This window comes from Polyodon spathula, chromosome 8 (genome assembly GCF_017654505.1).
Source record: "Polyodon spathula isolate WHYD16114869_AA chromosome 8, ASM1765450v1, whole genome shotgun sequence".
NCBI lineage: Eukaryota > Metazoa > Chordata > Actinopteri > Acipenseriformes > Polyodontidae > Polyodon > Polyodon spathula.
In genome coordinates, this window is record NC_054541.1 from 20,197,330 (window position 1) to 20,303,499 (window position 106,170).

A 106,170-nucleotide genomic window follows, 5' to 3' on the forward strand; every position below is an offset into this window, starting at 1 on the left:
CTCAATTATTTAAAGAACAACTTTTAAACTAACAATAACATTTATGTGTTAAGATATTTGTTATCTAGTCACATGCACGCATAGATGTCAACTGTATCATGACTTGTGTAATACTTGGGTGAAATTTCCGTTGTATAGTCAGCATCTTCTTTGGTAAGGATTTCTTCCTCTGTGGAGCAGTTTTAAGGCCATGATACACCAAAACATCTTGGAAGCCATTTTGAAGACATGGAGTAGTGGTTGAGGCACTTATTTATGTGGTTTTGGAATGAAGCAGGTTAGAGGAAGTTTCTGATTGGCTAGTTCATATCAGAGTTAAAACATCCTAGTGTTAAAGATGTTAAGCACTGTCTACCATGTGTCTGTATGAATTTTAGAATGATTTTCTTAAAATCATTGCTTGTAACTTTTTAAGGAAATAAAAATCACCCTTAGTTTATATCAGGTCCTAGTTATATGTTCCTATAAAATGATGTACCCTCCCTTTGGTATGAAACATGCAAGAAGATCAGAGCTTTAATTTAGTTATTAACGATAGTACCCGTCAATGAAGACTCTACCATGTGGAAATATCCGTCGATGAAGACTCTTCATTGTCTAGATGAAAACGTTTCTGAGTCAACATTAATTCCTAGGTCTTTTTCATATATTCCTTTTTCAATCTCCCATATGGTATTTATAATGAACATTTATATTGCCTGCATGTAGTACTTCACACCTTTCTCTATTAAATGTCATTTGCCCTGTGTCTGCCCAGTTCTGAATGCTGTCTAGATCATCTTGGATGACCTTTACTGCTGCATCAATGTTTGCCACTCCTCCTGTTTTTGTGTTTTTTGCAAGTTTGCTTACTATACCAGAATCTAAGTCATTAATGTGGATTAGGAATAGCAGAGGACCTAATACTGATCCCTGTGGTACTCCACTGGTTACCTCGCTCCATTTTGAGTAATCAGTACTAATTAGTACTTTCTGTTTTCTACATGTTAACCACTCCCTAATCCATGTGCCTGCATTTCCTTGAATCCCTACTGCATTCTGTTTGAGAGTTAATCTTTTATGCAGGACTTTGTCAAAAACTTTCTGGAACTCTAAATAAACCATGTCATATGCTTTGCAATTATTCATTGTCGATGTTGCATCCTCAAAAAAATCAAACAGGTTAGTTAGACACGATCTCCCTTTCATAAAACCATGCCGACTGTCTCCCAGTATACTGTTACCACATAGGTAATTTTCCATTTTGGATCTTACTATAGTTTCCATAAGTTTACATATAATTAATAGAAGTCAGGCGTATTTGTCTGTAGTTACCTGGTTCAGTTTTGCTTCCCTTTTTGTGGATTGGAATTACGTTTGCAATTCCCCAGTCTATCGGTACAACCCTTCTGTCAAGAGACTGTTGCATGATCTTGGTTAGAGGTTTGTAAATAACTTCTTTCATTTCTTTGAGTACTATTGGGAGGATCTCATCCGGCCCAGGGGATTTATTTATTTTAAGAGCTCCTAGTCCCTTTAACACTTCTGCCTCGGTTATACCAAAGTTATTTAAAACTGGATAGGAATGGTTGACATGTGGTGCATGTTGTCCATATCCTCCATTGTAAAAACTTTTAATATATTTGCTATCATTTCCACCATTTCAATTTCGTCCGTCGTGCTCACCACTTGGTTCTCCCCATTTTATATGGGGGAAGTTCAAATCCACCATTAGTATGGCTTCTCCTTTGCTACACACATTTCTAATATCATTGTATTACAAATTATTTCGCTTGGCATCTGAATTTGGCGGTCTATAGCATAGTCCTATTATTATGCCCTTTGAATTTTTGTCCATTATTTTGACATTAGTTGAAAATGTAAGTGTGACATATGTGACACTACAACTATGGCCAAAAGTTTTGCATCACCCTATACTCTAATTTTGCTGAATGAAACCTGTTGAATAATGTTACAACATATTTTGCCATATATTTAACAAAAAACTGATAAAATTGAAAGATTCTAACATCTAATTATGTAGCCTAATTATATTATTGCTTCTGGTAAACTTTTGCAATATAATGTTTTTGTAGTTTCTGTGATTACATGATATAACAAAATTTTAATTATGTTCATAGTTTTTTAATTTTTTAATTATGTCTCAATTGTTTGTAAAAAGATGTTTTTGGAACAACTGCGTACAGATACAGTATATAAATACTATATTAATATAAATTAGTGGCCATCATTTTAAAACGTTTACATGGATAAGATAAAAATCAAATCGCTGACATGTAAAAAACGACAACTCCCATAAAACACAGTAAAACAAAATGGCATGTAGTACAACAGTGATCCACTGGGTATGGCATTTAATTAATACATGGCAGGTGAAGAAAGCGCCGGGAAACAGCAAAATGCAGCCTTAGGTGAGACGACTCGGCAATATCATTGTGTAAGTTCTTCTTTAATTAAATACAGTAATTGTGTAGTGTGGTCAGAGTTTCTAAAACAGTTTGTCTGTGTTGCTCTATTTCTGGTTGTATGGGTTTCAGTGCAACAGTGCACTGGTACATTTATTTATTTATTTATTTATTTATTTATTTGGTAATACTGTAATATTATTATTTTTATTTTATCGTAGCTTTTACTTCACGCTGCTTTTTCTCTTTTCTTGGCCCGTGCCCGCATGTCACTTTATGCAGCTATCTCCCGATGAAGGTAAATAAAAACCATTGTGTTTGGATTGATGTCTCCGAATCCACGTCTCAACTCCAGTGTTTTATAATCTCAGACTACAGCCTAGGCCGGGAATGGTTAAACTTCCCGACCCTGGGAGCCGCATATAACCACCAATATTTCCACATAGTCGTAAGCCACAATACACATACTGTAAAACATGCGAGTAAGAGATTTTAAATACGATCATTGTTGTGTAGTACAGTAGTTGGACTGTCTTGATCGCAGCAAAACACACAGGAACAAGGGACAGAGCATTGCAGAGTGTACTACGCTTTAACACACTGGAGTTTTTTCATTATTTCTGTTTATACTGTATATGTTACGCACTTTAAAATATATTCTGTTATTATGAAGAAAATACAATAATGACCCAGGGTCGCAATTAACGTTGTAGCGGCGGGCCAAGCACAGAAGAACCGCTGAGCGAAGTGAAGGGAATTTTTTTACGCGAAGGAGCTCTGGTAAACCTCATTTTTACTATTCGATATTTTTCAAGTTACTGTTTTTGTAATAGTAAACGCACAAAATTGGCCTGATGTTTCAACATAAAATCTAGAATATTTACTAACTGATCATTTATTAAGTACAAACACGTAGCACCAAATGGCAGATCTGCACAATGCTGTACAGTAGCTGGAATTCCAACATGCAGTTTATTAAAGGGAAGTGCTAAACAAACACAAACAACACCATGTTATAATATGTTATAATATAGCGTGTTTACTGATAGATGCCTTGACAAATGTGTGTTAACAGTTAAAATATTCCTTGCTCGGCTTTGTATTAAATGTAGTGCTGGATGCTAGAGATTGTTTTTCACGTTTTGTCATCAGACATTGCTGAGCTCAGTTATTACAGCGAAACCAGCTGCTAGGAGACTCTGAAAGTGAACACTCCCTGTAGTAGCGCAATACTTGTTGCTGATAGGTTGAAACAATAAGCCCCCCCCCCCACTGACATTGCAATGCTTAGTGCTAATTGGTTGAAACACTAAATCTCAGCTCAAGAGGCAGAAGTTTGCAACCATAAGTGTCTGTCAGGCAGCAGCCTAGCCTCACCCACAGATAACAACAAAATAAGTTTATAATAGCAACACTACTTAATATGTCAGGTGTCTAGTTAAAACAGCCACTTCCCCTTCATTTCCAGGCGCTGGGCACACTCAAGACCCACTCCTGACAAAGCTAAAGATTGTGCATGCGTGAAAGTGGGGTGCAATGTAATGTAGACACACTGGGGGTACAGAAAATAGTACAGTTCTTGAATCAGTTCATAAATAAAGTTCAGAAAACGAGCATATTTAAAGTTAGATTTGTATTTGTTTTTTTTATATAATAACCTTTAGCACTGTCCATATAGTAAATTAAACCAATATTGTTGAAATGCATTTTGTTTAGACCAAAACGTAAAAAATGGCAATTTTCGTGAAATGCACGTTCGCTGTTTTTGTAGTTACAGGGTTAAGGCTAAGCAAATTGCATATAAGATTTAAGCAAATTGTATAGCAGTCGGTCAGTGCAGGCTTCAGGGCAGGTGTCAGTCAGTGCAGTCTATAGCTGCCTGGAATGTACTTGATTGTGCTGTGCAAATTCAGGATATGCCAGTATGCCTATTCATTAATTATGTGACTGTCTGATAAACATATGTTGTTTCAGAGCCTATTAATGGATCGCTACTGGATACAGTCTGTAGAAGATTCACTGAAGAAATAGTTTAATCCAAATGTACAAAGAACACTTTGCCTGCTTAACAGCACATCAGAGGAAGATTTTATTCATGAACATTTGCAAACTAGTATTAGTTGCAGTGGGGAAGGGTTCTTCTCAGCAAAATGTGAGGCTAAAAGCTGTGTTTATTATCGATGTCAGAGATCAAACAAAGCAAAAGTAAAAGCGCATGGTGACCCATGCAGAACAAGAGCTAATGATTGCAAGGCATATGTTAGTTTTACATTCATTTGTGAAACCTCTTTCAATGGATGTGTGGTGAAAATTCAGCCTATTCATAATGGCCATAATCTGAAAGATCCTAGTCAGCAAAATATATACGGCTATTTCTTGGCAGTGCCTGGGTGGTGTGATGCAGCTTCCACTTCCTGATTATTGATCCAACTGTGCTCACTGGGATATCCAAACACTTGGATATTATTTTGTACTCTTTCCCTAATCTATGCATTTGTATTACTTTATCTCTAACTTCTGTAGAATGCTCTTTGGTCTTCATTTTCCTTCAGATTCACAGCCTTACCAATGATCCTTCAACAGTGGGGTTTTTATCCAGAAAATGTGACAGCAACTTTAATGGTTTACAGGTGGAGGCCAATGGTAAGGTAATTGCGTCCTCTTTAGGGCAATTTCTTTCATTGGTGCAAACTGGGAGCTTCCACAGCACAGCAAGATATTTCAGTTTTTTATTTTTCTTAAAAATATTTCCCAACATAAAACCAATGTCACCTTACAATAATCTGATTCTGAGTTTCATTGTTTTAAAAAAAAATATTGAACAGAACAAAATTTCAATGTACCATTTGTAATTCAGTAATATGAGAGAATTGTTCAGGGGTCTGAATACTTTTGCAAGGCACTGTATATATATAAATATATATATATATATATATATATATACACACACACACACACACACACACACACACACACACACACACACACACACAGTGGCTCTCAAAAGTATTCACCCCCTTGGACTTTTCCACATTTTATTGTGTTAAAGCATGGAATCAAAATGGATTTAATTAGGAGTTTTTGCCACTGATCAATACAAAAAAGTCCGTAATGTCAAAGTGAAAAATAAAATCTACAAATTCTTCTAAATTACAAATACAAAACAGAAATAATTGATTGCATAAGTATTCACCCCCTTTAGTCAATATTTGGTAGAGGCACCTTTGGCAGCAATTACAGCCATGAGTCTATTTGGATAAATCGCTACCAGCTTTTCACATCTGGATACTGCAATTTTTGCCCATTCTTCTTTGCAAAATTACTCCAGCTCCATCAAGTTGCATGGGGACCTTGGATGGTGAACAGCAATTTTCAACTCTTTCCACATATTCTCAATTGGATTGAGGTCAGGGCTTTGACATTGACCTTTTTGTTTTTAAGCCACTCCAGTGTGGCTTTGGCTGTATGTTTGGGGTCATTGTCCTGCTGGAAGATGAATCTTCTCCAAAGTCCCAGGTCTCTTGCAGACTTCAGCAGGTTTTTCTCCAGGATTTCTCTGTAGTTTGCTGCATCCATTTAGCCCTCTATCTTCATGTGCTTTCCAGGCCCTGACGCAGAGAAGCATCCCCATAGCATGATGCTGCCACCACCATGCTTCACGGTAGGGATGGTGTTCTCAGGATGATGTGCGGTGTTAGGCTTGCGCCAAACATAGCGCTTAACATTGAGGCCAAAAAGCTCTATTTTGGTCTCATCAGACCATAGAACCTTCTTCTACTTGGTCTCAGTCTTCCACATGTCTTCTGCCAAACTCTAGCCGAGATTTGATGTGAGGTTGTTTTAACAATGGCTTTCTTTTTGCCACTCTCCCATAAAGGCCAGTTTTGTGAAGCACCCGGGCTATTGTTGCCATATGCAGTGTCTCCCAGCTCAGCTGTTTAAGACTGTAACTCCTTTAGAGTTGCCATAGGCCTCTTGGTGGCCTCCCTGACTAGTGTCCTTCTCACCTTCTTTTGAGGACGGCCTGTTCTAGACAGATTCACAGTTGTGCCATATTCTCTCCATTTCTTAATAGTTGACTTTACTGTGCTCGGGAGGGATATTAAATGCCTTGGAAATGTTCTTATAACCTACCCCTGATTGGTGCTTTTGAAGAACCTTATTCCAATTTTTTTTAATGTTCCTGTGGCAGAGCAGAGCTCTGCCCTATATAGATTGGCAGGGATGGGGTTAAATTCCCCTACCTGCCTTGGTTTATTGTGTTCAGGTGGCTGGGGTTGATTTGAGTAATTAACGATCAATCAGCACCCAGCCACCTGACATAAAAAGAGGCCTAAGCTTCCCATTAGGGAGGAGAAGGGAGCTGAGGAAGCAAGCTGATGGTTGTGCTTGCTGTTTTTGGTTTTGCGATTTTTTTAAATTTTCTAATCCAGTGAAGGCATCGCCCAGCCTGGAAATCTTTATTTTTGTAGTTTTGCTTTTGTGTTTTGTTATTTGTGTTTAAATATCTTTGTTTTTGCCCTTGTGCTCTTTTATTTTGTGTTTGTTTATAATAAAAGTATTATTTTTTTTAACTGCAGTCTGTCACTGGGCCTCTATCCACTCGCCAGCCTGTCACGGTTCCTTTGTCTTCATGAAGTTGTTTTTGTTATTAAATATACTAACCAACTGTGGGACCTCCTAGACACAGGTGTATTTAACCTGAAATCATGGTAAACACCTTAATTGCGCACAGGTGGTAACTAATTATGTGACTTCTAAAGACAATTGGTTGCACCAGAGCTTATTTAGGTGTGTCATAGCAAAGGGGCTGAATGCTTATGCATTCAATTAATTTCTCTATTATATTTGTAATTAATTTAGAACAATGTGTAGATTTTATTTTCCACTTTGACATTATGGACATTTTTTGTGTTGATCAGTGGCAAAAACTCCTGAATACTTTTGAGAGCCACTGTATAGGTGTCTGATGAGCCAAGTTGATTTTGTAATATTGATGAATAGTAAATGAATAGTAAATTCATAACAATCATAAAGTTCATACATAAAATATACTGTGACAAGCCAGCCGGCTCAGTCACGCATTGATTGAAACATTGGCAACCTTAATTAGACTGAGCATTGCGATATAACCTATTTTTTTAAACATAATATTAGTTGTTGCTGATATGCACTGAATAGTTTATGAATTATTGATATTATTGTTTTTGTGAACTGATTACTAAAACACTAAACTAAAATATCCTTTTTGATTCTAGCTGTTTCCTGGTGCTTCACTCTGTTCCCTAGCTACCGTAACTATATAACATTTTGCTTCTGGGGTTATTTATCCGGACCGTCCCGGTTAACTGAAGGTGGTGACAGCTACACACTACTCCAGTTAGAACACAGCCTAGCCAGGACAGGTTTCGTTACAATACTTTCTTTTATTTAATCACAGTACAGTTGTATAATATTTTGTTGTAAGAAAAAAAATGTATTTTTGCTTTTGCAACTTAAATAAAACAATATGGGACAATTAGTATCTTCAAACTCCACAGTGCGACCGTAACTAATTTTTCCACCGATACCGAACGTCTCATCTGTGTGTTTTGGCCCTACAGGAAATGTCTCAGTAAATGACAAAGACACATATACGACTCCTTAGGACATGTGTACATTTTTAATCCAGATATTTGGAAACCACTTGAGTCGTTCGCAACAGCCTTCTGGTCGGAAGATCACCCAAATATTTTGATCTACTGTCTTGGTACTGCAGATCCTCAGCACTGTATTTAGCTGTATTTAACCCTCGACTAGTTTATTAACTCAATTCCATGATGTTACACTTAAAGATGACATGGGTATGTGCATGATTGCTTTACTGGTCCTTTGGCATACTTTTTTGTTTGAGTGCTATAAATTACATTGAACTGACTAGCAGTAGTAGCTATGCTGACAGCTATCTAAACAACAGGATATACATTATTTATAATATGTAAGTATAGTATATGCTGGCTTCATGTACTACAGGTACACAAAGGAACGTGGCACTGTTCTTGTCTAATATAAAACTATAAGGGCGTGGCAAAATATTGACTACTTTCTTTTTTACAGGCTGTCCATACAGTCCAAACTTAAATCAGATAGAAATGAAGTGATCCGATCTATGATTAGATTAAAACAATGTGGCACTATAAGTGGGTATATTATATACTGTAACGTGTGGTGGTGCATATTTTACCCCTAGTGGATCCTAGCAATCTCTTTACGCCAGTAGCTTAGTCCTAGTCTGTTCATAGTTGTACAAATCCACTTCCGTTTTTACCCCTCACCACTACCAATCTACCAGTCTAACATTATTGTAGGGTTTCTTCATGGCCAAATCCTTACACTATTCTTTATGGACGACATACATGTAACTGAGAATGATAATGTTGGTTTGTTTGCTGTTGCAATCATCAAATTACTCAGTTCTCTGTTGTTATACATTGTTACTCAGGGTAATGAATACAAAATATTTCTAAGGTTATTACCTGAATGAGTAAACCCTTTTTTTTATTGAATGACTAGATTAAAAGGTTGACTGAGGATTACAATTTTTAGATTGATTGCTGCTACACCGTGTAAAATAAAAAAAATATCTAAAAGTATCCAACAATATAAAAACTGCTGTTATTGCTATCACTGTTTTAAAGTGCCTTAAATAACTTGTTTATCACTGTTTTATGTATTTGAAACTTGGGGGGGGGGGGGCATAAACTCACTAATAAGATAAAGGATGGCACATTTAGAATTACAATTTCATTTTAACATGTAATTTTATTCTCCAGTTATATGTGTACTATAACGAGAAACATGAATACAGCAACTGCCTGAAGGAAAATTGGTTTCCTATTGCAAATATGTGTTCACAGTTTGGTTGACAGGTGTACCATGGCAACAGTGAAACTAACAATCAAAGGTAAGTATTTATTGTTTTGTTTATTGAGGCATATGATACGAATGATTCTTGGTGTTAGATCTCCTTCCCGACCTGTGAGGGCACTATGTAAAAGGAACGGAGTACCCTTAACTAAATGGCACGACAATTTATTCCTTAGGGTAGGTGGAAGTCGGTCATTTAGGAAGGGGGCTGAACTATGGCACCCAAGTTCAATGACTCGGACAGAAGACGGCGTGGCATCCAAGGAGCGGATGTGCTCATTAACCTACAGGTCATGAGCGAGGGTATAAATAGGGGGCGTAGTGAAAGTGATCTTTTCCTTTGTATATGGTTAGCAACAACCTAAAAGGAGTCCCAGTTATTTGTGAAAGAAACCGTGAGTGTTTGTTAGTTTTGTCTTGTAACGCTCTTTGTTATTTACCCAGCAAAGAGCTGAAGTAATAATCACATCCTCAGCGAAAGTACTGCAAACCACAACCAGACCTCTATTCAGAATAAATACAAGCCATAAGATTCATACAATAATTGTCAGCTGTAGTATGGAAACCTAAAGGCTGTCTTCATGTTTGAACTTCACATGTAGACTAAATGTTGTTTCTGCATCAGTTGCAGTTTTATCATGCGTCTTTTTGAAATATCAATTCATAGGTTCCATCGCAAACAGGCCGTCAGTCCAGATGCTTTTCCTTCTCTGAAACAAGGTTGATAAATGTGCATCTAATATAATGTAATCATAATATAGTGCATTAGGTCTTTAAAAACTTACAAAGCTGTGTACAGTTCTAGGAGCGATACGTAACAAAAACCAGTTAAATGTTTATATAGAACTGTTTATTTCTTATTTAGTATAAGACGTAGCATTAATTTATATTGTTACGGTTCATAAAAGAATGAAAACCATTGTATATTGTATAAAAGGTGTGTGCTTCAGCTATTTGACTAAATAGCTGGTTAATGATTTCATAAATATACTCTCTCACTTTAACAGGATAAATCCGTGGGAAGTAGGTGATCTGGTTTTTTTTTTGGTGGTTTTTATTCTTCAGGTACATAGATGAATTGCGCCAAGCTGGAAGAATTCCAGTTGGCAATCCTGCATTTGACATTGACTCCTCTGCCAAAAAAAAATGAACAAGGGATTGGCATAGCTTTGCAGTATAAAAGACAATGGTGAATGTTTTGTTCTTTCAAAACACAGTGAGGGCAGGTTCTGCCTTGTCAATCTCACTTTCTTTATTTGTGACTCTTGCTTTGCTTGGAAATGTTTGTAAACACATTGTCTTTGCTAAGAAAGTTGGTGCACAGAAAGGTGTCGATGTATTAGATAGCCGTAAAACACAGTCAGTTAATAATTGAAAACGGGAATTATGCTCAAGAACAAGGCTATTTGGCTGTAATAATTGACAACAGACAAGTTAATATTGTACACAGTGGGCAATGCAGCTGTAGGGCAAATGGTTTTGGTGAAATGTGTGTATGTTTGTGTGTTAGTTCAGTTGCTCCTCAAGAAGTGAAAGACGCAAAAATGAAATTATTGGGTCACAGGCTATGAACCGCTGCATGTAATGACACATGACAACCAGCTCTCCATGTCTCGGATGATTGCAGACTTGAATGGCTTGGTGAACAGTCCCAATTTTAAGGATACAGTAGAACTGCATGTTGCTGTAAAACAAATAAAACAAGTTCTTCATTTGTTTTAAAGGTCACAAACAGGAAGATTTTTGCATTGCATAGATATCTTTCCAAAAAAGAAAACCTGAAAAATGAACAAGATCATTTATATGCTATTTATATCTTCTCAAAGACAAAAGAAAATACTTAATTTTAAGTGTTCTGACAAGAGGTTTGTTCCAGTGTTTAAAAGGTTTGTGCGTAGAGCAAAATCAAGAACACAAACCATGAAATGCCATTTAAAAAAGTAAAAAGCTTTGTAAGAGCAACTGAAGTCATAGTATGAAGTCATAGTAAGAATTATTTATCATAATGTATTTATGAAATTAAAAAAATAAAAATAAAACTTCACTTCAGAAATGGCTACTTGTTTTAAACTTGACAACAGTGATGCTTATGAATGATGTAAAATACAAGATACAATTTAAGATGTTTTATTTATTTTTCAATCAAGTTTTCATTCAAACAGTTATTCTTCATTAAGTTGTTCTATCTGTGCTGACACACTTTGTTCAATTACAGTTTAAGCATCTGAAATCCCAGTCCCTGGGCTGCTTTATCCAAATTTTTAGAGTGCTCCTTTATGTTCTCAGTTGCAGCTCTGAGGGTTTCTCTGTAAATATTTTATGAGTCTTAAATAGATGTTTGGAAGGTTTAAGTAGACCAAATTATTAGCTTAAGCACATAGCACCTTGGTGTATGGGAATATAAATCTGAACTACAGCATATGTAAGATGGGGTCAGTCCAGCATCTCTCATGATAGTTAAGTTTCTATTACATCAAGTATTACCTGACCAAACTACTGGTATATATCCAAAACCAATTAGGCTGTTTACTTTTTTATTTATGGTATTGAATCCAGTGATTCCCATTGATGTTGTGACTGGAATATCAAATAATATCACCGTTATTTTAAAAAAGCAGGCAATTCAAAACTTGCATGAAGATAATGGGTGAGTGTGCACCCAAATGTGAGGAGGATCAGCTATAAAACGATGTAGATGTAGCTGAAAAAAATACTAACTAAATGTTTGTCATGCCATGTTATTAACAAAGTAATAATACATGCCTACATTCCTGGAGTTTCCCAGCAGCAGCGTGCACACTGGTCTTGGGCCTGTCCGCTGTGGGATTTTGTCAAATGGACTCATTCATGCTGCCAACCCAAGATTTTTCCCTAAATCACAGGCTTTCCCTGCAGGCAACAAAAAAAAAAAATGTTAAAGGCAAGATTTCCCATCAAAATGTCCTGCATACTCTTACTTTTATCCTCAGCTTTATTCTTATTTTCCTTAGGAAGTCAAAATAAAAAAATATTCCAGTCCTCCACATTAAAAAACAAAAAATTATGTTTACCTAAAGAAACACTCTGGATTGACCTGTCCGATGATATACACAAGCAACACATCTGAAATATAGTACAATAGTAAGGTGGCACTGAATGTAATAATAATAATAATAATAATAATAATAATAATAATAATAATAATAATAACAATAATTAATTTGATTTATATATCACCTTAACAACAGAGGAAGAAAAAAAAATTAAAAATAGAAAAATACAAGTAAAACAATAAGCACAGCTATAAAAAAGCCAATTGATAAAAATATGTCTGGAGTCCAGATTTAAAAGCCTCAATCATCTCACAGTCCTTCAAGTGTCCAGGTAGATTGTTCCAAAGGTTGCAAAAAGCCAGTCACCCACAGTGTGCAGCCTCGTCTTTGGCTCAAGTAGATTAGAGTCATTAGCAGACCGCAGGTTCCGCTGTGGCAAATAAAGGTTAAGCATTCTGAATTTTAATGGTAGCTAATGTAATGATGCCAGGATTGGCAATATATGCTCATGCTTCCTAGATCTTGTGGGAGGGGGGGGTGATGCTGGGATGCCAGTCGATGAAACACCAAGAATGGAAGGTGCCCACTTGAAGACCTCAGAGATGTACCCTGCTCAGCTCAATCCAGACAGTTGTCATGCTGAGGTGCTGGGGAGACCACACTGTGGTTGATCCCTGGAGCCAGCATCACAGCTGTTGTATGTGCTGATGCACCAGGGAGGCAAAATAAGCTGATCCTTGAGCCAGCATTATACTTTGGCCATTAACACCAGGCAGAAGGATATCTACATCATCAGACGGAAGGAATCGCAAATGGACGCAGACACAGATGGATCACATTAGTTTACTATAAAGCTACGTCTTAGTTGGTGCTTATCTTGGCGAGAACCGAGTTCAAATCAGCTTGAAGTTTTAACATCTACTCTCATGTAAAGGAAATCACATACTGCAACCGATTAATTGATTTTAAAGAAACACCAGCAAGCAAGGCATTACAATAATCCAACCTTGAGGTAATAAAGGCATGAATTAGTTTCTCCACATCCGGCAAAGACAAGGTTGACTTAAGGCAGGCAATATTCAGTAAGTGTAAAAAGGACACTACTAAAGGTATTAAGTCCTTGTACTCATTTAAAGATTTACCGTCACTCAGTTTGGAACAAAGGGATGTAAGTGTTGTTGGACCCAGTGTAATGCCAGCTGCCTCCTCTACCTTCTTATTAAGGTCAACCGTTTTGTTTTTATCTACTCTTAAATAGGAAAGCAGGCTATTTGTTGACGTATTTTCTGGGGGCCCTACCCTTCTCCTCACTTCCTCTTTTGTTACTTTATACCTTAAGAAAAATGTTTTAATTATAATTAACATTTATAATACGTGGAAAAGGGCAGCGTTAAGGCACTGGACACATCTCTGAAAGAGTTCGAATTGTTACAGCCAAAGGACAGAGCCTCTTTTATATAGAATATAAATATATCAGTTATGGGGTGCACAGTTTAGCAAAAAAAAAAACAATAAAGTAAACTGAACCAAAATCGTATTCATTGAATTACTATGTGTGTTACTTTCCCTCCTACTATTGCCATGTTCACATTAGGTCAGTGTTGCTTCTCAGGCCCATAGAGCTTGTTAAAATGTCCTACTTCACCCGTCATGGTAAAAGCCATAATTCAATTTTCCAGATGTATATTTTCAAGACACTATTCTATTATTGTATAAAGACTTTGATTAATGGTGTCAATTGTTTTGTCATGAACTCGTCTTCTATTAAGTGGTCCCAATTTAAAAAATGGATTCTGAATTGACATAACATTACCATGAATACACACGATTTCTACATGTAACTTACATTTTTAGAATGGCGGTGAATTAAACAGCTTCAACTGTTTCCAAGAACAAAAAGGATGTTATTTCATACCCTTTCATATTTCATTATGAAAATAAAACTTAAACACCAGTTATCTAAATGTGCATGCTTCTCTTATTGCATTGGTTTGTAAACTTTTTAGGGCGAGGGGGGCCCTTTTTGTAAACCAACACAAAACAAATGACACCACAGTGAAACCTAATCATTACGCAGCATGTGAACAGTCAGGTAAAGCCTGGCATCGTATTGCCAAGGAAAAGAAGACTGCTTCTAAAACATTTACAGAAAGCAAATTTAAATGACTTAATATTAAGTTTTTGAACCAAATATAAACACTTATTTTAGGAACTGTACATCTTGTGATTACAGAGCAAGGATTTTAATTCTAATAAACAATTTTTCCTGGATGAAAATAAACTTTAAGGACCCCATGGCCTGTGTCGTTTGACCCCAATTTGAGAGCCATTGTCTAAGCGAGCAAGTACACATTACTACAATAACAGCACAATTCAAAATCATACTACTTAATTAGAGGTCCAAGCGATGAAGTTGCTGGAGCTCTATTGTAATTGTTAGGATTTTTATTAGGCTTCCCAGCCAGAATGGCTGGGAAGCCTATTGTTTCTGTTAGGATATTTTTTTTCTTCTGCTCTTTTTTCAGAAAATCTCTAAAATCAACACCGTTGCATGGAAACTCACAAAATCTGGTAGGGTGGTAGGCAGCTAAGGGAAGCTTTGTCAGAATGAAAATGAAGGTCAAATGTGGCAGCCATATTGGATTTTTTGAGAATTTTAGACAATTTTAAAAAATCTTCTCTGAACCGGTTTACAGCAGAGATCTGAAACATGGTGCACATACTCCCCTCATGACCTAGATTTACGGATGTTCAAGAGAAGTCAGTCGGTCACATTGTTTGACGGCCATATTGGATTTATCAGAAATATTCAAACGTCTTCTTCTCTGAAACGATTATGCCGATTAAATTAAAACTTTGCATACATGAACTTGGCAAGGTTGTCTATCAAGTTAGTTCAAAGCAAATTACTACATAAAAAAACATGGCCGCTGCAAACCAATCAAATTTCAGATATGGTCAATTTACATATATTGCAGTGTTTCTCTACAGAACAATGTGGTAGAGTAATGAAACTTCATACAGTAATAGAGGACTATGGGAAATGAATGTCAATGAAAGAATGAAGTTGATTGGTCAGATGAATATGCAGCCATATTGGATTTTCCAAGCCAAATTTTCATATGCCCATAAAATCAACACCGTTGCATGAAAACTCAAGAAACTTGGTAGGGTGGTAAGCTAAGGCAGGTTGTGTCAGAGCAAAAATGAAGACCATAGGTCACATGGTGTGGCGGGCATACTGGATTTCTCAAGAATTTTGGACAATTTAAAAAAAATCTTCTCCAAAACTGCTTATCGCAGAGATGTGAAACAATAGACTACCCTAAAGGCCTAGATTTACGGTTATTAAAGAGAAGTCGATTGGTCACATGGTCTGGCGGCCATATTGTATTTTTCAAAAACATTCAAACGTCTTCTTATCTGAAAAGGTTATGCCGATTGAAGTGAATCTTTGCCTACATAACCATGGCATGGTTGGCTATTAACTTTGTTAAAAGCAAGTTGCTACATAAAAAAAAAAAAACATGGCTGCCATGAGCCAATCAAATTTCAGATATGAAATGCAAAACTAGCTTAACTCCTTACAAAGTGTAGCTAGGGTAATGGTTACTATGGAACTTATATACAAAACTATAAGGGTTCTATCCAACTGCATTGGTGGCCATATTGGATTTATCAAATATTGAAACATCGTCTCTGAAATCATTTTGTCAACTGAAGTGAAACTGCATTCTTAACCTTCATAACCTTCATACCCTTCATAAAGAAGTTTGAACGTTGACTTCAGCAAGCAGATCATTGTATTATATACCGGTAGCTTACATGTAGGTTACAGTCAGTGCTCTCTGTAGCTGCCTGGAAGGCAGGTGTCAGTCAGTGCAGTACACAGCTGCCTGACAGGCTGATTAGAGATCAGGCATGTTAGATTTTTTTTTCTAATGTGTGGGGATTCATAAGCTGCTTGGAATGTCATAGCATTAATGCCTGGCTTATTGCCACCCAGAGAAACGAAGAACCGTGTCACGTCAAGTGGTAAGTAGAGATAATAGTTAATTCACCTAACGGCTTTTTTTGTCTTGCAGGAATGTACAGACTACTTCATAGAACTACTGTGGTAAATCATTTCAACTAAATGTATCTTAATTATATTATGTATATAATTTCAGTTAAAAATAACTGTTTTCTCTTCTCACATTGTCATTACAGTAGGTCATGAAAATGCTGCTGTTTCTACTGTAGCAGGAGCATCATCTTTTGAAAACTCATATCCTAATATTGCAGAACCAGCATCATCACTAAATTTCTAAAAATATACTTATCGGTAGAACCGATAAAACGTCACCTAGTAGTTGGGGTGGTTGAAAGGCTACCACACCCAGTTATTCTGGGCTGAGACTGGCGAAACTATGAAGAACTGGTGAAATGAATGGCAGTCTCGACTACACACATAAACATGGCAGAAAGGGAAATAATTGGTGATATTTTTCCATTTCAAACTGAAATGTTTTCCCCCTTTTTTCATCTAAGAAAAACAAATAAAGAGAAAAGGATAAGAAAATGGGAGGGATCATTAATGAGACAAGGCTGGGGTTTGGTGGGAGACTGCACCAATGGTAACAAACACCAGTCAAAGGGGGTCGGAACGCAGTCTGACCAAGAGGGAGAGGTTACTGGGCCATCTAGGGCAGATGCTACTCCCTTCCCTCTCAATATACCGGCCATAGGGCACTCAAGCACAGACAAAGTGTGGGGCCAACACAGCAACCCCTCACTAGTGCACACTTGGGGACAGGTCTGGTCTGTTGAAGGTAAGGATGTTGAAGGCGCTGGGTGCTAGTATATCCACATCCATTGTCAAGGGGCAATTACTGTATAGGGTAAATCTCGCCACAGGCACAGGACAGCCTGTAACACAATTATTAGTTCCCCTGTCTTGTCTGCCTATGGTTATGAGGCTGGCGCATGATATCCCTTTTGCGGGGCACCTCAGAGCTGACAAAACAAGGGAATGAATATTGGCTGGATTTTATTGAGTAGGCCTTCATAATGATGTGTCGAAATATGTAGCCACATGCCCAGACTGCCACCGAGTAGCGCCGGGTTGAGTGCGCCCCAACCCTTTGATCCCATTGCTGATTACTTCCACCCCCTTTGAATGCATTGCAATGGACATAGTCGAGCCCTTTGCTATCTTCTGAGTCTGGGTATATGCATATATTAGTGGTGGTAGATTACGCAACATGATACCTGGAAGCAGTTCCATTGAGGTCCAATAGTGCCGCTGCGATAGCCAAATATTGCAGATTATAAAGGAAATCCTGACGGATCATGGAACTAGCTTTCTGTCTAACACGTTACAGCAAGTTTATAAAATACAAAAAATATGTCCTATCAGGACATCTGTTTATCATCCACAGACGGATAGTTTGGTGGAACGTTTCAATCAGACCCTGAAGCAGATGCTGAGACGATTTGTAACTCAAAAGCAAAAAACACTGGGCATGTCTTCTTTCCCACCTCCTTTTTGCAGTGAGAGGTGCCTCAGAGTTCGACAGGGTTCTCCCCCTTCAAGCTCTTGTACAGCTGACAGCCTCGCGGCATCCTCGATCTGTTGAGAGAGGGGTAGGAGGAGCACAAGGGCTTGTCCAAAAATGAGGTGAAGCATGTGCTCCTACTAAGAGATTGCCTAGATTTGGTCGGTCGTTTGGTCCAGGACAACCTCAATGCATGCTTGCACTGCAAATGTGCATTATAAATACCATATGGGAGATACTGAAATTGAAGAAGGAATCTATGAAAAAGACCAGGAGTTTTTGACTCAGAAATGTCTTCATCTGGACAATGTGGGGAAGCTACAAAAAAGGCCAACAAAATGCTCAGATATATAGTGAAAAGTGTTGAATTTAAATCAAGGGAAGTAATGTTAAAACTTTACAATGCAACAGTAAGACCTCAACTAGAATACTGTGTTCAGTTCTGGTCACCTCGATAAAAAAGGATATTGCTGCTCTAGAAAGAGTGCAAAGAAGAGCAATCAGAATTATCCCAGGTTTAAAAGGCATGTCATATGCAGACAGGCTAAAATAATAGAATAGTCTTGAACAAGGATGACTACTCTCTGATTCAAGCATTCAAGATTTTAAGAGGTATTGACAATGTTGGCCCAAGCGATTTTTTGGACCTGAAAAAAGAAACAAGGATCAGGGGTCACAAGTTGAGATTAGGTAAAGGGGCAGTCAGAACAGAAAATAGGAGGCACTTTTTTACACAGAGAATCATGGGAAACCTCCCCAGTAATGTTGTTGAAGGTGACACCCTGGGATCCTTCAAGAAACTGCTTTGATGAGATTCTGGAATCAATAAGCTACTAACAACCAAATGAGCAAGGTGGGCCAAATGGCCTCCTCTCATTTGTAAACTTTCTTATGTTCTTATGTGTAAGCATGGAAAGGTACAGCTATTTCAGTGGTGTTGATAACTGTCTTGCTTATGTTGCAAAACACAGACTTTCCCTACAAAATATAAAATCAAGAAATATCTGTCAAGATGGAAACTCTTCAACACATTTTTAGCATCCCTGGTGTGAAGTAAGGGGACAAAACCCCCCCTCTCCCCCAGCGCCTTTGAATAAAAAAAGTGAAGCCCCCTGCGCTCCGTAATTCGAGCACTGCTTTTAAGATGGTTTAAAGGCACCTAATACGTTTTAATGGCATGGTGTGGACAGGGCCATAGGGCGTATAACAACCTGATCAATTGGTGGTGTCATGCTGAAATTTGCACCTTGTTGAATTTGGTATTATGTTGAGATATGCATATGTGTCAGCGTTTCATTGAATTTTATCTTTGTGATTAAGCTTTTCAAATATTTCAAGACCAATGGACATAAAAATATTTTGTAATTAAGAAGAAGGGCAAACCTCTCTGTATTCTGTGCAAACAGTCCATTAGAGTCATGAAAGACTGTAATGTTAAACAGCACTATGAAACAAAACATGCAGCATGTGAGCAGAGGAAAAGGTGGGGAGTTTTTGCAAGGAATTAACAATGCAGCAATCATTTTTTTTCAAAAATAATTACATAATTTACCCTGCTTTAAAGTTTAAGATACAATCGATTACTGTTGAGGAGGTAGATATAGCATTGTTTATTTTAACTCAACCCTAGCCAGAGAAACATACTTGAATGGAAAAGTAGACTACCCATGGCCTCAATAGTAATCGATTCTAGATCCACCCCACATACAGTGCGGCGCAGATGATAATGAGATTCTTCAGAATTTATTGAATAGATAGTTATAACATGAATAAATGCTAATGATTCAATTGTTACTGTCATTGGCGTTGCCAAGAATTATTATTATTATTTTTTTAATGTACCAGCATAGTGTTATTTTCAGGTACGTGGGTAAAAAGCGGTATGCAGTGCACTGCCCTTGCTCGTGCATGCCTAAGAAACTTCTGAACAACTTTCGCTTATAAAGCACCAAAGTCCCCATTTAAATCTGGTAAATTATGCTGATTTCTGTCTTTTTCCTATTTTTTTGCTGAAAGTATCATATTCTTTCACTAATGAGAAAAAAAGTATGCAAATATTTATCATATGCAACACACTGGGTCTTGTACATTTTATTACTGCAACTGTGGACTTATCGTTGTGAATAGGTTTTTTTTTTTCTTTTTACTGAAATTTAAGTTTGCAAAAAAAGTATAATTAAGAACCATAATCGATATATTATATATATTATAATATATTATATATTAGATATATATATATATCTATTATATATATGTTTACATGGAGCGTTTGACAATAGGAAGACACATCACATCGCAACTGACTGCACATGTACCAGAATCTCACTGCATACCACATAAAACCATTCTACATACACGGGTCACGTTTTGGTACGCCTAGCACATTGTTACGACATACCACTTTATAACACTATACCGGTATAAAATTTACTTATCAACAAAAATAATATTGTACATTATTTAATAGTTTTCATTTATTTAATTGAATTGTCAATGGCAACAGTAATAAATAATAATGCCTTGGGTTAATGTTTTTACAGACAGAGGAAGTAAATACTAAATGTATTAAATTTGTAATGTACTAATCTGAAAAATTTGAATTGCTACAGCAACACAAATAAACGCACCTGAAAATGTGCAATTTATCCAGTTTGATCACATTGCGACCACGGTCCCTGACTAACCTTGCTATGCGGCCCTCTGCTCTGTAAACTGTAAATAAATACATTAATACCAGTGTAAACGGACAAAACACAATGAAAAACTGACGCATGTGCATATCTCAGAATAATGCAAAATTCAGCAGGGTGCACAATTCAATGTTCGTTAATCCCCTCTTCCTTTCTTCCGTCCCGTGTAGATTCGGTATGTGCCTCGGTCCTTTCCGTCACTGAACGACTTTCTCCGGAATCTCCGCCCCGCTAGGTTCCCTGCGTTGTTAGGGGACTGTAGGAAGATGGCGGCGGCCCCGCTGTACTGTGTCTGCCGGCAGCCCTACGATGTAAGCCGGTTTATGATCGAATGTGATATTTGTAAGGATTGGTTCCACGGCAGGTAAGAACACAACATTCTTCTTCACCACATTTCTGAAAACGGTTGAAAACGATCAAGAAATTTCGTACTAAATACTCTTAGAAAACAGGGTGGTTAATTTGGTGTCAATCCCAATGTTTGCTGTAGGGGGGTCTTCGTGTGTTTTATTGTTGTTATTTACACTTAAATAGATTTCTTTTTTTTAATTGTTGTATTTCAAAGTATTCCTACAAATATTATGCAGTTCTTATTCTCGTTTCTAAAATTAATTGGTATATTTTTTTTTGGGGGGGGGGGGTTTAAATGATTTTGCCAGCTTGGAAAAACAGTGCTGTATATTAAGCAGACAGACAGAAAGAAAGAAGTGTGTGTTACCAGAGGAAGAAACGTTGTTTTGATACTTTGTTTCCGTTGTTTGAAGCAATACGTGAGATACTGTAGTAGGCTTGTCTCCGGTCACAGCGTTTATATATAAAAAATCAGTCATACAACACGTGTGTGTGTGTGTGTGTGTAGATATGTATATATATATTATATATATATATATACATATATATATATATATATATATATATGTATGTATATGCGTATATAATGGTTATATACCTAACCATAGATATAATATAGATATATATATAATGTATACATATATATATATATATATATATATATATATATATATATATATATATAATATATATATGCATGTTGTGTGACTGCATTTTTGTGAACTTGTTTGTGTGGTTTCTGTCGACGAAGTTGAAAATCAAGACAAATTAGTAAAATAAGTAAAATAGACCATATTAAAAAGTAGAAACGTGCTACGTTTAAAATGTAAGACATACAATATTACATATGTAATTCCGTCCTTGTTTATGTTGGACGTAAGCAAACGTCAGAATAATACGAAAAGTACATACAGTGGTTAAACGGACCAGGTTGATTTTTTGTCAGTAACATCCGTTTCCGTGATTATTCTGCTGTGTAACAACGTGTTTGGCATTGTTTTTTGACGTTTTAAAATGTCTTTATCCAAGGATTACATATACATTGAAGTGTTGGATTTTATTATTACAGCGGTTTGTAACAACGTGCTGCGCTGTTTTGTGTTACAGTAAACTTTCCAAATATCCGTTCTCTAATAATCTAAAGCCCGCAAGAAACATCCATTATGGCTGCATACAACTTTCAAAAAAGACACTGCGTATCTTTGTGTAAGGATTAGTGTCATAAAACAAAGACTGACATTTATTGCAAACAAGTTGGCATGAACACCATTTTGTGGCACGTTCAGGTAGTATGTCGATGTTTTTATTTTTTTGTGTAGGTTTGTTGAATTATAAAAAGAAAAGGAAAAAAAAAAAAGCCTTGTTGTGATTTTTGGGCTTTGATTGACAGTAGTGGTTGGACATTTAAATACCCCCTTTAACAAAAAATACACATAAGCAGACAGGCAGGCAGGCTCCCTCTAGTGGATTCAAGAGGAATGCGAATTGTGTTTAAAAAGACGCACCATTTTCTTTAACCAGGTCTGGCAAAATAGCAGGTTTGTTACAACTGAAAACTGAGTACCAGTAGTTCCTTGTTAGCATAGTGTCCATCATTCTGAACGTGTCTGTAGGTTGATTGGAAGAAAGCCTGTGTTCATTAATTATGTTAGAAGCATTGCAGACAGGTCATACCAGTTCATTATGAAAAACTACATATAAGGCCAGTATAATCAGTTTGCCACCTACTTAATCAGCCTTCATAAGATTAATTCGTAATCGAATAATGCGTCACTTAAATTTATCTCGCAACATTCTTTACCAACAGTGAAAATTGTGTTCAGTGATTTGATTTTCATTTAGAAGTCGTCTGTAAACCTACATAGAACTGGGACAGAGCTTGTCAGCGGGCAGGAATCGCACAGTGCAAGAGAGATACCATGGCCAGCCATTTAAAAAAAAAAAAAAAAAAAAAAACCTAAAGTTTTAATAACGGAACAAAAAAGAGATGAGGACATTATTAGATGTTCATTTAAATACAAAAGGTTAGTTAACACTGTTACTAGTTACTGAATAAGATACTATTATACAATTGAGTACCTGAGGTTCTAATTGTGCAGGACCTTTGGTTTTGTACAGAGCACATAAGTGGCTTTTTATTTCCAACATTCAAATTCAATATAAAAGAAAATAACAAATGTAGGAATTCCAGAATATTTGTTTTAGACACTATACTTAGTTTGAAATCCAAATCTATCAAACTTGAATTTTAACAGTGATGTCATTATCCAATACAGAGAAGACAAGAGTGCCTGCAGGCATAGTTTTGTTTGATATTAATTATAAAATCACATTAAGCAATGAATGAGTTTAAACAGGTTGACAAGACAGAGAGAGTTTAGCTGCGTGAGTTGTCAGCACATCATAACCAATGTGGAGTTCAGAGGGTTGCAGCTCAAGCTTTTTGGCTGACCCATCAATTCGATAGGCGGTTCAGCTGTGTTCTGACTTATACTTGTGAATATGCATTTGACTCCTGCGAGGCGTCTTGCAAACCACAGCCTTATGAACTTGACACAACCCTCAACTCAACTACCAGTGCCAATCACAAACTGTCTAAAATAAACCTTGAATTATCCCACTTACTTCAAATGCTTCTAAATCACCAGAACAGATATTTGCTGTAGGGTTTCTGATTTTCAGGTGCTATTTCTGAGTGCTCTGCCTGCTTTTAATGTTGTAATTAGTGCCATTAAACCATCTCAGTTTCTTAATTTAATCGTGGAAAGATGATAATGACCAAATAAGATCAACTTTTTCTGCCTATACATTCCTAAAACCACAGTGATGATTGCTTTACCTTCACTGCTTGGAGGTTGTAGCTACAACAGTAATTGTTTCATGAAACAAAGACTTCACCCTTTCTAAACTTGTCAAATAAAATTAGTAATTGCGTGGGGGCGATGTTTAATTTTTCACTATCGATATATCATTCTCCAAAAAAGCTGATTCAGCGATACATCAACGTTGTGAAAGGGTAAAAGAACCCCCAAAAACGCAGGAATACATGTGGAGCTGTGGATTACTGTGCAACAAGTAACACTTTAAAAACTGTTATGCATATTAAATTGATTACATCAGTTTATGCATGCAGTAGTAATTGTGTGTGTTGTCGTGCATATTTACGTGGTATATCTAGGATTTATGTTACAACTGTGTCCTCGCCAATAACCATCAAAGAAAATACTCATTATAGCTCATAATGTAATTAACCATAATAAACACAATACCTCAGTAAGAACTAGCGATTTTGGCTTAATTATCCCAAGATTCATGATAAAAAGATTAACAGTTTATATTGTGTATGTTTTAAATATTCAAATCAATCGTAAATGTGTATTTGTTAAGACAAAAAGAAACCTAACAATCCAAATTATTATTACATTGATTCATATTCTCAAAGGAAGAATAAAGGTTAGGCTTCATAGTTAAAAACATACATATAAAGAAACAAAATAAAACATTCAAGGAAAATGTTTCCCAAATCCTTCATGTGCTCTCTGGTCATAGAGTTCTGCAATAGTGAAGTCTTTTTAATAGTTCATCATTGTTTGGTTCAGTCACGGGTTACACATACATGCGCTAGCTTCCAAATGGTTAAGTACGCATGTACAATGTTCAGCATCTAGTTGAATAGACGCACATTACGTATTGTGACAATTTCAGTAGCATGGCTTCAGTTCAGTTATCTGTAAAGCACAATATAAGTTTAATATTCTGGGCACGCTTCAAAGAGTTAACACAGTTTGTGGCCTGTGCCTTGGTTTAATCAACAAGCTTTGAAGTAGATCTGGTTAAGAATGTTCTGGAATCGGTGTTAACAATCCAGTCACCACAGCATGTCACACAAAGGGTCTGAATTAAATATCTGAGAAATGTTTACATTAAAATGAATTTAACCATGAAATTCCATGACTCTGTGTGTGTATGTATGTATGTATGTTTGTGTATATATATATATGTGTGTGTATTTATTCTTACATGATGTAATGGTGTTCTATATGTGACATCACTTTTACTTATATCTTTAAATCTATATTAATTCTAACTAACATTAGTTTATATAAACTTATATTTATATTGTCATGCAGTGCTGGCTCTGAGGATCAGCCTTGATATGGTCTTCCCCAGCGCATCAGCATGCACAACTTTTGAGTTAATTTTGTTTATTTAATTATTTTTAACTTGTATATATTTATTGGAATTAATTAGTTCATTCTTTTCTGTTGAGTCCCGCTGGCATAATTGTGTTCAGTCTATTTATCCATTTACTTTCTTTTATTCTTCTATATGTCGCATTATCTAATTTTAGCTGTTCAATACTACAAACTTTACATCATTTATGTCATGTCCTTGACTGGTGAGGTGCTGTACTATTGGTTCATTATTTTTTTTTATTTCTAATTAAATCCATAACCAGTCAGAGTAACAATTAATCAAGAGAAAAACTATGCAGGACATTTTAATAAAACACAAACAATAACAGCAGTGTGTTTCTAAAACGCAGATGTAAAACACCACGTTTCACCTTTTCATCCGTAGCCAATAATTTCATTTATATTATAAAATAGTTCTATGCAATGAAACATGCAAAAATGGTTCCACTGCTCCCTGCATCCTCTTTTTAAAATAATAATAAAAAAAAATTAAAAAAACCTGAGGAGGTCTCAGTATCCCATGTAGCACTGCGCACGTCCTGGTAGTGACTCGCTAATCTGTATCGGAGAATCTTACCTGTTGACTTTCGACCAAGAATTTAGATAAGACACATGGCACATGGTAACACATGCTAAAAAATCATGGTTTTAATACCATGTTTGAGGCCTGCAGGGTTTTTATTGAGAACTCTTCTGACATCTTTCCTGCTTTCGCAAAACTTGCAGCAATTACAATTATGATACATGTATCTAGTGTACCAACAGAACAGTATCAGAACAGAGGGCAGACCAGCAAACACTCTTGTTTACATGAGGATCATCTAAAACATTACAATTTCAATGGAAGCTCCTGAGAATTATTAAGACTTTGGTTTGGAAAAAGCACAAGTCATGTTTTGACTGGGTGCTGAAAGGAACAATTAAAGAACTTTTAAACAACAAAACTGTAAATAGTTATGATGTTGACAGCTACCCGCAGAGACACTATTACATGTTCTACAACACTTACGTTGTGAATGTGGGATTTTCAAAAGAAAACATTTAACGGTAAACTTGGCTTTATGTCTGTTTCTTTTACCATTATTTATACTGTGAACTGTTTTGCATGTTAACTTCAAAATAGTTAATAAAATCTGAAATAGTTATACTGGAAAATAATATAACTATTTTGGTGCAATACGTGAAAACTCAGATGTTATGGTTGAAAATGCAGATTTTGAGATATGTTTATAAAAATGCACATTTGTAAAGGCTAGTGTAATCTCTGCATCTCATTAAATGGTCACACAGATTAGTTGAGTTACTGGAGTATTGTATTTCTTTACTTTTCTTTCTTGCTGTCTGTCTTTAGAAAACAATTGCCAAACATTAGTAGGCATTGTAGCTCGGTCAGTAAAGTATTTGTAATTCTAGCACAATGCTCTTAACTTGCTCTGTTTCTTTGAGACATATCCAATCCCATCAGTAAACACTCGCAGGGGGTGGGGTAGGGGGGAGAAGGTGAGCTCAATCACATGCAGATTCAGTGAGTCAGACCGGAGGGGAGCAGAGAAGCTCTGCGCTTGATGCAGTTGCAGAATCCAAATTTAATAAAAAATAAGATTTCCTTTGTTTAAACCCTTTACACAAAAAAGATGCACAATAATGTGATCCAAGTCATTATTTTATTACTATAACATCTCCAAAAAGCTCTGCAAATGTCTGTGATATTCTTTGAATGCTAGAGCCGTTATCTCCTTTATGTCTGTGTTATCTCCGTAGTGGATGGGGCTATGAGATATGGCTTTTTTTTTTTTTTTTTTTGGGGGGGGGGGGGGGGGGGGGATTCGGTTTCATTCGGCCATTGAAAGGTTTTCTCAGCTTTTTCCGGAGAAAAAACAGCTAGAGACCTGTGCTTCACGTCTTTTTGATGATGTTGTCCAACATAGGACTGGAAAGGGTTAAATAGTCTCACAAAGCATGAAATGCGGGAGTGCAGAAAGAAAGGAGATATATTCCATTATACCTAAAAGCCCAGGGAGCAGTCACATTGACTGCCACAGAGAAAGCAATTGCATTTTGATTATACAGAACAGTATTCTACTTTTATAATTTTTATTTACCAGTCTGCAGTGCGTTTAGCTGTAATTAGTCTCTACTCTCTGCATGAGTGAATGACTATTGTTTTTCAAACAGCCTTTTGAAAGGCTGGTGCCTGCTTGCCAACTGCATTGCTTTGGTCAGTAAATTAGCATCGGGACTAGTGAAAATAAATAGGAAAGACCGTGGAGTTTTACAACGCAACAAAATATGGAGTTGATGTTTTGGATCAGATGGCATGGAAGTATTCTATGAAAGCTGGATCCTGATGGTGGCCTGTTCAGGTGTTTTACAATGTGTTTGACCTAGCAGCCATCAACTCCTGGGTACTTCACAATAAATGTATGGAGAAGAATTTACCAAGGAGAGAATGTATTTTACAGTTAGCACAGGAACTTTGCAAGAAGCATTTGGAACAGAGAGAGACTGCCAAGCGTGTACCCACAGCTGAAGCTGGCAACCCCGTTGAGAGCAGCAAGAGATTCCAATGCCAGGTTGGCAAGTGCAGTAAAAATACAATTTCGGACAGCTGTGCCCTTTGCATAAAGGCGGCGTGGAGAAGAACATTATCTGTTGATTGTGAGCAGCCTTAGACTCAAGGTAAAGGAATACCCTTTTGTCAAAAAAATAAATTGGATTTTTTTATAACTTCTTGTGCTGTGCTCTTCTGTAAAATGTTTTCTTTTAAGTTTATTTATCTACGTTGTTCAGTTGCTTTTGCTCATCTGATAATAAACCGATTGCTGTTAAAGTAAATTTATTGCTATTGTTTCAGGTTTATTAATTTGTATGTTGTAAACCAATGTCTGTTATGTTTATTTATTTGCATTTTCTTGTTTTGATTTGTAAAATAAATGTTTGTGTGTGTGTGGGGGTATGTCTATATCTTTTAAGTATTGAAGGAGTGTGCAATTGGCCTGGTGACTGCAGGAATGTCCACCAGAGCTGTTGCCACAGAATTGAATGTTCATTTCTCTACCATAAGCTGCTTCCAACGTAGTTTTAAAGAATTTGGCAATACGTCCAACCGGCCTCACAACCGCAGACCACGTGTAACCACGCCAGCCCAGGACCTCCACATCCGGCTTCTTCATCTGCGGGATCGTCTGAGACTAGCCACTTGAACAGCTGATGAAACGGTTTCCACAACCGAAGAATTTCTGCACAAACTATCAGAAACCGTCTCAGGGAAGCTCATCTGCGTGCTCGTCGTCCTCACCAGGGTCTTGACCTGACTGCAGTTCGGTGTCGTAACCGACCTCGGTGGGCAAATGCTCACCTTCAATGGCCACTGGCACGCTGGAGAAGTGTGCTTTTCACGGATGATTCCCAGTTTCAACCGTACCGGGCAGGTGGCAGACAGCATGTATGGCGTCGTGTGGGCGAGCGGTTTGGTGGTGTCAACGTTGTGAACAGAGTGCCCCATGTTGGTGGTGGGGTTGTGGTATGGGCAGGCATAAGCTACGGACAATGAATACAGTTGCATTTTATCGATGGCAATTTGAATGAACAGAGATACCGTGATGAGATCCTGAGGCCAATTGTCGTGCCATTCATCCGCTGCCATCACCTCATGTTTCAGCATGATAATGCACGGCCCCATGTCGCAAGGATCTGCACACACACAATTCCTGGAAGCTGAAAATGTCCCAGTTCTTCCATGGCCTGTATACTCACCCGATATGTCACCCATTGAGCATGTTTGGGATGCTCTGGATCGACGTATACGACAGCGTGTTCCAGTTCCTGTCTATATCCAGCAACTTCGCACAGCCATTGAAGAGGAGTGGGACAGCATTCCACAGGCCACAATCAACAGCCTGATCAACTCTATGCGAAGGAGATGTGTTGCGCTGCATGAGGCAAATGGTGGTCACACCAGATACTGACTGGTTTTCTGATCCAATCCCTTACCTTTTTTTTTTTTTTTTTTTTTTTTAAAGTTATCTGTGACCAGCAGATGTATATCTGTATTCCCAGTCATGTGAAATCCTGATTTCCTTATATGAACTGTAACTCAGTAAAATCTTTGAAATTGTTGCATGTTACGTTTGTATTTTTGTTCAGTGTATATATATACATATGCATACATGCGTCGGTTGTTCAGATGTTTGTGACGTACTCAATAAAAAAATTTTAAAAAACGAATTACATCTGACTGTTTCTCCTTTTGTTGTACTATTTACAGTGTTTTGAATACAGCAGACAGAAAGACTGCTGCGGGGCTTCTAGGAACATTATAATACCAAAATAGTTGAATGCTTTATAAAAAGTATTTAGAAGTCAGTCACCAGACATAAAAGAGCAGGGAGAGAGAAATGAGAGATTTGAGACATGGGCTTAAAAAACTTTGGCTACTTTGGCTACAAGATATCGAATTATATTTATGTGGCTAATACATTTTAAGAGGTAGTACTACATTCAGTCAGTTAGGGTCTACTGAATGTATGAGCCTTAGATAACATGTGCTCGTTTAACCCCGAAATAAGATAAAGAAAATGACCCGTATGTATGGTGCGCTCGTTTAACCCCAGTGTAAACAAAACAGTTCTCCCAGTCAAAGTAATCCAGCAGAAAAGTGAAAAAAAAAGAAAAAAAAGTGAGATCTCACTCAGCGTCCTGGACCTGTTTCCAGTACCCCTTGCAAGTCCTGATAATGTATTGAGAATTATGGAAGTATACATGTAACTCAGTTAAATAGAACAAAATAATAATGCAATGGCAAAGCACTTTCTGTTTAACACAGAGAATGTCTTCTTTCACTGAGTTTTATTCCACACGATAGCTCAGAAGGTTGCTTCCTCCTAACAAACCTGACCCCTTAAGTGCAGAACAAACACAACAATTTAAACACACCTAACCTTTTTTTTTCCTCAATTCAGGGAACTGTTTGAGTGTTAATGCATCGATTGGAGCTCAAATTGATTTTAATAGTCTCTTTTATAGAACCCAGACAATAGCAAACTAGTACAGAGATTGAGTAACTTTAGAACGTGAGGGCGGCATGACTGTGAGGCTTTATTTTTAGCTTTTTTACCAACAAACCCTGTTAAGTTAATTTATCTTAAATTATTAACTGAATATGAAATTAGTCTTATCCATACAGAACATGATCACCTGGCCAGGTTTCTGCCACACAAGCAATGCTGTGATGTAGTCAGTGCTACAGTGTAGGGACCACATCCTTTACACAGTAAAGAATTCCCATTTCTTGTAAGGAATTTATAGCTAAAAAACATAGCTTTGAGCTTGTTTCTTCAGCATGAGATATTGTCATTTAATTAAGAAACTGTCATGGTTTAACATTGCTAATTATAGATTTATTAAACAGGGATATAGTTGAAAGAAATAAAGTAAACAATAAGCAGTGCATTTAAGTTGCTTACTTTGGGAAAGCCTTGCCTGAAGTGCAGTTAAATGCAGAACTTTGGTTTGAAGTTTGGAAGAATGCAGTGCTTTGCCGTTTTTTGTTGCCGTCTTTTTTTATTTCTTGTTCTATGTGTTTTTGACTGGCAATGTGATCTTTTAATGGTACTGACTCATACATTATCAATCAAAAGGCAGCAAAATTAGCAGAATAGTATCCCACCATCCTCATATAGAAATGTTTTAACTGTCTCTTTCTGAATTTTTTTTTTTTTCTTCGTTGGTGCATGTTGAGTTTCAGCAGCAACACGTGAGCGGATTGGAACGTTGAACACCTTACCTAATTTGCGTAATTTACTCTAGTTTTACATTGGGAGTAGTAACTCATATGCAAGTACTCTCTTGTACAACCCAGTTTTACTCATGGAATAACTACTTCTGGAGTAGCATTACTCCTGAAGTAACTAATGTAATTTTATGCAAGCTGTCCTATGGGTTTCTAGCATATTATTTTGATTACTCTGTGGCACAGTATGGGATAGAAAGGTATGTGCTGTGGGAATAGTTATTTTATTATTTTCCTGTTGGTGGTAGGGTATTATTTAACCCGGAGAACAACTGGCACTAAGTGAAGCAAGAAATAAATGGAAACCTGTTAAGAGTGTAATCTTTGTATTTCTTGGCAGGATGATGCTCCAGAATGACCTCATTGTGTTCATGACGATCGTCCTCTGATCTTTCTGCAGAAGTCCTTAAGACAAACTGATATCTTAATTTTAATGTTTTGTTTTTGCCACCAGCTGTGTGCAAGTAGAAGAGCATCATGCTGTTGACATTGACCAGTATCACTGTCCCAACTGTGATATTTTACACGGACCTTCCCTGAGTAAGTCTCTTATCTTTTTTTTTTTATTGTGTACATTCTTTTATTTTATTATGTACTAAACAAGTTGCTTGTTGTCTACATGTCTGCATCAGCAAGCAAAATGTATAATAGAGATTGTTAATAATGCATTTATTCAGGGGTGGGATAAAAACCTTTTAAGTCTAATACAACTCCACAGAATTAGTTTATCCTTTAGGTCCTAGAACATCACTATTCTTCCTGGAATGGTCGCTGATGGCCAGGCCTGTTGTCCGAGTAGAAATATTACAGTGCAGCTGTAGCATGACATATATGAACACATAAAGACGATTTCCACGTATTGTATGTGTTAGTAACTGTGGCATGCCACAAAAGAAAAACAAATATGATTCAAGAGATCATCTTTTGGAAGGTGATGATAACAATATTGATTATTTAAAAAGGAGAAATATGAAAATATGCTATAAAAATATTTTTCTTAATCCAGTGAAGAAACGGAATAACTGGCATCGACATGACTATACTGAGGCTGAGGACGGCAGCAAACCAGTACAAGCTGGGACTTCTGTGTTTGTGCGGGAACTCCAGGCTCGATCCTTTCCTAGGTATGGATTAAAATGTACTTCAGATTTAGCAAGAGGTTGTGCAGTAGCATTGATATCTTTTTTTGAACTAATAGTAAGATTAGTTTAAGAATGATTACAATCTAATCTTAAATAATGTGCATAGGCATATATGAAATTTCCACTCTTCTTTTTGTATTGGTGTAGTCTTGATAACTTGCTAACTGAAGCAGATTGGAATAAAATACAGAAAACCCACAGAGAAAGGATGGCTTTTTTTTTTTAAATGTATTACTAGAGGCACAAAACAAATACATCCCAAAAGTAGACAAATCAAAACCTAAAATAAAATGGCCAAAATAGTTTTTAGATCAATTAAAAAAAAAAAAAAAAAAATATATATATATATATATATATATATTATATATATATATATATATATATATATATATATATATATATGTGTGTGTGTGTGTGTATATAAATAAATATAATTTCAGAGAAAAAAATGCACTTTACAGAGCGTTTTAAGAGACCAGCAACAAAGTACATAGAAAGAGTACTTGAAACTGCAAACACAAGTCAAAAAGGAAGTTAGAAAGGCCAAGAGAGAGATAGAAATGAACATTGCCAAGGAGGCTAAAACCAGTTCCAAAAAGTTGTACCAATATTATAACAACTAAAAAAACATTCAAGGAGGAAGTAAAATGTCTAAGATACAAATAGCAACATCATAGATGAAGAACAAATATAGTAAATGATTACTTTTCACAAGTTTTTACAAAGGAGGATATGGTCAACATGCCCCACATGTCAACCTGTTCCTATCCAGTTTTAAATAACTTTAGCATAACAGAGGCAGAAGTGTTAAAGGGACTAGGAGCTCATGAAGAAAACAGATCCCCTTGGCCGGATGAGATCCTCCCAGTAGAACTCAAAGAAATGAAAGAAGTTATTTACAAACTGTTAACCAAGATCATGCAACAGTCTCAACACAGGAGTTGTACCAACAGACTGGAGAAATGCAAACATAATACCGATCCATAAAGGGAAACAAAACCGATCCATGTATTTACAGACCAATAAGCCTGACTTCTATTAAATTTAAATGTATGGAAACTATAAGATCCAAGATTACTTTTAAGTATAAGGTACTGCACACAGGCAGTTCAAATGTCCATTATAAGTACCATATGGGAGACAGTGAAATTGAAGAAGGAATCTATGAAAAAAACTCTAGGAGTTTATGTTGACTCAGCAATGTCTTCATCTAGACCAGGGGTCTCCAACCCTGGTCCTAGAGAGCCCCTATCCAGCAGGTTTTATAGATATCTTTACATCATCAGTGGCTAAAGATCTGGAACATCTGATAATTGTGACTAATTAAGCCAAGAATTGGTTTAGTTAAGTAACAGAGATGGGTTGAAATGCAGCCACAGTAGCTCTCCAGTACCAGGGTTGGAGACCTCTGATGTAGACAATGTTTGGAAGCTATGAAAAATGCCAACAAAATGCTCAGATATAGAAAGTCTACACCCCCTTTCAAAATTTTCACTTTGTTGCCTTATAGCCTAGAATTAAACTACATTGTTTTTTTTTTGTTTTTTTTTCATTTATCTACACATCCTACCCCACAAATTCCAAGTGAAAAAAATATTCTAGAAATTTGTAGAACATTAATTCAAAATAAAAACTGAAATAGCTTGGTTGGCTAAGTGTGCACCCCCCTTGTAATAGCAATCCTGTATTAGCTCAGGTGTAACCAATTGCCTTCAAAATCACACACCAAGTTAAGTGGCCTCCACCTGTGTTAAATTGTAGTGATTCACATGATTTCAGGATAAATTCAGCAGTTCCTGTAGGTTTCCTCTGCTGGGTAGTGCATTTCAAAGCAAAGACTCAACCATGAGCACCAAGGCGCTTTCAAAAGAACTCCGGGACAAAGTTGTTGAAAGGCACAGATCAGGGGATGGGTATAAAAAAATATCAAAGGCCTTGAATATCCCTTGGAGCACGGTCAAGTCGATTATGGCGTGCCAGTTCAGCTAATACCGGTTCCTGTATTTTAAAGTATATATATATATATTACTATATATATATATATATATATATATATATATACTATTACACAAAAAACTTTTGTTCCCTTTAATAGTGTGGAGTATGGTGTGCAGAAAAGAGGGGTGAAAAAATCCTCATTTAAATGCATGAAACTCTGAGGCACTGACACAACAGAATATGAAAAAAGTTGGGGGTGTAGACTTTATATAGGCACTGTATAGTAAAACGTGTTGAATTTAAATCAAGGGAAGTACTGTTAACACTTTACAATGCATTAGTAAGACCTCATCTAGAATGTTTTGTTGTTCTGGTCACTTCGCTACAAAAAGGATATTGCTGATGTAGAAAGAGTGCAAAGAAGAGTGACCCAGAATTATTCCTAATTTTAAAAGGCATGTCTTATGCAGCCAGGCTAAAAGAATTGAATCTATTCAGTCTTGAACAAAGAAGACTACGCGGTGACCTAATTCAAGTATTCAAAATTCTAAAAGGTATTCACAGTGTTGACCCAAGAGACTTTTTTGACCTGAAAAAAGAAACAAAGACCAGGGGTCACAAGTGTTAGATAAAGGGACATTCAGAACAGAAAATAGGAGGACCTTTTTTACACAGAATTGTAGGAGTCTGGAACTAACTGTGCAGTAATGTTGTTGAAGCTGACACCCTGGGATACTTCAAGAAGCTGATTGACAAGGTTCTGGAATCAATAAGCTACTAACAACCAAACGAGCATGATGAGCTGAATGGCCTCCTCATTTGTAACCTTTCTTATGGTCTAATATTCATTCTTTGTGTGTTTTGTATTTAATTTGTATGCTTTATTTTCTATTCTAGTGCCGATGAAATCATTGTGAAGATGCAGGGGAGCCAGGTGACACAGAAATATCTGGAGCAGCAGGGTTTCGATTTCCCTATCATGGTGCCTACGTTGGATGGGATAGGGCTTAAACTACCCCCTCCTTCCTTCTCTGTTAAAGATGTGGAACACTATGTGGGTAAGGCTCTTGCTGCTTGCCCCAGTTGTCTCAAATGTTTTGTGACGGGTTTTATCAAGATTTTTTACTTGTGTGCAGTTCAAGTGTGGTCACGTTGATATTCTGCTTAATCCTTAGAAGCAGTATGGTCTGGAAGAATTCAAGTTTTCATTTAATTTCATGTATAAACAAGCAAGTTTTGCACTTCAGGCCTTCCTGGCGCTGCCCTGGTTGAATGTTGTTAAACCCTCACCAATCCTTTTCTTTAGCATGTTAAAAATGAGTGTAACTGAAAAATATGTCCCTCATAGCAGCATATTATATTACCTTTTCAGTGTGTTGTCAGTGGGCCAGTTTAACATCATATACAGATGTGTGTTAACAAAACATTGGACAAAGACTGTAGGGGTTTATCTTAAGCCTTTGAATAAAAACACTAAGCATACAGTGGCCAGTCCAGTTATTTTAATTTAAATTCAAGATATAATAAACATGTTAAATGTAATAGTCCCATATTAACTGTACCATGCTTGGACTAAGACTGACATCTCTCTCTCTCTCTAAAAATTCCCCTGCATAAGCAGGTTTCAGACACCGTGTTTACTTGCCAAGGCTAGTGTTTTAATATGGAACTGTAAGCGCTTTTTCAAATTCAATGCATTAAGTCATTTTTGGTTCACAAACATCATCCCAATTAAAGTCGCTACTTTTGCCCGGTTTGGAAAAGTGGTATTTATTTTTGTATCCAGGTCTCGTGACCAACAATAGTGGGTTTGCAGACCCTAACAATAACTCACATGTATCCGCCCCACAATTATACATACACAGTCACCAGTCCTGGGTGAGTGCAGTAGTGCTCGTGGTGGGTGATAGAGATTATGTTTGTGACAGTAGTGCAGTGATGTTTCGGCTTTAGCGCTTGCCCTCGGCAGCAACTCTGGAATCATGTCCTTCGTCTAGTGTAGTGTTACAAAGAAGATGATTACACACAGACAAACAAACAAAAAACTCATGATGCTGCTTTCTTTGTTAATGGGTCTCTCAAAGTCCTTCTCAGTTTCAATACAAAACCATATGTGAAGGAACAGATTACGATTCTCCATCCCCTTTTATGCTTTCACACATGACCCCTTGTTAAATGAGTGCAACCGCCTCTCCAATCTGCGAATGCCATGTCGTTTCCCTTCCGGCTCAATGCGTTATTGCAGTGGAGTCTCACCCCCTTCCTGGCTGCCTGATAATATATAAAAAAATCCTACAATATTCCCAAAGTATACTTAACATCTCAAATGTGTCTTAACAATTTGTTTACAACATTGTCAACAAATCAACTTTTCTGTTTATAATAAACTTTTAATATGCTGATTCAATTGTTTAACTTTTAATTGATTTTATAACATGTATTTCTAGTTCAGATACTTCAATATAGCAGTCTCCTAGAAATGGTAATTTTTATTTTACTCAGAAGTAATACAAAAATGACTACAAAAAATTTAGAAGTGAGTAGTTTTTTGAGATTTACTATTATACAGTATAATTGTAAATCTCGAAAAACTACTCGCTTCTAAATCTTTTGTAGTCATTTTTGTATTACTTTAGTATAAATACATGTTAATTTGGATTCATGTTGTTTTTTTCTGACTTTATGTGAACGAAAAGACACACATTTGCCCGTTTTCCCATTGGAAATAGTGATATTTTGAAATATCACTGTCCTGGTCACAAAAGCAAAATTTGTGGGGAATAGCAGCCATTTTCTATACTTTTGATGCATAAGCAATTAGGAAATAATACTTACTACCCAGGAACAAAAAAAAAAAAAATTGTTACACGGTGTTATCAACAGGAAACTCAGTACTGCATCTCCAGCCCCGCCCCACCCCTTATTTGCTGTATTTAACACATACATCTTCATAGTAATGCATATTGATAAATCCTCTCCTGATCACTCATTTTATCACCAAACTCCTCAATGTGATCCAAGTCATTATTTTATTACTGTAACATCTCAAAAAGCTCTGCAAAGCACTGGATGCGGAAGCATCTATCTCTTGTTTATGTCCGTGTTATCTCTGTGGTGCAGGGGATATGTGTATTGCTCAGATCCGGACCTTTAATTAATTACTTAATTAATTTTTCCCGGGCTCCTATCGGACTCACTCGCCCTTTGAAAGGTTTTCTTTGCTTTTTCCGGCGAAAAAACAACTAGAGAACATTGCTTGACGTCTTTTTGTTGATGTCGAACTGGAAAGGGAAAATTGTAATGTTGGACCTGGTCCGACATAGGACCTCAAAGGGTCATTAAAAAATGTTGCCTGATAAGGGAGGTTTGGAACTTTTGAGCAGGTTGGCCTGACCTTCAATGCAATGAACTTATTCGCACAGGCCTTACACAGATCTGCTATTACTGTTTTCTACTGGTTTTATATTATTTAAAGCTGTTGCAGTTTCACAGATATCCAATTTGTATCCCAAAGATCGTCCTACTTCCAGTAGCGGTGACAGTCTTTAAAGAATAATACCTGTAAAATCTGTAATCTTGTTAGCTGGGCTCCCATCTCTGCATTCTCATTCCCATCGTCAGTGGGCAAACACATTTTAACTCGGTGTGGGTCCATCAAATAACCGCACACTCTTGCAACCGAGGCCTTCCATGCAAAAGGATTTATTGACTTATAGCACAAAAGGGACAAGCCAGGGCTACCAGTGACAGTATTAAATAATTTCAGACTACTTCTGTGTTTTAGCATACTTTTAGATTTAGTAGCAACAAAGTATTTTTTATTTATCATTTGAATTAAGATCTTTTCTTCAAGAAGACGTTTTCCAGCAGCTGTGTTTTGTTCCTTGAAGTTTGATTGTTGAGGGTATTGTTGTCCAGCGTGGGTGCAAGTGGCAACACCCCCACCAAAAACACATTTTAGGGTTTTGTAGTTATAAACCCTGCATATCATCAGCCTAAACATGTGCCTTAACACTAGAACTGCCATGTGGGTCAGTATGACACATTTTGCATTTAAAATATTAATTTTGTTGTCAGACCAGCCCATTAATTACTCTTCCTTTGTAAGTTGTATGTGTGTGTCTGTTTGTTCGCAATTCCTTGGAACCAATAATTGGGTTACAGGCTGCCCTGTGCCCTGGGCTTGGGATACTCTTATAGCATCAGAGTGGGTCATAATATCATTATATGTATGAAAGTAACAGAATTAAAATATACAGAGGGTGATTTTAAGCCATTCTCTGTGTCTACTTGGTTTCTGGTCACAAACTCCCCCACTGACAAAGAATGCTTTTAAAAAGAGTCGTAAGTACTGGACACATGGCTTATCTTCACGATTGCTGAATGACTCCTTTGGTGTTGCAAGCCAGACAGTTCCCAGGGTGTCAGCTTCAACAATATTACTGGGGAGTTGGTTCCAGACTCCAACAATTCTCTGTGTAAAAAAAGTGCCTCCTGTTTTCTGTTCTGAATGCCCTTTTATCTAATCTCCACTTGTGACCCCTAGTCCTTGTTTCTTTTTTTGGGTCAAAAGAGTCCCTTGGGTCGACATTGTCAATACCTCTTAAAATTTTGAATGCTTTAATCAGATCAGAGTAGTCGTCTTTGTTAAAGACTGAATAGATTCAATTCTTTTAGCCTGTCTGCATATGACATGCCTTTTAAACCTGGAATAATTCTGTTCGCTCTTCTTTGTACTGTTTCTACAGCAGCAGTATCCATTTTGTAGCGAGGTGACCAGAACTGAACACAGTATTCTAGATGAGGTCTTACTAATGCATTGTAAAGTTTTAACATTACTTCCCTTGGTTTCAATTTAACACTTTTTTTCTATATATCAGGGCATCTTTTTGGCCTTTTTATAGCTTCCCGACATTGTCTACAGGAAGACATTTCGAAGTCAAAATAAACTCCTAGGTCTTTTACACAGATTCCTCCTTCAATTTCAGTATCTCCCATATGGTACTTGCAATACCCATTTGTATTGCCTGCGTGTAGTACCTTAAACTTTTCTCTATTAAATGTCATTTGTCGTATGTCTGCCCAGTTCTGAATGCTGTCTAGATCATTTTGGATGACTTTGCTGCTGCAACAGTTTTTGTCACTCCTCGTATATGTGTCATCTGCAGATTTAACAACTTTGCTTATTGTACCAGAATCTAAGTCATTAATGTAGATTAGGAATAGCAGAGGGCCTAATACGGATCCCTGTGGTACTCCCCTGGTTACCTCGCTCCATTTTGAGGTTTCTCCTCTAATCAGTACTTTCTGTTTTCTACATGTTAACCACTGCCTAATCCATGTGCATGCATTTCCTTGAATCCCGACTGCGTTCAGTTTGAGAATTAATCTTTTAAGCGGGACTTTGTCAAAACTTTCTGGAAATTGAAATAAACCATGTCATAGCAGGTTACTTAGACATGATCTTCCTTTCCTAAAACCATGCTGACTGTCTCCCAGGATGCTGTTACCATATAGGTAATTTTCCATTTTGGATCTTATTATAGTTTCCATAAGTTTACATATAATAGAAGTCAGACTTATTGGTCTGTAATTACATGGTTCAGTTTTGTTTCCTTTTTTATGGATTGGTGTATGTTTGCATTTCTCCAGTCTGTTGGTACAACCCCTGTGTCGAGACTGTTGCATGATCTTGGTTAACAGTTTGTAAATAACTTCTTTCATTTCTTTGAGTACTATTGGGAGGATCTCATCTGGCCCAGGAGATTTGTTTATTTTAAGAGCTCCTATTCCCTTTAACACTTCTGCCTCTGTTATGCTAAAGTTACTTAAAACAGGATGGGAACAGGTTGACACATGGGGCATGTTGTTCTTATCCTCCTTTGTAAACCTTGTGCAAAGTAATCATATCATATGTTTGCTATTTTTTTTTCTCTTCATCTATGATTTTGGCATTTGTATCTCTTAGACATTAAACCTTCTCTTTTGAATGTTCTCTTGCTGTTATAATATTGTGGGAAAAAAAATTGGAATTGGTTTTGGCCCCCTTAGCAATGTTCATTTCTAGGTCTCTTGGCCTTTCTAACTTCCTTTTTGACTTGTGTTTGCAGTTCCAAGTACTCTTTCTGTGTACTTTGTTTTTGGTCCCTTTTAAGTGCTCTGCAAAGTCCCTTTTTTCTCTGAATATCTTTAATTGATCGATTTAAGCCATTTTGGCGATTTTGTTTTTAGGTTTAGATTTGTCTACTTTTGGGATATAATTGTTTTGCGCCTCTAGTACTACATTTAAAAAAAAAAACAAAAAAAAAAAAACAGCCATACATTTTCCGTGGATGTTCTCTATTTTACTCCAGTCTACTTCTGTTAGTCTCTGTTTCATACCTTCATAGTTTGTCTTTCTAAAATTGTAAACTTTAGCTTTAGTTTAATGTCCCAATGTACAGTGTTTTCTGATTTAAAGCAATTAAAGATTGAATTTTTCCTTACTGCTTCTAACTGCTCTGTACTTTTTCACCACTGTACTTCTCCATGCTGTCGCTTCCACAAATTCAGCTTTGCTCTGAAGGCTCTCCCCTCTTCATCCATTAGTGTTACAATCTGCTTTGGCCCTTGGAGTGTCTTGTTGAAAATGTTATTTTTCTCAGTGAGGTCAACAAGGAACTCTGTATCTAGTAACCATTGGGGATTACTGAGCTGCACAAGATTTTTTCGTTGTTTCGACATGAAGTCCTGTATTTGTTGCAAGTGAAAAAACTGCTTCAGCACTGCTCCACCGTACATTGGTAAAATACAGCAAATCAAACTGCAATTCCAACTCATTTAACAAGGCATGAAACTGTCAATGTTGCAAACCACTGCTGCGGATAAAATTGGCAGACTTGATAACAATGCTCATTACGTGTTCTAATTCTGCAACTTTTCCACATAATGCCTTTTTGATGAAGAATGCAGTGTAAGAACATTTTGGCCAAAGAGCTTGCCAGGGCTGCTACTAGCAGATCTCAAATAATAAAGGATTGCTTGGTACAACAATAGTAGAAATTTGCTTGAGGTTACGTCACAAACAAACAGGATTTTCACTGCTGTATTCTTGTAAGCATAAGGTATGGCGTCCATGCATGTTTCCATGCAAAAAAGCCTGTGATTTTGGTCAATTGTGTGGCTTTTTGGTATGAAAAGGCTATTTACCCATCTTTTTAAAGTTGTTAGTGTTTGAAGCACACTTCCTGTAGCGTGTGAAATGTGCACGGTATGTGCTGCTGTCTCATAAATCATGATGGTGGAGAGAGAGTATTAACTTGTGCCAGTGTTCATTGGCCTTATTGGCTTATAAAGAAGAAAGTTAAGCGAGCTGTGTAACTGTTGAAATTGTTGCAGTCCCAGTTTCTGCTCTTCATATCTTTAAAAGTAGGCAGAAAGTTACGTGTGAGGTTAATTCACTTCATTGTTAATGTTGGCTTCATAACTTTGAGTTATTTTATCTACTTACCAATTTGCTTATCTACCTTTTTATCTGTATGTTTTCCGTTTTCTCCCCTCTAGGTGGTAATAAAGTGATCGACGTCATTGACGTGGCCCGACAGGCAGACAGCAAAATTAAACTCTGTGACTTTGTGGAGTATTACTACAAACCCTATCGGCCAAAAGTGTTAAATGTCATCAGCCTGGAGTTCTCAGACACCAAGTAAGCTTAATATACTAATAATGCCATTAATTGTTGTTGATCCATTTAAAGAGTAAGTAGCAGGGTTCGAAAACATATAATAACCCGTGACAGGGTATGCGGTAAGAAAATTCCATAGTAACCATGGCCCATCTGTACTCTACAAGGAGTTATTAGCCAGTTTTGTAAGTTGATGATGTTATCCAACGTGGCCACCATGTTTTTTTTATTGTAGCAACTTCCCTTGAACAACATTTACAACAACCAATTTTTGGTTAATCAGACCTAGTGGTATCAAAGACAAATGTTTTTGTAAGCCATTTTTGTATGTTGAAGTCATTCAACGTGGCCGCCATTTTTTGTACCGTAGCAACTTCCCTTGAACAAACGTAAAAGCCAACCCTACTTAGATCATGTATATCAATTTTTGTTTCAACCGAATAAGCGGTTTCCAAGAAGATCGGTGTGTGTGTTTTTTTTAAATGATTTTACGTTTTTACTGTATTTGACGTTATCCAGTGTGGCCACCATACCACAAAACCAGTCAGCTTCTTATGAACAACAGTCAATGTTGGACTAAACATGTATAGCAAGTTTCAAAACTCTGCAGTAAGTGGTTTTTGATATGTAAACATTTTAACAATCTCTGCAAAATCCAATATGGCTGACCTACGACATTTGCTTTTGTTTCTGATACTCTGTCCCATAGGCAGGTACCAACCTACCCATTTTTTTTTTGTTGTTTTTGACCAACTTTGGGCAGGAAGGAAAAAATTATAATAATAACTGGTGTTGCCAGCAACTTTTACATCTTCTAGTACCAGTACCAAACTCTTAAGCAAATAGAACAGAATGCCAGTAATAGTACCAAACACTTAGCAAATAGTGCAGAATGCATACATGGGTTACTATGTGTTCCATAGTTACCATGACCATATCTGCACACACTCAGGAGTTAAAGGCCAGTTTTACATTTGACCTTTAGGGGAGGTCAAAGGTCATGGGCAATTACTTTTTTTGATGGAGCATATGTGGGTTACAATATGTGTTCCATAGTAACCATGGCCCTTTTTGCACTCTACAAGGAGTCATTTATCAGTTTAAGTTGATGTCATCCAGAGTGGTCACCATGTATTTTCTTTGTTGGTTAAAACTTTGCCAACTTCCCTTCCCTTGAACAACGTTTAAAGACAACCACAACAGGATGTGTGCCAGTTTTTGGTTCCGTTGGAAACAAAGGTTTTTGTAAGCCAGATATGTATGTTGATGATGTCATCCGGCGTGGCAGCCATGTTTTTTTTTTTTATTGTAGCAACTTCCCTTGACCAAATTTTAAATCCTAGACCGCCATACATGTGTGCCTATTTTTGGTTCAGTAAGACTAGCGGTTTGGGAGAAGATCTTTGTAGTTCGTGAGTTATGACATCTGTACCGTGTGAGCGTGGCCGCCATACCACACAACCTATCCGCTTCTTACGAGTACCAGTTAATCTTGGACGATCCCTCAACAAGTATATTCAGCACTGTGCAATAAGTGGTTTTCGAAAGTCAAATTTGTACATTTAGGCAAAATAGTTTTTTTTTCAATTCAATTTGGCGGCCCAACCATGTGACCTACGACACATGTTCAATTAACATTTACCAACTGTTTAAACAAGTCTACCCATAATTATCTACCATCCTACCCAATTTCGTGAGTTTGAGCAACTTTTGGCGGAAAGAATAACTAGAAGTTGCAAGCAACTTGACTGCTTATTGTTGTTCCTATTTGTGTTCCATAGTACCCATGACCGTATCTGCATTCTGTAAGGAGTTATAGGCTAGTTTTGCATTTTCCCTTATGGAGAGGTCAAAGGTCGTGGTCGTTAATTTGAGTAAAGCATATATAGGTTCCTATATGTGTTCCATAGTAACGATTACCATACCTGTACTCTAAGGTGTTGTAAGCTAGTTTTACATTTGATCTTAAGGACAGGTCAAAGGTCACAGTCAAGTTCATTTTTGTATTCTATAGTAACTATGACTGTCTAAACTGTCAAAGGAGTTCTAAACAAGTTTTGCATTTGAGCTTTAGCAAGGTAATAGGTGCAAATGTGTGCAATTTGACCATAGCTGAAATTTGGTTGGCTCATGGTGGCCATGTTTTTTTTTATGTCGTTAGTTGCTTTGCACAGACATGATAGACGGCTATGCTTGCAAAGTTTTGCTTAAATCTTTTTTTTTTTTTTAAAAAAGAGCAGAAGAAAGAAAAAATCCTAACAGCAACAATAAGCTTCCCAGCCATTTTGGCTTGGAAGCCTAATAATAACTAGAAGTTGCAGGCAACTTTAAGGCTTCCAGGCATTTACAGCAGAACACGATATGTTTTGAGACTTGTGAAAATGAAAATCATACAAACATTAATTGGAAAGCATCATTTTATAGTGTGCATTTTTTGTAGGATAAGAGTTAGTATTAATTGCGATAACTACTTGTGATTAGTTGTGAGTGCATTGTGCACTGTGGAACTTTCAGCTGCATATTTTAAATACCCCAGCTGTCAAATTTCTGTACAGCCTGAGATCACAGTAATGTTTTGAAAAAATGGCAAATAATGGCAATGGAACGTGAAACAAGCAATGTGACTGTTCGAGCAAGGTTCCAGCTGTACATATATTGGATGGATATGGACAGTTGGAGCTTTGTCACATATTTGAAATCACTGCACCGCCTCACAGAATTTAAAGTACTGGTAGCCATCTTGTTTACAGTTAGATGTCCAGTAAATATAAAACTGAGTGACCAATTACCAGTAAAATAAAAATACCAAAAATAGTAAGCAGACATGCCGGTTTGGATGAAAAACTATGAAATTACATGGAAGATGGCAAAATGGAAAAAAAAATACAAAAATAAGAAATAATCTGTCTTTCATGACTGGCTTAAACAAACAAAGTCTCAACTGTGGAAAATGCACATCATCTTAAGAAAATCTGTATAAAATATTAAGGGATTTGTGTGGAAAAGTAAGAAATGCCCATGGAGAAGAATATTACATTTCAAGCCATGTACACTGGAGTAAACCGCTGTCTAAATGAAAAGAAAACAGAGGAATCTGTCAGATACTCATTCAGCACGACTTTGTCACTTCAAATAATGTATTTTTAGCAGTTTGTAAAGGCTACCGAAAAACACAAAAAGACAAGTCTGCATATTATCCAACCCTTTCCGACCCAGACCTTTGAAAAAGTCGACATTTAATTTATTTTTACCCCTCCACCTCCGTTCTGCTCAAACAGCATCTTGCACAGATGAAAAAAAAAGATGTCTCAACTCCGTCTCCTGGTGGATCTCTACAATTTAATGCATATCAAAAATAAACATTTACTTACCTGTGCATGTGCAATTAAATTAATTTACTCAGCTTAACGTGTGTGTAGTTCAAAGTTTTATAAATGGGACTACATTAGTTGCATAAGGATATTAAAAAAAAAAAAAAAAAAATTGCTCAAAACTTGATTTATGGTGGATTTTTTTTTATCTACTGTTTTACCTGGATTATAAATGCAATTGGATTATAAATTCTCAGGGGTTGGAGGCATTCCACTTTTGTCTCGCACAAAGGCCTGAGGTGCCCATATATTCAACATATACGGACACCCTGGAAGGCCTTATTGCATACAAATATGTTATACGCACACACCACAGAAAAATATATATATATATGCGATATATAAATTATCTTATATTTATATATATATATATATATATATATATATATATATATATATATATATATATATATATATATATATATATATATATAAATATACCCAGGACATTTTAATAAAACGCAAACAGTAACAGCAGTGCGTTTCTAAAACGCAGATGTAAAACACATTTCCCCTTTTCATCCCTATCCAATAATTTCATTTACATTACAAAGTAGTTCTATGCAATAAAATGTGTAAAAATGGTACCACTGCTCCCTGCATCCTCTTTTTAAAATAAATAAATAAAAAAAAAAATCACACCTGTGGAGGTCTCAGTATCCCATGTAGCACTACGCACATCCCTGGTAGCGACTCGCAAATCTGTATCAGAGCATCTTATCTGTTGACTTTCGACCAAGAATTTAGATAAGTAAAACACATGCTAAAAAGTAATTGTTTTAAGGCCATGTTTGAGGCCTGCAGGGTTTTTATTGAGAACTCTTCTGATATCTTTCCTGCTTTCGCAAAACTTGCAGCAATTACGATACCTGTACCTAGTATACCAACAGAACAGGGTTTTAGCTGAGTGTCAGAACAGAGGGCAAACCAGCAAACACACTCGTTAAATTACTTTTTAATTTTCTAGGATGGCTGAGTTGGTGGTGGTTCCAGACATTGCCCAGAAAATGTCTTGGGTTGAAAACTACTGGCCAGACGACTCTTTATTCCCAAAGCCTTTTGTACAAAAATACTGCCTGATGGGGGTGAAGGACAGTTACACAGACTTCCACATAGACTTTGGGGGAACATCTGTCTGGTACCATGTACTCTGGGTAAGCATCTTTCAGTATTTGTCATCTTCTTTTCCTCATACATACCAACTCAATCTCTTTACCGTCAACGGCTGTCAAAGTTTTTCAAATGTACTACTAAGTGTAATAAATAATAGATTCAGATTCCTGTGGGAATTTTGAAAACAAATTATGTGGTCATCTCCTTAAATCAGTGGTTCCCAACGTTTTTCAATGTAGGGACCACCTTGGTGTTTTGATTTTTGCCACGGACCACTTGCTCACATTGTTTCATCAGCATTTTGAAATAAATGTTTATGTATATTTAGGTAATTTATGTAACATACCTGACAATGAGATTCCTGAACTTGAATCTTTGCTACCAGGTCAGCAAGGAATGTTGGCATTTAGAGCAATTTAACTGTTTCAGTTAATGGCAGCTTTTAAGGCAATGCCTGTGATTTATAAACACACCCGTAATGAAAGGAAACAGAGAAAGGAGAAAAATGCAGACACATACATATCTTATAATTTATATCTCACATGGTTAAAGAAGCGTTGTGTTGCTTAGTTATACATATTGTAGTAGCACAACATAACCGATCTTTGGAAGTCTACTCATGGATCACAAGTGGTCCGTAGAACACAGTTTGGGAACCACTGCCTTAAATTTATCCAGTTATCCTGAATCGAGTCCACTGAGTGCTTCTGGGACAGAAATTATGCTTTCTACACAGGTATTTTTGCTTAAAGCATGTTGCCTTAATGAAATCATTTCTAAACCCAGAAAGACAACGTGTTTATTCCTGAATGCCTTTTAAACAATGCATATTGTAGACATTGCCTCACGGTGTTAGTCCAAAATGAAGAACTTTTCTATAAAACTGTCCTGTTCTTAATGAACTGTTCATCAGATGTATGTGTGTGTGTGTTATATATATATATATATATATATATATATATATATATATAATATATATATATATATATATATATATATATATTTATTTTTTTTTTTTGTGTGAACCAGCTTGCATACTTTATCAATGGATTACATTCTTCAAGAAACCAATTCTGAATGACCAACAATTAAATGCCTATGCCTGAAAAGTGTTTCATTTTGTTATTCTGTCTCCCCCCCCTCCCCCTCTCTCAACAAGGGTGAAAAGATTTTTTACTTGATAAAGCCAACCAAGGCAAACCTTGCACTATACGAGGCATGGAGCTCGTCCCCCAATCAGAGCGAGGTGTTTTTTGGAGAGAAGGTGGATAAGTGTTACAAGTGTGTTGTGCAGCAGGGAACAACTCTCTTCATTCCCACGGGTAAGGAGTTCACAATGAGTCTCTCAAATCCAAATATTTTCAGCATTTGTCTGTTAATGTGTGGGCTTTGTCCTGTATTATAAATTAATTTCTTATGGCAATTTATTACTCTTACTCACATTCACACCAGCAAGATTATTTAAATGTTTAGAATCATGTTTATTTTATATATATGATTATGGAGGCCAATACAAAAATTGCATAGGCTACCATTTGTCATGTTAATTATTTTTCTGAATTGCTGTCAGAATTCGGTCAATCACTGAAAAAAATAACCATTTTGTGATTTGAGAATTTACTAATTATCAAAGAATGAAATTAAAGGTTATTTCATCTTTGGGTAAATTTATTTTAAATTATTTTTGAATAAACATAAAATCAGTCAATTATATTTATAAGATTCCTTACATTGATTCCTTATTTATGCAGGAAGTTAACCAATTGAGACCATGGCCTCATTTGCAAGGGGGTCGTGGTAAGCAGTTTAGGAGAATAGTGATCTCAAATATTAACCTCCAAGCGAGTTTGAAACAGTGTTGTAATGTTCGCCTTTTTATTTAGAACATACAGTTTGGGAGGAAAAAATTAACACAAAAATATATTGTTTTATTCATTTTATAAGACTATTGTATACGTAGTATTTAAACTGCAAAATTAAATGTCAGTCCACATTTGTCTAATCAAAAAAGAAAGAAAGAAAGAAAAAGAAAAGTATGCTTCTGAAATGTTTAATATTCTCATAAATCATAGTAAGGAGTGAACTACCACGTTTTAGAAAGCAGGTTTTGTAGACCCCGATCATCATCAGACAGCGCAGCGCCTGTGGAATACAGATGGAGATTGCTTTTTGACAGCAAGAAACCCTTCTTAAAAAGGTTTATTTGAGATGACAACATTTTCAAAAGAAACAATATTGAGAGATCCACTGGGCTACTGAGTCATTTTAAAACACCGTTTTGATTGTTTAGATAATAACATAAAATTAAAGTAGCTCAATCAAATTTTTTGCAAGGATTGCTGCTGTGGCATTTAGAATTGCACTGAATGCCCTTACGCACACAGAAGCACTTATTTATTTGACAAGAATAAAGCCTTGCATAGCCCCAGAAGCAGCTGCAACTAAACCCCCTACAAGAAAATATCTTCAGCCAGCTTTTTCAGATAGCTTTTAGAGTGACTGGCAAAGCTCAATGTTCCACTGAGTTTAAGTTTTCACCATCCAAGCTGAGGATGAGGTAAACAGGCAGCCCATGTTTTATCCACAGCTGTTTTGGTACTGAACTCTGGGGGTGGGAAAAAATAAAAGAGGATGTGAAGGACTGCTGTGCTGAAATTAGTTCATCTTGACTTGTCTGTCGGGGCTGAACCATAAAATACAATGTGCTTACTAAGGTGTGTGTACATTAGTTTGTATTACATGGTTGATTGAGGCTGCAGTCTCTTCAGGGGTGTCACATTTTCATAGCTACAGTTGCGCGTTTGTTTATTTTTTGAGCAGGGGTAGAAAGAAAATACGTTTACGTTTCTTTATTGAGAGTGCCGCTTATTCGAAGGCGGCATCTATTAAAAAGCTGATAGCTGATATCAGATTTCTGCAATAGGGTCTGGAGACACTTTAGCACCCTTCCCTTCCTTGGGGCTGGAGACAGTGAAAGGGTTCAGAATTCCTGAATACACATATATTCTTTAAACCTTAGTGGTCCATTTATTCAGCGCTCGTCAGGCACGTCAGGTCCAATTTATTTTCACACATGCTGTTTATTTTACACACGCTATTTAAAACAGATTCAAAAGGCATTGAATCGCAAAAAAACACTCAGTACTGTATCTACAGCCAAGCTCCTCTGACCGCTGGGTAGGACGTAGGGGACTTAGGTGGCTTTCTTTTTTTTTTTTTTGGTTTTGTTTGTGATTTATTTTTTAATTCCCCTTCTTCCAAACCTGATGATTCCCACTGGAGGCAATGATTTTGGTAATTTGAAGTGTGGAATTAGTTAGAAAAATGAAAAAAAAGATTTAACGAATTTGCATGAGCTATTTCCAAATACATTTTTTTTTCTCGTGCATCCCCAGCGACATCTTTGGAAAGATATAAAGGCATCTCCAAAAATAAACAAAGTACGTAACTAGGTGAACAGTGTAATTTCAGATTTTGTAAGGGGTTTAGGGGAGGATTCAATCTGGCACCACGAAATTATGATCAGGTTGGCCTTTCATAGAGGGGTGGTGTTCATATGAATGACACTGGTAATGATATTCCTAAAAAACCTCCGGCATGGAATTAAACCACACCATCTGTAAATATATCCTTCCCTTCCCATACCCACCCTTACATGTTTGTTTTTATTGTATATATTGTTTTGTATTGTATATTTTGAATTGTGTACATGTGTTGTTTTATTTTATTTTAAGTGTATTTTTAAAATCTTTTTTATTGAAAAATGTATATAGACATAAGTATTACTGTATGGTATGCAATGAATGCTGTATAATATCTTTACATTATATTCATGATATCTTTATATTTGAATCATGAGATCTGGTGTAAAACATAATTAAAACAGATCAGATAACGTTAAGAGCAAGTTCTCATCACATAATCTACAAGTAAAAAGTATAACCTGTGATATGATATTTTATCTTTCCTGAAATACGACTGGCGAGTGGGGACTTGTATTACATTAAATTGGAGAGCTGTCTGAATTAGTAAAGTATTTGGTGCTGTGCGATTACATCCTATGTCAACTAGGATTACAGATGTTCATATAAAAAATTTAACTGCACTTTAGGACGGTATGTATGGGAAGCCAATCGTTTTGTGTGTTTCTTAAATTATATATACACCTTAAAACACCATCTTCCACTAAAAAATATGTACTTTTTCTATATTAAAACAGGTTTAGATAGCCCACGTAGACTTGATTACAACATCAAAAACAGTATTCTCTACATGAAGTGTGTGTACCCACTTTCCCACTCAGTTTATTGAAAAGGTTCAAAGTCAACAAGCAATTTACCGTGAAAATAATATAACTGTTAGTGAGCATACATAAACACTTATTTGCTTACGCCACTTACATCCGCGAACAACGTTTTTAAAAGGAAATACACATTTGGCAAGAAGTGATGGTAACTATGCATCGACATAAATTACACCGACAAACCAATGTTTAAAATGTTTACTCATGTTAAAAAAAACTAAAATACATAGAGCAATTTCCTGTAGATAAAATGTATTTATAATAAAAATTAAAGGTAAATATATATTACGATAAATGTCACCTTTTTAAACAAAAAAATACTGCCTGCAATACACTTCAATACATAAGATGACAACACATTTTAAACAAAATTACTGGATCCAATGCAATACCTGTTTTTGTTTCTCGAAAAAATACAAATGGCGTCCTATAATTTTGGATGAATCTCCACAAAGAACCTTGCCTTTAAGTTCTAAGATTCGCGCATGCGTAGAAAGGCTCAAAAAGGCAAACGCTAACTTATTTCCCAACTATCATTTCCTGTGACAACAGCATCCTGTGCTATGGGGAAGAGAACAGGACCTGGCTTTTACTCATTCTCGCTAATATACAGTACTTGAATCCATTGGTGGGGTTTAGAATAACAAACTTTCTCACCCCCCCCCCCTTTCCAAGTATTCAGGACAAGGTCCCACAATGGGAATGGTCCATTCAAAGTCATAAAACGACTCGTCCACTACCATGTCTTTGTCCGTGTACGAGGGAAGCCATATTTCCCTAGCGCTTCGATTCTGCATCAGCAAGTAAGTCACTCTCTACCCTCTATTTCCAAATAAGGGTACCCTCTGACTACTAACTCCATTTCTTTAAGCTCTAAGGACAGCTGGAAAAAACCTCTTATCCATTAACTCTTGTCCTGTTTTCAAGTTTAGTCGAATAACTACAGTGCCGAGAAAGTTTGTGAACCCCAATGATAATTCTGGAAATTCCATAGTTTTACCATAATAGCCGCTTTCAGTCAAAACCAGTCTTTTCTTAATAGGGTTTATATTAACCAATTCCATGTCTTTTGAAACATTAAGATATATGAATTAGACAAACAATGACTAATTAAGATTCAGGGTATGTGAAAGTAAGTGAACCCCTGGATTTAAACTTTAAACTTGTCCAAATGCAAATATACCTTGAACACTACAAGAGTTAATGCTGGACTACCCCTAAAATAAATAAATATATATATATATATATATATATATATATATATATATATATATATATATACACACACACACACACACACACACACACACATACAGTACCAGTCAAAAGTTTGAGTACACCTGCTTGAAACCAAGTTTTTCATGATTATCTATGCTTTTAACTGAATAAACTTGTCTATTAACACTTAATATTTCATTATATGATACGTGTACTTATATAAGTTGAGATATATAGTATTGATACTATATATGGATACATTCCATCAGGATTATGGCTAGTTGGGCAGTCCTTCGTTCTTCAGCAAGATAATGATCTGAAACACACCTAAAAGCTGTGCGAGAACTATCTGGTGAAGAAGGAAAGTGAAGGACAACTCAATGGAATGACCTGGCCTGCCCAGTCTCCAGACCTCAATCCCATAGAACTTGTATGGGACGAACTAGACAGAAGAGCCAAAGCAAAGCTACCCATAAGTGCCCTACATCTCTGGGAATTGCTGCAGAAGAGCTGGGAAGACATGTCGGGTGATTTCCTGCTTAAACTTGTTAACCAAATGCCTTGTGTTTGTGAGACTGTTATTAAGGCAAAGAGAGGCTATTTTGAGGAATCCAAGATTTAGAGACAAATTTCAATTTTCTTGTTCATTGCTTTGATACTCCTTATGTTTTGTTTTGTATATTGTAACGTGTTTTCATTTTCAAGTATTTACATTTACACGTAGTTACTGTAAAGTATTTACAGAAACGGTGTACTGCAAACGTTGGGACTGGTACTTGTATACTGTAAAGTATTTACAGAAAAGTGTACTCAAACTTTTGACTGGTACTTTGTGTGTGTGTGTGTGTGTGTGTATATATATATATATATATATATATATATATATATATATATATATATATATATATATATACACACACACACCAAAAAATACCCAATGAATAAATTAAAAAAAAAAAAATCAGTCTTTATACACACCCCGACTTTGTCACTTCAAATAATGCATTTTTAGCAGTTTGTAGATGCTACAGAAAAACAGACACTTTTGCACATTATCCACCCCTCTCCATCACAGACCTTGAAAAATTATTGAAATCTGAGATGTTATTGTTATATATTGCCATCTTAACTCCTCCTCGTGGTGGATCTTTTTAATGGCAATGTAAAATTCAACACATCAAAAATATATTTACTTTTTCATGTTTCAATTAAATCAATTTAATCAAAGTTATAAATGGGACTGCTTTTGTGGTCCCTTTATTGGCATAAGGATATAGGATATGTTTGACCTGGATTATACATGCAATAAGGCCCTTCGGGGCGTCTGTATAAATCGAATATACTGACTTCTCGGGGGTTGTAAGCCTTATTGCATACATATACCTATGTCTTCGTACATTTTGCCATTTTTGTAAAATGTTACCATGTTTTATTCTTCATTGCATTTTTATATTATATAATGTATATCTGTAGGCATATCATTGAAATCTGTGTCTGTATATGATAGGATGGATCCATGCTGTTCTCACCTCTCAGGATTGCATGGCTTTTGGGGGGAACTTCCTTCATAACCTTAATATAGGCATGCAGCTCAGGTGAGTTGTTTTTACCTATTTACATTAAATATTTCATCTGAGCCCCTCACTCTTTATATACTCCATGAGTGAAATGGTAATGCATAGTTGTATCCCTGTGAATTAAAAGTTCTACTTTGGTATAGAATTTGCTGTGCTTTGCCTGTGGTATCTTTCAAAAATGTAATTATTTACAATTCTTTATTAGAAAACTCTTGTGTGATCATTGCAATCTGTGACCTCCCTGTTTGCACTCTACCCCCTTCCCCCTGCAGGTGTTATGAGATGGAGAGACGGCTTAAGACTCCTGATCTCTTTAAATTTCCCTATTTCGAGGCTATCTGCTGGTATGTGGCCAAGAATCTGCTGGAAACCCTTAAAGGTAAAATTGTTCCCCCTGTATTTAAGTTATTAATCAACACTGTTAGTTCTATCATCTTTGTTGCCTTTCACTTACACAGTGTACTTCAATGTAACTATACTAAGTAACCCTAATTAAATAAGAGAGTCTTAAGTAGCACAAATGTAATCACCTGGCCTGCAGTATTGAAAGAGATAAAGTTATGAGTGATACCAAGGTTTTTAACATTGTTTTACCTACAGGGACTTCTGTATTGTGTAGCTTTTTGGTTTCTGGAGGACACATTTTTTGAGTAGATATGTATATGGTGAGAAATGCGAAGGAAAGATACAGCGGCAATGCTGACAGTTTTCTATATCCACTGCAAATGACCCATTAATGTTCTCAAATAAATTTGCATGCCCACAAATGTTCTGTTGGATGAGAAAACAGTTAAACTGTTGCAGAATATTGACCCACTGTTCTTGTTCTTTCTTTTTATTAACCTGCAGAATTGAGGGAAGACAGCTGCCAGCCCCCATACTTTTTGTTGGAGGGAGTGAAAGCTTTAACTACTGCACTGAAATCTTGGCTAAAGAGAGAGGTATATAACTACTGCTTATAAGCTAATAGACCTCCATGTTTGAGTTGAGCTGTCCACAAATATATATATATTTTTTTTCTTGTTTGCAGGTAACAGAACCTGCTACTGAGATTCCAGACCATATCAGGCCGGGCAATCTCATTAAGGAACTGTCTAAGGAAATCCGCTACCAGGAGGTAAGGGACAGCTTGGGACTTACAGTGGGGCGAGAGGAAAACATGGTCAGGCAAAATCTGTGTATAAAAAGGGACATAAAACCAAAACTGGCATGATGCAGAGTTTTCTTATCCTCTGTTTTGTGTGTTAACTTTATCTGTTGGAATAACAAGGTAAGTTATAGTGCTATGTATATGTGTTTTCAATTACAAAATTAAGCCATTGCATATTAGATGTGTTATTTTTGTCCAAAAAAAATAAAAATAAAACCACAAACTTTACCAGAACTTATGATTCTTGGCACTGTAGTTCTAAACAATATTGAGGAGGTGAATGTTTTCTCCAGATGTGAGCTATCAACCAAAATTTGTCTTTTCCCAATATCTTTACGAAAAAACATCAGTGAAATGGTTTGTGAAAACCTAAAGAGGAGAGGGTCACGTGACCTACACACACAGTGCTCGAAGAGAACTAGAGCTCCTACCCCAACCCCTTCTTTTTGATGAATTTCAAGGTTATACTTTTTTTTTTTTTAAATATTTTTGTATTTTCCTCGCCGTCAAAATGTTGGCGCATAAAAAAGACATAACTTTGCCAGCTTAAACCCCCACTTCTTCGTAAAATCCCTCAGAGGCCTGCATCGTGGACACCATTTCCCAAGTGTTGACCAAGCAACACTAATCACTCGGCAGTGATCTCTAAGGTCATGAATGGTGCGATGGAAGGAGTGAAAGTTTTGCTTTGGGAAACCAGAGAAACTCTACAATCTTCAAGAACAGACATATGACAGTAGTTTGAGGGCTGATTGCTAAGGTGGATGGTCTACAATCAGAGATGAGAGTAATGAAGCATGATATTCGGCACTGTACTTCTGAGATAGACAAACTATCTCAAAATAGCTGATTTCGAAGATAGATCCAGAACCGAACCGGGAAGGAGGCGATCCTCTCGGCTTTATGCAAAAGATTCTCCCCTCGCAGGAGACCCAGTACTGACCAGGCCTCTGAGTTGTTGAAGCAGACACATTCCCCCAGAACTGTTGTTGTTGTTGTTTTGGGACATACTCGGCCCAGTCTGGTTTTACACACTACACTTGGCAGCCGAGAGGTGCATTTCGTCATGATCTTAATACTGCTGTAATTTCTCTGACCCCTAGAATAGGGGAAAATCCCATTGAGTGCAAATTATCGTCCTCTTTGATTAACTGAGACATTCATCTGTATTCTAGAATTTTAGCTTCACATCTAGAAATAATATGTAGTGAAACTTTTTCACCCTGATCAGTCTGGCTTTATGAAGGGGCGCCTTGCAGCAGACAACATTCGCCACTTACGGCATGTAGTACATGAAGCCAAAGAACACTCCCTGTGCGGTCATGTCGTTCGATGCAGAGAAAGTGCTTGACAGACTTTTGTGGAACTTTCTATGTCTGGTATTAATGATTTGGTTTAGGTGACAATGTTATTAATTTGATGTGCATGATGAATGCCAATCCATCTTCTATGGTCTCGACTGGTGGTTTACACTCAGAACTTTTCAATATTCTCAGGGGAAGCCGACAAGGCTGCCATTTATCACCTATGTTATTTGCTCTTTCTCCTGAGCCTCTAACGCAGAATGCAGTAATGCTTCCCATTAAATTTAAAGCATCAAACCACGCTATGTCTTCCCTCAGCAGTAAATTCAATGGGCTATTAAAATTAACTGGACAAAATCTGCCTTGATGCCTCTCATCCTGCTTTCCATCATTCCGGTCAGAAAACAATTTACCTATCTGGGCATTGATATACAGCCCTCCCTTCAATTCATTGTTAAAATAACTACCTTAAAATACTAAAAGAGGTGGAGGGAGACATGGAGAGGTGGACAGTGATGCCTGCCTCTCTACAAACCGAAATCGCTATGGTTGAAATGAATGTCCTGCCTCAAATTCATTTTATTAGTGCTATAATTCCTTTGATCCCCCTATAGGCTACTGGACTAAGATTGATTCTTTAATTCAGGATTTCTGTGGAATGGCAAGAATCCACAAATCAAACTGAATACACTACAATATTGTGTCTTTTTCGTTGAAGACATTTTAAAGAAATCCTGCAGCTCTATGCAGTGTATTCAGTCAATTACCGGAAATTGTCTGCCAGGTTAATTAATTCAGTGTAACTGGTCGTGCGTCTAAAAACTGTGCATAGTTACACTTCTTTCAGAAATGGGAATTTTCACAGGGAACTACATATTATATGGCAATGGTAAGTTGCCATATAATATGTATGTTTTCAGCTGGCATAGTCATGAAAAGTTGCACTTCGCAGTAGTATTAGACATCGGGATAGTAAAGTAGATTCTTATATGATCCATGCCTCGTTTTTATGTAGGACTGTGGCAAAGTGGTTGATAGTGTGCAGATGCAGTCGATCAATGAACAGATAGACAATTATAATCCAGATACAAAGTTTGTTTAATGATATTTTTGTGTCCAGTGCATGACGGCAAAACAAACAGTAAACAATAATGAAGGTAAGTAATACAGCAGCGTGTATTACTTAATTTATAATCCCCGGGTTTGCCCCGCAAATAATCCTATTTTATTATAAACCCACACAAAACACATACACAAGTCCGTTAGTGCGTGAATTAGTGCTAGTGGTGCAAATACAGTTATTCGTGATACAAGTGCAGTGCTGTTCCGGGTTTGTGTTGGCATTTGGCGACAGCTACGGAATGTGTTAACTGTCTAGTGATAACAAGCAACAAATAGAACAATAAACACTCATGATACGAATACACAAAACACAGGTCCTTCCATGTCACTTTTCATAAACCAAATGAAGGAACAGATAGCATTGCTTCAACCCCTATTTATACTGTCTCCCATGACCTCTTGGTAAATGATTGCAGCCACTCCTCCATCCATGGCTGCCACATCATTTCCCTCAGGGTCAATGAGTTAGTGTACCGAAGCACTCTCTTTTTTTTCTACATGACCGATTTCCTTTTAACCCTTGGAACGAAGTGTCAGGTCAAGTAGTCCAGGGTACTCTGTTCCCGTTACTTGGCGCCCTCGCAGGTCGGGAGGGAGAATTACCTCCAAGAGTCATTCAGTACATTTACATGACAAAGCGTTTTCTGAAAACTAAATCAGAAAACTGATTTTGTTAAAACGTCACTTTTCTGTGTTTACACGATTTAACGATAGAAAATCTAATTAGAATTCAACGTTATACATGGATTGAACTTTTCAGAAAACGAAGGATATTTTCGCCTGCAAAGTACTGCTGTAGTCTATACTATTTGAACAGATCGGACATTTCTGCAACAGAACGGAGACCAGTCCAGTAACTCAAGTGCTTTATCGAAGTGTCAGGTCTTCAATTCAAAGATTACTATACCTCTATTCAGATTCCCCACAATGTGCAATCAGCCTTTCCAACAGCTCATCTTGGTCTATATTACCAGATTCTTTTGCATACATTATTTCAAATTATCACGTCATTTTAAAACTGGAAAATGTTTACTGCTTCACTGTGGGCTATTAACAAATACATACGAACTTTAACAAATGTATTACTTTATTCCTAACTAGAGAAATGGATGCATGCAGACTGATGCAGATTATTATTTTCTCCATTTTCTAAAACCAAATGCAGGAGAAAAGGGTCAAAGTGTGCACATGCACAGTGTGCTATTTCAATAAGTTTTCCGAAAAGTGTGTTTGCATGATATACATTTTATTAGTTTTTGGAATTTAATCAGAAATTTGTAGGTACTGTTTTCCGAAAATTGACTTTCGGAATATTCCAGTACATTTTCCAAAAACTGTGTTTTTACATGACTTTTGATATCGGAATTAGTTTTCCGAAAAATATCAGAATTCTTATGCTCATGTAAACTTGTCTTTCTGTCACAAGGGTGCAGAGTATAACTGCAACTAAACATTGTGTGCTGTACAAGTGCCGTTTTTCTGATCGTGCGATCCTGGTGCTGTAAGAAACATGGATTTCATGTACAATGCCCAGTAACCCACAAATTTTACAGTTTGTACAGTAGAATGTATTTTTTTGTCATTTTTCTTTACTTTTATTTCAAACCTAATTTTTCACACATATCTGGCATTATTGATAACTTTCCACTATCCAGAAATGTAATGAAAGGCATTGTATTAATATAAAGATGTAGATGCTTACTAAACAACTCTGCATGTTTCTAACCATTCTTTGTTACTTTCTGTAGGAGGAGCATGGTGGTAGCAGGCCAATGAAAACTCAGGGAATGGGAAGCTCATGCCCGGTGACGCGGTCGACGCTGGAGAGAAGCTTCCAAGCAAGGAGGAACGCTAGGCGACTCAGAGATCAGGGGAGCAAGGCGCCCTCAAACCTTGATATCCTAGAACTGCACACCAGGGAGGTGCTGCGCAGGCTGGAGATGGCTCCTTGGGAAGAGGTAGAATATAGTCCACAACAGCCCACATCTATTCTGTGCAAATACTATGCATTTGAGCCTCTGCTTTTTCATGTCCATAGTCAGTTTGATTGTTTATGAAACACTCAATTTTGTGATTTGTCCAGATTGGACCCAATTATGTGTACTACAACAACCATGTGTTACTAAAATGTTCAGGAGTTCTCCAACCAGTAACAAGTCCCTAGATCTTTATTTACCTGCAGTAAGAGATTCAAGCAGAATAAGGTGTTAACAGTGCAGGGGCCAGACAGAATTTGCACACCCCTCATGTAACTGGCAGTGGATTAAAAGATTTTGACTCCTTGTTCTCTTCGATTTATGTTCTACAGGATGTTGTTTACAGCGCCAAGCTGAACAGCAGATTTAGCAAGATCTTCCAACCCTTGTCCACAGTGCCTGAAAGGAGGAACAATGACAATAATATTCGCTTGGTGCTTTCTAAGGGGCAGATCATCATGTAAGCAAGGGTGGTTTCATTTCTAGCTAGCAGGGAGAAATTCTAGTTTGCAAAAAAGTGTGGGGGGGAGAATAAAAAAAAAAAGGGAAGACATGTTTTCAGTCTATGTGCAAAAGAGTAACTTGTGGCTTTTTATTATATTTTTAAATTATTTCTTTCCCTATGGTTTTTATAGTTCTCTTCAGTTTCACAAAACCAGTAGTTTTGTTTTATGTTAATTCTCTTATGCACATTTTGGCTAATATCTTCACTAAAGTAAAAATAAAAAAAAAAAAAAAACTCAAGTAATGCATTTCAACTCCTAATTTTTTAATGGAGAAAATTGTGTTGAAGTTCGAGCAAGAAAGAGCCTGGCAGTGCTTGAGACCTTGAATAATATTACTATTTTGGTTGTGAAGTTTATCATTTGTTTTGTTGAAGTACATGTAGCTAACAAAATAATTCACTAAATCCAATATGTAGATCTCACATATTCCTATTTGATAAATAATTTATTAACATTATAATTGGTGAAAGTATCTACTCTGACACACTTAAGTTGCTTCTGGGAGTTCTTGTACAATTATAACGACTTCTGAAAAAAATCTAATTGTCCTTTATCAAAATTTGTGCTTTTTCGTATAGGAAAATCTGAGACCAACAAAATATATAACTGTGTTAGGCAAGATATACTGGAATTATGTTGTTTGCACCATGTACTTCAAGTTTGCTGTGTATGAGGACAAGGTTGGTTTTTAGTGAATTTAAGAACAGCTATAACCTTAATCACTATCTTCCCCTGTAGAGACAAAAGGCAGCCGGTTAAAGAGAAGAGTCTGTTTACTGGTAACAGTGATGACGACAGAGAAATTTCAGAGAAAACCAAGAAGGTGAAGAGCGAGGAGGAGCACTGGGGGGAGGAATCGGAGCAGGAGAGGACCAGCGAGAGTGATACAGATCAGAAGCCACTCAACAGTAAGTTTTACAGCAAACTTGAGGTTAGGCATGAAACGACAGTAAATTTCCACGATATGAATAGTTGAGAGCCCACTCTTTCACGATACACCGATTTATCACGATAGTAGCCGTTGTTTTTCAATTTATTTTTCTCTGGGATATGGTCTGCAACACAAAGCTACAGACTTTAAAAAAGAGCTGGATTCTAGCAAGAATGAAAAAAACTTACAAGCACACAGGCAGAAGAAAAATCTTATTGAAATTGTCCTTATTACCATCATTAATAAAAAAAAAGATACCTTTAAGTCTGTCAAAATGAGACTGCAAGGTTTTTTCCTGCTCCTGCTTTATTTACACATTTATTTAAATGTACTTAGAAACGGTATGTAATTACAAAATATGATGCATCTGTATTTCTTTCAATACATTTAAAGTACTTGCTTTACACACATACTGCTAACTGTTCTCAATTTTTGTTCAAATAGTCTGGAAAATGAACTAATTATTTTATAGTATACAACCTGTAAGTATGGAATAGAGCAGTGTGGGCATGATGATGCAAAAAAAAAAGTACCTTATTAAAGAGACCTTGCTTGTTGACTGCTGACGTTTAACTCCACCGGGTGCTGGAAGGGCATGTTCCTGCTTTCGTTGTTGTGCTTTTGCGACATTCTGTGGATTGGATGTACATCCTATGATACTGTACTGTCACCGCTATATATTTTTTTGTAGTGAGAGTACACACTAGGGCTGTCAGTTAAGCCTCAAAATAGCGACCGATTAATTGGGCACCCAAAATATAATCGTTCTGGTAAATATCGATGATTGCACCATACATTTTCGGTGCATTCCTCTCAACGTGATGTTATTTTAATATCATTGCAGTTAAGCAAAACTCGTCCACAACAATTGAATGCGAGGGGTAATTAGGCCTTGGTAGCGTCAAGAGAAAAAAAACAAACAAACAAAAAAAAAAACGCACATCATTCGCAACAAGCCTAGCAAGTAACATACTACAGGAGTGTTACTAAAATATTTATTCCAAACAGATTACAGTACTTTGGAATGTGAGCTATATAAACTAGACACGTGTTTATGAAAAACTTTTTTTTTTTTTTTTTTTTTTTTTTAATTCAGCGACAGCTGCAGGATCACGCATTGCATCTTGTTAATACTGTACCACCTAACCTTCACTATATGTGAAACACAGATCAGAAATCCTGGCCTAAAAAATTTAATAGTATTATTATCATTACTTTATTATTATTATTATTATTATTAATAGATTTACATACCACAAATTGCATACCTACTGATCCTTACTCTGATCAAAATTGCATTTAACATCACTAGTCATTTATTTGTTTACTTTGAACGTTATTGAATATTGTTATATTGATTATATAACAGTTCATTTTGAAACTCCAAAACAGTGCAAACTATATACAGTATTTTTTTTTTTCAATGTGGACAATTTATTTACAGGCTGTTTGCCAGTAATATAAGCTTGTCATCCTTCTCTGGATACATTTTTTGCACAGAGAATACACAGAGGGGCGTACTAACAAAGAATTTTCAAACCTGATTCGCTGGTAGGATGGGACCAGTAAATCAGATGCTAGTTAACACGAGCAGGAAAAGAAGCGCATGCCCACTGCTTGTCTGTGGCAGAAATACTGTAAATAGTAAGGCAGGGCGTTCAGTGCAGTTTCGTTGACAAACTTAAATACTCTTGTTAACTATGCGCTTTACAAAAATGTAATTATTGAATCGATTATGCAGTATTTATATCCATGTATATCATGAGGAATGGAATCGATCAAAAAATAGATTTAATCGTAGCAACCCTGGTACACACCAATGATTGTACCCATATTTGGAGAGAAAAGCATCTGTTCTACTTCCAGCCACATTTAGCGAGTATGTGACTGTTGTTTTCTACGATTATCGAATAATTTAAAAATGTGAACGATACGATTATCACGAATATTCGTAATCACGATATCGTACTATTGAAAAATCATTTCATCCCTACTTGAGGTTAAGCTTGCTTAACAGAAACAGTTCTACATGACTGTTGCTTTTGATCGTGATATGTTTCTGAATCTATTTAGACTAAAACAAATAAGAACTAGGGGGGACATGATCTGAAGTCTTTAAAATCTTAAAAGGAGTTGACACAGTTAACCAGGACCTGAGGACACAGTTGGAAATTAAGTGGTGATAGACAGGACAGAAGGAAGGAGACATTTCTGCATACACAGTGGAGAGGATGGATGGGCTACCTAGTCATGTTGTTGAGGAAGAATCACTTGGATCTGTTAAAACCCAACTTGAAAGTTCTTGGATCAACCAGCTACTGGGAACTGGACGAGCTTAGATAACACTATGTAACACAATTTTTGTTCCTGGGTAGTAAGTGTTATTTCCTAATTGCTTATGCCTCAAAAGTATAGAAAATGGCTATTATTCCCCACAAACTTTGCTTTTGTGACCAGGACAGTGATATTTCAAAATATCACTATTTCCAATGGGAAAACGGGCAAATGTGTGTCTTTTCGTTCACATAGTCAGAAAAAACAACATATGAATCCAAATTAACGTGTATTTATACTAAAGTAATACAAAAATGACTACAAAAGATTTAGAAGTGAGTAGTTTTTCGAGATTTACGATTATAGTGTAAATAACTATTTAAATGTTTTTGTAAAAAATTATATGCATATTGATGCAGTCCTTTTCTAAATTCTACAAATGCTTTTCTGTAATCTAACTGCAAAAGCAGGTGGTATCAGGCTTTGAAGAGCTAATTTACTTTTACTGACCAAAAAGTTTTTTGCATTAATTTTCCTTCCTTGCTTTCTAGCAAGTCATTCTGCTGTTAGAGGTAATGAAAAAACTAGATCAGATTGGCCCTGTAAAGGAATATTACAGCATCACTACTGATGTTAGGTCAACTGTCTTTGTTTTTGTTTCTCCAGTGTTTTTTGAAAGTGTGAAATATGAACTCAGAAATGGAGCATCAGGGCACTCGGACATGTCAGATTCTGAAACGGAATCTGAAGACAGTTGTGCTACAAAGGTATTGTCAGCTTATGATACTAATACAATGTACAGTGCTGTTCAGAAGTCCTACCCAGCAATTAAAGTACTATAGTCTGTAGAAAACTCTTCTGAGATGTAATTGGTGTATTCATTGTGCAGCCCAGCGCATCAGTTTTATAGTCTTATTGAAAGCAGCTTGGTACTATAATTATAGAAACATGTCAATTATAAAATGAAACTAGAGCCCAGGTAAACATAATGTAGGACTAAAAAAGCTATAACAAAAGGTTAGTTCAGTTGTAAAAAGCACTGATTAAGCCCAATTTCTTGACCATATGAATATCAAAATTAATATCATTTGAAACTTGACAGAAGAGCTGTATAGCAAGAAATTGTTTAGCTTGTCATGCATAACCAACAAGAAACGCATTCATATGAAAAGCAGATAATCATTGTATTACTTTGTCTAAATATTTCATTCTATGATCGACAGTCATATCCAAACCTTGTTTTACACCTTGCTTTCTCAGAAGACAATGTGTGTTCTGATAGCATTTTGTTTTAAAGCAGAAATATTCTTCCGAGGAAGAATCGGGTAGCTTGGAAGAAGATAGTGAAAAGGAGATCTCCAAGAGGGACATCCAGAGAGGCTCTGGGGGCATCATGGACCTGTACCAGGCCAGCCAAAGACTTGGGGACCAAGAGAAACCACGGTGAGAGAGCCCTGTATTCCACACTGTGCATTCCCATGCAGTGTGGAAGATGCTACCTTTTACATTGTTTTCTCTCATTCTGTGCTTCCTTTTCTATTTTATTAATAATTAACAGTTAAAACATTTAAAAATGGTCTTGGCAACATGCTTAAATGTTTTGCAAAAGCTAAAATGTTTTTCTCAAATAGCCAGCTTCCCAACGTTTTGGTATCTTTAACATATCTTTGTTAAGGGAAAGTGTGTTTGAAAACAAACTTTGGAGGTATTTATGGGCTTTTGATGCCATGGTAACCACATATTTTTTTCTCTTTAAATGTAATGTCTTTGTGATGTAATTCAATATATAACTAACGATGTAACAATCTACTGTTCCTTTCTATTTAAACCTTCAGGCATCATGGTATCTAATCTATTTATCCATTTATTTTATTTTAATCTTTTATACTGTACATAATTTTTTTCTAAGACCACAAACATTAAGTCATCCATGGTGTGTCTGTTCCTTGCAAGTGCTGAACTAGTGGTTCATTTACTTTATTTCTTATTTGATAGATAGTTCTGTATTCTTTTATGTAATGTACCTGTCTCTCCTATATCATTTATTTTATTACATTCATGCAAAATATGCCATTTACAATATATCGTAAGTTCTGATAATTGCATTGATTAAGGAGTTGACCCTGTGACCACAAACCACTTGACTTGCCGTTATGGTGACTTCTAAGAGGAGGTATACCACATTTACTTTAGCTCAATGAGATGAAATTTTAAAAAAAGTTAGAAATAAACAAAGTCAATTGCAGCTGAGTTTAATGTTAATCAAAGCGCAATTTCCCGAATTCAAAAGAACAGAGAGAATTTTAGATGAATGGCAGAACAGCAATCCAAGCAAAACATCCCACAAATTTAGGAAAGCAGATGATGTGGAGGCAGCTCTGCTTTGATGGTCGACAAGTTCCCATCAGCTGACCTTTTCTGATGGGGGGTGGGGTAAACAGCCTTGCAACTTAGCTTGGTGTTGAATTTAAAGCAACAAGAAAAACTAAACTGTAATTGTAATTACAGAGAATTTCCTACCTTACCAAGTACAGAAGAAGATGCTATTCAGGGCATGCTGTCTATGGCAGGATTGCTGTATCCTCAGTGTTTTCCCAGCCAGACAGAGGGGGCATTGAGCTCCCAGGAGCCTTGGGATTCTACGGAGCAGTGGTGGTCGAACCCCAGTACCAGAATTTCAGACTCTAGTAAGTAACTTAATATGTGGTGGTGGGGTGGTGTACAGTGGTAGCCACAGCCAGCTCTATAAATGTTGAAATATGACGTGTAACTCTCTGCGGTAAAACTGAAGTCAGTGTGATATGCAGTTTTGTTAACCGCTTTATGATGTTACCTGACTAGAAACCTGGTTTGTTACAGATTATTATTATTGAAACAGTGTTTCGCCAATGGGTGCCACACACTAAAGCTCTTGAATACCAAAAGCGTAAAACACGATAATAGGCAGTCCTCCAAAAATGTACGCACCCCTCATTATTTTGTTGAAATACCAAATTGCACAATATGTCACTCAAAACCACTTGACAAATGTGGGGGACACCAGCTGAACAGCTGACATTTTGACTTAGGTTTCACTCAATATATATCAGAAAGTTAAAGTAAACTAATTGGTCTCTTAATAGATGCAACACAGATGCTGTATTATTTTTACTGATGTGTATTTGGAGTTTACAAGGACACACTATCACAATTGTTACTTTGTTCCTTTTTGATTTATTTTCAACCGGCCACAGTTTTTTTATTTATTTATTTATTTTATTGATGAGGTGGTTGCCGATGAAACCAATTAAGCTGCCATTTTTTTTTTTCATTATGGAACAGATATCGATACATTGGATCATATATGCAGGTAAAGATTATTGATGCAGCAGTTAAAGCTCATATAGTCCAGGGTGCATGGCACATCTTAATGTACGTGCATCAAAAACACAGCAACAGCCATACATAGGTTGTTAAAATATGCCATGCACCCTGGACTATGATATGAATGATGGGTCGAAATACATTGAAATTGTTCAGTATCAGTGGTGTAGTCCTAAATCCAAAAGTACAGGAACTCCAACACAATATAGCTTTTTTTAAACAAATATTATACAAATAATTACTGACAAAGACCATATAAATACAGGTTAGTTTAAATTATCGCATAACTCAGCACGTTCCATCCGGATTTGAACTCTGTGTCGGGCTCAGCATGGACTGGTTCTGCGAACACCAGGACAGGCCTGTGCATCCAGTGTTTTACATCAGAGGTGTGGGCAACCAGGGCCTTTACTTAATACCTGCAAAAACGTTAAATCTTGTAAGCTGGGCTCCCATCTGTACATTCCCATTCCCATCATTAGTGGGAAGACTTCAAGTAAATTAAACTGTTTCTACCAATGAATCAGACATCTCAGCCGCATACACCTTTCACTCAAGAAAAGGTGCTCGCACCTAGTACAAGGGAAGATGGGTTTTATTGTCACTCCATGACAGACTGTTTTTTTTTTTTTTTTTTTTTTTTTTTTAAAGCAATTTGGCTAATTCATCAGCATTTTTACTAAAAAAAACAGTTAACATTATTAAACTTTAGTATTGTAGTTTGTAATAGAAGTTCCTAATGGTCTCTTCATTTAAATGACAAGAATGATGGACTGAATCGTACAATTGTGCAGGAATCAGGAGATGTGTGTGACTTGACTGCAAACATTTAAAATATGTGCTGGTTATCGGAGACGGAGGCTCCGATTTGTGTACCATCAGTAGTGGCATGCAGGGAGTCTGGTTCCTAATGCCTATTCAATGGCATGGTACAGAAAGACTATTTTGATTTCCACATGGTAAAGAGATTGATTCATCGGTGCACATGCATCGAAATTATTCTTAAATTGATTCTTAAGTTAACAACTGCTGTTCAGTATGTGTTCTCTATGACATGCGCCATGCAGCAATGCATTTGTTGAGCTAATTTATGCAGCCGGTGGTGGTGGCGGGGGGGGAGATGCTCATCTGGCCCACTTTGAAATTTAATTGCTGACCCATGACCTACTGTATTTTCACAGAACACAAGTTATAACATATGTACATAACATATACAGTATGACTGATTTTCCACATCACGAATACATAGCACTGTGCCACTGCCATCTTAAGACTATATAAACTGGCTGTGCTTTCAACTATCGTTGGACTTCAGTGCATTATTAAGTTCAACGCTCTTGAGTTTAAGTTTTTCCACCTTTCATGCATGTACAGTGCCTTGCAAAAGTATTCAGACCCTTCCTATGGCGTCCCATTTTGTGAAATTACAAAATGATGCGTACACATTTTTGTAAACCTAATATTTTATTCAAAACTTGAAAGCTCAAACTGAAGACTTCTAAGGGTAAGATAAGTTACAGTAAATGTCAGCAAAATCTATAGAGGCCCGGCTGCTCAGTTTGTACAATCGTTTGGTATAGAGTAGTGAATCATTATAGTTGGAAGTGTACAAGTACTGCACAGGCAGTATTGGCATCCTTCTTCTTAAGGTCGCCCATAATATATTGCCCATCAACGCTACCTCAGTTTATTGGTGTTTCTGCTGGGCCCTAGTGGCGACTCCATACCAATTTTATACATTATTGTGGCAAAGTGGTTGATTGTGTACAGGTGCAGGAGTGATGCAGTGCACAATGAACAGACAGAGAATTGTAATCCAGTTGGAAAAGGGGATTTATTAATTATAATCCTGGTCTTATGACCAAACAATAACTCTAGGCAATATACAACAATGTCTAATGTACTGGAAACAAACAAACGGGTTGCAGTCCCAAATAATAAACACACGTATCTTTCCCACAATGTACAAACACGGTCACCAGTCCTGGGTGCATGCTGCAGTGCTCGTGGTGGGTGATACAAGTTTATTCGTGACAAAAGTGAAGTGCTGTTCTGGGTTTTGTGCTGGCCCTTCACAACAACTCTGGAACTTGTTAGCTGTTTAATAATAACAAGCAAACAACTAAAGAGGTACAAAACACTAACAATACCTTTTATTACCGGGTCTCTCGTGGGTCCTTACAGATTTAAATGCTCAAACCAAATAATCATAATAATAATATTGCTGGCACAATGCACTTATTAAAAAAAAAAAAAAAAAAATGCAAAAAAGGGGGAAAAAGAGGTCTTGCTACTGCCTAATTGTATAATGTCCATATCTATAAGTATTGACATTTTCATTCTAATAATAACTGCACTAAGTATCACTGCAGACAAGCTGCGTACTTGGAGTTTTGCATATTGAAAAAATGAATTGCGTATTAAAATTTGAATGCATAAAGAATACAGAAAGCAATTTTGGTGCATAGCTTGAGTTGACATGTTCTCAAGCTTCTTTTACTGCGTTGGTTCCAGAAACCTATTGTTTCTGTAATATTTCTTGAGCCACAGGAGGTAAAGCACCAGTCAGGACACACACCTTCAGGTCATAGTAGTCAGGTTTTATTAATACAAGTAAGTGGTTATACAGAGAAATTCACTACTACTAGAGTATATGAACTATCCCTAATAAAGTAACAGATAATAGGTTAATACTTTCCAATAGCTACTAGCTCCGGACAGTTGGCGATCTCAGCTCTCCTCCTCCCTTTTCCAACTGTGCTGAGTCCTAAACCCCGACCTTCTACTTGCAATATCATCCCATACATTCCTTGATAAGTAGAGGCCCTCAACTCCCCCCCCCCCCCCCCCCCATAGCAACCCTATTTTCTAGATGAGGCCCACATTCCTAGCTAATTGCCCTTGTATTTGGGACCATTCACAAGATATGTCTTTACAGCCTATAAATTCTTTCACCGTTGCCTCAATGGTCAATTGTTAATGTGTGGATCATAGAAATGCCAGACAGCTAATTGTAGCCTGCCTGGTAATTGCCAGAAACATGTGCCCAAAAGAAAAATGTCCGGTTGAATCCCATCGCTTGCAATGCATGTTTGTGACAGGTGACAATAAACTACTGGTTTCTGAATCCTTCGGATTTCTCTGCGCCATTTTTGTCCCTCTCAACCAAACATACTAATTTACATGTACCTATCTGTCAACTAATTTTTGGAAGATATTATATAGTTGCTTTATATTGCTATTGCAAGGCAGTCAGTAAGGAGTACAGTATTATCACTTCTTTATTTGCATTACTGCAGTATCTGTACTGTTTTTAAAAAATATTTGTGGACATTTTTTTGGCTTCTTTTTACATTGTCTGTCTGTCAACTTGAACTTGAAAAAGGAGAGCACAAGAGACAGGAAAGGAACATTTATAGAAAACAACTATAATAACTGTAAACGCCTATCACTAGTTGAGGAGACTCGGTGAAGACAGTAGCTAACTACATCGAGTAGCAATTTCCCGGACTATAATATTATTAAGGCAGGAACAAATGGCTGCGAAAAAGATACTTTTTATTTTTTAAAATAAAAGGGAAAGGAAAGTTGTTATTGTAAGACCCATGTTTTTGTACAGTAGTTCAAAGTAACATTACAATTAAAATGTGATGCTGTAGTTAATGCATAAGTTAGCATCAACGTATCTACAGTATGTACTGAAAGTACTCATGACTTCAAGGTAATGTTGCATTTTACTCACCCAAAATACATTTTACCCACATAGTGTCTAGATTGAAGAGTATATTCCTCAATGATCCAAAACCTTATCTGGAGCACTGACCCTAAAGATGGAATTGCCTAGAGACTTCTGTATGTGATTTTTTTTCTGCTCATATCCTGCAGGTTTTCGCAGTAGAGAGGAGCCGGTTGATAAGGATGAGAGTCAGGGGAACTCTTTAGGAGCTGGACTGTCAGCTGCAGCTCCTAGACTCGATCATCAGGTATGTCTGAATCCAGAATGAAGATAAAACAATGTTTTAAGCCCCTTTCACACTGGCACGCCTATGCGGGTCCAGATCTGGGTTCTGGCTACCCGGGCCATAATTCCTGTGGATGTGGGTCGAGGCACTTTGACCCGGGTTGAGCGATACAAAATGCATGATGGCGGATGAAATAACAAACACCCACGTCTGTGTGAAGATTTCACTTCTACAAGGAATGTTTTTGTTTATTCTGTTTAGCCATATTTTTGTTGCTTGAGATACACCATGAGCCAGATTGCAGCAGGGATGAACAAATGTCTGCTCTAATAACATTTGGGTCAATGGTTCAGTCCAAAGAAATATGGATGTAACTGTACCAACATGATTCCGGAGCATTGATATGCACATTGTTAACTTGCGTCTGTCACCCAGGTCATCCATGCTTTATCAAAAGCAGTGTGAAATCGCATAGCCAACTTGCATGACACCAGATCCTGACCAGAGGCCAGTGTGAAAGGGGCTTTAGATTGATCCAAAACTCAGTTGCAATTGAAGTAAAGGCCCTTTATAAAGCAAAGGTCAGATGTGGCCTGTTGCATCCAGCCCGTCTCCGTGTTTCTTTCAATGGAGCGGATAAGATCTTTTGATATGCCACAAGTAGCAAAGGACTTTTATTTGAGAGAGATTCGCCCAAAACTATCTGGCATGGACTAAATTATATGGGTACGGAAATGTGGACTCATTAGATCAATTTTGTGTGTAAAATTAATGTTCCTATGTATTGAATTGTTAGGCTTCCAAGCCAGAATGACTAGGAAGCCTATTGTTATTGTTAGGATTTTTAGGCTCCCTAGCCAAAGGCTGGGAAGCCTGTTGTTAAAGTTTTTTTTTTTTTTTTAAGTTAACTATAAACTGCTAATGCTTCGAAGCTGTGTGACTGATCAGGTTCTGACTTAGCAGGTAACAAGCTGGATACATTGGCTGTCAGATGCTGAAAAAAAAAATTTGCTGCTGCGTCCCTGCAATTGGCGCCGAGACGCATATTTTGATAAAACCTTTCGGGAGTCATCTCGGGAACCGGTGAAGCGATTGATCTGTCACTTGGCATATATCGTCAGCATCCAAACCCACATCAAGTTTGCGAAGCAGAAGTTTCTGCAATAAATTTTAATGTCAAAATGGCTGCCACAAATCTTATCGAAACGCACCCTTAACAGCAAACTGCTGCTATTTGAACACAGTTTGACCAATAAACTCCAAACTTGGTAGATATTGTCCCAGTAACAATGGAATACAAATATGTCTGGTTATGTTTTATAAAACAAGATGGCCGCCAGGTGCAGGTTTAAATCTGAAATTTAAAACTGCCTCAGTTGACAAACGGTTTACTTGACTAACTCCAAACTTCACAAGCATCATCCTTGACACTGTAGCAATACAACTGACTTTTAAGAAACTGGAGTTAAACTGAAATGGCCGTGTGACGCATTTCTTCTTGAAACCTCACAAAATCTTCTTAGGAACAGTTTAAGTGTTTGCAAAGCAGAAGTTGCTGTGATACAATTCAATAGTAAAATGGCTGCCACAAATTTCACCGAAACACGCCCTTAACAGCAGACTGCTTTTATTTGAAAACCATCTGACCAACAGACTCCAAACTTGGTAATCATTGTTTCGGTGACAGTGGAATACAAATATGATGGTTATATTTCATGAAACAATATGGCTGCCACTTCTACATTTTCTTCTTGTATTTAAAATGGCTTCAGTTTAAAAACGGTTTACTTGATTAACTCCAAACCAGAAAACCATCATACTTGTGTCAGTACAATTTACTTTTTCAAAAATTGTGTTTGTGTGTGAACCAAGATGGCCGCCTGATGCATTTTTTGGGAAAAAAAAAATATATATATATTTTTCTGGAGAACTGGTTACTGATTTCAGACTTGGCAAATATCAATAACTAAACCTGTTTCTTCCAGTAACTGCTTAAGTGTTTGGTACAGGTACTGGGGCTTGGGAGCCTAGCAGTTATAGGTGTTATTTTTCTTTCTTCCCAAAACTTTAAACTGCTCCTGTTCTCATGCAGTGTAACCAATCAACATGAAACTTGGCAGGTATCATCCCATGTAGATTACAGTTCAGATGCAAAAAAATAAAGTGATCCTGTGTCAACCAAGATGGCGGCCTGACGCAAGTTTTGGAAAAACCTTTCAGAATCTTCTTTGGAACCACTGAACCAGTTGATCTGTAACTTCTCATATGTCATCAGCAACCAAACCTGCTTCAGGTTTGCGAAGCACAACTTGCTGCGATAAATTTTACTATCAAAATGGCTGCCACCAAATTTGCCTAAACACGCCCAAACATCAAACTGCTTTCTTTTACAAACGGTTTAACCAGCTAACTCCTAACTTGGTAGGTTCTTTTGTAAAACAAGATGATGGCCACTCATGTTTTGTTCTTAAATTTTAAAACTGGGTTAAATTAAAACTGAAGTTTTCAACTCTTTTTTTAAAAGGAGAAAATCATGTTTGTTATGCAGTGAAACAAACTGTTCATTGTGTAAGAGATGTTGAATTGTATTACTTAGATGTTTGGTTCTAGTTTATAAAACCAGGTGTTTTTCTCCTTTCATAATTGAGTGCTCGAATTTCAAAGTATTCCCCAAGGTGTCATTCGGAGAGTGTGTGCATTTTGTTGTGATGAGTTTGGCGGTCCCCTGGCTGGGGACCTACATGGAGGTAACACTCTCACTCTCTCTCTGTCTGATCGCAGGATGAAATGAAAGTGCAGAAACACATCAGGAAGGAGTGCACAGCAGAGCTGAGTCAGAGAATCCAGGAGAACAAAAACTTCATGGACAGTCAGAGCAGCAGCAGCAGCAGCAGCAGCAGCAGTGATGGTTGGGCTAATCACAGGCTCTCACTCAGCAAGTTCCCGCCCACCTTTAGTCCTCTCCGTGATGACGACAGTCCAGAGTTCCAGTACAGGGAGACTTACCTGTCCCCACCTCTCCACCCGTCCAAGAGACCAGCTTCAAACCCCCCACCCATCAGCAACCAGGCCACCAAAGGTCAGTCCTTTTCCCAGCTGACCACTAGATGGCAATCTTCATTGTTTAGGTCTGGACCCTTATGTGTTGATCCTGTCTGCGACACTTTACACGGGTAACATAACTGCATTGATTTTGCAACAGTTCATACCAAACTTGGATAATGTGCCCCTATCCTCATATACAGTGGTAGCCATGGCCAGATGTATAAATGGCTGTAAGTGGGGTATTCTCCAAGATAAAACTGAGGCCAGTGTGGTGTGCAGTTTTGTTCCTGTGTCCTACATCTTGTGCACACTAGAGTACGTTAGCTGACTAGAAACTAGTTTGTCACGGATTACAACTGAAATACAATTTTCCACCAGCAGGTGTCACACGCTCAAGAGCAGGTCACGATCGAAGGTCATCTCTGAAATGAAGTACTACACTGTGGTGTAACTGGCTTCAGAAGTGGGAGGGACAGTTTTTGTAGCTGGGGCATTTATAAAGAGTATTCCATCTGAAATAATAGAAATAGAAATAATAGAATTACAAAGCCATGACTTTACTCTTTGAAGAGTACTGAAGCACCGCTCAGACCGGAGACTGGATCCACGATCAGATTCCTTTAGTACATCCCCTGCCCCTGAGGTAGCGTTGAGCACTAGAGCAAGTGTAGCATAATTTAGATTTAATGACAGGGATGAGAATTGCCCTTGAAATATATTGATAGAAAAGTTGAGGTTTCCCCACAATTCAAATACTTAAATACAGTTTTGCTATTACATGATTCTAGTACTGTATTTTCAGCTTCCATCCACTTAAAATATGCACATGTAGCATGAACCTCAAACCACAGTATATTAACAATAATATAAATAACACCCAGCTCCAATGAGTTGCAAACTTTAAACGTTTTCATGTTTGCAGGTGAGAACTCAACTTTACTATGCTGAGTACGGTAATGTTCATTATGGTAATTGTTTGTTTATTAGTTTTAAAATGTAAAATGAGATTTTGGAACATTGAGAAATAGACATCCATGACCGAGAGTCTGTGCAATGTATTTAATCACGCAAAATAATTGATAATTGGTAATATTGTGATTAATTTGGCATAATTGTGTACAACGTTCTTGGTAGTGTATTTAGTTTGTATTGATCTATATTTATTTGCATAAGGCACAAAGGTCATTTTGCTGTTTTAAGTTTACCGTTTCAACTAAAAATGAAACGTTAAACTGTAAGTAGCCAGAAACCTCATAAACATTAGTAAATAACACAAGCTATGGTGAATTACGAACTTAAACCATTTTCCTGTGTTTTGGATACAGCAACGTAGTGTATCCACCTTTCTTTGTCCACTCGTTTTTCCCCAACATTACTGTGATCTCCAGGCTATATACATATTTGTCAGCTGGGGTCTTTACGCGCCACGGATGTTCACTTCTCACTGGTCAGTTTCTAGTGAGAAGTTTCTAGTGATTATACCAATAAGTTATCATGAAATAAGTTTTAGTACTCCTGCAATGTGAGGGGGGACATTTCCCCATCACTGAAAAAATCAGGGGGACATGTCCCCCGTGTAAATTACATCTGTGGTACTACACATTATAATTTGATCATATAGGAATTAAACTAAAGCCAACAAAATACAGTACAGGCAGTGTTAACCATTCGAGTAGTACCGGCACGTTTGCTGCTTTATGATCCCCAGGGAGTATGAAAGTACCGGTACGTTCTGCAATTTTAACCCTTTGCGGTCCTGTGTCGGACATGGTCCAACATCGCGAAAATCCCTTTCCGATCCATTGTCAGACTGTGTTCTACATTGCTGAAAACCATGATCTAACAAAACATGTGTTGCATTTAAGCCAAAAAAAGCCAAGGTGAGGCGTTCTCTAATCGTCTCTGATTGGAAAGAATGCAGAGACAACCGAATAGACCATATTCAGGCTGAGCAAAGCCGAATTGAACAGACTGAGACGCACAGAGTGAGAATGGTGCAAAGAAAGTGAAGGCATCCTAAAGAACTTGCTCAGATGATGGATGAGGCAGAAAGTACAGACGAAAGCAGTTTGGATGATGATTTTGATCAATCTAGTGACAAGGAAGTAAATATTTCTCTTGCGGACGACTGAGGAAAGTGACCATGAACCAGACGCGCAGAGGAAGGGTGAATGGAGTCACGCATCAGTAAGTGCAGATGGTTTCACAAAACTCCCATTTAGTGTGGTAACTAGGGGATATCAAGGGAGTACTACTTTGATGACTGCACTGGAGTTTTTTCAACTTTTTTTCACACTTTTTGTTTACTGAAATTGTAAATTAAACCAATAGACATGCAAGGTATAAAACTAACAGGACCGCTGCGTCATAATTCTATTTGGAACTCCTGGAAACAATTTACCAGAGATGAAGGCATTTTTTGGGTTCTGCTGAATATGGGACTGAATGTAAAAATGGACATAAGAATATTTCTCAAAGGAATGGGCCAACAGAATGCAGTTTTTCAAAGATGTATTCAAGAGATCAGGTTTTTCTTGCAGATCTTTTGGATGCTACACCTTTGCCCTCCCCCCACCCAGCTGCCTCAGGCTGCTTTTAGCAGAGGACAAAAGGTCAGGAATGTGGTCAGCTACATTGACACAAAATGCTGTGAGCTATTTATCCCAGGTAGAGTACACCGTTGGCTTCTAAGGAAGGATTATCTTCAAGTGCTACAATCCTCAGAAGCCTACCAAATTGGGAATGCGTGTGTTTGTTTTAGCTGACTGTGAAACTGGTTATGTCTCTGCTATTGTTCCTTACTTTGGTAGCCCAACAATGGACTCCCTGTTGAGACCTGACATGCCATTTTCATCAAGAATTGTTCTTCACCTGTGTGAAACATTGCTGCAGACAACAAATGGACTTGGCTTTCATTTGTTTACAGACAGATTTTACACAGGTTACGACCTGGCCATGGAACTGCTAAAAAATAAAAATCTGCCTTACTGAAACAGTAATGGCAAACAGAAGAGGATTGCCAGTACCAGTGGAGCAAGGCCTCAAACTTAAAAAAAAAAAAAAAAAAAAAAAAAAAAAAAAAAAAAAAAGACTGTCTCATTCAGCAAGGACAACAAGGTCATGGTGCTAAAGACTCATGGGCACCTTCCATGGCAGTGACTGAGAAGGTACAGCGCACTATCAAGAGAGGAGCAAAACCTGCTCAAGCCTTCAGTTATCAGCCAGGGTTACTCCTGGGTGACTGTTTTGAAAGATACCATACCATGGAAACATGCAGATAATTTCTATCAGTAAATGCCTTTTTTGTTTGTAAATATTGTAACATTATAATATTGATGAAAAATAGTTTTTAGTTAGTTTTTTTTTTTTGGGGGGGTGGGGTGTTGTTTGTAGTAGTGTGTAATTGATATGTAAAAAGTGTTGTAATTGTCTGATTATTTTAAAGGTAATATAATCAAGCAAAAACTCTAATTTTGTGACATTTTGTTACTTTTTTCAATGTTCATATGATATTATATATATATATATATATATATATATATATATATATAAAAATGTATATGTGTGTGTATATATATACACACACACACACACACACACACACACACACACACACACACACATATATATATATAATGTTTTTTGTTCAAAATTTTGGTACAGTTGTCTTTGTATAGGGTACCCTTTTGACTTGCGCTGCTTTGTTACTTGTTTTAAGCAAACAGTCACTTTATTTCAATTTGAAAAGCATGTGGTCTGAAATTTTATTTTGTTCACAAAAATTAATTGGACCTGGCCTGCCTGACAGCCACAGAATAAATGGACTGCAAAGAGTTAAACTTGACTTATTGAGCCTACAAAACCCCTGATTGCATAATATTTTAACACTTGATTTCTGTAACACCTTTTATTGGTCTCTTGCGCCCTCTTCTAAATATTGACTGAATTACATATAATTATCCCATTCACAAAAATGTCAACGGTGTTTGTAAACCGGCGAAAATTCAGATTCCGATTTAAATTCAAATGCATGCAATTCTTCTACTGAATTGGATATCAGCAAGTGTGTCAGTGAAGACATAAGCGAAGAATATTTACCATCAACATCAAGTGACAGCGAAGAAGCGGCGCCAAGCTCTGTGCCTTGCGCCATGCTTCAAGGAGTATCATACACTGAAGCATTAAACACTCTTGCTCCCTCCGCCTCCACAACCTGGTTACCCGGATATGATTTATTCATTCTCTCTCTTGCCCTTTTTTTGTTAGGATTGTTGTTGTGGTTGTTCCACCCTGTTGTTTATTGACTACATGTTATTTTTTAGTAAAAGCCTTTCCCTATGACTAAATAAAAATATATATTGTTTCATTTATTTACGGTAAAAATGATTTGTCTGTATTTCGTCAGTATTTATTACATATATACAAACATACAGCTTTCAGCTTGTTTGTACACTATACTCATAACAGTCAAGTGCATGCGTAAGAAAAAAAAAAAAAAACTCACTCCCTTAGGACCGGTAGTGCATTTTAGAACTCGCTACTCAAAGGGTTAAGTAGACCCCTAATAATTATCTAACGTTTTCTGCTTTCTTTTGCCATCTGTTGGCAACACTGAAGTGCAGCTGATTCAAACTGGTCAGAAAAAACAGAATTGCAAAGCTGTGGAATTTTTTTCGTTCTCAAACTGTGATAGTCGTGTGATAGGTAATAGCTGGCCGTGACTACCACTGTAGATGTTTGGATTGCTTTTAGCTATATTGCAATTAGGCTCCATCTTCCAAGTTATAAGTTCTGTGTAATTTAATTGAGCATGGAAAAATAACTTTTTTCATTCTCCCCTCTGTTGCTGAGAGCAGTGACTGACAAGCAGTGAAAAATAAATAGGGGATGTGAGAAGAATAACTATTACCAAGTGAGAATTACAATTAATGGGAGTTAAAAGATTAAGATAATCATAATTCTTTTAGTTGATTTCTAACTGTTTTATTTACTACTCATTTATTTTCTTTTTAATGCATAGTGTAGATGTTGACCTGCATAGAGAAGTTCTGAATGTTTAAGTATTGCCACTTACTGCATTGCCTTATGTAACCAATAAATCTCTTTTTGTCTGTTTACAGGCAAACGCCCGAAGAAAGGCATGGCAACAGCAAAACAGAGACTGGGGAAGATCCTGAAGTTGAACAGGCACAGGAGCTTTTTTGTTTAGTAAAACTTTCACCACGAGCACGAAGAAGTGTTTGAGAGAGACGCATGTACTGTAGAATTACTGCCTGAGGAACAAAGAGTAAATTACCTTAACTACATGTTCACAATTTAGGTGACAGATTATTGAATTTGTGCAAGCAAAGGCAAAGCCACTTAAATTAAAATAGCCAGTGTGTTTGGAGATTCCAGTACAGCAGAAAGCCAAGGAATAGGATTGACTGCACAGATCACAAAGCTGGTCCAGCAAAGGAGATGTGATTACCGGAGATGTACCATGAAAAGAGAGGAGGGGAGGGGTGCAGCTAGGCTATGCAGGCATGGGCTGCCTATAGCTTACCCTATAAAAACTGCAGCCATGAGAAGTGCTCCCTATTAAAAGCTATTTATTCAAATTGTAAAACAGCAAAGAGCCATTACAAGCCAATCTTTGCGAGATCCTTAGTCGAGCCACCAGGTGTACTAAAGGAAGGTGCATTTGTAGGTTGGATTGGATATCATGATGGGTCCCTGCCTGGTGGAATCCAAACTCTCTGATGTGGGACTAAAGTCAAATGACTGAATGAAGCACAGCCTCTGAAGAAGGTGCTGTTCCCTTCCCTCTCACATTCACACCAGCAATAATGAAGTTGGAGAAGTGGATCTGTTAGTGTCTTCCATAATGCTTACATTTGTACAAAATGCAATGAAAAGGGGTGAGGAGGGTTCCTGTTTCTAATGGCATTTTGGATCCCCATTAAAAAAAAAAAAAAAGAAATAATAATTCCATGCTGCTACATCAGGTTTGAAATATACTGGTAGTTAAATTCAATGATGTTTTAGTGATTTATTAGCATTCATAGGAAATAATTTAAGTGTAGTGCCTCGTGTTTTGTTTTATTGTTTAACTTTTGTTTTACTTCTAGGGCTATAACAAGCCTCAAGATGTCCTTTTTACCTCCCATTGTTGCAGGTAGTAAATATGAGCCAAATAGTGTTCCACAAACAAACTGTGGAATATAAACAAACTGGACGATGATAGAGACCAAGGATTGTTTTATAGTGGGACACTGCACAGATGTAATTTTAAATACAAATATGTAGTGACAATTCGCCCCTAGTGTGGTAAGAGTTGATCAGGAGGTTTATGCTGGGATGGAAGGAGAAAATAATGTTACCTACAAATAATGTAACTTCTGAGAGATAGTACATACATACATCTGGCAGTGCTGTTAATGATTTTAAAAACAAACGAGAAAAAAATGAAATAGTTTACTTTTGCCTAAATAGATATGTGCAGATTTATATAGTGAGAAATGAAAGAAATAATTTTCCAGTTTATTTATTTGTCAATTTTACACCTTTTTTGAATTAGCTATTTATTAAATAAGTTGTGATGTTTTTTTGTTTTATTTTAATTGAATGTGCAGGCTTTTCTATAATTTTCTGTTTAGTAATAAAAAAAAAAAACACCTTTATCTGTTCCCATCCAGACGGAAACCTGGCTGAAGTTAAACGTACTGTTTATTAACCAAAAATTAAAAAATACAAGTGTTCTTTAATTTGAATGAAAAACATGAATCTGCCTAATGTCACCAGTATTTTGCTGTTCTTATATTTATACACAATACCTATTGTTGATTAGGTTGCTGTACCATGCAAGCTGGTACCTTATGCAAGAGGTCAGAGCAGCTTGTACTGTTGGTTAGTAAAATCAGAATATCTCATTTTAATGTGATGTCATTTCCATCTGATGCAAGCCAGTTCAGATGGCTGTATCACATCGGGGTCTACTGTATATTATAATTTAATCTCAAATATTTTGTTTTAAGGCTTCAGCGAGGTTTTCTCATGGAACACACACTGCTATGTCTCAAGGATGCGCAAGGATTACATTGCTAATTAAATTTATTTATTTAATCTTATTTCTAAATCGGCATCGTGCATTAATGTGCCTCAGGCATCAATACGCTTCCCTCAACTTGTATCTTTGTTATAATACGTATTAGACCAGGCATGCCGTGTTGAGTAATAATCAGGACCTTTTATAAGCTTTTTTGTTTGGCTTATGTCTATGCTGTAACTGATTTAATAATTTTACTAGGTTTTACCCGTGCTCAATATTACACAGAGTAAACATTTCTCAAGTCAAAAGATCCTAACTTTGAACTACTGACAACATGAGGGAGCATGGGCTATAATGTTAGTGGATCTCACCCTGGCTGCCCAATCTGTCTTCCATCATGGATGATTGTTAATAAAAATACGGAAAGTGCCGTCAGTGGAAGTGACCTAAACATAGCTGTTGCTCTTCTTTTACAATAGAAGAGCTGCCATCAAAGATCATTTATTTGACTTGAGGGCTGTCCATCAGATAATTTGAACACTCAATAGTGCTAAATTTAATAATAATAATAATAATAATAATAATAATAATAATAATAATAATAATAATAAAAATTCAATGACACAAGCACAAAAAAATTGTCAAATATGGAAAATGTATATACGTATATTTTTCAGAAGGTAAACAAAAGTACAGATTTGTTCATATCTAAATATTTTCTAGTATAGTGGTGTTATTTTGTTCCTTTCAAATGAGCTATCTGTTACTAGTTGTGCTATGAAGTGTCACTCCCTTGTCTTTCGTTTTGGTAACAAGTAGGGCTTCTGATTTTCTATTTTAACCGATACACAGAAAACACCAGATACACCAATTTCACATATTTATATTTTTTTGTATCTCCAATAGACACAGGAAAACACTGGAAATGGTCACTCAATTCCATTTCCATAATCGCATAAATAAATAAATAACTCCAACTATTGAGTGGCAGCAAATTCCTACATTTCTATTACAGGATTGTACACAATTGAGAAATTTATAATGAGATTACAATTAGAAACTGAGGGTTCTTGTTCAAGAGATTTAAAGCTCTATTTGTCCGCAAGTTGCGGTGAAATGTAAAAAAAATTCCTAAACACACAAAAACTCCAAAAGAATATCAAAGTGACCATAAGAATTTTGTTGTGGAAGAAAGCAAAGGTACAAGTGTGCAAGTACTGTTGAGTTACTATACATATTGTGACAAAGAAACGCCCAAGAATTTTGGGAAATAATTTCATACAGTATATAAAAAGTGAAAATAACAGATTTCAGGGTATCACATAAAACTTGAAAATAGCTCAAAATAAACACAGAAAAACAGAAGCCCTATATATGACTGCTATAAATGTGCATTTAAAAACTTTGAAAAATAGTTCTCCAAACATTTGTCATATAATTTAATAACTCACTATAGTCATGTCAAGAAAAGTTATTATTATTATTTTATTATTGTACTAATTTTATAAATCTGAAGAAAATCCGTACTTGCTTTTATATTTGACCCAATTTTGTCAACAAAAACATTTTTGGATGAAGTTTTGTATGTATACTTTTTTATAGTGTGATGAAGAAAAAGTGCTTCAGTTAAGTCCTCATGATGCCATGTGAACTGTGATAGAAGCACAACTATTCTAAGAAATGAGGGCTACATTTTTACTTGTGCTAAGAGCCAAATAAGTTCTGTGTGGAGTGAGAATTGTCTAGAAATGGAAGGAGAATTGCCTGCATTACCAGAGCAAAATAAATTAAGCCCAGTGAAAAATACAATGTTAATACATTAAACCCCAGTTATGTATTATAAAAAAGCCAATGCCATGAACTTTTACTTCAGGGGATATATTACTAGAGCAAATGCTTTAGGCTTCCCAGATTCAAATATATGTCATACTGTCTGTTGTGTGTGTTGTTTTAGGTGGTGGTGGTGGTAGTAATTTTATATTGTTTTATATCTTATGCTCCCATGTTTCTAGACTCAGAAGACATAGGTAAAGTAGTTCCACCTAGAGATACAGTGCTCCCCCTTTATAATGATCTGTTTAAGAGACAGTGCTGTTTGTGTTCCACCTTATAATGAGAATACCAGTATTAATGTAATGGCATTATGGGACAAATGGGAGCCGTGACCGTACCGCATTATAACCTGTTCTGCAGTATAAAGGGTTGCTGATAAACAGGGAATACTATATTATGTGCATGAAGTACATATAGCAACAAACCACATTTAACATTTTCCTCACCTATTTATGATTGCTAACGGTTTTGGTTGGTTCATCTAAAAGGCTACTGTAGATTGCTTCCATACTTTACCATGTTTTATCAACACAGAAATGACAGTTTTCAAGCCATGCAATGGTTTTTGGCACTACATGTACTTTAATGTTCCAGTTGGTGACCCTGTGTAATAACCGTGCAACACATCAATTAACTGGTTCTGCACTGAAAGCATTGATCTGCATTTGCCCATGTCCAGTGACTTAATACACCCTATACTGTGTGCATGCACATATTATATGTGTAATAAAAGCTAAAAGTAAGCACAATTTAGTTGAAGATAAGGCCATCTCAGCAGGGCTTTTAAAGAAAACCCTGGAGCATTTAACCTGAAAACAAAGATTTATAAACTACCTATGCAACGTTCTACCACTACAAGGGAGGGCGGGTTAAAACAGCATAACAATATGAATTTCTGTCCATTGTTGTACTTTGGGTACTTCAGTACTACTACTAAAGGCAACAAAATTAGATTTTTTTTAAAAGAAAAACATTTTATATATGTGTTAACTAAACCCATCTATGTTGAGACTTGCTACAAGTTCACACACATATACATCAATCCAGCACTAATTGGTATAAACAATAATTGTTAAAATATGGGCAATATTACGTTACTATGGTCGAGAAAAGTACTTTTTCTGTAAAGCCTAATTACTTATTTTGACAAACTGTAACCACATTAAGTAATATTTAAACTAAAAGTAAAAATTCTGTTATTGGCATTACTATACATGTTTCTGTGCACTGAAAATGGCGGTTGACAAAGATGACTCCCATGGCTGGACACTTTGCTGTTAGTGCCTGGAAAGCAGTTGCCCATTGTCTAGGTGCAGAGAGACCTGTAATAATTCTACAGTGCCTTCCATGTGTTTACTAATAATTGTTTCCTGGATTGTTCCACTCCCAAGTGAAATTGGAACCCCCTTGATGGGCACAAATGGGAGAAATGGCTGGGATTAAATTGAGAGTTGACCTCACTGCATGTCTGTCTTGACCTCTGTTCCCTAGCTCAGTTATAACTTGCGTATTTTGATTGCTAAGCATTAAAACTGCGTTGAAACCTGCATTGAAGTGTTGAAGCACCCTGCCAGCTTTGTCTGTCTGGCCTTGAATTTCCTTTGTGGTCACAAACACTAATTGATTTTTCTCTTACCACATTAAGCTATTTTCCTATACACCTTGGTCACATGTTCACATATTTTGGTGAAATAAATGTACACCAATATTTGGCCTGCAGGCAGGGTATGTATGCAGTAGTGTACATTGTACAGTATTTATTTGGCTTTTTATTTTCCTTTTTTTTTAACAAATGAATTGTGGTTTGTGTTAAGCATTCTGTATCTAACATTTTGCAGGAAAAAAAATCTGAATGCTTTTCTGAAATGTGATTTGATGTTTTAAGGGTATTTTGATATCTTGCTATGATTTGAGAAAACTGATGTCTTCTAGATCTTGTGTCTTTGTTATTCATTGCAATGCAGCTCTGTATTTTTTTTTTCTCTTTTTGAAAATCGCCATGTAAATATTAAAAAAAAAGAAAGAAAAAATTCTTAGATTTAAATGTTTCTTTGCAATTTGTCCCACACAAAGTATTATCTTCACAAAACAGATTGATGGGGAACATTGATTTTTGTGCCTTTTGGTATGTAAAGCTGTGTGACAAATGTGCTGTGTGGATACAGGTGCAGGAGTGATGCATGTGTTAATCAAGCAGACAGAGATAATTGCAATCCGGTTTGGAAAGGTTTTTATTTTGCTTTCCAGGTCTGGTGACCAAAACAATAATCCCTCTGGCAGTGCACAACAGTGTGTACTGCACGGGGTAAATAACAACGGGGTTGCAATCCCAAATAATAAACAATATTTCCCCACAATAATACATACATGGTCACCAGTCCTGGGTGTGTGCAGTTGTGCTCGTGGTGGGCGATACAAGTTTATTTTGTGAAGTGTTGTTCCAGATTTGTGCTGGCCCATGGCGACAGCTCCAGAAACGTGTTAGCCGTCTAGTAATTCACAAGCAAGACAAATTACGAACAAACACAACACTGTCATAACACAAACCAAAGCGAAGGGACAGATTGCATTTCTCCATCCCCTTGGTAAACGAGTGCAACAGTCTCTCCAATCTGTGGCTGCTACGTCGTTTCCCTTCCTGGTTAATACAACTGAGTCTCGCCCCTTTCCAGGCTGGCTGACTTCCCTTGAATCCTGGTAAAGAACTGTCAGACCAGCCGGTCTAGGGAACTCTGTTCTCACTGCTTAGCGCCCTCACAGGTCAGGAGGGAGATTTACAATCAAGAATCATTGTATTTGTCACATATTCCACTGGTCAGAGTGAAGCCAAAGGAACACTAACGCTGAATCTATCTTTACAATTACTCCCCCCTCCTGGGGAAAAAATAACCTACATTTTGGTGGTCTTTCCTCACATGGTGTACCATGTGGTACATGAAGGGTTGCAATGCCAGATACCGTGAGTTATCCAGGCATTACTATCCTTCATTGTGCACTTGAGTGTGGTGTGGTCTGTGACAATATCAAATGAATGTTTCAGCAGGTAATATCGTAAAGAGTGAGTGGCCCATTTAATGGCCAAACACTCCTTTTCAACCATAGAGTAGTTGTACTCCCGAGGTAGCATCTTTTTACTGAGATGCAGTATCGGATGTTCTACTCAGTCTACCTTTTGGGACAAGACTGCACCCACACCCACATCCGATGCGTCGGTGTGGAGGATGAATCGCTTGGTGACATCAGGTGTGCTAAGAGTGGGGGGCCTGGCAAAGTCTACGCTTAATAGTATCAAATGCCCCATGACACTCAGCTGACCACTTAATTAAATTTGGGGCACTCTTTTTGGTGAGGTCTACTAAAGGGCTAACCACTGTGACACACTCTGCGATAAAGAGGTGGTAATAACTGGCTAATCCCAGTAGCGACCTCACCTGAGTCTTGGTTTTGGGGATCGCCACGTCAACCAAAGCCTGGATTTTGCTGACAACGGGTCTCATCTTTCCATTTCCCATTAAAAATCCCAAATATTGTGTTTCTGTCTTGACAAATGCACAATTTCTCAAGTTAGCTGTCAGCCGGTCTGCCCTTAAAGACTGAAGGACAGCTTTAATCCTAGCCAAATGCTTTCGCCAAGTGGAGCTGTAAATTACCACAACATCAATATACGCTGCTGCGTATTCATGATGTGGGTGTATGATCTGGTCCATCAGTCTCTGAAAGGCAGCGGGCACACCATGTAGCCCAATCGGCATAGTTTTAAAGTGAAAATGCGGTTTTCTCTCTAGATCTGTGGGTTAAGGGGATCTGCCAGTATCCCTTTGTCAGATCCAGAGTAGAGATAAACTATACCTTTCCCAGTTTATCTAGAAGTTTGTCGACCCGAGGCATGGGGTACGCATCGAACTTGGCAATAGCGTTTACCTTCCGGAAATCCATACAGAGCGGTTGGTGCCATCTTTCTTGGCTACTATGACAAATGGACTGCACCACTCGCTCCTGGAAGACTCAAGCACCCTAAGTTCGGGCATGTCCCATACCTCTTTGTACCGTGACACCCGAGGGAGAGATAATATCATATTCAATCAACGTAGTCCTGCCAGGCAGGTCAGAAAAAAACATCGTTGAACTCCTCAATAAGCTTACACAGTTCCCATTACTGATCTGGAACCAATTGTTCCCCCATCGAAATTATTTTAGTGCTAGATGTCTCTGGGTAGGGGCCTAAATCATCGTCTACATTGCCTGTGTCTATAAATAAGACCTCCCTTGCCTGCCAGGGCTTTAATAAATTTACATGAAAAATTTGACGATCATTACGACGATTGGGCTGTCTAATTTCGTAATTCACCTTTCCTGTAGCTTGATATGGCCCCTGCTATTTAGCATATTATTTCCATTCTGAGGCGGGAAGTAGGGATGGGACGGTAACCTTAATATCATGGTATACAGTACATCATGCGAGTTATCAAATAAAGACTCAAAAGAAGAAAGACTAATGTAAATCACTTAAATTACCGTAATTCACAAAAATAAAAACAACAAAACGCACTTCCTTTCATGGAATGATTTAAATATTTAGTATTTATTATTTTACTATGCCAAATAACTTGGTACATTTCTTTTTTTATAAAGACAATCAGAATAATAATTTAAAAAAAAAAAAAGTTATACACTCTCAACGTTCTACTACAACAGTATTAAGATCTATTATTTGCTAAAAATGATGTGGTGCTGTAGTTTGTTAAAACATTTTAACATATAAAATTAAATAAATAAACAAATAAATAAAAATACTTTTTTAGCTGATGGCAAATAGAATTGGGAAATGATCGGTCTTAAAACAAAAACATGTACCACAGGTTATTATTTAAGAGCAGAGATGAGTAGTTTATTTTTTCAACCGGATAATTAAAATGTGTACAGCAAAAAAAAAAAAAAAAAGTATTTTGATACTAAAACGTGTCATTGGATTTACATTTACGACATGGCACAATAAGCTTCCAATGATTACACTATGTAACACAATTTTTGTTCCTGGGTAGTAAGTGTTATTTCCTAATTGCTTATGCCTCAAAAGTATAGAAAATGGCTATTATTCCCCACAAACTTTGCTTTTGTGACCAGGACGGTGATATTTCAAAATATCACTATTTCCTATGGGAAAATGGGCAAATGTGTGTCTTTTCGTTCACATAAAGTCAGAAAAAAACAACATATGAATCCAAATTAACATGTATTTATACTAAAGTAATACAAAAATGACTACAGTACAGTAAATCTCAAACTACTCACTTCTAAATCTTTTGTAGTCATTTTTGTATTACTTTAGTATAAATACATGTTAATTTGGATTCATATCTTGTTTTTTTCTGACTTTATGTGAACGAAAAGACACACATTTGCCCATTTTCCCATTGGAAATAGTGATATTTTGAAATATCACTGTCCTGGTCACAAAAGCAAAGTTTGTGGGGAATAATAGCCATTTTCTATACTTTTGAGGCATAAACAATTAGGAAATAACACTTACTACCCAGGAACAAATTTATTTATTTATTTTTTTTTTATTACACAGTGTTATTACACATGTGGAGTTTGTAAACAAAAAATTCTTCCCTTACTTAAGAAAATTGGAATACTGTTACTAGTTTAAACAAAACTATGTTGATAATAAGTAGGCTATCCTGCTGCATTCGCGGGTCTGTGTTAGTTTTGTTTTGAGACATTGGTTGTGTTAACTATTAATTATTTGGTTTACACACTTATGAAATAACTTTTAGTAAAACTTAATGAAGTAACTATAAGTAATCTACCTCATATTGTAAACTTGCTATATCCATAATCTATATACCATTAATAAGCTTAATGTGATGTATTTTAAGATTGTCTGCACCATTTCAGATTAGGCAGTATTTGTGAGTGTGGGGGATGACAGAGACAAAGTGATGCTTGATGATATATCTCCCTCCCAACCTGTGAGGGCACTGTGTAAAGGGAACAGAGTGCCCTGAACTGAATGACCAGACAATTCATTCCCAGGGTTAGGCAGAGGTTGCTCATCTAGAAAGGGGCGAAGCTCTAGTACACTAAAACCGTGTGACAGCCGCAGATTGGAGGAGCTGTTGCACTCATTAACCAAGGGGTCATGCTAGATAGTACAAAAGGGGATGGAGCGATGTGATCTGTTCCTTTGTAAGTGGTTAAATCTAACTGAAAAGAGAACTGTGTGGTTATACCATGAGTGTTTATTTGTTTTGTCATGTCTAATACTGTGCTTGTTTGTGATTTGTTAGATGGCTAAACATGATTAAGGAGCTGCAGCTTAAGGCCAGCACGAACCTGGACAACACTTTACCTTATTGCACCATAAACTGTATATGCACAACGAGCACTAGAGCACGCATTGTGGACTTATGTGTTACATGTGGGTGTAACATATCGGGAATGTTTATTATTTCAGGATCAACCTGCAGATTACAGTAAAGCAATACATGCCGCTGTATTGCTTATCATTGTTATTATTTACTGCTGTTTTGCAATCAGGCAATTGGATTATAAAATAAAACACCATTGCACCTGGATTATCATTGTCTGCCTGTTTAATGATCACCTGCACTGTTAACCACTTTGCTACAGGAGGGTTAACTTGTTCACAGTAAATCTTCAATCTTGTAACACGTCAATTAAATATTTTTATGAGAAGTAATTAGCCAAAATAATCTCTAAATTATTAAATATAGAATTATTCTTACAGCACTGACATGGTGCCTTGTTAAACCATTTGTAAATCCAAATACTGAATCATAACTTATGAGATACACTTATAGGGGGTTGATTTGATATACCAATATTCCCCTACAAACATGTTAAACATGTTTTGACTGCATATATATTTATATACATATTATAAACATACATATATAATACAGGGTGAGAGTAAGTTTACCACATCAACGATATGGAGTGTTCATGAGGTAAACTTTTTAATCTCCCTGTATACGCAAGGTTTCCTACAGAAGGGTAGCAGTTCTGATCCTTATGGTAGTCTATGAATGGAAATAAAATTCAACACTTCAGGTTAATGAAAAAATATCCTGTCAAAAAGTTTAGTAGAGTACATTTTCAAAATACTGCTAGTAAATCAACAAAACCCCACATTCCCCACTACATAATAACAATAATAATAATGGCTGTAAGCAGCAATGACTGGAGTCCAAACACCAGATCATGTGATCTATCATTGGCCTCTACTCGTCTTTGTATTATATTGTACCACAGATTTAATAGTACAATATAAGATGAAATTTGATTTGTTTGTGGCTTCCATTTTGTGATGCAGCAACTTTACTTTTAACAAATTTCATAGACAACCTCCCTTACATTAAGTATGCAGAGTTTCACTTCAATTAACAAAACGATTTCAGAGAAGATGTTTCAATATTTTCCAATATGGCCACCAATGCAACTGGATAGAGCCCATATGGTTTCCTATGCAAGTTCCATAGTCACCATGAACCTATCTGCACACTGTTTTACATTTGACCTTAACCACTTCGACCCCATGACATACACATGTACGTCGAATGAAAACTCACTTACAGTACCATGCCGTACGTGTGTACGTCACGTTTCCCATTCTATTCTATGAGCGGTTGCTCAGTCTAGCATTTCAGGTTTCATTCTCCAAGGCAGTGCTAGTACTGTGGAATGTGCAAAAAAAAATGTAAATGATTATTTTTTGTTTTATTGTTAGTTTTACTTGTTTAGTTGTAGTTTATATAGTTTTTAGCGAAAGCTAAACATGGCAACATACATGTTCTTTCTATATTGAGCAACAGGAGTGAAGTTGGCTCGGAGGATTTCGATACCAGCGACAGTGATGCTGACTTATCACTCAGCGATGATGATGAAGAGGAAGTGGAGCCAAGAACAGTACAACTGTACAAACAAAAGAGCATGCAGCTACTTTACAGGTAAGCTAGCTGCAAACAGGAAGCTGACTATCCCTCCAAATCAAGGGAAGCAGAGACTGCAACAAAGGTGTAGGACCTGCTACGAAAATGAAAACAAAAGAAAGGACACAAGAAAAATGTGCAGTGCTTACGTAAGCAACTTCGGGTTCTGTTGCATTTAACATCTCAATAAATGACACACATTTTGATGATGTTGTTTGATTTTTATTTGATAATTACTGTTTACTGATTATTATTGTTATTAGCAGCATTTTTGTTTTCATTGTTCATATATATATGTGTATATATGTTTGTGTTTGGCACCACCAAGACCCTGCCTAGATCAGACCGTCCCTCCAAACTGGATGACCGAGCAAGGAGACTGATCAGAAAGGATACCAAGAGGCCAATGGCAACTTTACAAGAACTACAGGCTTTTATGACCAAGACTGGTCAAAGTGTTCAGTTGACAACAATATCACAAGCATTCCACAAAACTGCCATGTATTTTACTCAAGAAAGCCTGCCTTCAATCCCATTTGAAGTATGCATAAAAACACTTTTGTAGCCATATGGCAAAAAGTTTTGTGGTCTGACAAAACTAAAATGCAAATTTTTGGCCTAAATACAGCAATATGTTTGGCGCATACCCAACACCAAGCATCACCCAAAGAACACAATTCCTACTGTGAAGCATGGTGGTGGCAGCATCATGTTATGGAGATGTTCCTCATCGGTAGGAACTGGGGCACTTGTCAGGATAGAAGGGAAAATGAATGGAGCAAAGCTCAGAGAAGTCCTTGAGGAAAACCTGCTACCCTCTGCAAGAAAGCTGAAACTGGGACGGAAGTTCACCTTTCAGCATGACAACGAGCCAAAACACACAGCCAAAGCTACACTGGAGTGACTAAGGAACAAAAAGGTACGTTATTTATTTGTGTTTTATTCGTCACATGTTAACATTTTATAGCAATTACAGGTTTGAAAACATTTATTATTATTATTATTATTATTATTATTATTATTATTATTATTATTATTATTTTCAAAATCTGGTACCTGGGAAGAGATTTCATTTTTACATCTGGAGTTGAAATGGTTAAGAGAACCATGGGGATGCAAATGCCACTTATTACATTTTGTCAACAGCAATGTTAAAGTTTCTCACTGTGTTTAATTTCTTGTTTTCCACTTCCTGTGACAAACATATCTGACATTTGCCTTTGACTTGTCATGATATTAGTAATATCATATTATTATAGAAATAATAGAATGCAATGTAATTATTTGTTGTCGATATAAATCACTGGACAATGATGAACTACCAATAAAATTACGCCTTGACTTTGAGAGTGAGCTATTACATTATCCCATAGCAACTGTTGCCGACTTCATTCCCGGATCCAGGTTAGGTAGAAAAAGAATGATGTTTGCAAAACTTAATTTATTTGTTCATGAAGAAAACTTTGACCATCTTATATGTGACTGTATTATGTGTCTGGGGGGTCAAAAAGTGAAAGACATAATATGATATAGATCCACGTCTCAGTAATGTAGCATATCTCTGTTAGTTCTTAAGTATGTGTATCTTTATTACTCTGAATTTCCCTTGACTTTAAACGTTTCACCCTTTCAACTTTTAACCTCTGCCTTATCTTCTTTTACAGCCTGATTTGCTGCTGCCTATCTTATCAAAACCCTTATTGAACAGCTCTTTTATGTTATTTTTGAATATATATTACTTTATTTACTTTCCAGCTGCATGCCAACCAGTATTCTTGGTGTATAAATTATATACAAAAAAAAAAAATCATGGTAGAAGTCAAATGAAAATATTCAAAGTCACCAGAATATGCCATTTCTGAGTTTAAAGTTTATCCTGGATCTATGGAAAAATAAAAATGTCTCACCTTTCCTCACTTCATTTAGGTAGTTAGCTTTTGGGTAGTGTGGGGTTTCTATGTATTCTTTTAGCCAGAGAAATGATCCTTCCAAATCAAAATAACCTATAATATTAAAATATGGGAGGGTATATTTAAAAGTTGCTGTCTGAGTTCCAATTTGTGTTGAAGCAAAAAGTGAAAATTTTGAAAGGGGGTGTAGACTTTCTATAGGCACTGTATATATATATATATATATATAGCACCAAGGCGCTTTCAAAAGAACTCCGGGAAAATGTTGTTGAAAGGCACAGATCAGGGGATGGGTATAAAAAATATCAAAGGCCTTAAATATCCCCTGGAGCACAGTCAAGACTATTATTAAGAAGTGGAAGGTGTATGGCACCACCAAGACCATGCCTAGATCAGGCCGTTCCTCCAAACTGGATGACCAAGCAAGGAGACTGATCAGAGAGGCTACCAAGAGGCCAATAGCAACTTTGCAAGAACTACAGGCTTTTATGGCTAAGACTAGTCAAAAAGAAAGCCCGCCTTCAATCCCATTTGAAGTATGCATAAAAACACTTCTGTAGCCATGTGACAAAAAGTTTTGTGGTCTGACAAAACTAAAATGCCAACTTTTTGGCCTAAATACAAAGCAATATGTTTAGCGCATACCCAACACCACGCATCACCCAAAGAACACCATCCCTACTGTGAAGCATGGTGGTGGCAGCATCATGTTATGGGGATGTTTCTCATTGGCAGGAAGTGGGTCACTTGTCAGGATAGAAGGGAAAATGAATGGAGCATAGTATGGAGAAGTCCTTGAGGAAAACCTGTTGCCCTCTGCAAGAAAGCTGAAACTGGGACGGACGTTCACCTTCCACCATGACAACGAGCCAAAGAACACAGCCAAAGCGACACTGGAGTGACTAAGGAACAAAAAGGTAAATGTCCTTGAGGGGCCCAGTCAGGGCCCCGACCTAAATCCAATCGAAAATTTGTGGCATGACTTGAAGATTGCAGTCCATCATTGACAGAGCTTGAACAGTTTTGTAAAGAAGAGTGGTCAAATATTGCCAAATCTAGGTGTTCAAAGTTGGTAGAGACCTATCCCAACAGACTCACAGCTGTAATTGCTGCCTAAGGTGCTTCCACCAAAAATTAACTCAAGGGGGTGGAGACTTATCCAATTATGATCTTTTTGTATTTTTAATATATCATTTTTTTCTCCATAAAAACTTTTTTCCCCTTAACAGTTTGAATGAATCTTGGTTATAAATCTCCCTCCCGACCTGTGACGGTGTTGTGTAAAGGGAACAGAGTGCACCGAGCTGGATGGTCTGACAATTCATTCCAAGGGAAAGGTGGAAGTCAGCCATCTAAAAAGGAGGAGGAGCTACGGTACACCTTCACTTCTGTGGCAATGGCAGATTGCAGGAGAAACGGTTGCACTTGCTAACCAAGGGGGCGTGACTGATGGTACAAAAGGGGATGTGTTTATGTGACCGGTTCCTTTCTTATGGTTAAGAGAGAACCACTTTAAGAACTATAACTGTACCTTGAGTGTTTGTTTGTTTTGTCATGTCTAATTTTATATGTGTTTGTTTATTAGATGGCTAAAACATACCGGGAGCTGACGCTTAAGGCCAGTACCAACCCAGACAGCACTTCACAACTGTACACTAATAAATTGTATTTCACCACTTGCACGTTAGCACTCACTCTGGACTTGTGATTGTGTGTGTGTGTCTTTGTGTGTGTTATACTGTTACTATTATTTTGGGACTGTAAACCTTTAGTTTGGAACACTGCAATACACAATGCTATGTATTACCTGGGATTATTCTTTGTGGCCGCCAGACCAGGATAACGTGCTTGGAGTGTGAACTTTGTTGTCTGTCTTCTGTTTTGTAATCACATCACCTCTACACCTCTACACCTCTACAGCTGCGCACTGCAAATCACTTTGTCACACTTGAGATGGGGAGCGACTACGAGGGGTCAACACCCAAGCCTGAGCGCAGGAATATCCTACGAGGGCTCTGGGATAATTCCAGGGCTGCTGATGGCTCGGCCACAGGAGACAGAGCCTCCACTCCTGTGGCCCTAGGCACCTACTACTAAGCACCCGGGGCTGAAAAGCTGCACACATACCACAAAATGTCTCATCCTCAGGGCCAAAGTGGCATGCTAGATACCCAAGTACTGCGCACACAGAGTATGTCCATCCTCCTGGGGCATGTTTGTCCTACAGGACGTGCAAGCATGGAACCATGACATGCTTGCCATCACTCCTCTAATACCGCCTGGCATATACACCTCAGGCACCTCACAATGTGGCTGCATGGAGTGCAAGGTATGGGAATGCTTAAGCACCATGTGCATCAAGGTATTGAAGAACCGAGGGCACCATATGCACCAGGCTATACGTGCACCGGGGTACTAAGTACTGCCTGCAACAGCTAGCACCGTGCACTGTGCGCACCATGTGCACTGAGCACTGTGCACTTGTTACCTTCTGACACTTAGTGCAGTGAACACGGTGTGCACGAGTACTGTCCACACCGATCACCGTTTGCACCGAGTGGCACATGCACCGAGCGAACTGAGCACTGCGTGCACCAGGTGTACCAAGTACCGACGGCGCTATGTGCACTGAGGTACTAAACACCAAGCACCGCGTGTGCCAAGCACTGCGTGCACTGAGCGAAGTGTGCACCATGGCACTGAAGTGCCTTGCACATCTAGTGCGCTGAGCACCGTGGGCACAAGGCACTGTATACACCATGTACACCAAGCACACCGAGGCACTGAAGTACCAAGGGCTGAGCGTGCACCAAGGTACTGAAGCACCTAGGGGCAGTTAAAGCAGCGGTGCCTGCCCTGACCACGTGTAGTCACACACCTGATCAGTAAGTAGCATAAACCAGGGAGATACTTAGGTTAAAGCTCTGGAATCGTATTAGCCGTCTAGTGATTCACAAACAAGATGAATTACACAAAGACAAACAAACAAAACCCTCATGATACTGAAACAGTGGTTACAGGGTCTCTCACAGTCCTTCTTGGTTCACAAACACAAACCAATGCGAAGGAACAGATTACGATTCTCTGTCTCCTTTTATACTGACACATGACCCCTTGGTAAATGAGTGTAACCACCTCTCCAATCTTTGGCTGCCATGTCGTTTCCCTTCCGGATCAATGCGTTATTTCAACGAAGTCTCGCCTCCTTCTTACCAGGCTGGCTGACTTCCCTTGAACCATGGGAAAGAACTGGCAGACCAGCCCCTACCAAGTACCCTGTTCTTGCTGCTTAGCACCCTCGCAGGTCGGGTGGGAGATTTGCAACCAAGAATCATTGTATTTCTGTCACAGCTCCCCAGAGGTAATCTTTTAATTTTTCCATTATGGCCTATTTAAGAGCCAAAAGCTCCAACTTAAAGGAACTGATCATTCCTTTCAGGGGGATGAAGACTTTGGCTGGTATAGGCAATCACACGCTCCATCCCATCTTGCTCCTGGGCTAACACCACACCCAACCCTCCCAAGCTGGCATCGATATACAAACGAAAGGGCTGGGCGAAGTCTGTATATGCCAAAATAGAAGAACTCAAAGCTCAAAGTACCTATCAACAAAACATGTAAGAGGGTTGTAATTTTAGAGAATGCAGAAATGAATCTCCAGTAGTACCCCAAAAATCCCAAGAAGGAGTGTACCTGTTGTACCGTTGACAGTGGGTTCTAGTCTTGCATAACCTCCAACTTCTCTGGGGTCTGGGGCAACACCTCTCTTAATTACAATATGTCCCAAATAATTAACTTATTTTTGGAAAAGCCAACATCTGTTTGGTTGTAGCTTCAACCCATGGCTCCATAGCTTCTCAAACACTTCTTCTAGGTGACCCAAACGAGTCTCAAAGTCAGGGGAGTACACAATCACATCATCAAGACAGATCAACAATGAATCAGCTACCTGGCTTCACAGACACCTCTGCATCAGGCCTCAAAAAATAGCAGGGACCTTGCATCTTCTCAAACTCATACAGGCCGAGGGGGGTCGTGAAGTTGATCTCTCTGTCCCTCGGATCCACCTCGACCTACCAGTATCAAATCCAACATTGAATACCACTCGGCTTGCATCAGGCTAGTTAGTGATTCTTCAATGTGGGGGAGGGGATATGCATCTTTATGCATCAACACATTCAACTTATGATAATCTATGCAGAACCTCCAGGTTCCATCTTTCTTTTTCACCAGCATGACTGGGGCTCCACTCAACCTTCTAGCATCCTGGCCAGCAATGTATGCAGCTCCTGATATAGAGTTGGGGGAATAGGTCTAAAATATTCTCTGCATGGTGGTGCTTCACCCGTTGGGATCTGATGTAACACTGCTTCAGTCCAGCCAAAGTCCTCCTCATGCTCAGAGAACACTTTTCGTCATCGAAGGTGCAAAGCATCCAACCATGCCTGTTGGTTCAATGTCAGCCATTCTTCCTTTAGGGAAAGCACAAGGACCACCTCCCTCTCTGGAGTCTGGATCGTCTAGATATCCACTTCCACCACTCCCAGATGTGCCTCTGAAAGAATCACATTGTGCTCTCCTTACCTCCATGGAGTTGAGTTGAAATCACTTTGCGTCGCTGCCATGTCACTTCTACAGGATAAGGGTTTAGGTTCTGGACTCGCACTGGGACCCGTCTCTGTTTCACCATCACCAAGGCCCAGCCCACCTGTAATGACTCATCTCCATTCCACAGCTTCGACCAAGGAGCAGTACTCCCAACTGGAGTTTGACTCTGGGCCCACACAATCATCTAACTGTCAGAGGGAACAATCAGTGGCTGATGACTGGCTAGCCTCACTATCCCCATTTGACCATTAGGGCTTATCAAGAAGCCTCTGGTTCCACAGCCGCAGTGAAGGTAGGAAACACCTTCCTGTTCCTGTAAAAAAGTTCAGTCCAACAAGCAGAAATTACATTCCTCTCCAAAACCCCTTTGTCAGCTCCGAGACACTCATCTTTCACAATCACCAATCCATGGGCAGGAATCTTCATCCCGCTTATCGTAAAGTCCAAAACCATGTAGTCTGCATAGGGAATCTCCAGGCCATTTGCTGTTCGAAGGGAGAGCCAAGAGATGTCCACAGTGTCCCTAACTGGCCGATCCCACAGCCATTTCTGAAAGAACAATTTGCTAAAAAGTTACTTGTGAGCCAGAGTCCAATGAGCACGATGACATTCTGTTGCCACCTATTTCCACTTCCCCTGTAGCAGAAACCCTAATCACTCATCCCTCAGTGACCGGGGCATCTAGTTTAAATCCGGAGTAGGGGCTTTTGGTCTGTGAGCATCTACATGCTACATGTTTGCTCTACCCACAATGGTGGCAGATTGTTGTCCCACTGATACATAGGGGTCGGGGCAGAAAGGAGTCGATAACCTCTTGGGAGTCTTGAATGCTCAACAGGCACTGTGTTCTTATTTCTTCCATGACTACTTTAGTCATTTGCGCAATTTGCCTCTGAACTTCCTGGAGCAGTACTGCCCGTATCTCTCATTTTCAGTTCTCCAGGTCCAGTGATGGCCTTTGTGGGGTATTAATTGACTCTTGGCCTCGTTGAGAGTGAGAGCCATTATCACTAAATGGTTTGTCACTGTCGCCGTGTGGGCTCCTGCTCCTTCCTGCGACTGAGAACAGATCAACCAGTTGTCCACCTTCGAAAAGGTGCAGGGGGCTAAGGAGAGGCCAAAAGGCAGCAGAGAAAACTCGAATATGGTCCCCTTAAAGGTGAAGTGGAGATATCTCCGTGAGCTGGATGGATAGGAACATGAAAATAAGCATCCTTCAAGACCACTGTTGTAAACCAATCACCTGGATGGACAAATTGGAAGATGTGGCGATATGTGACCATCTGGAACTTCCTCTCCCTCAAGAACTTATTGTGGCGTCTCAGGTTTAGGAAGGGATGAAGGCCAGTGCCCTCCACTGCATGCACCGAGCACCACGTACTCAATGAAACAATGTTTCAGTTAATGAGTTGCCAATTTCAGATCACTTTCCCAAAATAACTGTGGACTGTCTTCAGCAAGCACAGGCAAGGGGTGACTACTTCAACCTGTTATTGACTGCTTAAACAATAGTGGTTTAGACTGTTTGTCAAGCTTTTTCTCCCTCATGTTGAAAAGGTTGTATTTACAAGAAGGATTACTTTATATAAAGACTGAAAGCACAGATAACATGGATAAATGATTATTGTACCAAAGAGTTTGGTGCCTATGACCCTTCAGATGAGCCACATGGTCCAATTCTGGGACATTTGGGAATAAATAGAACCTGCCACCAACTTCGACAACAATTTTAATGGAAGTCCCTTCAACAGGATGCTCAGAATTGGGTGAAAGGCTATGAAATTTCCTTGCATTTCAGGACCCTTTGGTATTTATGCCAGCAACAGGGCCCTGGAGCATATTACAATTGATATTCAACAACCAGTAATGGCAATAAATATATTGTTGTTATTATGGATTACTCTATCAAATGGGTGTAAGCGTTCCCTTTGCACTACCAATAAGCCCAGATAGTTGCTAAGGCTAGTGGATAGATTTATGTGCCGATATTGGGTGCCCAAACAGATTGCTACAGATCATGGATGTAATGTTGAGGCTTGTTTATTCCAAAAGGTCTGAAAATGCTGGGGCTCCAAAAGCTCTGTACTAGTTCGTACCATCGTCAATGTGATGGATTAGTAGAATGTTTTAACAGGATTTTGGATGGTATATTAAAGGCTTTTATGAATGAACATCATACTGATTTGGATATATCTCTATAGAAAGTATATTGTTCTATACACAAGAGAAATTCAGTTAGTTAAGGATAAACCATCACGACACAGAATTTTATTGTTACAAAACATACAAAATTTCATAATTTCAGCCTCTTAAAGGGGAGGATTTGAATAATTGCTGAAAATTGCACTAACCTGTGCACTGCAAGCTCCAGTACTGCCAATGTAACAATTTTCCTGGCAACTGTTGCATCAAAAGAGTTGCTGGGAACCAAGTTGCTTCAACTTCTATGCAACACTAGGCAACTTCCAATGGCAACTTTTTCAGGAAACTTAAGAGATGAACCAATAATATTTAAGGTGTTTGATTCTAATGTGATTGGAGTCAGACTGCAGTTGTTTGATTAGGAACTAGTGGAGTGGCGATAAATAAGGTTTACCAACGCTTATGTTTTTTAAACTAAATACATCAGTGTGGCAATGTGCCTTGCCCCCGTGTGTATTTGTGTGTTATGTTACGTGTTGCTTCCCCCACCTCGACTGCCAGGAGCACAGCAGCAAGAGCTGCCTCTGCCTCGGCCACCTCCACCAGCAGAAGGTGAATACCTGCTGGTTCTCCTGTGGGAGGAGCTGCACCTGGGTTTGCCATCAGCTGGAGATGCCTTCACGTCACCGCCCGAGAATGCCTTCACGTCACTGCCCAGAGATGCCTTCATGTCATCACTCGAGGATGCCTGCACGACACCTCCCAAGGATGCCTTCACGTCATCGCTCGGGGATGCCTGCCTCACTTCGCCCAAGGATGCCCGCCTTGCTTCGCCCAAGGATGCCTGCCTCGCTTCGCCCAAGGATGCCCGCCTGGCATCGTCTGGGGTTGCTGGAATTGCCCCGGCTGAAGGAGTCAGTCTGGGAGCTGTCAGCACATCTGCTGACAGCCTCACCATTGGCAGCATTTCCTCTGCCAGTGGTACTGCGGGAAGAGAGACTTGCCCCACTGTCAGCATGTTTGCTAGCAGCATGGCCAGTAGCAGCCTGGCTACTGGCAACATTGCCACCCATGAGCCCGTTAAAGTCTGTGTTCTTGGCTTTGCGCGAGACTTTTGGGATTTTAAGGGGGGAGCTGGCTATTGAGGCCATGTGTGCTACGCACAAGATGGGGGGGGGGGGGGGGAATATGTGGCAATGTTGCCCAGCCCCTTTGTGTTTGTGTATTTCTGTGTTGTATGTTGCGTGTTGTGTGTTATTGTTGGTGTATAGTCATTACTACATGGGATGTAAATGGGTTACGAGCACAAGTGTTTAAAATGTATATTTGTATTTAGGCACAAGGTTTGAAGAGCACTTCATGTGCCGGTAAAATGTAATAATATGTGAGTATGGGGAATTGCACTTTAATTCACGTGCAGTTGTACCAAGACTCCAGTTGAATGATTGATTAGCAGCCGAGTCTCGGTACAGCTGCATAAAAGCAGTATATTTTCATCCACTCCGGCTTGTGTGTTCAGTGAGTGGAGAACAGGATTGTAGACAGAGGTAGCAGTTAGACTAATAGTTAAAATAATACCAGCTCACCGTGTTTGTCTGTATGGTTCGTTTTGTTTGTCTCTTTGTTTTGGCTGCCAGTGCCGTATCCTGTGTTTTGTTTGTCTTTACAACCTTTTATTTTCTGTCTGTTCAATTATTAAATGCTGAGCGAAAACAATGGCTCAGCTTCACCAAACTCCACCTCTTTGTAGTAACATGGTCCAATTGAGGAATCTGGGATATTTGCCAGTCTTTAACCTCTTACGTTATTCATAAATCTATCAACAACACAATTTATGCTATCAAGAAAAATAATTAGAAATGTACACCCAAACTCCACCTCTTTGTAGTAACATGGTCCAATTGAGGAATCTGGGATATTTGCCAGTCTTTAACCTCTTACGTTATTCATAAATCTATCAACAACACAATTTATGCTATCAAGAAAAATAATTAGAAATGTACACATCCAAAGTTGGTTTAGAAATGTATATTCAATTCGATTTGAAAATTAGGCTTCTGTCTCAATAGGTACTTTCCTGATAAAATAAATAATAATTAATGAAAGGTCTCATTTAATAATAACCCAGCTTGAGTTTAGCCCGTTTACCTTTTTACCTTTACAGTAACCTGCCAATGACCCCTCTTTAAGTAAAACAATGAATCACATTATCTTTATAATACAATAAAGTAATTGTGCAATAATTAAAAGTTCAAATTTAAAGGCCCAGGATCTATTACACGACCTACCTTATCACTGAAGGATTGCGGATGGCTTGTAAACCTTGAGGTCCAATAAAACTCTTAATTTAGGATTGGTTGTTGGTTCACTTAAACTAACTTGTTTTGCTGTTCAAGTACGTGTGTCTCTGTAAAGTGAAGCTCACATTACAAAATAGCTTGGATTATATCAGCTTTGACATCTGACGATATTTCAGTTTGGAAGTAAAAAGCAGCACCATTAAATTCTTGGCAGCCTTTTTGAAAATGAAAAATATAAATATATTATTATTCATAATTGCCAACATTTAAAAACTGTTCACATGGGAGGGGTCATACACAAAAAACACTCAGTCATATAATAATAGACGTATCCCCTCAACTCAACACCACACGACCAGCATGATAGTAAACACAGACGCAATGAACAGATGTGTCAGCTGCACGAAAAGCACAGCATGGGCTTTTCACTAACTACTGTGCAGAATATTTTTGTTTTCTATATGTAACTATCGGGATTTTCTTCCTATGCATCGGGACGTGAGACATTTGGACTGTCCCTACTCTATAGGGACTGTTGGCATAGATGTTATTAACTTGAAAACTGAGTTTTGAATCAACTAAGCACCAAAACTTATTCAGACATTTACCATAAAAACTTTAATTAGTAAAAAAAAAATATTGCCCAATAATGAAAAAGATCATTAAAAAAGAAATGATACATCTTATTTCTCTGAGAAGAATACATGCAGTACATGTGAAAAAAATATTTAAGAAATGTTTCCCGTTCTCAATTTGCATGAAACCGTGGGTTAATTTAATGTTTAATTATGAAAAGACTAATCACCTTAAGTATGTACTATAAATAATTGTTGTTTTATTTTTATCTCCTCACATGCCACAAACATGGATCAAGCGAGGGCACGAGAGTTTTGTGAAATTGTGTGCACGTGGATGACTACGATGACACGTAGGTCTACTGCCCTCATCTCTAGCTTGTTGGAGGCGCAAGAAAACCAGAATTGAAAGTGAAATACGAAAACAGACAGCACAACCCTACACATGAGCCTAAAATGTATGGTACCTAATGCTTAATTTGTAAAGATAGAGGTGCCGGGGTGCAAGTATGACAATAATTCCATTCTTAGGAACCACACATACAAAATCATAAGTTTATTTGAATATTGTAAGTACTAGTGTTAGATGTTTACAATAACGTATTCATATCATATACAAAATATTAGTTGTTGTTTGTTTAACCTAGCCATGATTGCCTTTAAGACTGATGGAGTTTTTGTTGTTCAGTTTGCCTTTAAGAGAGAATGGGATTATGGGAACGAAAGGACTGTGGTTGACAACAAAATGTATGTATGTTTAGAGTACAGTGAAGTAGACTAGAGCACTTGACGGAGTTTGTACTAGGTGAAAAAAAAACTACTTGTTTGTTAATCACATCAGTGTTCAAGCCTGGTCAATATATAACAGTAGTATGCACAGAAAAATAAATTAAAGGCAACCTCAGGACAACAAAAGAAAAATATGCTTGTGTACATAGGCGCCTACCCCATAGGGCAGAGGGGACAAGTGCCACCCCCACTTTTATTACAGAGAGGGCACTATTATTCTATGTTTTGTTATGGCTTTGCATTTAAAAGATTTAAAATGAAATAAAAAATGAAAGGCCTTCAGAGGACAGTACAACCAATCATAAAACATTGACCTTTACAGTAAATACAAAGTATTACATTAAACATATCACAACCATTCCCCAAACTGCCAGGTGTGCTCTTGCTACAAATTAAGTTATGAAGATTATAAGAAAAATATGAATTACATTTACGCTAGGTAGGCTACAATATTTTTTTCATTAAAAACTCGTCATAGTCTTTTATTGAAATTAATGTTCAACTTTCATGTTGAAGCTTGTTGTGTACTATTCATTCAGTTGAACCAAGTAGCGTAAGAATTCGCTTGTATCATTTAAGACGTTTTTCAAATCTTGTGTGTATAAAAAACATTAACACATGAAATAGTACAATACAGTGGAAAGTGCATAATGCATGAAATAGTACAATACAGTGGAAAGTGCATAATGCATGAAATAGTACAATACAGTGGAAAGTGCATAATGCATGAAATAGTACAATACAGTGGAAAGTGCATAATACATGAAATAGTACATTAAATACAGTGGAAAGTGCATAATACATGAAATAGTACAATACAGTGGAAAGTGCATAATACATGAAATAGTACAATACAGTGGAAAGTGCATAATACATGAAATAGTACAATACAGTGGAAAGTGCATAATACATGAAATAGTACAATACGGTGGAAAGTGCATAATGCATGAAATAGTACAATACGGTGGAAAGTGCATAATGCATGATAGTAACAATACGTGAAATAGTAGCAGCAGCTAATAACAGATATCAGGCTTAAGGAGCAAGGAAAGCAAGAGAGAACAACTTATTATATTATATTATTAATGACTTGTTTTTGCAAAGACATTTCTTTAGTTCCCTTGTAAGGAGACACAAAAGCAAAGAAGGCAGATCCCGGAACCTGGAATTTCTCTGCCGACGGGAAAGCCTTCGAGCTCCTGTTTTATTGAAGACATGGATTGGCTGAAGGAGGAGTGAAAATATGTTTATTCCACACGTGGTGTTTTATCCTCTTATGAGCTTGAGAATAAGCCAACCTTAAAGTAAAATTAACATTTTGTTTTAGGTAGAATGTAAGAAAAGTATTATTGCTTTCAATTCATGCATTAAGTTAATGAACACTATAATAATTGTTTGTTGTATGTGATTTATACAAAGTGATGTGGGTTTTACAAGGCAATTATCATTATGCGTTTAAGGCTAGAATCCAAACTTAGCTGTCTTGATAATAAATAATTCTCACTAGGTTGTCTGGACACAAAGAGCGTCTTTAACTCTCAAGAGTGAGAATTGCCTTCTGAACCAAAACATATATATGAGACTGATTTATTTATTATCAAATATTAACAAAAGTAAATATTTATGTTATTAATGATACCCCTGTTAAGACTAGCCTTCGTCTTAAATAGTTGACAGGAATGCAATTGTAACCTTAAGGGAATCTCACATAGATTGCATTGGATCGCTAATCAACCAGCGGGAGTGGAGTGTCGTTGTTTATATTTCTTTTACTTTACTGTTTAGTTTAGTTAAATCTTCCTTTCTGTATTACTTTGGTTTAGTTGTTGCACTTTTAATTTTTCCATTATTTAGTTTTATTTCAATAAAACCGTTCCTTTGTATTCACTACAAACGTTGTCCAGTCTGATTATTTAAATATTGGTGGGTCCTACATGATTTTTAATTCAAATAAGGTATTCTATTATTACAACTTAAACTAGTCCAAATACAAATATACCTTGCACACTACAGGGTTATAAGTGAAAAAAGAAGTGATATCTGAAACAAAAACAACAAGTTATCAAACGTGACCAGCCATTTAAAGTGATGATATCAAAAACACAACCCAAAGTTTCAAGAAACCATTGGGGCAACCTTGCCCAGCACAAAACAAATAGGCACAACTGTAAAAACAATGGTGGCCAAGGTTGTCCCAATGGTTTCTTCTAACTTGGCTTGTGTTTTTCAGGCACAATGAAAGCAGGTCTAACTTGCATCAAAAACACAAGCCAAGTTAATAGAAACAATTGGGGCAACCTTGACCCCCACCGTTTCTTTCTTATCAACAGTTTTCAGACAACTGTAGATAAGAATTCCAGGGACCCTGCTTAATAGCCACAGTTTTGTTTTTAAATAGAAAACTGAACAGTAAACACTTCTTAAAATTCATTGCATGAAATCATACCTTGGCCGGATTTACAAAACTGCTCAGATCGGTATCTCTACAGATAAGACAAGCTTACATCCTAAAGCAATTTTATGTCTGACATGCTATACAAATGTATTGTGGTTTGTTCTTTTCTCCTGCTAGGTACTGTACAGTGCTTTGCGATACTTTTGTATAAAAAGTGCTTTATAAATACAATAAATAAAATAAATAAATAATTTCAAGCAATTAAGCTTTCATTATTTTTATGGATAATATAATGAGGTAATGAGAATATGAGTATTAACTTTGTTTTCTTGCACCATAAAGTTCTTCTGTTAGTTAATATAAAAGATTATACACAGGGAGAACCCTGAGCCAAAGACAGAGTCTAACCATCAAAATCCCGCTTTGGATGTCAAAATTCCCTTCTCTCTAGGTTTAGTACTGCTTCGCTCATGCTTCTTCTTAGTAAAATATAACAGTTTATACATAGCCAAGGGCCTTGAATAGGAGAAACGGCTGACCAGCAAACTAAATCCTAATGTCTAATACTGCAACACTTAGTCAAGTAGCGCCGAGGGATACCCTTTTTTCAGTATGTCCACTGTGTACTTAATACAGACTTGTAGCTTCCAAGGTTATTCCATTTGATCACAGCTTGTTCTGATTTTTTTTTTTCGGCTTCTTTCCTATCAGTCTCACTCAACCATTAAACAGTTTTTTGGCTTTTTCTGGAGAAAAAACGACTAGAGACCTGCGCTTGACGTCTTTTTGATGATGTCAGAAAGGGACTGGAAAGGGAAAATTGTATTGTCTAAAAAGGAAACTTGACCGTAAACACACTCTCAAGCCAATGAAATTAGATGCTCAATTTCTTCCTTTAGAGTTTTTCTGTTACAATAAAACTTCAACACATGCAACATGTCTTTTTTAGTTTTAAATGTAACCCTGTCCAAAGGTTGCTTTTTCTTTGCAACACCTACGAGGCTCCGTGTTTTTGGCTTACAAACTTCTTTCCAATTAAAGTCACTGCTTTTCTGATAAGATCTTTCACTGTGAACACTTTTCTAATTTAATTAGATGAAATGCTCGCTTATGCTTTTATCCCAAGGTTAACACAGGCTTCCACACCAGCAGATCATTTCACAAGTGTTACTGGACAACCCAGCTCCCTTTTTACTCAGACTTACAAAGATCCATTAATAATGTTTTACAGGCATAATAGAATATTCAAATACACTACAACACTACTTATAAGCTAATAAAGAGTATATCATAACACAATCCCTAAAACTGTATTTTAACTATTTTTTACAACACCAAGTTCATGTTAAGCAGATCAGCCTGGCTGCAGCAAGATTCAAATTTCCTTTTTTGGACATCAGAGGTGTGGGTGACAGGCTTAGAAAGCCTGATATTTGCAAAAAATGTAAATCTTGTTAGCAGGGGTCCCATTTTTGCATTTCATTGCCATCATCAGTGGGTAAACTTCAAAGAAATTAAGCTGGGTCTGTCAAAGAGCCATGTATCTCTGCCACATACACCTTTCACTCAAAAAAGATGCTCGACTTTGTACAAGGGGTTTTTTAGGGTCACATATGACAAGATGAATGTATCCAAAGTGACGTACACATGTTACATTGTAATACAAGGTTACAGCTCAAGAATAATTAAAGCTATAAATTAAAACACAACATAAAGAGGCACAACACATGTAACAAGAACAACAATAAATGGTTCCTGTACCCAAGA

The 106,170-nt window shown here is 37.4% G+C and overlaps 1 protein-coding gene across 2 annotated transcripts; it reads left to right on the forward strand.

The window, feature by feature from the left end:
• The first annotated feature begins 20,807 nt into the window (after positions 1-20,807).
• kdm7ab (lysine (K)-specific demethylase 7Ab) lies at positions 20,808-83,765 on the forward strand. Of its 2 annotated transcripts, none has more exons than XM_041257143.1 (20): positions 20,808-20,934; positions 31,363-31,448; positions 31,915-32,032; positions 34,886-35,046; positions 41,531-41,672; positions 45,990-46,176; positions 47,295-47,457; positions 53,164-53,251; positions 53,506-53,612; positions 54,083-54,174; positions 54,264-54,350; positions 58,558-58,767; positions 59,118-59,245; positions 60,030-60,199; positions 63,163-63,263; positions 63,794-63,939; positions 65,005-65,183; positions 69,745-69,842; positions 72,603-72,900; positions 77,987-83,765. In XM_041257143.1, the coding sequence occupies exons 1-20, from the start codon at positions 20,837-20,839 to the stop codon at positions 78,073-78,075; spliced, it is 2,748 nt and encodes a 915-aa protein (XP_041113077.1). In that variant the 5' UTR covers positions 20,808-20,836; the 3' UTR covers positions 78,076-83,765. The 2 variants fall into 2 exon arrangements, with proteins under 2 accessions (XP_041113077.1, XP_041113075.1); XM_041257141.1 differs by having other exon boundaries at positions 20,830-20,934; positions 63,797-63,939.
• Positions 83,766-106,170: the final 22,405 nt, after the last annotated feature.

Coding starts and splice junctions, on each gene's coding strand:
- kdm7ab (XM_041257143.1), top strand. CDS start 20,837: ATGGCGGCGGCCCCGCTGTACTGTGTCTGCCGGCAGCCCTACGATGTA. Junction 54,351..58,557: donor AGGAAATCCGCTACCAGGAG/GTAAGGGACAGC, acceptor TACTTTCTGTAG/GAGGAGCATGGTGGTAGCAG. Junction 63,940..65,004: donor GGGGACCAAGAGAAACCACG/GTGAGAGAGCCC, acceptor TTGTAATTACAG/AGAATTTCCTACCTTACCAA.